Below are 144,179 nucleotides of genomic sequence, written 5' to 3' on the forward strand. Positions count from 1 at the left end.
TTTATAGTGGAAGTCTTTGGGCAATCATTAAACATTTATGCAAACCATGCAAAATGAAAGCTTCATTCAAAAGTATTTGTGAATTAGGCTCTTAATAATTCACTCAGAAATTCAAATCTTGTCAGAGGGAAGAATTTGTGATTGTGTGTAGAAACATAACAGGCACGTAAACAAGGAAGTTTGTTTGATGAAGCGTAGGTAACCGTAATTGTGTTAAAAAGGTATATCAAACTCCATAAGATTTAGCAAAGACCTTTTTTAAAATTAAAGTTTATTATTAAGTGTAATTAAATGTGCTACACAGTAATGCTTATTGTCTATTATTAATGGAGCTACTCTTAGATTTGTTTCAGGTAAACAGGTTTTATGTCTCTTTCTCTGTATAAGGAAATGTGTTGAAATTCTTATCCATGGTATTCACACATACACTACACCTGCAGTAGATAGAGATTAGGTTGGAAAATGCTAGAATATTCCATTACGCATACATTGAGGATTATCTCTGCCCCTGAAGTTGAACCCAGCTACACTCAGACATACAGTGTATACAAATCTGTGACAGTGTAGTCAAATCTCTAAACTCTTCCACCTTTATTTTCTGTTCAGAACTGACTTTCTTTTCTAATGAGTGACTAACAAAAGATATTACTTATGTCACTAAGTGACCTAAGTAGGACAGAGTGTTCACAAAGTGTTCATAAGGACTTAGAGTGGGAGTGGTGACGTCAAACTACACTGGCAGCTTTGTATTCTAAACCAGAAAAAAAAAAAATCAAAAATAATACATGCAATTCTTAATTTTGGCCACCAGGTGGCTAAATACTATTTTTATCACTGTATGGGATGGAATGAAATATTTGGGAACTTGGCCTATGCATTGTTCACATGTAAGGCACATCAGCATAAAGCATATAATTCCTAAGGTGCTATATGTGAACTGAACTGAAGAGACACTTTCCTGTAAGTAAAAGCTTTCTGTGTCATACAAGTCCTGGTTTATACAATTACAGACTATAAAGATTATCATCAACAGTCTCCAGGCAACAGCCACCTGCCTGGGAGAAGTTAGAGCTGTACTGTAAACAAAGCAGCGATGGGTGAGATCTTTTGTCCCTAACTAAACTACAGGCTTGTTTTTTTGTTTGTTTGTTTGTTTTGTTTTGTTTTTGGTTGGTTGGTTGGGTTTTGTTTTTTTTGTTTTTTGGTAAGAAAAAAAGGGGGGAAAACCACCCCAAAGGATTTGCATATTAATCTTTAAAATTACCATGTGTACTTTAATGGCATCCAAGATGTATTTTGTCATTTCTGAGTTCTAGTTTAAAAACTTCTTTCATCAACATGTTTGATCAACAGTCCCGACATTACCCACAATGCCATTCGACTACCTATTGATAGTGGTGCCAGTGGGAATTATGCAGCATTTGACTAAAACTCATAAATTCCGACTTCCGACTATAGGAAAAACCAAAGAACCCCCTTAACTTGGAATTCCTACTTGTAAACTTGGGATGGTCTCCTCAACCTAGAGTTCAGCAAGTGACATCAAATCAACATGGCTGCTCACAGCATCAACGGTAAACAAAGTAGCACTTCTTAACTTTAAATTATTAATGTTGTATAGACTAGTATTTTCTTCAGATCAATCAACATACAGACATATTCACTTGAAAATCTAAGATATTAAATATATAATTCTCTGTTTTAAGGAGGAAAACATATATGATGCATCATAGTTAGCTGGCTAGATTGTTGACAAAAACAAAAAAAACAAGACAGACTTCCCTCTTCCAGTGTAAGTCAAATGCAGCATTAGCCCTTGTTTAATTTCTACTTAAAGAGAGTGATGCAGCAGCACTTTAGTCTTTTAAGCACTTTTACTTTCTCAGCTCCTCATCTGTATGCTCTACAAAAACAGATCAGGTTCCAAATCATCAACTTTTATGCTAATACCGCCATCAACACCATCCTGCTTGTTAACTCATAGCTTGCTAACTAGCTGAGTTGCCAAGGTAATGGTGCAACATTTTGTTGTCTCAACTGCCTTTTAGAAGGTCTTGCTTGTTTGTTTTTAGTATCTACAAGTAAAACATGACCATTAAGTTTTAGGTGTGAGGTCATTTGAAAATTTTCTCCTATTAAGCTTCATTATTACCGCACTAGCAGTGTCCCACTGTGACATGAGAGGAGCATACAACTGAAAATCAACCAACAAATTAGCATCAGACTTACTAAACACACTGCAAATATATCAATATAAAAATATGGAGTGGAGTTTTCCTTTAAGTTCCGCTTTGCCTGCCTGAAATATAAAAGCATTCGATTGGACATTGTCTGCATTTCTTTCAGAATGGTTACCACAAATCTTAGGCTCTGTTTATACTGAATATGAGCCTCAATTTGAGCTCTAGATTCCTCTCAAGTACGCTGATTTTTCACATCATTTCTCCTCATCACATATGCATTCATTTTGCCATTCACAGTTAATTGGCAGGCAAGAGGGTTGAGATGCAATACATGATCGACACGTATGTTAGCTGTCAGATCAGCTGTTTAATTTTACAGCTTTGTCTGGGTTTGGGGAAGTGCATGCTGGGACAATGCTAAATTAAGTCATGTAAATATGTTAGGAATATTAATGAAGGGAAACAGGCGGTGTGATTCAGTAGTTTCTGATTAATACTATTTATGAGGAATATTTACATGTGAACAAGCTGTGCGCTCATGAAAACCAGCACCTACAGATGGTGCAAGATAATGAGCAGCCTTTTTGTAGGCCGTAAGACTGCTGTAAATTATGTAATCATGTATAGTTTGCAGAAGTAGCCTAAGACCTCCGGATTTCCATATGTACAGCATATTGTTCTTTGCATTTGGTATGGTACAGTATGTGTTTAATCAACCATACAATCATATTTTGTTCAAAGTATAGTATAGTTTAGTGACAAAGGTGCAGCAGATCATTAAGGATTAAACATTTTGCAAGTGCAGTAGGACATTATTTATGATGTGACTTTCCATGCCAGAATCATAAGTCAGAGGATTCTTTATAACACCTAATTCATGGCAGTCATTCCATTTAAACTAAGGAAATAATAAAGAGTTTAAGAAAAAATAACAAAGAATGTTTTCTGTAAGGAGACATTTAATCAATATTTATGTAAGGAGTCTCCAGTGTTAGTGCTTTGTAACTGTCTTATTAACTTAAAGAAACAGAAAAAAAGAGACTGGCGAGGGAACAACTGTTTATAGCTTCTATAATGTAAGTGATAACAGGAACTAACTTGTTTTGCAGATGTTCTACAACATTATATGTAACTAATAATGGATAAAAGTATGACATGCCATTCATAAATTAAAAATTTCCAAATTTCTGTGGTGTAATCTATGACAAATTTCTGAGGAAAAAAACACAGTTTCAAAAACCGTGTTCTATAGTATAGGCTAGGTGGCAGCATAGGATTTATGTTTTGGAAAAAGAGGCCTGTCAGGTTTCCCACAAGATGGCACTACAAACTCACTGGATTCTATGAAATTGCATTGACCAATAGCGTAGCCAGAAATATAAAGTGATGTTTACCAAGTCATCAGTAATAACATTGCAACCCTATCATACCTAGATGGAGTTTGAAAACTTCCTTAATTTCATTACACTACGTAGATGTCAAATAGTAGCCCACATTAGGTTGTGTTGGTAGCTCAACCAAGCCAGTCCAGAAGGTGTCAAGGCACTTTTCTGAATGAGACATGAACGGATAGTAGTGTCTGACTTGTAGAAATAGACAGGATAGAACAGAGGCGTTAATCATGGCGGGGATCATGTACAGGAACATCTGCAAGGAATAGGCCAGAGGAACCACAGAAAACAAGCTAAAATGCTGTAGGAGCTCCAGATATAGAAATTAAAACAGGTAGTAGTAAGCCAGACAGACAGAGTAATAATATGTAAGGAGCAGGAACAGCAACAGTGATAAATGTGCAGGAAGGAATGAAGGAAGGAATAGAAATACCAGCTGGAGAAATACCAGGAACTAAAAAAGCTCCTAGAGAGAATGCGAAGATTAAAACTAAGGCTGTCCCATTGGGAAAAGGAACAATTTAGGCTATATGCTGGATGTGGCTTAACACTTTTTACCAGAGGCCAAAAATGCCTGTGTTCAACATTGAATTTATTTGTGATGTCATACTCCACAGCAGTGGTTAATGACTCATAAGAAATTCGACGCTCAGGGCTTTAAGGATTTGCAGTGTTTTATAAGTATTTCTTTTTTTTACCTAGCCTCCCAGGGTCAAATATTGTCAAATATGTTATTGTGACAGTTGGATATGGTGTTTTACTATCAAAAAAGCTTTAGTTGTGCTGTGTGTTTAATCGCTGTTCCAATGTTATTCTGGAGAGGTGTGAATTGTTTACGCAGCAGGGGACTCACTCCCTCCCCTTTCCCATCGCCCGGCTCACCAGCAGCTAAATACAGAGTCATGATACTCTACACACAGAAACCCAACAGTGTCCTGACTAATCTTATAACAGACTTATGCAAATAAAGTAATTCATTTGTTTATACTGATTGAAAATGTCCGATAAGTCAATTTCCATTCAACTGGTGGAATAGAACGCCAGTGTACTGTGAGAAAGGGTTAGAGCAGAAGTGTACTATCCTAGGAACAGCAATATTTTAAAAATACTCTGAATTAAATAGAATTAAACTATTCAGATGTAAGATGCAGGACTCCTGTAGAGATTCTTAGCTTGAGTCAGTTCCACTCAGTTCCTACACTAGATGGCATGGTTACTGTGTTACTCAAGTCTGCTTAATGAGACATTAAAAATCTGACCGGCCTGTAGGCCTGTTCACAATGAACATGATGCAGGAACCACACTATTTTTTTTCCACATCAAAACCTTTTCTCATTGCATATTTTATCACCTGAGAACATGCAAACACAAAATGGAATCCACAAGCAGCAGCAGTGACTCAGCAGCAATCAGTTTGTCATCCTTGTAATGAAAACACGGTGATGTATGATGTATTCTTTCATCATCTTCAGTAATCTGGTCAGGGTTGTGATGGATCAGCTCTCTGCTTCACATCACACCACCCTGTCACTGATTATTTTCCTATAGCAGCACACCCAGTAGCAATTTATTCCTTACATATAGCATCTAAGCAATCTTCACAACGATTATATTTCACCTGGAATTAGTTGTGCTCCTTTATTACGTTCCTGTCACTTTTCTTCCAGACAGACATAGTCTACAAGTTTAACTAGTAACAGTAAAGGTCAGGGTTCATTTAGACAATATGTTGATGATGAAAAAGAAAATGCCATATATTAATATGCACTGACAGAGAGAGGGCAGAACTGTGTTGTATAAAGCATGTGGGTATGCTTGTAAAGTATCATTAGGAAATATGTGATGTTAAATGGTATGCTAGGTTACAAATGTAGGAGGTTTGAATTGATTAATATAAAATTGTTCAGTAACTGTTGCTACGAAACAAAATCATCACAAGGGTAGTTTCTATGAACCTGGCAACACTCGCTCTCCATAAGCAATGAAAATGGGGTCAAATAGCCTCTCTGAGTTTTGGCTAGTTTGTCTTGACTACTGCTTACTTTGTGCATTTGTGGCCTCTCCATCTTGCTCACTCTCACTGCTCCTTCTCCCTCTTCTGCTCGGTGTTTGTACTTATACAAGCAGAGGTACTGATCAATTGATCAATTGCTGGGGCCGTACACCTACACCATGACATGAATCTACAACTGTCCAAACCAGTAAAAAGCAAGGCTGCTACAATACAAAACCTTCATTCATTTATTTATCTTCAGTAACCACTTTATCATTGTCAGGGTGATCCGGAGCTAATCCCAGAAACACCGGGTGGGAGACTTCTCCACAGATGGAATATCAGTCCACACAGGGTACCATGCACACACATTCACACATTTATTCACTTCATTCAAATCTTTCCAACAGAAAAACTCAGTGTATCAGTTTGCCTGTGTGTGCAGTATTTTGTTAGAGTGGTTTGCATTTCTTAGCTCCTATGCAGCAAGATGCTGAAATGTTCCAAAACATTAGGTGCAAAAACTGTGATCCTGGCAACCCTGGCTACAGCCCAGGTCAGCCCGAGCATAAGTCTGGCCCAGGTCATGGGCTATGACATTATTGGGACATGGCTTATTTGATTGACAAGTTGTTACAAGGTATATGCTTGTTTATCCAACAAAAACACATTCATCTCTCTGACATTAGATAGTAAAACAACAATAAAAATCATGCACCAGCAGACCCACTGAAGAAATACGCTGTATCTAGTGTCACAATAATGGCAAGTCATAAAACAACGCTGTTGCTTTTACTTGCATTATTAGAATAAGGCCTTAGAATTAGAATTAGATTTTATAAAATTTTACATTACATTATGCATTTGTAATTGGTATGAATGACATTTCCTCACTAATTTGCCCAACACTTCTCATGAACACCTCTAATGCCTGTAACCTTTTCCAGTGCTTTATAAGCTGGTAAAATGTTCTCTGCTTGCTGACCAATGTCCATGCTTGTCTCTATAGCAACACAGAGCATCCTGCATACGCATATACACACACACTTTTGCTCTCCATTGATCATGAGCACGTCAGAGCCACAGGAGGCCAGGATTTGGCTGGTTAATTGAAGCCAATGTCTGCTGGTGACTTGTGGAACTGCAGCTTCAGGCACTGTTAAATCATTTCTCATACACTACCATTTAAAAGTTGTGATGCAGCTGTCTTTACAATCTACCGCATATTTACTCGGCTAGACAGATCTATTTTTCAGGCTTACTTTTTTTTTTTCTTCCAACCACAGGTCTCAGATTGCGATCTTACTATATCATGTTCATTGTAGGAAAATGACTGGATGCAGAATGCATATACACTGAGTGTGAGCTTTGCAGGAATTCACGTAACTGGAGAGCATACATGACATAATATTAACTCAGTGGACATACTTAATGCTTATCATGTGATTGTGTGATTGGGTCACAGTATATATACATCATTGTGAATACAGCCACTGAGAACTAATGGTGGGAGGTGGGATTATTTTAGGTCAGTAGTCTATGGGCAGCCTTATTTGTGCAAGATATGGGGTCACTCTGCTCACTAACAACTTCCTTGATGTTGGCAACCTGTGAGCAAACAATAGTGAGAGACATGTTTAATTTGTGCTTGATGACCTCACTGGTGAATCACCAGGCAGAAATGAACACAACCTATTAATCTGTCAGCCTCATATATGTCATATTTCTCTGTGAAACATGGTCAAAACTTTCAAAACGTATAAATGCTTGGGGAACTAGGTGGCGAGGGTCAATATTACGTTGCTCCAATAAAACAATTTCCACATATTTGATCAAATATTTAACACTAAAGGAAATGTTAGATCAACTAAAGCAACATGTATCCATTCTCTTCCTCCCAGTTGTGATCTTAGTTCAGTGCTTTCTACATTACTTGTTCATTTTTCTGATGCATACAAACTCTGTAAAAAAGAACCTGTGGTTCTTTTTATTCATTCAGAGGGTTTGATTGATGTGTGAACAAGTTTGCACCATGAGAATTGTGCATTAATTGAGTTCAGGTTGTGATGGCTAGTGTTAATTATTATAAACACCGGTCCCAGCATTGAATTAACACCTATAGTGCTGAATTAGCTTTGATATTCTTAATTTTGTGTCCAGCTGGAGAGTAAACACTGTAGGTGTTAATTCAGCACAGGGGATTTTGCTACGTGAGTTTATTGAAGAGGTTTCTGCATAGAGATTTGCACGAAATGCTCAACAAGTCTGCAGCATCTATAAAAAACACGTGAATAGTGTTGATAGATTTGGGAAATGATTCTTTCCTTTTTTTGGTAGGCTAATTGATGTCAAGGAGAACTAGCCTAAAAATTAACACTAGAGATGGCGCAGATACGATATCCAGCATATCAGAAGAAAATGCTAGATTTGATATCAGAAGAAAAAAATACGGAATATGATCAGATTGACACATGTGGTCCAAGGTTTCTTCAGTTCTCCACTCACAGCTTCAGTTCCTATTTTGAGTTCCCATTTAAGCAGTTGCTACACACCCACAAGAGAACTACAAGTAACACTACAAGTGACTCTCCGCTTGCTAATAGGGTAACTGGTACTATAGCCAAACTGTTGAAATCCATAATCTTCACCAGTACATACCCAATGCACAAATAATCTGACACATTTAGCATTCATATTTTTTCATATCTAACATTACAACTGATGTCACCAGAAAGAGGCAAAGTTAGTGAGCGGTAACTAATGTGAATAAACAGGGTGTCCCAAAAGTCTCCATACATAGAGGAAATTAACACTTTTTAGCAAAATGTCTTCCAAAATTTTTCACACTTTAAAAAAAAATATTTTTTTTTCTTTCAGATAACCTTTTAGAATGCCTTTGACAACAGAAGAACCTCTTGAAATCATTCTCATGGCTGGATCAGGAAGATGTCGCAAGGTTGCGATGGACTTTAACAGGAAATATGGCAAGTACATCAACACACGACACTGTTGCCAAACTTATTAACAAATTCAAAAAGAGCACAGGACGTCCAGGAACATCCACTGACGAAGGCACAACTGATGTGGTGCTGGCATACATAGTCCCCTATATATGGAGACTTTTGGGACACCCTTTGTTTAAATACTCATTTCATGCAATAACCTGAAGATGGAATGATGTTAAACATGGGATGCAAATTCATGCTAACAATGCTGATTGACTGCACCATCTCCTGTGTCTATGATGTAACTAAAGCCATGTGACAGAAAAAAATAAGCCCAAAAGCACAGGCAAAGAATTACTATAATAAATAAATGTTGCTTTAGACTTTGTCTTGTCAAAAAAATGCTGCTAATGTTGAATGTAAGTCTAGGGGGAAACACGTTTTTTGATGATATATTGTACTTTATACTGTTTGACCGCTGGGGCTAGCTGGGTACATCCAACCAGCCAATCTCTGGTCCCCTGGTGTGCGATTGCATCTGTCAAGGTTGGATGATTACATGTCGTCTCACATAAAAAGAGTGTGGAGACGGGAGAAATCCCAAATGAGTTCCCATGACCTGCTGGTCAGAGTCTTGATGCAAAATAGGGCTTTGTGTCAGAATAGCTGTGAAAATAGCTATTGAATATATTGAATATTGCACACCACACAGCGCTCAAAAGATGTGTTAAAGGAGTGTTGCTATTATGTGCTGTATTTAGAAAGTAACATGCAAGATATACACCTTCCACGGGTGAAACAAAGCTTTCTCTTTATTCTGAAGGGAGGAGAAATGTTCAGACATTTTGCAGCTGGAGGGGTATGAAAGCACGATGAACGTATAGGCTTGCTGTTGAGGTAAGGGAAGGACAGATTAAAGGATTCTGGTCTCCACCTCCTCATTTTCATTCATGGCACAATCAAGGACACACACAAACACACTACACTGTGATTGGAACTCACATTTTCACACTCTTCCTTACTGACAGCCTCCTAATTTTTCCCCCCCCACAATCCTTAAATCAGTGGAGTCTGGATCATCAGCAAATACACACATTCCCGTATGCACAGTCACGTACACATACAAACATATAGCACCCTCTCTCTGAACCTAACCTGTGAGGCAGCTTTAAACAGGCATCCCTCCTCTCTCTCTCTCCTTAGTTGACAGCGTTGGAGTGGGTGGCCGTTTGTGTTGACTGACGCCCCTTCCTCCTCTCACTATCACAACCACACACATTCACGCTCATCTCTCTTTCTTTCTCTCTCTCTCCTCTTCTTCACTGTGTATGCATTGGTTTGTAGACAGCCTGAGAGACTCACTGGCAGAGGCAGCCCCCCCCCACCCCCCACACAAGCTAATTCCATTATACATTCGGTGTGGAAGTAAGGGCTGCTTTCTAATTGCTTTCTTATCCCCAGAGCCCCCTCCACTCTCTCTCTCTCTCTCTCTCTCTCTCTCTCTCTCTCTCTCTGTTTTTCTGCCCCTCTCTCTCTGTCCTCTCTTCTCCCCACAACAGCACCCCCAGTCCACCCGACCGACACACCCCCTCCACCCACCCCACTCTGAACATGGCAGCGACAGCAAGCAGGAAAGCGAGATAGATAGAGCGAAAGTGTGTGTATGAGTGTGTGCATTTGTGTGCGTGTGTGTCTGTGAGAGAGAGTGAGAGAGAGAGAGAGAGCGAGAGAGAGAGAGAGAGAGGAGTCTGCCGTTGACAGGGAATATCTGCTGCCATTTTTCGCCTTGCAGGAGGCGCTTGCAGGAGCAGGATCTGGGCAGAGCACTGTAGCAGGTAGGCACCCTTACTTCCTCTTCATTCCAGAAAGAGCCTCATGAGCAGAATGAGCGCGGGGAATTCAGGGACGATGGGCAAGATGCGCTTGATACAGGGGGGCGTGTTGGAGGACAGAGCATGCATCCATCTGGAGGCTGGTCCAGGATCAGCTTCCTTTAATTACTCGTCTTTTGATGTTAAAGGAAGTCTCATATCCACACCTGGTCTTATTTGCACAGAGAATTGTTTTATTTTTCTCCTTTTAATGTTGTGTGCAGACTTGAGGTTTGAGCCAAAGGCAGCATGCTGGATGTGTGTCTGTTTTGATGACGATCGTCTCTGTTTTGTGTCAGCCTTGCTATCCCAGGAGGCTGCTGGCTTTACACAGAAAGATGCACGATGTGACAAGAGCTATATTTAGGGCTTTCCGGAGAACAGCCAGTGTTCCTATGGCATAAGGCTGACACATAACTTTGCTTGTATCTCGAGCTCAAGACTTCTGTTTACATGGACTACGTATAACCTGTAGGGTGCGAGTGGTGTGATTCATAGTGGCGTAAACATAAACCAAGGACAGAGTGTGTGATTTGTTATTGCAAGGCTGCATTATTGCATTATATTTAGGTGTTTGTGGTAGAACTGAGAATATTTATGTGGAGGGTTGAAGGAGTGCATATTTATCCCCTTGTAAAGACCAAATGTCCCCATATTGATGGAAATAGGCAATAATGTTGGTGTTATGAAGACATTTGGCTGATCTCCAAGAAGGACTAGAAAAGCAAAAAGATTTTAGTAACTGAGGTTAAGGTTATAATCTACCTCAGTACAACCCATCAAGATAGTAATACAAGTGTGTGTGTGTGTGTGTGTGTGTGTGTGTGTGTGTGTTGTTGCGCACGCACATACTGTGCCCTTGATGGGGGAGACGTGCGAGACTACGACAGCCCTAACCTATAAAACGCTGCACCGAGACTGCAGTGTCACAGCTGAGTGATATTGATGCTCCAGACAGCCTCCTGCTCCGCAAGACTGCATTTTGGGAGAAAGGGAAGCGATTTCATGTATGCGTATGTGTGTGTGTGTGTGTGTGAGTTTGTGTATGTTTGTGTGTGAAAGAGAGGGATATGGAGGTGGGAGAACAGAGAGGTGTGAGGCAGAAGGAGGCGGGTGAGTGGGAGAGAAAGAGCGAACGAGAGAGAAAAGAGAAAGGGAGGGAGGAAAGACAGAATCGATGCATGAGTGAATTAGAGCCAGTGCAGAGGCTGATATCTGGCAACAGCCACAACACTCTGAATATGTCAACAATAAAAACATAGGCACCAGGAAGACCAAATTCACACCTAAGACACATCCATGCTGTATGTAGCACATACAACACGCACAATCTCTCACTCACAGTATGCCAGAGCGTTTAGTGACTGCTTAAACAGCTTGCATTTTATACGTCTCAGTAGTGGTGGGGATGAGGGCTGATGCAACAACTTGAAACTGCCACCTTGCTGAGGGTCAGCGTGGGGCAGAAAGAGAATGGGAAAAGCAAGAGAGGTGGATGAAGAGTTTAGAGGACATTGTAGAACAAGAGGAAAGAGAAGCAAGATTAGCACACAAGGTAAGGTGAGAGGAATGGATGAAGAGCGGTAATATAAGATGACAGGAAAGAGAGGGACAGAGAGGTGTTTATCTCTCTATCCAGAGCGCACATGCATAGTGACGCACCACTCTAAACAGATCCATAAGGTCAGGACAGGGCAAAGCGGAGAGGAGAAAAGAGGAGGAAGGGATGGAGGGATGATTTCTGTCCAGATGCTGCTCCCTCAGCGCTCACTAAGCATGCTGTGGAACACAGAAACAAGGGAATGAAGAGAGGCAAAGCAGCACAGCAGGGGGGTTTGTACTGACTGCCTTCATTAATGCTTGCTGCACATTCACACCACCAAATGCAAAGGAATTTCACTAGACAAATGAACTGAGATGAATTCATTTGAAGGTTTAGTCAATATAACGTTTAAAGTGTAACCACTTGCAGTTCTTAGCACTAGATAGGGAAAACAGAGCTTCACACAGGACACATTAGCCGCTGTATGAACCCACCAGATGCATAAATACTACACATGGTACAATTCAGAAAGATATGTACAAAAAATAATCCATAGCGAAACTAACTGAGCCTCCATTTCCAGAATGTGGATGCGTTGAGATCAGAAAACAGATTTCCTCCCAACAAAGCAAGGGCAAAGCAACCTGGAAACATTACACTGGGGATGATGGAGAGAGACACAGATGTAACTACATTTCTGCTCAGTCATGTCAAAGCTAGGCTCATAAACTGCACAGAGTATCCTCAAAACCCTTTTGGTGTGTGATTACTCTCTGGCTGGCATGTTTTGATTTGAGGGCAACATGTGTATGTGTATTCTAGGGTTAATAATACAAAACAAAACATTTCTACTCCCTGATAAATCATTTTGAACTTCCAATATAAATACTTAATGAAACTCAATCCTTAGTTCTTGAAAAGCTTCTCTACCTGCTGCTCTATTTTTTTTTTTTTTAATCTTCTGTGTGTTTATGTCCCTTAAGCACCTGTGTTATAGATCAGCATTTCCATGTGTGCGTCAGAGATTGCATGGTTGTGTTTGTATATGTGTGTGAGCGCATGTTTAGCATGCTGGTGCATGCCATCAGTGGCGGCGCAGAGCACGGTGAAATCACTTGGATGTCATCCAGCTCAGTGGAAGGTCATCGGCAGCTCCTCCAAATAGATCCAGCCTTCATTTCCTCTCTGTAGCCTGCTGTATTTACCGGATCATTGGCCCAGAACGCCTGCACCCTGCAACACCACACACACACACACTCACTCACACTCACACACACACACACACACACACACACAAGAGAGAGGGAGAAAGACTGCAGCATGGCTTTATAGCCTCTTGAAATCCTTTTTCTTCATTTAAAAACATCTGAGGATGCCACTGTCAATTTGTGTCTGTCAAACTTTAAGAGATATGTTTAAAATGTTGGGCTAGTACGCATCAAAAGAAGCACCATGCACCAGAGCAGAACCTCCGCATCACTCAGTCCCATGACTGCTAATTCACCAACGACTCACATTAAGGTCCTAACAGATCCCAGCCATTAATAATGCTTCCAATCTGGAGAATCTCATTTTGGATGCAACGTAGCTTTAAGTTTCAGGGTCAGGTGTTTGTAGCGTTGCTTGGAGCTCCATATACGAATGATTTATTTGTGTCCCACTTCCAGCAGAGCTACTCAGCCCTATATTATCCATATAACCTCCCCAGAGAGAGCACAGCAGCAGAGCCCCATTTAGCACACACCCGGCAGGTCCCACTAGAGCGCACTACTTTTGAGGGCACAGGAGTTGAAAACCCCTTGTTTAGTTGGAGGAGAGATGAGGCAGTGCGGGGGCACACAGCCTTTATCAGAGCAGAGACAGACAGCAGATGAAGAGAGAACTTGACTATAAATGTGTGTGGCACCCTCTCTCGCACTCTCTCTCTCTCTCCCTCTCTCTCTCACTTCCTCTCCCGCTCTCTCTCTCCCTCTTCCTCCTGCCATGATCAGAGCAGAAAAGTTTTCTTCCAGCTTCAAACGCCTGTTTGAATTACGCCATGAACGACAAGAAGGGGAGTGGGCGCTTGCCCTGTGAAAAGCATCAAACCCACCTCCATAATGAGACTCGGTCTTTCTTAACAGGTGCTGTAGAGACTTTCAGGAAGAGTTATTAAAAAAAATTTTTAAAAGGAGTGGGTCATTAACCCTTTAACCACCCCAAAGTGCAGAGACTCAGAGACTAATATGAGCTGACACTATAAAGCGTGCCACTGACTGAGACATTGCAGGCATGCAGTGTGAATCTGTGTGCTTGGTGACTAAGTGTGTGTGTGTGTGTGTGTGTGAGAGTGAGTGAGAGAGAGAGAGAGAGAGAGAGAGAGAGAGAGATTAGGTATGGCCGGGTGTCTTGTCTCAGTGAGAATGATGGAGCTCCGGCTCTCTCTGCAGTCCGGCCATGATTGGTTGACTCTGAGTAACGCTGCATCAAATAGCCTCTTGGTGGGGGCAGGGTGTGCGAGTGTGTATGCGTGCATCTGTTTGTGTGTCTGTATTCCGTCTGCGTTCCTCTGAGTGTGAGCGAGAGATGAGTTTGAGCTTGCGAGTGGGCACGTGTGTGTGCGTGCACTTGATGGGGTTACTGGGCTGTGTGAGGGGGAGAAGGGACAGAAGCATTCTCTCTAGGGACAGCACGTAGCTGCTAGCTTCCACAGCGCAGTAAAGTGGGCCATGACAACAGCCCTCTAGCTGCGTCCAGATGAGCCCTTCACTGCTTCAGAAAGGACACAGCACTCTACATCACTTCTCATCTCTCTGTGCGTTTATCGCTGCCATGCTCTTTCAGCACTGCGTCTCAGTAATGGAATACACCCGCAGTTTTCAACCTAATCCCTATCCCACCACAACTGTAGCGTATGTGTGATTACGAAAGGCAACAATTTTGACATGTTTCCCTGTACTGAAGAAAGAAGGGAAAACCTGTTTACTCCAAAATGACTGACAGAAAAGCATTCACCGTATCTTCCGGATATAGTGAATTCAAATCCCAAAAGTCAAAAAAGTCCCAGAGAGAAAAACTGGCCATGCTGTCTGGGTGGGAAGGTTGCCAAAGTCTCTCTTCCCTGTCAGTCACAGCAACACTAGCCAATCATGGGATCTCTGAGCTCATGTATGTGGAAGAGGGGGAATAGCACTTTCCTCTGAGTGTGATGCACTGCCCTCTGACGTAGCAGTCGGATGGCTTGCTGTGTCTCAGAGGAATCACCTGTTAGCCCACACCCTCCCGAGTTGGTAGCCTTTGTGTGATGGGGAGCTAGTTGGTGCATGGGAACTGGCCAAAACCAAATCCAACCTATAAGCTCTCGTAAGTAATGTTACTGTTAACTATGCTTTTCCGACTCACATAACAAACCACTCTACAAAAACGTATTTCAACAACTGCCCTTAGACTTTTTTTTTTTTTTTTTTGGCACATTTTACTCACTACGACGAAACATGCTAAAATCCTTGTCCATAGTAATCACACACAAGCACCATTAAAGGTAGATAGAGCTTTGCTTGAAGATGCTGGAGTATTCCTTTAATGCATTTGGTTTGATTCCTGAGGATTCATATGCTGCTTTAACACACCTGATTCAACAGGGCCACCACACACCTATCTTGGGTAAGGATTACAATTTTAGAATTCAAAACAAATGTTAGAGAGTCGGTGCACAGCGGAAAACACAGAAGAGAGAGAAAGCGAGAACAACACAGTAACACAGAGAGAGTGAGAGAAAGAAAAAATAGAGCTGCATAGTGCATTATCCTCCATGGCAACCCATCAGAAGGCTACTAAAAGTGGAGTAGTGCTCTTTATGTGTAAAAGAGTGTTTGTGTTTGTTTGTGTGTGTGTGTGTGTGTGTGTGTGTGTGTGTGTGTGTGTGTGTGTGGTTTTACGTGACCAGTGCCAACAGGGAACAATGGCCAGGGCACCATGCCGTCAGCAAAGACAATGGGCATGGCATGCCGGCGGCACTGATAATGGGTGCAGGCATGCCGCTGGCACACACACACACACACACACACTCACACACACACACACACACACCTCTCTCTCTCTCTCTGAGAGAAAGAAAGAAAAAAAGAGCAAAAAGCCCACTTTCACTGGTGGGTGTGTGTGTGTGTGGTCACCAGGACCTCTGTCTGTTCCTCACTCCATCAAAGCTTTGGCTCTTTCTTTCTTTTTTTTTTTTTTTTTTTTTTTTTAAACAAAAGCTGGGGGGAAAAAAATGTTTTCCTTGTGGGCACCAGTCAAATGTCCTCACAAGGTTAAAACTATCAAATATTGCTATCCTTGTCAGAAAATTTGCTCCATGCCCGGATATGAAAACATGCCTTCCTCATATACACGGGACATCTGGAAACACACAGTCACAACATAGACAGCACTCTGCATCCCAATATTATCTCACACTAATGCGCGCGCACACGCACACACACACACACACACACACACACACACACACACACAAGCTCTTTTCCTTGAGCCAGTGCTAAAGGCTAAAACTGTTCAGCTGTTCAGCTGTTTCTACTCTCAGGTGGCAAAATCTATTCACTTCTGGCACCAAACTGCTGCTGTTGGAACCTGGTCTTGTGAAAAATTTCAACAAGCAAGGGTAGGGTGGTAAGATTTTGTTAAATTTTATATTAATAAATTAATATCCCTGTCCCTAATCCTAACCTTTAACCTGTGTCATTTTTCATAAATTGAGTCATGTGAATTATGAATTTGCAAGCGTGAGCCCATGTTACCTTGTCTGTAACCAAGCACAATTTACGTCAGAGGCTTGAGGTGGCATCATTTTTGTTTCCATGACAACAGCTCATAAAAAGAAGTTATTTCCATCACTGACATTAAAAAAAAGATGCAAACATTATGAGAGAATTACTGTTGAAAAAATATATTGCAACTAACAATTAGTAGCCCAGGTCAAGAAGCAACTGTTTTACTGTATACTGTATACCATGTACACAATGACATATACTGCTAATGCTCATGCTAATGCTAACAAAAGCCTTTGTAAAGCTACAAACTCATAAAATAAATACATACATACATATGTATTTAAAAAAACATAAATCTGCCTGTGCGTAATTGCTGTTGTTGTGTTGTTGTGCGTAGTTGTCGAGTATATCTCTGTGAAGACAGCAGGGATGCAACCGAATATAAATACATTCTTACAAATGAACAGATAATGTGTTTGAAAAGCAGGTGCACTGTTTGTTTTATTTTGTTGTTGTTTACTCTGTTGTCAATGGTTTGCTCCAATAGCAACCTGTAAACACTGCCTTACTGAGTTCCAAAATAAAACTATATTTCTTCCATATTACTATACAAACTGGCCTGACATTCACAAAAGAAATATGCTACTGGGGTTTCTGACAAAATGAAGGAATTAAAAAAATTATTAAGTTGCATGTACATGGCATATCATCATTCTTCATCATTACTAAATGAAAATTGTACTGGAAAGTCATACAGACATTGTAATGAAATGCTGCTTAAGGATCCCATTTTAACTAGCAGCAGCACAGAGTCCCAGCTTCATCGCAGATTCTGATTGCATATCCAGCATACTTTTCTGATCTTTCTGGAACGTAAAAAACCAAAAACTAAAGTAAATTTGATCAGATATTATTAGATGGCTACTGTTGTCAACAATAATCAGTAGTTCCCTGATTTGGGAAATGCATTGTTGTTTTGAAAGATCGTTCCCTAGCTTACTCAGTCACTTGATCATTAGAATTCCTGCCAGAAAGTTCCACAGGACGTCTGGTTGAGATCAATTATGAACTCGAGTGATGTAGCTGAGGAAAGTTTACCAGTGGAATAAAGGTATTTTCTGCCAGTTGCTTTTTTTTATATATAATTTACGAATGAAAAATGACTTCTTTATTCAGCAGCGCTGTTTTTTTTTCTACTGTTTACAGGGACATAGTAATAGGGTTAACAGTTAATTTAAAAGAAAAAAAAAAAAACTTTGTGTTTAGTTCACACCCACTTCGGGTTTAAATCCGAATACAGATAAAGATACATACTGCTTTTAATAAATATTTTAGATAGATAAATAGATATTTGGAGCACTAAACAGATACTGATACAGACACAGGTACAAATAGTGGCATTGACTTTGGATGGTAAAATATGAAAACGTCCACAGTTGTTATTTTTTGCTGTGCATTTGGAAAGCCCCACAACTGATTAGGTAATAGTTTGGCTCTCAAACTGGTGGAAAGATGGACTAAAGTTTGGAAAATTGATGGAAAACACATACTCTAAGCACCTTTCATACATGCATTTGTGCATAGGAATTTTGTGGTGATTCATCTCAAGTGAACACAAGCCAGAGCCAGAATCATGTGTGATGAGGCCTAGCACAATTTCTGGGAAATTACTGGGATGGCTCATTATCATTAACAGAAAAGACAATGGCATTTTGATGGTTGTTTATCCTACAACATAGAAGGTGCAGTGTGCACAGTGAAGCAACCACCAAAAAAAGCCTAAAGTTAATGAAGAAGTGGAACAGGAGAAATGTCTGGAAGTTAGATCGATTACTTCAATGGCGAATATGCAACAGCTTTTAATAACAATTGAATGCTGTACATTTGAATAACATAAAGCTTAAACATTTGCAGTATAGGTATTTCAGTAAGCACCTAGGTTTTGAGTGTGAAAAAGTTATTGTTTCTCCCACCTCTCTCGTTCTCTCTCTCTCTCGCTTCCGTTCTTTCTCTCTTTCACATTTACCTCCACCTCTTAATATACAGCAGCAGGAAGCTGCTAACAGTTTTTGTAACACGCACTATGTCGAGCAAGCAGTCTATCTAGGCAGAATATCTAGAGATTGTGAGCGTTACAGTTTGAGATAGAAAAGCAGTGAAGAGATGCTCCAGTCCACCTCCACCTGCTCCAGCTCATACTCGTTGTATTGCAGGCACAGTCAGAGTGCCATCTTGCGCTCTCTCTCTCTCTCTCTCTCTCTCTCTTTGCAGTGGACATGCCTGATCTGCAGTGAAGCATGGAGACGAGTAGTGAGAGGGTGTGATTAATCACAGCCTCACACACACGCACACACACACCTCTAATTGCAGGACAGATGATGAGATGCTGCTGCTGCTGTGTGTGTGAGTGAAAGAAAGCGACTAGAGAGAGAGAGAGAGAAAGAGAGAGAGGGAGAGAGAGAGATTGAGTGCAGGGAGACAGAGTGAGCGAGAGAGTTGGTGAGTGTGTTTCAGGGTATGAATCATCGCCTCACAATTTTCATCTTGCAAGGTGTTAAGTGCAACCTCTTTGCTTACACACACACATACACACACACATACACACACACACACACACATTAATACGAGTAAACACATGCCAGGCTTGGTCCAATTTCAACAAATACAAACATGTGAGTGCACTCTCATGCACCATCACAGACAGGGCGTTCTGATATGCATGCACACACTCACACACGCATGCACACACACACATATTAGCATTTCAGACAGCTGAAGAGGTGGGGGTGGTACTGTTTGTGCATGCGTGTGTGTGTGTGTGTGTGTGTGTGTGTGTATGTGTGTGTTTGCGTGTGTGTGTGTTTGCGTGTGTGTGTTTATGTCCACAGAGATCTTAGTGTGGAGCAAGAGAAAGATGAGGGGGTTTATCAAATTGAATTGTGTGAGTGTGTCCGTGTGTGCCTGTGTGTGTGCGTACGCGTGTGTGTATGTGTTGGAGGGGAGCAGATTGAAGCAGACTGCATTATCGTGGCTGCAGTGAATCGTGCTGAAGCTTCACAATCAGTACTACAATAACAAATAAACACACTCTCTCCCTCTCACACACACACACACACACACACAAACATACATGCAAATGTACCATATATGATTAATTTATTTTTTATCATTGAATGATATCATTGGTTATCATTGAAATGTATGTTAAAACCCTTTAAGCAGTTATGTTATAAAATGTATACAAATAATCCAAGTTCGTTTCAAAACATTACTAATTTTATTTTTCAGGTGAGAAAACAGACACCTCAAGTCATTTCTAACTGAGTGTAAATAAAGGAAGGAATATAACCTAAATAACATCAGTGTGTGAAAATTAGTTTTTATGTTAATTCTCATCCTTAGAAATAAAAATATTGTTTCTTGACTAAATCTTACAAGATTTGTGAGATTCCTAGCACAGGAGCTGTTATCATTAACATTAAAAATGATTTTTAAAATGTTATTATACAGCAGGAAGTCAAATTAACAGTAATTTACTGCAGACCTGAAATTTAATCAATCAGTCCAGAAATGTTTTTGACCAAAGTTTTGTGCTGGACTTTTGTACAAAGCTAACTTTTGTACATTCCTAACTAATGAAAGCTTATGACTAACAATTAGCTTCCTTCAAACTACATGCAGCCTCAAACTCAAGTGTTTGGCTAAGTAAGGAATAAAACATGATATGTTACCACCCAAAGTTGATTTATTTTCCAATAACAGCACATCCCAATATTGGAAAACATAAAGTTACAGCTTTACCTCTATCTGTTGCAAATTGCGGACACAGTAGAGTCTTTCCAAAAATGTTAAATGACTGTCTCCTCACAGATAACTTCACCATATCAGTGATTACACACAGAATTTTTAAAATCCATTTACGTGGAGCATTTGCCATACATTCAAGTCCCTGTGTAAGTTGTTACTATAAAAATGATAGTGTATTAGAAGTTGTTTTAATAGAAACCTTTCTGCTGGAACTACGTTCAGAGCTGCTGTTATAGAAAATTCATCAACAAATTCTGACTAATCAGAATCGAGCATTCGCGTCATGGTGTAAGTACGGAATATCACAGGACGAACAATGCTGTTAAAAATAATACACACCAGGGTGGAGTGATACAGCCTGACACAAATTTTCATATAATAGCATGGTCTGAATTGTGTTATTCCACTTATACCACAGCGATTTGCCAGTAATTACTTTTTTATTTATTCATGAACAACATGTCACAATTTTTAATGGTTTATAGTTACACTTAATGTTGTGGAAGATCCATGAGACAAGATGGTTCCTGTTTTCACTACCAATAACCAGTTCCCTCACCTGTATCTCTTTTTCTCTCTCATCATTTTACTGAGAAACCACAAACCGTAAAACTTTTCTGTCTTGAAGACTTTCACATTCTTCACTCTTGTAAATACTCTCCTTTTCCTATTAATTTCACAATAGTTAATGGATAATGTCATTTGAAATAAATAACTGACTAACAGGCTGAGACTTAAAGGGGTTAACTAGGGGGTTAAAAATGGCCGCCAGTTCTCAGCCCTCACTCATTGTTATAGATAATAGTCATATAGTGTCAGAAAGCACTTAGGCAGGTCTATTGGAGATTACTTAAAAACTAAATGTGGTTTCAGCCTGGTGTGTGATGATTTAGGCAAGCAGTTTGCGTGATGCTAATTGGTCGTCATAAGCTTCCAGATTGTAATGTGTAATCATTTTACTCTCTGGCACAGTCAGACTGCAGTTAACTTTCTATCACACAGTGCACGTATAATGTATAATAATAATGTTACTAAAGAGCTATTATCCCACATAGATTAATGCTTTAATACAATAATAGAACTAAGGGATTGTTCTATAAATGATTGTGAAAAATTATTGTAATATAATTCAGAGGACAAACAGTTTTCATTTCCTTCTAGCTATACCAATCACCTATCAGTATTTACACATATACTAAAATATATTCTGCGTTTTGTACTCTTCATGTTTGTTTGAATTCTTTGCATAGAAGAGCAACAGGGTCAGACTGGGAAGGACATTGTCCTCACAGCTAATTGGTGATTGAGAGAGAGAGAGAGAGAGAGAGAGAGAGAGAGGAAAGCAAAAAAAGATATATGTTGAATCTGTCAGCCTGCCCACTGTGTTAGTGTCAGTGATGGAAAAAAGGTAGTTACTATGTTAGTGAGCTAGAGAGACAGAGTGCACTCAGCCCAGGTGTACTGCAGAGAGAAGAACCTCTGCCCCAAACCTTTATCCTGACCGACTTACACACTCACACACAGCATGTCGTTCACACTGAATCTCTTTCTCTCTGTCTATTTCCTCTCCTGCAATGTGTGTCTATTTTAGCATCTGAGACTTTCGCTGCGTGTCTGTTTCACGCTCATATATTTCCTCTCCCTGTCGCTGTGTATTCATCCGTTTCTGCTTTTCTATTTTATTCCCAGTCATAAGCATTTATCTTTTTTGCTTTCCTCCCTCTCTCCCCCTCCCTCTCTTGCTCTCTCTCTCTCTCTCTCTCTCTCTCTCTGTTGTTCTCTCACACCCAAGGTTTTTTCCTTCACTCCCTCTTTGACACACACACACAGAGACATTTGTTTGTGTAACATTATTGGATTAACTACCTATATGTAATAATAATATTCCACACCTGATCCTAAATCTAACTCTAACTTTAATCTCAGTAATCACAGTAAAATGGTTTTTCCCTCATCTGTTTTGAAAGAAGAAACACATAGCTTTTACATTAGCACTTTACATTGTCAGGACTATCTTGCACATTCAACACTCACCGAAGTTGTTCCTTGCAATCTCTCTCTCTCTCTCTCTCTCTCAATTACTAACCATTTATACATACAGTATATATGTATACACAAACATAACCACATCCATGAAAATGTAGCAGTATTGCCATTCTGTAGTGTTTTGCTCAGAATTTATCTGAAGTGATGTAACTAACTGATATCAGAGGGAAGAGTGAATGCATTGAAGGTGAAGCATCACATCATCATCAGGTGAATGGAACATATTCAGCAGCTGGACACGTGGAAAACATGGATGTGTGTGGTTTGCAGAAAACTTCAATGATAGAAAGCCTATAATAATTTACTGTAGGCTCTACACAGAATAGCATATGTAATAGTATGCAATGGATTATGCCCCCAAACCTTTCATCTATACTGTATTTTTGAAACACAAATCCATAGTGAACCTAATAGAAAAGTAAACATTATCTAGCTTATCTGATAAAGTGACCAAACCATTTTGACTACTGTATGATTATTATAATGGCTCCAAAATGCATATATAAATAAACTGATCATGAGTAACATCCTTAACTGAGCTGGAAACAGGAAGATAAATGTGTATTGATCCCAGAAAGAGGGAGTAATTGAATTATATTCATTATTGTTTCAACATGAAAGCACTTGAGCCCTTTAACAGTAATGAAACTTTGAGAATGAGTTAATGCATAAATAAATAAATTTTAAACAGAGATATTTGTCCATGGACCTCAGCTGGCACATACAATATATATGAATTGATTTTGTTCTCTATGCTTATTGTCCTTTCTTATTTGTACTAGACAATAAAAACCAAAGGGGAGATGATTTAGCAAGAAAAGTAAGGTTAGTACATGATTACATGCTTTCACCAGTATACCTTTAACATGGTAGCTCAATGGGTTTTGAATTTATATAATGTTCAAACAACCGAAAGTACATTAGTTTGAAGCTGTATGAAGATTGTGACCCCCAGGTTCACGTCTGAAGTTTCATTAGTCGACTCCTCCCATTATCCACATGTGAGATTATCCACTAAAGAAAGGTTGATACTTAGGCATACACCATTTCTGGAAAGTGCAAATTTTTACAGTAACAGTGTGGGACCATCCAGAGTAGCAGAAGGTGAGTCACAAGTGCATAAAGCTCCAAGCAGAAGTAGAGCATCAATCAAGAGCATTTGTGAGATCATGTATACAGAATATGCCAGCTAATGCTTTTCTCCAAGCATATATATCTGCTCTTACATATCTCCAAGGTAGCATATGTTAGTCCTCACCAAGTGAGTGGTAGCTACATCGAGATATCGGTGAACTAGCTAGTGGTGGGTGTTGGCAATGACTGAACTGGGAGAAAATGGGGTAAAATTCAAAAAGGTCTTCAAGGCAACCACTCACCTCGCTAAGAAATAAGAGTCACTACAGTATTCCTTATAATATAAATAAGAGGTGGTAGAAAGCTGTAAGCAGTGAATCAAGGGAGAATGTTGGAAATCACTATAATCATGTGCAGTCGTCAATGTTGATGCTTCAGTATCACGGTTGATTTATGATTTATACATCTATATATCCATTTATACATCAGCTATTCATTGTAGCTGAAGAGGGCTGAAAGGGTTTATCAGGCTTCATGTTGAACTGCAGGTCATTATGTGACTGAGGTTCATCAGTTAGCTTTGTGTTTACACTGAAATCATGTAAATAATAGCTATTTGTATTTCTACATCTATCAGCTAAAACCATTAGGAACTTATGAGCACAAAGCTGTTGAGCTGAGAATGCATTATTCTATTTAGACACTGTAAACTCTCGTTAGTCTATGAATGGCATCTAATCTTGGAGTGTATGAATAATCTCAATAATATATGGAGTATATTCACTTTGGTTTTATAGTGAATGTACAAGATCATTTTTTGTTATTATTAGTGTGTACTCGTGTGTGTGTGCGCGCGCATGAGACAGCTCAATCTCAGTGCTCTCATTAGGATTTGAGGATTTCACGCTTCGTTATACTCTGACTTTCGCTTTAATTATGTCATTTAAGAAGCGTAATGTGGCAGCGTTCTCCTCTGCAGAGGTCTTACACTGACACACAGGGTTGCCAGCATGAGCTATTTTCTGGAGCAGTCCAAGAATGAAGGCATCTATTAAAAGGTGCACAAAATAAGAAGATCACCTTGTTTCACTTTCTCACTGTGTCTTCTCTCTGTCCTTCAGTGTCTGCAGGCAGCTGCATCTCACTCAACCATTAATGCCCTCTCCTCCACCCATTTTCATCAGTCAACACTGAACACACACACACACACACACACACACGCACGCACACACATACTGTATACACACACATACACACAGTCCATCCTCCCACTGTTTCAGTCCCCTGTGATGCTGGAAGTCTAATGCCACTGGCTGGGATAATAACACTGAGATCTGTTATATTTCCTCCACATGGCAAAATAAGGGGAATATGGGGAATAGGGATGATCCCTTTAATTTAGATCTTGGTGCCTTTGTATAGCTGTTTTCATTCACATAAGGAAAAAAAAAATTACCACAATATTAGAACTAGTGCAGTCTCAGGTCTCATGTAAAAATTTGCAGGCTAATTTTATATGAAGTTTCAAACGTTCAGGTTATGACACCAAAATTTTTTTTTCATAAGATCAGGTTCCACATAGACTATTATTAATTGAAAAAAATAATAGAATGGGACTATAGAAACGTAGACATTGCGCTGCTCTGTTGGAAGCCTGGAAGTGCTGTCAGTGTGGTTGGTGTGTTACTGTTCACCCCCCTCCTTGCACTCACTCACTACTTCTCTTTTTATTGCACTCCCTGCCATCTCTTCCTCTCTCTCTCTCTTGCTCTCTGTCAGTCCACTGGAGATGTTGTTATCACCCAGGATTTCAGTGCCTGATTGCCTCTCAAGTGTGAAACGTGATGTTTGGGGCTTTTGTCCCTATTTCCCTTTATTGCTTCTCTTCACCCATTTATTGAAAAGCAAGCTATCAAGAAGGGAAGAGCAGAAATATCAATGTATGCATGATACATTACGTCATCCACATCAGCATACATATCTCAATCCAGTTTCTCTCTCTCTCGGGCCATTCCATTGATTAAATCTCTTGATTTTTTCCAGCGCTGCACAATGACACTGGCTGCACTTGAATATGGAGATGAGGTAACGAGGTCGTCCACAGCGCCGCCTCTTCGACTCAAAAACAAGCCCCCAGAGAGAGAACAAATGAGAGGAGGGGGAAGTTGATGTTCAGACTGGTACATTTGGGATGCGTACTCCTCTTCCACAGATTGAGGATCTGGATGACCTCACTCCCCTTGTGGAAATGAGAAAGAAAGACTAGCAGAAGTCTGTTCCTAAAATCCCAAAAACATTAGAGCTGGTTTCAGTCAGTCACGCTCAGCTTTACATTATATATAATGTATATATATATTATATATATAATAGTTCTTCATCTATGACACCTGAACTTCCATTCCATAGATGCCTGCCATTCCCATCATCATCATCACCACCACCACCACACACAGACACACACACACACACAGAGGAGCGTGCATATTCACACAGACTATTTATGAGTCAATCCATCAGATCACTCTGGCACTGTTTTATCTTCTTGAGCAGTAAGAGGGTGCTCCAGGTCGTCACCCTCTCGTGCAGATATTGCACCTTCAAAGTGCAATATTTGCAAAACACACTTGACAACTGATCTCAAATCAGCAGCACACCACCTCACAGCACATATAAATTCCAGTTGTTTCGTATTCCTTGTAGGTGCGCCTCATCAGTGAATGGTGACGTGATGGTGTGTGTTTCTTCGGGGTGGTTTAAGTGTATTTCCCTTGCCTTTGTGCTCCCTCTCTTTCGAAGGGAGGTTAATTACTGATCCCCACTGCTGCTCCTACTGCACTCCTCACACCTGGCAATGTGTCAGTTTTTAGCAACATTACATGAGCGAAAATGTCAATAAACACCCCCACCTCCTAACTTCTGGATCGACTGTCAGTGCCAGAGAAAAGAGGGTGGTTCTGCACTGATGCTAATTAGCATCAGTGAGTATGAACCCCGATCCATGACAAACACATTAGATTGGATCCTAAATAGGACATTTGTGCTTGTGCTGTGCCAGCATCCCTTTAAAGCAACTAAAGCTTTGTTGTGGGAGGTAGTAAAAAAAAAACATGTGAACGGGTGACTCAAGCAAGCTAATAATGGTAGTGTTAAAGTCGGTGAGTTTTAATGAGAGTGGTCCTGCTGTGCTGGCTTTCATCATGGTTAGAGTTCAGAGGTGCGTATATGGATTCTGCATTGGAAAAGCAGTCCGCTGCTTTATTGCCTTGCCTCTGACTTGGCCTCCCTCAGAGCTGCCTGCTGTATTAGTGATGTGCACCCTGTCATCCTTTCCCTCCCCTCTCACTCCAGACATTACAGAAAGAGAGGGATAGGACAGATAGGGCGCGATCACAGCGGAGATGAGACTGTGCCGCTCGGCTGGATGGACGGCAGATGCATTGATAAGGCTTGCAGGTTCTACGCTACCCGCCTTGAATTCACAATCACTCTCCTTCTATACATGTACCTCATTTCTTTTTGTCTTCTGTCTTCCCCTTTTTCTAGGCCCTGCTTCTACCCTCATCTCTCAGTATCTTCCCTCCTATAATTTTCCTGCTGATGAGGATGGAGTGCTCTTCGATGTTTCTGATGTCTGATGATTAGATGGCTGGTCAGACTATCAACCAGACAGCTCTCTTAGACTTACTCTCTAAACCGTGTCCATTTTGCCTCCAGAGATTGATTGTGCTGAAAGAAGCACCCAAAAGCTGCTCAATCCGGACATATAAAGAAGAGATGACGCTGTTTAATTTTCAGCCATCGCATTGCCTAGATCTGACCTAAACATGGGTGCAAGCTACACAGGGTCACAGCTGTGGTTCTCAATTTTGACCAAATCCCTTGACTATTAGGAACCATAGAGCAGGTATTCATATTGCACCAGGGAAAAAATGCCTTTTTTTTTTTTTTTTTTTTACATAATTAGATGATAATGTGCTCTTGCTACCAAAAGTCAAAAAAAAAAAAAAAAACTGCACACACCAGTGAATATCAAGTGTATTCACGGAAACAGATCAGCCTTTATCATCCTTTCCAGTGTCATCACTTTTATGTACAGAATGAGTTTAGTTTGGTTGGTGTTAGTATTATTTGTTGTACTGGCTTTCTTTGAAAATAAGGGAGTGGGTGACATTGGCCTTGAAACCTGTTATTGTGCCGCCTCGAGGACAGGCAGCTCAAAAAAAAAAAAAAAAAAAAAAAAAAAAGAGCTCGCCGGTTGCCATGGTTACCTCTCCCCTCCCTCAGTCGCGAGCACGCTTGTTTATCTCTAGTCGAGGCAGGCGGAAGCGGCAAAGCAGACGCTCTGATGCCGCTGTTAATGTCGCCCTCAGGTCACAAAAATCGACCCACCTAGCCTACTTACGAGTTTGATAGCGACGTAAGCGCGACAGTTATTCTGACAGAGACGAAAATGGCAGCGCGACGAAAGAAACACCTCAGCTAACTCGCTAGCACCCTGAGGCGTTCTGTCAGACGGCGGCACTGATTCGCGCGCTCACACACTCCCGGGCGATGACGTAAGCAGCCAAAAATAAGCGCCGTATAAAACGAAGAGGCGAGATGACCGCAGTCGAGCTTCTGCGAGCAACCAAGAGCGATGTGTGGCATGTAGATGTTCGTGTTCGTGAGTCTCAGGCGTCGAATTTGAACACGTACTAAATAGTATGAGCTCACCAGTTATCGTGGTACGTATTTTGACTTATAGTAGGCTATAGATTTTGGACGTAGCCCACATGCTCTTTGTGCTTTTCTGTTCCAGCTGAGAGGCGCGCATGTATTACACAGTGCTCATTGTGTGGGTCAGAAGGATAATATTGACAAGATGAAAGGCAAAAATGTTTGAATCCTTTGAAAAGAGGTAAGATAAAGGAGAAGATATGTTTAGTGAATGTGCCGTCAGCAGGTTCACTTCCGAAACAAGGGGAAAAAAAAGAAAAAAAAAAAAACAGTATAACTGTCTCTCTCTGGCAAACTCATACTCTGAGTCACCCCCTAAAAATAACGGGTTCGTCCCACAGCACGTCCCTCCCTATAGGAGCGTCAGACCTATCCTGTTCAGCTTTAGCTCCTCACTGCTGCCCTATTTTGCACACACACACACACACACACACACACACACACACACACACTCCCCTATCTTTAGCGTTGAACAGACTGTATTGTCTCATTTCTCTCCCTTTTCTAGAATCTTCGACGAGATCAATCCGTCACAGCTCATTAGCGAACATGCATCAACCCCCTCCCCCCCGAATCTCTGAGGTAACGAGGCTGATGTCAACCCCAGTTCCTTTTCAGCAGCACCTGACTACAACAAAATAATCTTGCCCAATAAACCAAATGGAACCCTGGCTAGCTCTCATGGCTTGCACCTCATGCCTCTGTGTCCAGTCTGTGTCATTACGGTGTGAGAAGGGCATCAGTATTACACGCTCGCTCACCCCGGCCCTGAGGCAGCAGGCGGCTAATTGCACGAGCTGCGCCAGCACAGATGAGGAGCGATTTGGCGGTGATGGGGCACGTTAATAAACGCAGACTGGAGGTGGAATCAATGAGCTTTAAGTGTGGGGGAGAGGGAGAGATCCTGCCTCCTACAGCCAGAAAACAGCCCCAACGGAGACTGATGGAGTTCTGCACATGGACACACACGCAAATATTGTTTTCTCCAGCCAGGGTGAAAGAGCTTGCAGGCAGTGGGGGAGGTCTGTGCACATATTTTTTTGTGTGGTAGGGGTGAGAAGAGAAAGAGTGAGTGTATATTGTTTGTGTGTGCACACACACGTGTGTGTGTGTGTGTGTGCACGTGTGTGTACCCAATTGTAGGGTTATTATTCTCTGTCTGATGTGGGCTGTCAGCTGGGCAAAGAGATCAAACAAAGACAACAGAAGGAAAACACAATATGAAGGTGGATTTATAAACCCAAATAAACATAAGATAGACAGGGTGATTTAAGAAATCTCAGTGTCTATGTATGTAGGCTAGTCATTTATGTATCCAGAAGTATGTTTTTTTTTTGTTGTTGTTGTTTTTTGTTTTTTCTTTGTAGAGGAAATTAATGCATTTGAACTGAGGGATTGCAGTCGAACAGACCTGGTACAGCCAGCTGAAGCACACACACACACACACTACCCTGTCATCACCTCTTCCTTATGCAGAGAGCAAGGTGAGAGAATTTTAATGGAGGTCTCAGTGCAGCTCTCTGAAGTGCTGCCTATGGTCACGAAAGAGATCAAAACCAAGTGAGAACAGGACTGAGGCAGAAAGGAAGATTTGAATGACACTAGCTGAAAAGATGTTCTTTCTCCTTTCAATTGTGGACAGCGTGTATCTCGTGCACCAGTCCTTTCTTTCACCCCATATGCATGCAAATCAGGCATCTGATGCAAAAGGGGGGTTGTGTGCTGTTTGTATCAGGCTCCAATCAGTAATTCTTGACACGGGTTGGTGTGCACCTGACTCCACAGGCTTATGGAGATCGTGCTGCACCTCCACAGCAGGTGTTGTATACCACTCTCTTCAAAGCACTGGCACTCACAGTTATGGCTGGAACTGGCCAATGGCATGTTTGGTGAGCTGATCAGAGGCAGAACTGCGTTACGGCCCTGAACTTTCTCATGCGCCGCTGAGCCGCTTTCTTCCCTCACGCCTGCGTGTGCCTTCTGCTCTGAGACTTAGCAGGGCGACAGCATCATTTGCTTTCATGCTTCAGAGCCATAAAGCACCCCTTCCACACCACCTCCCTCTGTTTATTCTTTTTCTTTACTCTTTCTTTCTCCTCCATTTCTGTCTTTCTCTTTTCTATCACTTTTTTCCTTCTCTCTGTCTTTCGTCTCATGCTGTCTCTCGTGCAAGGGGAAAAGGCTCTCCTGCCTCAAAGCCCTGAGCTGTCAGACTAGGTGTGTGTGTGTGTGTGTGTGTGTGTGTGTGTGTGGCTGAGCTGATGCTCCATGTTAAAGCAACACAGCACACAATTTGCCACTGCTGCCTCTTCCAAAGCTTAATCTCTGATGATCCTCATGCCTGCATTTACCAGATTTGGAATGCACATGGTGCTTGTAGATAATCTTTGTTCATTGCGAATCGATCACCTGGGGATCAAAGATCCATGTGTGCCAAAATACATTTTAGTTATGACTTTATTGGTACTGTATGATCCTTTTCCTTCATGGAAATTAGTAGGGTGCAACAGATGTCTTTCCAGTTTTATCTTAGTAAAGCTGTGTTTTGGAGCTGTATGAGTGATGTGATGAGCTCTAGTGGACATGGAGTCTGCCCACATGCTGCTGACACTAGCAAGGCTCAGCTGGCCCAGTCCTCTTGCTCAGCGATCCAAAGGATAGCCGGGCAGGATCCTGAAGGGCATGCAGACCCCCAGGCAGCTTTCCCTGCACAGCCTATCATGCACAATACACAGACAAACACACACACACACACACACACATTCTGCTCCCGAAAAACTGATACTTTTGTCTTGAAAACCATACAACTCAGCCAGGCTGTGCAATGCACACCACTTCACATTTGCCTGTACCCATGTTAATGCACTGGACCAAGCCACATGTAAAAACATTAGTGTCTGATGAGAATCTATATGCAAGCCAGACACTGTGATCAGAGCTCTGTGAAGCTCTTAGACAGGAAGGCCAGATTTGACAAGAAGGTTTATCTGCTGTGTTTTTCAGAGCCTATGTTCAACCAGCCACAGCCCATCTCTGTGGCAGCGGGGCCTTTGTGGATATAAAGGACATCGGCAGGCTCTAAGATAGAAAATTGCACCTCTCATATCACCCATCACCTTCTGGACTGTGGCATGAAATGGGGGAGGGAGTAGACACCTGCTGTCCTTTCTCTGAATCAGCTCCATCAGTCACAGTTCTGCATGCAGTTGTGTGCACACTGACACTCACACACACTTCTACGCAGGAAATATGTTGAATGCTTTTATAAAATGGAGAAGAATGAGGCCATGAGTCCTGCAGGAAGATGGGATGGCAGGAGGTAAAGGACTGCAGTGCTATTGTATAGACTTTGCCCAGGTGTAGGGGACATTCAGTCTGACAGCAGCCATAGGTGGAGCTGACAGTCCTCTATCCACAAAGGGGGAAAAATGGAGAAAAGGAGAAAGATATTTTCCCTGCAGGGGGACATGACCTTCAGCCAGCATTAAATCTTCTCTCTCTCTCTCCCTTCTCTCTCTCCCTTCTCTCTCTCCCTTCTCTCTCTCCCTTCTCTCTCTCCCTTCTCTCTCTCCCTTCTCTCTCTCCCTTCTCTCTCTCCCTTCTCTCTCTCAAAAAAGCCCCTTCAAAAATCTCTGCCCTTCGCTCCTACACTCAATTATGATGCAGGTAATCTGTGTGGTATTGGAGATTAAAGTTTAATTAGGGCGAGCGGAGTAATTTTGGCCTGGGTTTAATCTAATCATGCTGCACTGGTTGCCTGTGATGTACCCTAATGTCTGTCTGTGCGGGAGCGGGGATCCAGTATGGCTTTTCATCAACAGAGAACAAAGGCTCCTGTCATCCTCATCTCCCTCTGCTGGCTTGGCTGTGCTCCACCAGCACATTCACACTCACCCATCCCTGTCCAGACACTGTCCCCAGCCAGTCCACACAACAGACAGAAGGTAGGGAGGGATAGAGGGAGTATGCAAGAGAGAAGGAAGCAAATACATAAGCCAAAGCTCTGGAATCCCTTTGTTTTAAGCCTCACCCTCCAAACTGCTGACTCTCCTGGGCATCAGAGAAAGCATTTCTGACAGTGCAATCACATCAACGGATCCTTTTCAAAAAACTATGCTCTCATTCGACCACCCGCCACCATCTACCACTACTATCAGAAACAGCATTTATGCTTTTCTGCCTGTTTTTACATTTGTAGCATGTAATGCATCCAGACTGCTTGTAAGAGTTGTATAGAATTTCTCTGTACCAATGTGGACTCAAGTACTATAATATAGAAGTATTACATTCAGTCTAGCAAAACCCTTAAATGGCATTTGCTAATTTGCATAGGAAACTTGCAATGTTCTTTCAGTGGCAACAGGAAGGGAAAAAAGGAACAAAAATGAATGCAAAAAATTGCTCGGCAACAATCAACAATCCTCATTCTTCTTATCTACCCCCTCCTCTTTGTCCCTCTCTCCTTCTCACCTGTTCCCTGTGGTGTATCCAGGCCCTGCTCTGATTTCGCATACACAGTGTATCTGTGGCACAAGGGCTTTTAGTGTTGGCTAAGTTTGGCAGAAATGGGTTTTCAGAACAAATATTCCCAAGTCTTGTCCTCGGGTAACAATCAAACCTGTCCCACTGTCCCTCCTCCGTGTAACTCACATTCACTATGCAGCAGGATTGAATCCTAGCCAATTCCATTATTCAGACTTATTTCTGACCAACCTTAATACACAAGAGGAAGGAGCCAAGCATGCATTTGGTAAAGTGGTTCAACTGCTACACAAAAACGAGCTCCAGTTGGCAAGGCTCTCTGATAAATCAGTTGAAAGTGGCCTGGATTTTTGATGCAGACCCAATACTCTGGTAGTCTGGGATCCTGGAATTTGTAATCTCAGATATGAGTGGGCTTAGAGCTGGTAGCAGTGCATTAAGTAGAATAGAGCAGTAGAATCTCTCCTGCAAACACCAGTGGATTTGGAGTGATATGCACAGTGGGCAGGGGGAACCAGTCACCATTATGCCTTTATCTTCCAAGAAAGTTTGTGTACAGCAGATCACATGTGACAGCAACAGCCACATTCCCAAGGTCACCACCAGCAAGTCCCCTGCTCGGGGGTAATAGTTTAATCTGTGTTTAATGTTTAACAGAAAAATGCGTAAGTAAGCGACAGGTAGAAACGGTGAGCAAAAGAGAATTAAAATGAATGGGGAGAAATAGAGTGGGGGAGAAAGATGGTGAGGAAGAAAGAGCTAGCGTGAGTGACACTGCAATCGTTCTGCATCATCAATTAGGTGAGTTGAAGTGGTGGGGAGAGGGAGCAGAGCAGCGAGCCTCACAGGAAGAAATAAATGACTGTGCCCTTATTGAACGCAGCAAGGCATATAGCATTTCAGGCCAGTAATGTCATTGTGCCTTTGTACCAGTATTATTGATGAAGTCTGTCTCAAAGAAAATAATCCCTCAGCACAACCAGCATTTGAGACTTGTCATTCTACCTGAGAGATCAATGTAAGCAATCTTTGGCACGGAAAATGCAGCAGTAGTACAAGGTGCAGTGCAGGAGAGTGTGGGAGTGCATGGACCCAGATGGAACGCCCCTGCAGAGAAAGTGGGGCTGCTACTTCAGTAGAGCACAGGACCAGCAGACAACAGCATAGCTTACCTGCTAAGATCCCACCTTCTTCCATTTTCTATCTCTCTCTCTACCACCCTCCTTTCTCCTCTTGTGCACCAGAATATCAATCAGCCTGCTGCCCTAATTTAAAGCATTCTCTCTCTCTTTTTCTGAAATTCCCAAGACAGCTGCTGAGTTCTTGGTTACATACGTAAAGTCGGCTCCCATGCCAGGGTAGCACGGCTGTATGTGTTGTTTCAGTATGGTAAAAATGGGAGTTATTAGGCCTGGTTGCTGCACACCATCAACAGTCTGTGTTTATTTCTGTTTAGTCTACAGCACTGTCCCACAAAACTGCTCACTCCCTGCTTCAAACATGTAGTTTTTATTCAATTATTAGGTCAGTATGGATGCAGCTGGAGACTTGATTTTTCCAGTACACACTTATAAACATGTCTTTCTCTTTCTAGTGCTCTTTTAGCACAGACATGCAAACATGCACAAGCACTCTTTCTTCACTGTCTCTCTTTTTTCGTTATGCACACTTATGCATGCCCACACACTAAAGCAGGGGAGTAAAAATCGCTGGTAGAGAGAAAGCTTAAATCACCATAGGTTGAGTCTTGTCTATTTCATTCCTTCTGCTGAGGTGTGATGCCATGGGCACTGCTGGTACTAATGAAACAGGCAGCAGGCTTCTCTCGGCAAGGACAGAAAGTAAGCACAATCACTCCACTCAGTGTCGCCATGCCGACGATACCAGGGCTCGACATTTTAAAGGCCACTCTGCATAGCCCTCTAATGGTGAAAGTTGTCCGAACCTTACTAACTGCTGGCATTCAGCCCGAAGTGTCATAGAAAGACAACCATGTGTACTAAATCCAGATATTCAAAAGTCTCACTATCATATTCTTGAGATGACTAATAATTTTGGTGAATCAATGCTATCACTTGGCGGGAATAACAATGATATCTGTCTAACTGCATAGCTTTTTGATGCTGCATTTATCCCTATCAACACCTCATGTGATGGATTTCATGTTTGTAACAATCACTTATAAGACCAATATAAAACAAGTAACTACTGATCTACTGATGTAACACAAAATAGAAGCATTTATTGTCCACTAATGTGTAATGTGCTCTTTAATAAAGAATATCCTTATTACAATGCTTAATCATAGAACAGACCAACAGGATTTGAAATGAGCTAAATCAGAACAGACTGTTCCTGATCATTCCAGGTGTGCAGTATCCAAAAGGTTTTCTTATCTCAGTAATTGTGTAGTTCAGTTCCTTGAAAGGTCAGATTGAAAGCTTCAGCTCTGTCAGTCAAGATGACATGTGGGAAACAGACCTTGCACTTGGTCAAGACAGAGCAGCCAGTTGGATGTGTCCAATCTCATTTGCATCTCCTCCACCCTCATTCCATATCTACAGAAGCTTAAAAAATGGCTACATTGTTATCATTGTGTCAAAGTACAATTTGTTTTATTTGAATGGACAACAATAAAATGTGCACTTTCATATATCACACCTTGCTGTTTCCTACCCACCCTTGTTTGATGGATAGCTATGATCCTCCTACTGTTCTGAAAGACTACGAAAGCTCAGGGCTTTTCTCTCAGCAGTTCTCAGGAAGTATAACAATCCCTTTAGTGCATTGTCCATGCACTGACTTTCTATTGAGCAGTTGCTGACCATGGTGCTGAAACCATGTTGAGCGTGGTTCAGACCCTTTGGAACTACTTTATCACATACTTTTCATACACATCCCTGTCAAAACTAATTTCTCCTGGCTTTTTAACAATAAAAACATGTTCTCATTTTTGTGTACCATGGTGTTTCCTATGTGATGGTCACTACACGTATTCTTTCTTCAGTAAAATGTTGTTGGTTGCAAATTGTCCTTATCCAATAATTTCATAAGCCCAGACCATAAGAGAATGGTGAATACCAAAAGATCTGATTGGTTTATTAGATTTCAGCACAGTGAAAAAAACTCCTATAATGGCTTTTGTTATGCAAGTGATCATTGCTTTGATTATTTATGGATAATACCTAGTTTTATGGTCTTATGTTAGTACAGAGATATAATTATTCACCTGAAATATCCAGCCATAAGATTTGTTTTACAAAGCTTAATGTACAGACTACTGTACCTTACTAACTCTCTACTCTACTACCTGGAGTTAGTTACAACTAATAATATTCTTAATATTAATATTATAATACTTAAGTTTTATTAATTTTTATTTACTATTTTTGTAACATATTTTGATATGCTGTCATGTGCAAAGCAAACTCAGTGTCTGTGATTTTTCTTACTACTTCTTACTATTTTCTAGGAAAGGTCTTATTGGGCATGCTTGTTTAAATATGCAGCAAAAAAAAATGCACCATTTGTACATTTCACTGCACCTCATATGCATCTTTGAGGTCCTGGGGCTTGGATCCCAAGTGATGTTATTTGGGTCATTGTGTAAACAAGCACAGCAGCATTACTGAACCAGTAATAGATGGCTGGCAGCCTCCTGGGAAGCTGCTATGCCATTGCTGAAGGGGAACGGCAAGCTCAGGGGCCTGGTGACTTCAGACAGAGTGCTAGTGAGATGAGTAATGCGAACATCTGATGGTACCAGGTGGTTGTCCCTTGATAGGCTCCCAATGCTGGAGTACAGCAACTGAAGAGCTTCTATTACACTGTCTCTAGGTGACAAGGTTCCCTATATAGTGCCTCAGTCCCTCCATAAAACAAGCACTTGTTCCTGGCTATCTGGAGGAAAGTCCATGCTATTCAGGACAAAAGTCTTTGTGATTACCTGTGTGCTACAAAAAAGCTGTACATTTCAGATTATTTAGCATATATTTAGTGATAACTCCACTAGGAGGCCTGGCAGATGTTTAATTAATAGATGAGCCTTTTAAAGCAGCAGTTCTCAAACTATGCCCTAGGTGGCCCCTGGGATCCAGAGTCTAGTATGTTCTCAGATCTAATACCCCTCATTTTTTGGTACATATCAAGTCGCTCATAAAGATGATGTTCACGATATTTTACAATGAAGTACACTGCATGTGTTGTTTAATATTTTGAATCGATAATAAATAATTAATAATTAATTAAAATTGATTCAGACTGTTGAAATTCCCAGATATAACAAAGTGCTTTGATAATTGAGCACAGTTGCTGTAAGAAAATGACATTTTGTGTTGCTTAAATGGAGATTAATGTTTTGATTTTCTGAATGACTGAGTAAGCTATGGTTATGTTACAATTAAATTTGTCATATGATAAAAATGGCAAATTAAAAAACAATGTGTAACTGATTGCAATGTGTAACTGGGTAACATTTGATCGAAAAGATACTTGCAAGCCTGCAAGTATTTTCTCTCCATGTCTCATTTTCTCTATCTCTCTTTCCAAAGGAGTGCCCTAGCTGAAGCCATGCAGTCCTTTAGAGAGCGGGGTGGTTTCCAGGGCAACCAGCGCTGCTACCAGCAGGAACCCCATGAATTATCTCGCCTTGAGAATTACAGACATCACAGCCAAACCGGACAGGGCTATGAGGTGCACTCTCTTTCTGCTGCAGGGATGCCAACAGCAGGAACAAGCTCTAAGGACTGTTATGGGCAGCAGCCCTACCCCAGCTATGGCAGCAGTTCAGCTCAGAGCAAGAAACCATACAGAGGAGGAAAAGCTCCAAGCCAGCACCTACAGGCTGGCTACAGTACCCACATGAATTCTGGATATTCATCCCAGTACATGAGTGAGGGACACTTGCAGCAGAAGTGGGATGAGTCTGGTCAGATATCTCAGTATGAACAGGACATTGTGGGTCATCTTGAGCCTGGGGCCAGTAGCTCATCCCAGTATCTTGAGCAGAACATGCTAGCCATTTCTCAAAGCCAGTGCCATCTCCCCTCCCAACCCTCTGCCCCTGTATATACTAGCCCCCATCAGCAAGGTCATCCTCCCAATCCTACTCCATCTCCACTAATGTACCCACAGAGCCACATTCAGTTCCCTCAACACTCCCAACCACCCTCCTCCACCTCATCATCTTACATGGAGAAATGCAATCCAATTCCCCATGGCTACAAAAGTGGCTACGGAATGCCACCTAATGCCCAGTATTCAAGGCAGATGGGTAACCACAGTAGTCTGAAGCAGAGTGGCTATCGGCCACAGAATAATTATGGCTACCAACAGCCTTCTTCAAGAGCTGGATTTGAACAGCAGGCTTCCTTGCAGGGAATGTCAGGTACGCCAGAGAGTCTTCAAAAATTTCCACATTATAATCAGCCCCAACAAAACTATTGTATAACAGATATTTCTGTGAGGTCACCTGAACAGTATTACCAGAACTGCAGTCCAAGCTCCAGCCACTCACCTGCAAGGTCTGTGGGCAGGTCACCCTCATATAGCTCCACACCTTCTCCCTTAATGCCCAATCCTGACACATTCCAGTATGGCCAACCAGTCAACCCTTCCTCCTCTTCTGCGAATCTGCAAGATCCTAACATGTTAATGCCTCCACACACCCACCCATCCCCAAGTGTTAATCACCAATCTCAGAGCTACTCCAGTTCTATGAAGGACCGTTTTTCTGAGAAGCTGTTTTCTAACCCGAGCTTGTGGAGCCTTAATGCTCTGACATCTCAGGTAGAGAACATCTCCAATAATGTCCAACAATTACTTCTGTCAGAAGCTCTTATGGCCAACAAAAAAGGTAACAAGAGAAACCAGCTGAAAAAGGGAGAGGAATATAGGGGCCACTTAAAAGCAATGGAGGACACTTCATGTCCTGATAGCCAACATGGTCCTCTCCCCAGTGATTCTTATGGCACCCCAAGATCTATGCCAGCTGATCTACTAGAAGTAGGATACTCCAGCAGCACCGAAGATCAGATGGAACGTAACTACTACTACTTTGGTCAGGGCAAAGGTCCAATACACGCCTCAGCACATTCTCAGTTGAGTCTGGACACAGTTTCTACCTGCTCCATAAACTCAACAGATGACATGTCTGTCAGGTCAGGTGACTCAGATCGGAGTATACAGGGTGCAGCCTCTGAAGATAATCTTAGCTGTGACCCTAGGGTGCAGAGAGTGCCATTTGGAGAGGAGCAGCACAGTTCTCTCAGAAGCATTAGAAATGAAAGGTCCCCTATTAGCGTAACAGCCCCAAGTCCTATGAAGCAGGAGAATAATTCTCCAATAGGTGTAAAGCAGTCTGAGAGTACTCAGAAGGAGAATTTTGAGGAATCTGCCTGGACAGAGAGGATAACTGATGAAAAAGAAATTGGGAAAATGAAGCTGCCCACAGAACATAAGTGCAAAGGAGAAGTTTTTGAGGCAACTGAGAAACGACAGGAGTGGATAGAGGATGAGAAGTGCCCCTCCTTTTTTCATAAGTTAAATAAAGAAGTGTCAAATGAAAGCTATTCTTATGAAACGGAAGACAACATCTATCAGAAACTGAAAAACAAATATGAGACAGAGGAAGGAGACTTTGCTGGGAAGTGTTGTGACACCAGCTGTAAAAGAAATGAAGATTCAGAAATGAAATCTGAAATGTTCAAATCAGAATCACAGAATAATGGTGAGGACCCTATAACAGCATCACCAGCTATTTCAAAAGATGTGCCTGAGTCCAATCTATATTTGCCTAGGAAAGAGGAAAGCTCAGAGACACCTCATCTCACCTCTGAGTGTGAATCTTCAGAGGAAAGACAGTTAACCTCTGAAAGACAGAATGATGTCTTTGAGGAGCAACAATCTGCCCTATCCTATTCAGCCTCTGAAGTAAGAGAGAAAGGAAGTCTGATATCCAATGAAGATGTGATTAATAATAAAGCAAAACTAGAAAAGTCCTCTACAGAAGCCTGTAATAATCAAGGGGAGACAGCAAGTGGACCACTTTGTGTGGTCAACACCGAAATAGCTGAGACCCCTGCCCAGGACATAGCCCACAGAAGCAGTGAAAGGACATCAGTCACATATGACATTGCACCTCAGTCTCACCCTGTCAGGAGTGGCTTCTCAGCTCTTAATGAGAAGACAACACCTCAGAATCAGGCGAGGGATCACATTGATCACAGTGATGCAAAGGTGCTGGAGCCTGACTCCCCTCAGTTGCCAGGCAAGTCAATAATATCTTCTGCACCATCTTGGGCTGATACTCCACCATCTCCACAGAAAGGTGATGAGGATGTAGAACCAGGTATAAGCTGTCCCAGTGCAACAAAACCAGAGCCCATGGCCCCTTCTACACATCCAAGACTATTGGGCAGAAAGCATGCACGGGGTAGGAGAAGATTAATTCATTCAAATGCAGGGATGAGGAATGTGGAGAGGGATGGGGCTCCACCATCTACTCAAAAGCCCAGCATGCTCTCAAGTAACAGTGCCATGTTCTCTGATCAGATGGAGGCTGTTCAGCTGGATATTAGCAGTCAAACGCCAAAACTTCTGGCAGAAGGTTTACCATCCCGTATGTGTACTCGCTCTTTAGGGTCACAAAGTACCCCAAAAGTTTGTTCTCAAGAGAGAAGAAAACCAGGTCCAAAGCCCAGTTCAAAACCTGGTCCAAAACCAGGACCAAAACCTGGCACAAAGCCTGGCCTAAAACCTAGTTCAAAGCCTGTTTTAAAACCAGGTTCAAAACAGGGCCTAAAACCTGGACCAAAACCAGGCCCAAAGCCATGTCCCAAACCTGGTGCAAAGCCTTCTTTGAAGCCTGGTCCAAAACAGAACTCAAAACCTGGGCCAAAACCAGGCCCAAAACCTGGGGCTGTGCCAAGTGTAAAACCTGGTATAAAGCCTGGCCCAAAGCCTGCTGCTATACCTGCTCTTAAGCCTGGTCCAAAACCTGGCTTAAAGCCTACAGAAGGAGTAACTCCTAAGGGCCCTGGTCGGCCAAAAGGCCTCACCTCTAGAATCAAATCAATGAAATATGAAAATAATATAGATGCTATTACAGAGCATATTGAAGATACAAGCTGCATGAGTGAAACCCCTGAACATCAAGAAAATACTGCAGTCAGTCTGGAAACTGTTGTTGGTACTACATTGCACACTTCAATAGACAGCACAATAGGTTCCACTTTGGACACTGCTTTGGATGCTTCTTTTGTAAATTCTGGAGCAAAAGATCAAAACTCCATGGTATTAAGATCTCGGAAGCAAACACGGGAAAAGATAACAGAAGACAAGGAGAAAGAGAGAGACACATCAACTGAAACATCAGCAATAAAACCCACTGAGTCACATATACAGAAAGTGGCTGCTGCTCAGCCCTGTGAGAACCTAACATCAACCTTAAAATCACCCAACCATGAGGATATCTGCACAGATTCACTTAGTCAACTTAATGAGCAGATTGTGTCAGTTTCAATCAAGAGAAAATCTAGTTTACAAGCCCCAGACCCAGTCAAGAAAAAGAAAGGACTAAAAGTTAGTCAAACAAAAATACAGGAACTTCAGCCACAGGAGTTAGTACTAGAAGCGCAAGGTTCAAAGGGAAGGCGAAAGCGAGGCCATAAATTAGAACCATCTGCTTGCAGCTCTCTGACCAAAGATAACTTTCCCTTGGAAGATATCAGTGACACACCCTGTGTGCCTCCTCAGTGTCCTACTAAAACAAAATATCTGCCTCCTAGGAAAGGCAGAGGACTTAAATATGAAGCAATGGTTCAGAAAATCACATCCCCGGCATCTAAAAAACAGCCTCTAAATATCCAACCAGATGTTGTGCTAGAAGAATTAGCACCAAAGCCATCCCCAGAACTACAGGTAGCAGAAAAAAGAAGAAAGACAGTAAACACTACAATGGTAACACCAGAGGAGGGTGAGAGTACAGTAAGCACTGAGGAAACTCCAGACACAGCATGTATCCAAACTCCTCGAAAGAAGCGCAGAAAGTGGGCCACAGTGGAGAGCACTGACACACCAGATATAGCATTGGAGACTGGGAGCCTCATTATCAACACACCAAGGCTAGCCAAACAGAGAGCCATTAAAAATAACCATGAGATGCATCTGAAGCAACGGAAGAAGAGAAGAAAAGGCACTGAGCTTGCAAAGAGTGTGCCAATTGTGGAAACTCATGAGCAGAGTGATGTGTTCACCTCTCCTCCAGCACCTCCAACATCACCACCACCAACTTCTTCTCTCTTTCCAAACACAGAAGAGAAGACACAGGGTGAGCAGCTTTCAGTAGAAATAGGCTCAATGGTAATTAAACCGAAAAGAGGCAGGCGACCATCACTTAAAAAGAAACAGGAAGACTTCAGTCAACAAATAGGAAATGAAGGTCAAAAGGTCAAAAAAAAGCCTGGACCTAAAAAAAAGATCCAACAGAATAACAACAGTACCATTAAGGTCACTGTAAAGGGACTCAAGCCTAAAATTAAAAGCAAAAATGAATGTATTCCTACTGTGAAAGGTATATTGACAGATTTTTTAAAAATGCAAGAAAATGAAGGCAAGCATTCTTTCAAACCATATGTACACATTGACAGCTCCAAAAAGCTTGCTTCCCTTTGCACAATTATAAATAAACCTGAGGAAGAGCATCTGCTCGACCAGACAAGAAAAAAGAACTTGGTAAAAAACAAGACAATTCCAAACTCATCAATGATGCTCCAAGGCCCCTTAGTTAACAGAAGCCTAACTGATAGGTGTCTAATATGCTGCCTGTGTGGAAAGCCAGCAAATTACAGGGAGCTTGGGGATTTGTGTGGCCCATACTACCCTGAAAATACCATACCACGGAAAACACTGTCTTTAATATACCATGAAGACTTCAGGCAACACAGAGACAGAGAGCAAGCCAAGGTGGCCATGTGCAGTGCTGAGCAAATCAATGACATGAAAAGAGAGGGAGAAAAAAACTTACTTCAAGAGGGGACAAGTGCAGGAGATTGCAGGCAGGTGATGAGAGAAAGAAGGGCACAACTTAGAAGTCGTGTTGGCTTGCGGGCGAGGTTCAAAAGACTGCAGATGTTGCAAGGGAGAGCTGGTGGAGGAGTTCCCCCTGCTGGTGAGGAGGGCTCTTACTCTTTTCTGCAGAGGTTACAGCTGGAGGCTGAGGTTAATGAGCACTGGGCACATGAGTCCTGCGCTGTCTGGACCAGTGGTGTGATCCTAATCGCAGGCAAACTTTACGGACTGAAGGAGGCTGCGCGGGAATCTACAATCACAGTAAGCATAGAGGCAACATAATCTTTTATTATGTAAAATTTTAAAATCTGATAAAGGTGTATGTCCAGGAAAAGATATAGATGTATGTTGTGTTCATTAGTTTTTTACTTCAGGATGAAAATTGAAAGACAAGGGAACAGCTCTTTATTTTATTTTTGTTTTCTTGGCACACACTAAAAAAAAAATTTTGTTTTGTTTTCTTGGCACACACTGAAATTAATTGATTTTTTCATAGTTAATTTTAAAAAATAAGAATAATTGTTTCTACTTGTTTCAGCACACAGATTTTAGAGTCTAAAATCAAATATTCAGTATCCAAATATGAAAAAATGCCACTGCAGTACATTTCAGCCTTAACAGACCTAGAAGTACAAGACTATTCTACAGGCTGTTCCCTGGTTATGATATGTACTCTGGAACTTCATTCTATTTTCATAAAAGATACAATACAAATTGGATCACCATATGCAGAAATAAATTGAAAAACCATGTCATCCTCCATCCACCATCTTGCTATTTTTAAAGTGATCCAGTGATCCGTTAGCAGTGCATCAGGCAATAATGGCAATCTTTAATCTAGCCTTCTTGCTACTAGCTACCAAGTAATTTCTGATACACATCCGGGTTATTCAAGAATGTTCATTAATATAAGCCCCAGAATGAATCTGAAATTAATGAAAACCAGGAGAAATACGAGAGCTTTTTCTAATATTTATTGTTTTAAAGTGAAAAATTGTTTTTAACATATTTGCTTTTTATCATTTTGAAATTAACAGGATCCTGGACCCAGGATAACCTGAACAATCTAATGTAGAAATTGAAATGTAATAATTGCCCATTGTCAGAAGAAAATATTTTGAATATAATGTTCCTGTACTTTGGAGCTGCTTGATTAAATGTATTTGTTGTTACAGAAATGCTCTAAGTGCCAGAGTGAGGGAGCCTCCATCTGCTGCAGCTGGAAGAACTGTGTTCATAAATACCACTATGTCTGCGCCAAAGAGATAGGTATGCCATTACGAAAACATATAATATGTATTTGTGTTCATACTACACAAATAGTATGTGTATGAATTGTTTGTACAGTATAAGACCTTAAGATTTTATCTATCAATTCATCTCAGGCTAAAGACTCTGCGTGGTGAATGTTAATGATGTATAGATTTTCCCCAGCTCTCATTACATAATGCCACCACGTCTATTGACTCGAGTCAGAATATGAGAAGAGGCACAGACTTTGACCATGAGCATCTTCTATCACCAATTCTTTTTTTCATTCTCTCTTTCTCTGTCAGGCTGCATATTCGATGAAGACACTTTCTCGATAAAATGTCCAAAACACCAGGTAAGTGTCTGAGCTCGTTCTAGAACATAAAAGCGTGTCTTTGATCTTAGAAACATGCCTATTATGCCGTGTACATCAGTGGCCTTGCTGAAACATTTGCTGACCTCCCTAACAAAGGGAGTGAATGGAGGTGTAAAGCGCAGCCGCTCATCAGCTCCATCTCCCAGGGCAACAGACAAGTCTAGCAAGGAGCTCACCCTTATTGATGAGCCATTTCTCCAGCAAAAGTCATGCTTGCACAGTTGATGCTAATTAGATGCTCAATGATCTTGGCTTTCTAACATCTATTATCCCCCACAAGACTAAATTAGCATTAGGGATACTGTCAGATTTTTAGGGCTGAATGTGTCGCTGAAGATGCCTTTCTTTGAGGATGAACTAAATAAGCTCAAATTGTACAGCAATTGTACCAGTGACTCAGACTTCTCTGATCTCATCTAGATGATTTGACTACAACTCAGTGCTACAAACTGCCTACAGGTTTTCGGCTTGCATTGCAGTGATAAGCGAGTACGGAGCAAGAGACTGTGCAGGGGTAGAGCAGTAGTTGACAACCAGTGAGAGAAAACCTGGCAACAGATCAAAGCACCCTCCCATCTCCTTTCCCTTCCTACGTCAAAAGGACAAAAAGGATGGGAGGGAGAGAGTGAGGAGTTCAGAACAAGCTGAAAGCACATTGACTCAGGGATCTAAAGGCTTTAGGTCTCAGCCATGCCAATTTGCTGTTTTAATGAAAGCAAGCAGTAGATATTCCACCCCCATGCAGGTCTCCCAGGAAATGTCTTCCTCTTTTTCTTTTACTCTGTGCCTACACATGCACAGACTCCTTTTCTAGTGGGGGCTTTCGTGGCAACATGAGCAAGGCCCTGGATTACTGCACCATCCGTTTAGACCGGGCCAAAAGCAGCAGAGGCAACAAGGAAAACAAGAGCAGGGCTATGGCTTGCACCTTTTCAAAGAGAATCAAGGGCTGTTCTTATATCATGGCTCGATATAGAGGGAGATAGATGTTGGCCTTTAGCCAGAGAGATGGGTGGATGAGTGCGGAGAGGATGCAAGAGCGAGAAAAGCAGAGGCAGTGTTGGTGCAGGAGGTGGAAGAAGAAGAAATATTGTGCAAAAAATGCTCTGTGCCAGCACAATTAGGGGGCAGTCCTGCTGGGTGGTTGAGGAAGAGCTGGCTGGCTTCGTTGGCCCACTTGGTGCAGCGTTCACATCAGCACAGTGGCTACTGCCTCAGCATGGGCAATTAGAGAGCTCACACCAGGCTGCTAATGCAGAGCCAGATACACACACACACACACACACTATAGTCTCTTGCCCACTCATAGCCACACTACACAGTATGCACTATGAATATTTCCTATGCATGAAGAAATTAGATAGGGTGACATACGTTACTGTAATACCTTTTCTGCTTGCATATTTTGATTCTACTTGTCCATTTTGTTTGCTAGGCTGTGTAATATAGGAGTTCAAAGACTTTTAGCCAGCATGGACATACGTCTGCCTGCGCAACCGAACTCAAACTGAAACTGGCTTCGGCTGAAGCACAAAGGTACTGTAGCAATACTGACCTGAGACCAGATCATCTCTGCATCCAAACTACAAGACCCTGAGGCACTCCCTTACAATCCGCCCCCACCCCCACGTCCCCCTGCAGCAGCCACCGCCTGCCTGGGCAGCTCCTCTATGAGAAAAAAAAAAAACCCAAGAGCCGCTGGTCAAAAAAACCTCAATGTGCCACTCATCCATTTGATTCCTTTTTTTCCTCCCCAATCTTTCTTTTCTGGAAGGGATGCTATCAGTCGGGGACACCTGGAGGCAGATTTGGCTGGCGGCCCTCTCTAGCGGCCCAAGCCCTGCCACCGTTTGGCACAGAAGCATGCCTGGTGATTTTGAAAGGCATTCAGATTTGAAGATGTCATGCATCAAGCACCCACTGGATGTAATTCAATATCTGCTTAAGTGTTATTTAAAAAATTGTACATGGTGTGCTATACAGGTCTAAATATTCTGAAAAAGTCAAAATATTATTTTAATATGATGCTCTTCCAAGATGTATTTTGATGTGCGTTTGCTAACACATGGCACCACTGGTATCTGTCCAAATATGTGTTCTCGAAAAACAATGCAGCAGTATGTACAGGTCTGCACCTTAAACAATTAAAGGGCCTTTCTTTACTGAAGACTGTTTCATTCTAACATTGAAGTGAAAGGACCAGACCTGTAAATGAAACTGGAGAGAACACTAAAGAACCTTAAATGATGCGCTTTATGTTCACCACTATGCTGTATGTGACAAACACAATATTGTAGGCTATTTTATGTTACTACACATTCAGCCCATTACAGTATTACACATAAATAATTAAGTTGAAGTTATTCTTACAATGATTAATTCGAAGTAATTGTGTATATAAGTATTTGCTGCTGTTTAAATGTAAGATGTGATGTACTATTATAATGGTGTATAGTATTTCTTAGAGATGTTTATTTTCTATAAAACAAATATGTTATTGCCTTTAAAATGTTATTAAAAACAATGAATTCAAATGCCTTTTTCAGAATTGTATTTGTCCACATTACCCATAGGATTTATTGCGATGTTTTGATGTTTTAAGAGATGTTTGGAATGTTATTTGTATTGCTGCCATCAAATACACTGGATTTGTGAACATCCGCAGGTGTCTTTGCCATTGAGATACAACTTGTGGTTTATATTCTCTTCTTGTGCTATTGTTATTCTGAAACAAAGCAATCCACAGCCAGTATCCTCCAAAGATATCTCTGCCACACCACTAAAAAGTAAAAATTACATTTAAAAAGCAGGTAGAATCAAGGCTCTGATCCAGCATCATTTAATGTTAGCAGGCTAGTAAAATAATGGCACTAAATGTTTCTCTCACAACTTTGGAAAGGTTTGCTAGCTGAACTAGAGGTGATGTAAATGATTCGGAGTTCAGATTATACAGTCGAGTGCAAAAGTTTGCATAGCCATGGGGTAGTTATGGGATAAAATAAAGACAAAGGAATATTTAATATTAAAAAATTTAAATCATTAAATATCAATTTGGATTTTTTTTTCTGAATGTGATATGACTATTCCCTTTGCCTTTATAACTGCTGCAAAATTATTTCAGATGTCACACACTACCTTCTTCAAACTGAGATAGCAAAACATTTTTCAACTACTTTTTTTCCTGGACCACCTAGTGGGCCAGCCTAGAAGAGGCATTTTCGCTCACTGACTGACTGACAGAGTCCCGTTGTTGGAACACACCTTTAGCTAGCAAGCAGTGAGTAATACCTTGGACATTCTGTGATATACATGCATTGTCTGCATTTGTCACAAACTAGCACCTGTCAAGTTATTTTGAGATAGTTGGAGAGAGTTATAAACAAGCTCACCTTCATATTCCAGAATACACTGCAGGTAAACAATGCAGTTGCTCAGCTAGTTAGTGGTCTATGAGATGCACAATGGTGTTGACGGCAGTATTAGGATGAAAGTTGAACCTTTGGAACCTGATGTGTTTGAGCAGAGTGTACAGACGTGGAGGTGAGAGACTTGAACAAACTAAAGGATTAAAGTGCTGCTGCATTGCTCTGGTTAGGTAGAGATGAATTGAGGGCTGAATCTCACTGGCACCATTTTCAGCAGGTAGTCACTGAGGTGCCATTGAAGATCACATATTAAATATAAATATAATTAATATGCAAGTAATTAAGGGTGGATTTAGCTTTTAAGTACGTTACACAAACCCACAAGAGATCATGCATATGTTACAAAACAACTTTTATTTACATTCTCAAGAATAAATCAAAAAGCAAATTGGACAGACTGTTCAAACATTCTTGTTGAGATTTTGACTATGAGCACTACACACTGATTAGCATACAGGTCATGAGTCTGCCATTTACAATACAACTTCTGAAACTTGACTGTAAATTTAACAGAGTATTTGAAACATAACAGTGGCTGAAAGTGGAATGCAGATGGGGCTCTCTCAAAGAACTGTCTCATCTAAAAATCCTGCTTTTGGATAAAGGTAAGAATGATGGTGAACTGTGTCAAAACAGACTGGCTCAGATATTTTTGTGACCATCCATGGTGTCATTCCCTCCATACATTTTACCACCAAGTATGTTCAGGAGCTGCACTCTTCAAATAGTAACCGTTACCTCTCTAAATAGTGCAAACAGACAAGACTCCTCGAGAATGAGCACCCTGTAGAAGTCTTTTCCACTTACCTGGGACTAGATATCCGGCAGTCAGATTGTCCACTTGTTAAGTGAAACTCTAAACTGGTCCCATATTCACAGCAATGAGCACTTTATTAACTCCACTATTCTGTTTCTGCATAAGTCAGTTTTCTGCTCTAGCACTGTGTTCCAATGAAACATCCAAGTAGTCCCCTTTTCTCTGTTCTTAGAAAATACTGTTCACCCACATCTTTAGACAAAATTATAAATACACATCTTTAAAAATATATACAAGGAAACGTTACAAGAAAAGAACCTTGTAAAGCCGTATACGCTCTTAAATCATGTAGAAGTCAGCCCCAGTGTGGGTAGTGCAGATTAGAAGGTCTGTACAGATGTAATGAAAAGGAAATCTCATCACACTCATCATGTCCCCTAACACCTAGCTCCCTTGCACACAGAATAATCCTTGATTTCCAGGCAGCTGAGTCACCTGGCCATGCTCTACCAAACCAGTAGACTCAGCAGGTAAAAAACTAGCGTCTGAGATGCTGCTTAAACAGAAACATGCACACACATGTACATGCACTACCACATCATTACGACCGGAGACAAGGATTGTTCTGTGAGTGGAAAGCTGGTATTACACATTTAGGGGAATTACAATGATTCATGTCCGATCACCCTGTAATGCCGCTCATAAGTGTCCAGTGCCGCTCAATAAAATGCCATCTAGTGGACAAAGCTGGTGCTTACAAAACACCTCATTACAGGAACACTACAGCGGCCCAGACAGCATCTATATGTGAAATATTACTGTAAAGGTGTAGTTAGTAATTTTAAGAGAAATTAGCTGAATGTAGTTGTTTTGAATCCAAAGCCACACACCCCCAAAACATGCGTAGGCTGGTAAGCCTTAAATCTGGTGTGATAAAGCAGCTTTCAGGGTTGACAGGCAAGTAGAAACACCTCTACTGTTCTGATTGATTGGATGGTGTCCAGTCTTGGTGTCCATACTGTTTTACTGTGTTTCTCCTCTGAGCTGATGTTTAATTGACAGCTGCCTAAAACCTTACAAGAACTTTGCCAAATACAAACTATTTCTGCATTTAAAATTACTGACCACACCTTTAAGTAAGATGTTGAACATTAACCATAAAAGTATCAGCATTTTGTCAGGACGAACAAATTAAATTATTAAATTATTTAAATAATAGCTGTAAAGAAAAAAGGGCAAAGTTAAAAAGAAATGAAAAAATAGGAAAAAACCTGACATACTAAAATGAGCTGGTTAACTGATAAAGGCTGAAGCCTGTAGCCAGAAAATGTGGCACAGAAATTTGAGATTGATATTGTGTTAGTGCAGGAGGGTGGGGTGAAGGTGGTGGGGCAGGGGGGTTTGAAAGTCTTTTGCTTTGTCTCTAAGTGGAGGCGACAGTGGTCCCGCTGCCCAGTTTGATGATCATCTGCTGGCAGTCGTGGAGCGTGCGTTTGTCCCCCAGCTTCTCAAGAGTGCGTGCAGCGTCTGCCAACATCCCCACCCTCTGGCCCGGGGCCGACAGGAACGATGGAGGCAGATACCAACATGCCAACATGGCCGCCTCTGCCTGCTCACGCTGGCCTGGTCGTGTCTCACACTCCTCTGCGTGAACACACACACACACACACACACACACACACACACACACACACACACACACAGCCATGAGACACTGAATGGATTCCTAATTATAGATGCATGTTACAATGCATGTTAAACATCTATGCATTTCACACAGCTGGAAAAATACACATCTGTAGCTGATCGAATATTCAGAACCTGCACGCAGACACATGAAAACTTCAGCACTGAATAGATTAATTATTCTAACGAGGAACAAGGACCGAGCATGTTAAAGGAATACGCTGTTGTTTTTCTACCTAATTACTCTTCACTACATCTGCTGTCTATGTGCAGTTACTCTAGGCCATCGTTTAACCTTCTTTCCTGTACGGAAAATCCATTTACTTACTTATAATGGAAGTCTAGGGGCAGTTGTTGGGGACATCAATGAATTTGTAGTTGGGTTACGAATGTAGACATTAGGCAAAGTATAAGAAAAAAAACAAAAGAACAAAAAAAAACAAAAAAAAAACAACCTTTGTTTACTCTATTGCGCCAGTGTTGGAAAGATAAAAGTACACAGTATTGATTAGACTCTCATGTCTCATTCTAAGACCTGTTAGAATATAATGCCTGTGGGTGTGAATTTATGATCTAGTCACGCATTGAAACTGTTTGCCATCTGCTCTAGCATTCTTTCAGAAGTGAGCTGAGTAAATGGGTTTTCTCTTCTTTTCTCAGTACTGGTAAACATCTGCATGCGTGGACTCAGCAAGACTAGAAAACCACACACACACACACACACACACACACACACACACACACACCTCTGTAGCTGAATATTTGCAAACAAGAATGCAAACACATCTACCCACGCACACCATCTGAGTCCTCACCGATTTTGCCTCCAGGTGTGGCACGGCGGCGCAGACTGCGGTCCAGGAGCTGGTGTGTGCGCGTTGGGCTTGCTCCTGCCATCAGCCTGGCAGTGGCTTCATGCAGAAACAACTGGTGTGCGTGTGAGAGAGAGAGAGAGGGAGAGAGAGAGAGAGAGGGAGAGAGAGAGAGAGAGAGAGAGGGAGAGGGAGAGAGGGAGAAAGGGGGCTTAACAAGCTGGCAGACAGCACACCCATGGGAGTTAATCCTTCCTTTAGAAGCTGACACCTCTCTTCCTCTCTCTACTGTCTCATATGCTTTCATCTTCTATCTAGCACTTTCCCCAGCAGCTCTCTCTGTCCTTTGCTCTGCTACATTATTATACAGTGGAGTAATATGAAAAATTGTTATATTAAAATATTATATGTAATACAATACCTCGATATGAACTACGTGTCAGTAATTCTGTCCTCCTGAGTGATTACGAATTAAATATATTATATAAAAAGTGCAGTTTAAAAATATATAGCTGCAAACAGGTCAATCATGTGTAACTCTAACTTCTATCAATTCCTTTTTAAAATAAGACTTACATTGTTTATTTAACTGAAAGTACAGCAAGCCCTGTCTCTGGTCTTTTTCCACTGATTGCCATGCTTTTAACCAATTGTGACTGTTTCTGGCCCCAAGACTTCTTCATTAGCAAGAAGGTTGAAATAACACTACTGACAATACACTATTTTCAGAAAACAGTCAATTAAACTAACGAAATGTCAATATCAGTAAAAAAAATAATTCCATTTGATTGTCTCCTAGCTCTAAATTTTGTTAAAAAAATTCAGGACAGCATCTTTTCAAACTGCTGCTCATGCTGCTGCTCAACGTAACACACGGAGGAAAGTGCTATCTACCCTATTCTGCATACGTGAGCACTATGATGCCCTCGAACTCGCTTTTCTGTTGCGCCACGCGGGAGCCTATTCAGAACACAACTAAACCTTCATACCTAGCTACAAATATCAATTTACCACATTAATTATTTTAAATAAATTAATAATTAATTAGACCAAAAAAGAATATAAGTGGAAAAAGTTTGCAAAAACCAAGGATGACAAATTATGCCATGCAAGTACTATTTTTGACCAGAATGCTGATGTAGAACTCCACTTCTCACACAAGAAACAGTGGTTAAAAACAGCTCCCAGCACTCAGCGATTTTCAGAGCAGTGGCCTATTTCTGCGCTATGCATGAGGAAATTACCAGCGTGTCAGCACGAGAGCTTCTAAATCACTAAATCCAGATCAAGAGCTGGAATCCACTCCAGCTGTGTCCAGCTGTGGCCACATGCCTCCTCCCTGTATCCTTCACCAGCAGCGGAGCAGCAGCAGATCTGTGTGCTCGTGTATGTGTGTGTATGAGTCGTGTGTGTGTGTCTTACCCTACGCATGGCGGGTCGGAAGCTGTGGGCGAGTTTGCGCAGAGAGCTCAGGTCCTGCTGGAAGCCCTGCAGCTCAGCGGGAGAAGCGGCTGAGGCTGAGCTCTGCTGAGGGGAAGCAGGAGAACAAATCTGCTGTTCTCGCCACAGACTGGTGCGTGTCACCAGCAGCAGATCACACAGTAACAACTGCACCAACTACAGGCGTAAAGACAGAGAGAAGAAGAAAGAGACAAGGACACAGAGAATGATTCATAATGTTAGTAGAGTCTTTGGATAATTGGAAAGCAATATACAAATAAAATGTGTAATAGTAACCAGAAGCAGCTTTTTAACTGAGCTTAGCTTAATTAACTGTTTACTTGACCCAGAACTCAATAACCTAAAAATCATTTTGCACAGCTTCATCCGAACTAATGGAGGGGTTTCATATTTGTGGAGGTGAATACTTATGCAATTACTACTTTCACGTTTTTTTATTTGTAAGTCATTTTGTAAACTATACTGTCCCCCTCCCCCACTTTAATATTATGGGCTATTTTGTGTAGAATCATTATATATACCCTCCATTTCAGTTCCAGGTTGTAGCACTACAAAACGTGGAACGGTTCAAAGGGGTGAATAAGCAAGGCAATGTACACTCAATGTCCACTTTAATAGGAACACCTGTACACCTGCTCAGTCATGCAGTTATCCAATCAGCCAATCATGTGGGAGCAGCACAGGCTCACCCAAACCAGACAGCTGAAAATTAGAAAACAAACCACTTGGTCTTTTCCCAGTCTTCAACCGTTTCGCTGAGTCTGTGCCCATCTTAGTCTCAGATTCTTGTTCTTGGCCAACAGGAGCGGAACCTGATCTTCTGTGGTCTTCTGCTGTTGTAGCTCATCCATCTCAAGGTTTGATGTGTTGTGCCTTCTGAGATGCTTTACGGTTGTAAAGAGTGCTTATTTGAGTTACTATAGCTTTCTGCCAGCTCAAACCTGTCTGGTCATTCTAATCTGATCTCTTTCATCAACAAGGTGTTTCAGGCTGCAGACCCTCCACACACAGGATGTTTTTTATTTTTTGCACCACTCTGTGTAAACTCTAGAGACAGTTGTGTGTGAAATTCCCAGGAGATCAGCAGTTTCTGAAATACTCAAACCAGCCCATCTGGCACCAACAACCATGACACAGTTAAAGTCACAGAGATCACATTTTTTCTTTATTCTGTTGTTTGATGTGAACATTACCCAAAGCTCTTGACCTGTATCTGCATGATTTTTTGCACTGTGCTGCTGCCAATGAGCAGGTATACAGGTGTTCCTATAAGTGGATAGTGAGTGTATATCTGTGCTTAAATCATAAGGAAGTCCATAACTTTTTTATACTGGAAGCGTGGACTGCTTAAAACCATAAACCGGAGGAATTATCTTATAATAAGTTCAGTTCTCCGCAAATACATCAACTAAGCATGAACAGAAGACAGAGCTGCTATTAAGCAGGAAGATTAAAAAAAAAGAACCACAAAGATCTGACTGTGACCAAAAAAAAAAAAAAAACCTGCACAGCGACTCAGCTCTGTGTTGCACTGCAGGAACATTGCACTCAGTTCAGTCACATGCAATGCAACTACAATGCACCACAGCTCAGGCCAAGGCAGGACGAGTTCACCTCTAACTGTACATGCACTCACAACTCCTGATATCCTACTTCAACACACGCATACAGTGAGCGAGTTTCCCCTGGATTTTTTCGCTAGTTATGCCTGAGCCCAGCTTTTGTGTGTGTGTGTGTGTGTGTGTGTGTGTGTGTGTGTGTAGCTGTACCTTGTCTAAAGTGGTGCTGTTGCAGTGTGGCCCCAGATTGAGGCTGTCTCTGAACAAGCTGCTGGCTTTTTCACAGTAGCTCAGGCTCAGCTGTCTGTTCTCTGGTTTGGCCAGCAGGGCCCGCACTGCTTTAAACATGTTCAAACAGGCTTTGGGTAGTGGACTTCTGCGAGCACATAAACACACACACACACTCACACAGTCAGGAGGGACAGAGCACAAAGCAGCACAGACACACAGTGCACTCCAAATGACTTATACATAGATACAGATCTTAAGGATAATGTGATGACGGCCATCTGAGGGAGAATCAACACCTTCCAATCTACTCACAGTCGTGGCCACTCCGATTTAACATAAAGCATTAAGCCACTCGAAGGCGCGCTTTACAGTGATTTTATCATGGGCAAGTGCGTCCTTATGGGTAATTTAAACCCCCTTACCCATGATAAAATCACTGTAAAGCACACTTTAATACAAGTAAAACATCACTTTTATTTAAAAAAAAAAAAAAAAAGATAAAATCCAAATGATTTCATTTATTATTTACAATAAACAATTCCTCAGCAACACAATGTAATCTGTTAACAGTAAGCTTTGGTTGCTAAGCAACATGTGTGATGCAGTCAAACATGAGCATATATATAGAGGATTTTACAATGGCTCTGAATGTGGCTCAGCCATTTTAGAACCTAAACTATCCGTTCTATAATCATAAATATTAAATGTTCAATATATACCATTTAGTATCATGTAGTGTGGGGGTACAACAATTGTCTTGTGTGAAAACACAATCTTGACATCAAGTGTAAAAGACTTTTACACCACAGCGCTGACGAATACTCATGATCTTTGTTCTTATATAAAGTCAAGTTTGTTCATCGTTCACAAGATTCTGGATTGTGCCTCAGTGGTGTGGTGTTTTATTCGGGGAAGATTTTGAGGTGTTAGTGGTTTGATGACTAGTGCATGATCCAGGGGTCTCTCACATTTTCAACATTGGTTAGGATGTGTAAATCTTGTAAGGTGCCCCTGACATGTAAAAAGTAATGTGTCACTTTTTAAATGCTAAATATATAAACAATTAGCCAATAGTGTCAATCAATGCTGATATCAGACACTAGCCAACTAACTTTAGCTAAATTTGCAAATAACTCCCAATATCAGCCAATAATTGTGATCATGATTAGAATAAGATTCTATCTCCCTAGAGAAAGAGATATATATAAATTTTCAAGCACTGATATAATTAGAACAGGCATGCGTGAATGTAACCGGTGTATTTCGTGCATGTGTGTGTGTGTGTGTGTGTGAGTGTGCGTGAGACACTTACTCGTCTGACTGAAGACTGCGTGGAAGGTGTTCCACCGCTGGATACAACCTCTCTGCTGCTACGTCATCTCCCTGCAGCCAGTTAATAATCACCACGGCAACTGACGACCACCATTTTGAGTGAGGATCACAGCCTAGACGCCAGAGACATGGCAACAGACACAACCAAACACACGTACAAAAAAACATTTAACCTGACTGATACACGTGTCAATGGAGGCTTTGTTGAAAATGACTGAGGTGTGACTGACCGGTGACGGTGGCCATGTTGGAGCCGATGGCGAAGGCCTGCGTGGTAGCTCCTGCAGCATCAGAGGCGCTGTTCAGCAGCTGCAGGTACTCCAGGGCATCTGAGTACTCACTGTGGCACAACACATACACACAATTCAATCAGCATCCACACTACACCACCACACACAGCTGTGCATTCACACCTTCACACAGACGAGCACACATGTACACATGAGCAAATAGTGGCTATCAAATTCATTAAAAACTGTATTTGAATTTTAATTACTTATGTGTTTATATTGCATAAACCACAGCAGGCGTGAACTTATTTACCCACAGTGATGTTTTCACATCATCAAGGGTAAATAAATTGTGTTATCTACATACAAATCTGCAAGTGGTCTTCACGCAGGAAACTTTCTCCTTTTTACTTTAAGCACAACTGCCTCAAATACCACATTGGTTAGGAAATTGGTTAGAGTTGCATAATTGCAAGTGAGCACAGAGTAAAACCAAACTGCATTCTAATACCCACACAGTGCTCACATCACGTCAGAATTCCACCAATTACGGCATGAATGCTTGAGATTCCACTCAGCCGATATTAGTAAAAGGATGAAGGATGTTTAAAAGACATGTATAGAGTTAAATCCTGACATATGCAAGCTGCCACCTTTTTTTATAATGTAACATCACGCACTGTTAAGTCACAGCTTTCAGAAAACTGGTTTACTTTTACTTTTACTAGTTCGAGTTGGACTTGAACATAAGTTGGAAGCTTGTAATATCACTTAAAAGCTCTTAAACCTTTAAAGTGTTTTGTTACCTTTCAATAGATAAATATTATGAAAATCCAAACAGAAACTTGTTCTGATAGCCCTGATACACTTTAGATAGAAAAGCAATGAGTAAAACTCTGAGGTCTGGAGTGCAGAGTGTTAAGAGAAATTGCGAAAAAGAGCTCGCCGTGACTCACCCTTGTCCCTCGTTGGGGCTCTTGTCTCCACGTGGCTGAGCGACACAGTACAGAGCCTTCTCCAGCAGGTGCTCCCTGAAAGCCTGAGTCACCTGAGCCAGAGGATCCACTGAAGCCGAACACAGAATACAAACAGAAGTGTGAGCCTTTATGTGTGCACACTTCACAATACTCCACCACCACTGAGCTATAGATATCAGGCTGCTTTTTGATTTTACCACAGTGTACGATGAAATATAAAGGGCTCACCCGTGTTTCCAGCCTGGCTATAGATGCTCTCTTTAGGGGTGCTGCGTACAGACCAGTCACCGTCCACAAAGAAGCGATGACCCAGAGGGTGGCAGAGCCACTGCATGGCAGGAGGAACACTGCCACTGGGGGACAGACAGGCCTGTCGAGCACGACTCAGAAAGCCACGCTACAGAGAGGGACAAAAGGAGACACGGACAGTCAGGGACAGGGAGAGAGACAGAAAGTCAACTGTGTCAGCATGTGAATGTCCCACAGGCTGTGTACACTGTGTTTGCAGGTGTGTCAATACAAATGAATTTGCTCTAATTGCTGATACTGAATGCACTGTTTACATGCACCCTTAACTTGGCAGTCTGTTAAAAAGTCTATATACATATACGACATACAAACCAAATGCATGCGCATGAATTTAGTCAATATCCTGTCAGGTAGCCAAGTAACCAATGTTAATTCAGCACGTACAACGTGTGTGCAGTGGCATCACAAATTTAACCTCACGTTCATTTTAAAATCTTTGAAAACTTTGTCAGATTGTATTGTGAATATGCTGCATATGCACAGAATATACACAAGTATTCAGATTCACATGTCTTGTGTTTGCTGATTAGTGTTCTATTTATATTCACTAGTGATCTGTATTCTATTAAATAGAATATCCACCACGTTTAACCCCTTAAAGGCCCAGGGAGCGGCAGTGGGTCCAGACATACATTGCTAACTCTCAGAACTACACACCTTTCCTATGTGTTTTACCACAGAGTGTTACTGAATAATATTCTTTTAGAAGAACAATTGAATAGTAAGTCAAGTGTTTAAGGGGTTAGAAATAGATAGACAGAAATATCAATCAGTTTATTCTATTCCAATTTAGCTTTATGTATTTTTTATTCAATCTGATTACTAAAGGATGATTAGCCTAAATAGTGACACATACAGACAGACACAATGGAGAGACAAAGGGAGAGACAGTCAGACTGTAAGAGAGCGTGACAGACAGACACACAGAGAGAAACAAAGCCAGAGACAGTGTGTACGAATGATAAATACAAAATAGATAGACACAAAGTGAAAAACAGAGTCAAAGGGTAAGAGAGAGAGAGAGAGAGAGAGAGAGAGAGAGACACAGACACAAAGGGAGCGTCAGGGTGTACGAGAGGAGAGAGAGAGAGACAGACAGACAGACACAAAGGGAGAGTGAGTCAGAGTGTAAGAGATATAGAGAGCGAGGCATACACACAGAGAGAGACAGAGTCAGAGGGTAAAAGAGACAGACGGACAGGCACACAGGGAGAAACAGGGACAGAGTGTAAGAGAGACAGACATACAGAGAAGCAGACACAATTGGAGAGAGACTCGGAGCGTTAGAGAAAGAAAAAGACACACAGGGAGAGACAGAGTCAGAGGGTAAGAGAGAGACAGACAGACAGGCACACAGGGAATAACAGGGACAGAGTGTAAGCCAGAGTGACACACACATAGGGAGAGGCATTAGAGAGAGACAGATATACAGACAGAGACAGATTTTGTGCACATGCCCAGGATGAAAAACAGAGAGAGAGGGATCAATGTGAGAAAAGACTATGTATATGACAGAAGGTGAAGAGAGCACAATGAGTGTTCTTACAGAGGTGATGTGCAGCAGGCGGGGCAGGCTGGTTTTTACTCTCAGGGCAGCAGAGACGTAGATCTCGGCCAGCGTGGCCACAGACAGACAGTCTCCAGCACATTCGGCTAGATTCACTGCACTCAGAGCCATGTGCACTGCAAACAGGTGGCTGCCGCCCAGCTTCCCTACAGACACACAGGAAGCATTCAGTCTCAGCAGCACCTGAATGAATATAACAAATTATCAGCTATGTGCTAAGACTCTTTCTCACCAGTCATGTGCAGCTGGTGCAGGCGGTGATAGACAAGGGCAGCGTCACGGCTGCTCTTGCGTGCATCCTCCTGTAGGGGGCGATCAGCACGCAGAGCTCCAGCCCTGCAGGCCAGCCAGCGGCCCACCCACAGCCTCTGCAGCCACAGACGCAGGGTGGACCAGAGCACAGCGCACGCCAAGTCCAGCTGAGAGGTGGGCAGAGGACGACCAAGAGCCTTCAGACATGTCCACAAGTTCTGAGAGGCCTGGGCAAAGTCTCCCTGCATGGAAAGGAAGAGAGGAAAACAGAGATTAAGATAACTGACTGACATGCACGGTATTAGAATGCTCATCCTAACAGACCTAAACAAGTGTTTCTATGTGTGTGTATATATAGTGTGCGTTTCTGTGTGTGTCTCACTCTGGCCAGGTCGAGGTCAGCCTGTTTGCGGTGTCTCCAGAAGAGGACGGAGGATTCAGAGTGTGGTCTAGTGATGGGCTCTCCATACACCAATAGCCTGATCAGAACACCAGCTACCAGAACTCCATTTAGCAGCCACACCAACAGAGTGGGCAGCATCCAGTCCATCCAGCCCCACGAATCAGCTGCAGAATACACACTCCATAAGTGCTGATAGCATATGTCAAAGAGAATGTGTCCGCATATCCAGTCTATAAAAGCCTGACATACATCAAAACGGTAAATAAAAGAGACCACCCTGGGTTTCAGAATTCTGAATGTTACAGGTGACAGTACCTGCATTATCAAATGCCAGCATGGTCCTGCCAGTTCCTGAGTGGCCTGGAGGAACAGCTTCTCCAGCCCTGCTTTGGCTCCCACACATCAGAGATGCCAGCGGGTTGAAGGACAGGAAGAGGAGGGTGAAGGCACACAGAGCCATCCGTGAGCGGTCCAGCATCCCTCCAGCAGCCTTCTCAGCACTGGACATAGGCTGTAAGGGAAACAGAGAGAAAAAGATAAAGAAATCATCGCTGTACTGTTATTCCTTCAGGTGACACTGCTAATCTGAAAGCTTTGACATGAACAACATGGTCTAAAGATGATTTATTATCTATTATCAAAACCAAAGATCATCTTTTAGATGGAACATTTTCCTAGGCGTACAAGACAAAAATCCTAGACAGACATATACTACCTTGCTGTCCTCTCCCATGGGACTGTCAGGCTCCGAGTCACTGCTGCAGTGGGAGAAGGAGCCACTGGGTTCGGGCGAGCCGGCGTCGGAGGCTGGAGGAGTGGGAAGTTCAGTCTTCACGTCCACCTCCATGGCCACCAGGTCTTTCAGAGACTCTGTACACAAACACAAAAACAGCAGGTTAAAGTTGAGAACCATGCTGTTTTACAGAAACACCAGTTATAACAGATATAGCGACTGTCCAGCTTCAACAGCTACAGGACAGGAAATATAAACGTAAATGAAGATCAACAAGTTTCGCCTGGCTGGTTGCAACATCTGGGTGTAAACTTTCGCCACCACTCACAAATTAAGTTTTCACTGAATTTCATGTGTAAAGTCAAATTCTAGAAACATGCTTAACACACTGTGTTTAAACATTAAACATAGAACTTCCACTGCATTGGTATGTCTGGTTTCTCTTATTTAAAATGAGTAGGCTTTCAGACTTTTATGGATCAAAATGTAATCCTCTCTGAGCATATCAGCAAAGATTGAGGGAGACCACAAGAGCTGGCTACATTTTTTTTTTTTTACATGGATGCACACAAAAAGTCAGTGTTATTTAGCAGTTAAGACAGCCTTAGTAAAGATCAGGCAGTGCAAACGGCCACAGAGGTACAAATGTAGCTATTCTCTTTACTTCTGAAGCATTACTGAAGTACATGCATGTTACGTCAATGGACTCACTGTTCTTTTGGTTGGCCATTTTGAGAGCCATGTTCTCCTGCTTTAGTTTCTGATTGGCCTGCTGCAGGTAGCGGATGTAATCAATGGCTTTCCTCAGCACTGCAGATTTATTCAGCTGGAACACAGGCAGGGAGATTCAATCACCTACTGTAGCCCAAACATCAGGACAATGCATTACACACATTATAGTTGAACAGAAAAGAAGGCAGTAGAAGGCAGACCTTAGCCTCGGTGCCGGCCACCAGGTCTTTGAGCTCGATGATCTTGTCGTTGATGGAGGAGCGGTAGCGCTTCTCGATGGCGTTGTGTGCTGTTCGCTTCTCGCCTTTCTGAGTCTGCATACCTGGCTTGCTGCTGATGGCTATACGGTTGATGGGCAGCTTCTCTGTGTCCACCATGACTGGAACTGTGGTCAGGATAGTCCCGCCATTCATCAGAGCCTGAGAGAGGTGGGGATAAAGTGAGAAAGCGAGGAGAATGTTAATATAAATAAAACATCATCCTACAATACATAAAACAATATATGTGATGCAGGAACATACAGAGATGTACTGTTCAGGCATGATGCACATGATGACATAATATAATGTACCATTAACACATTCATGATGTTATTCTGCATTAAGGTATTATACCATTTGTTGCAATTATTTATTAAATGCATTAAACTTTACAGCATGATTTATTACAATGCACTATGCATTGTTAACAATATGCATCATGAGTAGCTAATAGCAAAGAAACTCTTCGGCTGTTATATATATATAGATTATTGCTCTATGTGTATTAATAAAGTGCGGTAAATTTAACTTTATTATTCATGATTAATAGCTGTAGTAATAAAGGAAGTGAGGGTATAATCTACTGAGGCTTCTAGAAAGAGTGGCAAGAAGTCTTCTTGATTACAATACAGATCCAAAGCTTTGGCGTACAAATGCTCCGGAATATTGCTTGCTTTCGTTGTAGTGAGTAATAAGTGAGAAACTGGATGGAGGATCAGGAGCGCTACCTGCAGTGAGGTGCTCTGCATTGGAGCTGTGGATGTAGCCAGAGACGTGATGCATGGAGATGCTACTGTAGTTACCATGGACACGTCCGGCTTCAGGGTGGTGAGGAGGAGAGATTCTGCCTTGATGAACTGAGGCTGCAACAAGACCTGCATCACACACAAACAATATTAATCACAAGGTCAAATACAGAACTCAGTAAATGTTGCAGCATGTACATGTATACACACTCACAGGAACTTGTTGGACGTGAGTCTGTGCTGGAGGACTGGAGGAGGTGGTGAGGATGGGAGATGTGGACAGACTCTGGACCTGAGCCTGGATGGCTACCGGCTGAACACTCTGTGGAGAGCTGGCGACACTGGGCACAGGCTGGGGAGAGCCCTGCTGAGGGACTACTGCAAATTACAATTTAATGTTATTCCTTATTTAAAAAAATAAATTCCTTTCACATAAAAATCAATTTGATCTGATCTTTATCTTAAGTTTTCTTTTTAATTTTTTTTTCCAAAATAATTATTCTTATGTAATTTTCAGCTTATTCTCAATTGGAAGAATTATAAAAGATTGCATACTTCTAGATGTAGTTTAGCTGTATTAAAGAACATAGTTTCACTTCGCAGCTTCTATTATTTAAATTATAACCTATTCAAGGAGCTCAAGCAACCTAGCTGGCCAAACACCAAAATCTCGATCACTCTACTTATGCACTTAGTAGCACTGTCTGTGAATATATTATCTATGGGCTTAGCAGTTTTACCCTTTAATAAAGCACTCACACAGAGTCCCATTAGGATTTGAGAGAGACTGCTTAATTAATTTCATAAAGATCTTTCATTATTTACTTGCTATTCTGTATCATTTTGTTTGGTCTGCAGCAATAACAGTGATTAAACTGTAATAAAACCTAAACTCCAGATGTTCAAAAACTGATAGTGTACCCCCTACAGTCACATACAGCACTGGATCTCAACCATTACCACTACCATAGGGGTTTTAATTAAGACCAGTAGCTAAATGAATATTAGCAAGTTTTGGGCAAAACCCTTAGCTGAGTCAGGTGGATAAAAGGATGTGGTAACAAGGCAAATGAGCTCTAGAGTTAAATGCTTTGAATCAAACACTGTACAAAATTCAATCAGTGCAAACAGACAAAAGTGATATTCAGGATCTATAATCTATGAAATATGACCCAAGATGATCCAACACATATTTTTCATATGAACTATACTGTTCTCAAACCCAAATACTGCATGAAGAAAGTGTATTGAACTGCATTTAAACAAATGTACTTTTTTTAATTACCTCATTACTTTAATAATCAGGCTCAGTAATTAAAGAATTCAAGTCATTACAAAACGTAATATCATGATAACGTCTGGCGATTTGGAGCCAAGTGTGAATTACATGTAGTTGTGGGCCTCAGGTGTCTGAGCGGTTGTTCTATTGTACTTTGTGGCAAAGAAACCCACAATAAACATGCAATACTAAGAGAAGCAAGCCAGAATTAATGCTGAAAAGAAATCATGCATTTCATATAAAAATCCAACTGTACATTATATCTTCACTATTTGATGACTAAGGCACAATAAATGCTTCTCACTTTACATTTACCTGAGAGTCAGTCATATCAACCGCAAGGATGACTCAGACTGTGATCAGACTACGTGTCTGTGTACCTCGACCTGTTCTGTGGCCTTTGTACCACTTTCCCGTGGTGAGATTGAATTTGACCTGTTTGTTAACAGACTTCCAGAGACTCACAGACAGGTACACAGAGGGTAATACACTGATGGTCTGAGAGCTAAACACAGACGCATGATAACAATATGGAGCAAAGGGCTATTCCACCTGCCTTCCTTTCTAACACTTCGTTGTATCACAGGAGCGTCATATTAGACAAGCTGATTTCTACTGTCCTGTTACAGGCCTAAAGACTGTCATTTGAGTGATTCTTAGAAACAACAGTTATAGCAGATGTGCTGTAGAAGCGACTGTTCAGCCTCAACAGCTGCTACAGGACAGGAAATATAAATGCAAATGACGTGCCAGTCAAAACTTTGGACATGCTAACTCACTTTACTATTTTGGAATACTAATGAAATAACATGCAAAGTATTATGCACTGATCAAGAAAATTGGTGAATAAATCAAAACTATTTTATATTTTAAAACCTTTACAGTATTCCTGATGAACTACCCTGGCATCTTCTCAACCAGTTTCATGTGGGAGCTTCACAAGGTTCGGAAACAGGCCGAGCTCCTCATTGCTTCGCCTAAGTTCTAAATGAAAACTACCTGTTCGAGAAAACATTTTAATTTTACGTAGGAACTACTTTTTAAAAATACATTTTGATGCAAGATTAAATTTAGACATGGACATTAACTTTACTATTAACATTTGTCTTAGAAACAAATTCCAACCAAAAATACAAAATGTGTTTAAGAGATTGATAAATGCATATTTAGTCTAATCTAATGTGTCCAAACTTTTAAATGGTCATGTATTTGTGATTATTATATTTTACACCCATTGTCAAGTTCAACAGAAGAAAGGAACATGTACAATAGAGGAAAGGAAAGAAACAGGAAAGAAGGAACAAAACATCTACATGGCAATTACCATTACAATTGATCGTTATGAACTTATTAAGCAACTGACACAGGAAGCTCCAACAAGGAAGTAAGAAGAAATAAAGTGTCAAGATAAAATGTAAGTATATATTGGACAAACTTCAAAATTCTTCTTATCACCTTCATTGCAAAACACAAGTATCATGATGCAACATGCACCTAATGTTAGTGCTAAAGTGGAATGTAGTAAAGGAAAGGTCAGAATAGTAGGGTCTTAAAGCAGAATAGTAAGGTCTTAAAAATTATGACCTCTGACTGCTAAATAAGCTTTTTGTTTGCGTGGTTTAATGATGAACATCATTGCTGGATGATGTAAATTGATCTAGCATGATAAGACAAATAATCTAGGAAATTCTACTGCAATCTCTCAAGCTTAATGCTTAAACATAAATGATAAAAGTACAAGCACCCATACCAGTGTATCCATTCTGGTTTGCATAGTTAGTCACAGGCTGCTGAGGGCTTGAGGAGAACGTAGGGCTCTGGGGAGCCTGGCTTGGCGGGTGAAGCACAGGCTGAGCTGTTTGAGCTTTGGGCTGCTTCACCTGGCTTGGCTTCACAGGTGTAGAGGTCACCTGGGTGGAGGGAGATTGCTGAAAGTTTGAGGCATGGAAGGTCTTGTCTGGGGTGGAGGAGTTGCGGCTGACAGGGGGACCTAGCAGAGCATCCAGATGTGGGCTGCTGCTCAGGATGGACGAGGTGGAGGAGGAGGTGGAGGAAGGGCGGGAAGTGGGAGCCAAGCTGGAAGGGGCCAGGGCTGAAAGGTCATGCGTTGGAGTTGGTGGTGGTGGAAAGGAGGTGTGATCAAACAAGCTGCTGAACTCCATCTCCTGGTTGTGGATGAGCTGGAGCATGTCTGGGAGAGGAAAAAAGAGGCGAGCTGATGAGAAATTATAGTTATTATAACATTAAACTGGGACTAGTAAAACATGACTTCATGACTCTATTGGTATATACATTATATGGCCAAAAGTTTGTGGGCACATGACCATCACAAGTATTTGCGAGCCTTCCCTAAATCTTTGCCACAAAGTAGGAAGCAAACAATTGTTAAGAATGTCTTTGTATGCTGTAACATTAAGATTTCCCTTCACTGAAACTAAGGGGCTCAAACCTGTTCCAGTATGATAATGCCCCTTTGCACAAAGCAAGGTCCATAAAGACATGTTGTGGAAGAACTTGAGTGACCTGCACAGAGCCCTGACCTGAACCCAACTGAGCACCTTTGGGATGAACCGGAACACCGAGTGCATCCTGGGCCTCCTTGCTCGACATCGGTGCCTGACCTCATTAATGCTCTTGTTGCTGAATGAGCATAAATCCCTAAAGCCATGCTCCAAAATCTAGTGCAAAGCCTTCCCAGAAGAGTGAAGGAGAACCAAAGGAACAGCAAAAGATAACCAACTCCGTATTAATGCCCATGGTTTTAAAATGGGATGTTCAACAAGCACATATGGGTGTGACAGTCGGGAGTCCACAAACCTTTGGCCACATAGTGTACACACAACTGCAACTGTATACACCAATAAAATATATGCTATTTGCTTCATCAATTTTCAAATTGAAATTCTGTATGATTCTTCTGAGTGAATCTCCTGCACAAACATAACCAGAGCTACTGCAAAATGCAACCAGTTAACTGATCACTGGGGCAGGTAATGTTAGTTTAGAAGGCAAAGTGAGGAGACTGCTAATGGAGCAGGAATGGATTTCATATTCAGGGCACAGAGACAGGCTGGCCAAGCTCATTAACTTTCCTCAAGCTCTGGCATAATCAGACAAATACTCCAAGGAGGAATTAATGCAGAATTCCCAAGTGCTGTGGTATTTCAGGTGCCTTGCATTATAGCTGTCTTCCCAAACTTTTATTTAATGAACAGTCGTATGAAAATTATTTAAAGCTTCGTTTCTAATGAAGTATTAACTACCCAGTCTGTCAAAAACTGTCAATGTAAATGTCAAAGTAAATTAACGGAATTCTCCCCAATTCAATAAGTAGTCAATACTACATACAGACAGCCAAGGTATCTGAAGGTTGGTTCTTTATTTTAGTGCTGAAGCTACGGTACTACTGTGGCTAACAAGTGTCTGAGCAAGCCTACATCTCACACACTCACCCCAAACAGAGTCGAGTTGTGATCTAAAATGGACGTGCTTACATGGTTTCTGTCATTTAAAGTGGTGGCAGCCATCTTGAAGGCAGAATCATTTCCTTCCTCTGTACATAGTTTAGGTGGCATGGTGGTTTAGGTGTCACAGTGTCTCCAGGGTCCTTGGTTTGATCCTGAGCTCAGATTACTGTCTGTGTGGAGTTTAACCTCTTACCTGCCTAACCATTTTTTTGAGGTTTTTTTTGAAGAAGAAGAAGCAGAAGCCTTTATTTGTCACATATACATTACAGCACAGTGAATTTCTTTTCTTCGCATATCCCAGCTTGTTAGGAAGCTGGGGACAGAGTGCAGGGTCAGCCATGATACAGCACGTCTGGAGCAAAGAGGGTTAAGGGCCTTGCTCAAGGGCCCAACAGTGGCAGCTTGGCAGTGCTGGGGCTTGAACCCGATCTTCTGATCAGTTACCCAGAGCCTTAACCACTGCCCTCTGTTTTGTTTTGTGGTCATGCGTTTAGCCTTGTTTTCCTCTGGGTTTTCTGGTTTCCTCCCACCTCTCAAAATACTGGTAGGCGGATTGGCCACACTAAGCAGTAAATGTGTGCGTGTGTGTGTGGTGCCCTGCAATGGACTAGTGTCCCATCCAGCGTGTATTCCCGCCTCACACCAAGTGTTCCTGGGATAGGCTTCGGATCCTCTGGGACCCTGACTAGGATAAAGCTTTTACTTAAGATGAATAAATGAAAAAACATTGTTTTCACCCCAGATAGACACAATTATAGACACAATTATATGATATATGATTAAACAATTCATATGATAACAGAGTAGTTTAATATTAATTCATATACTTTTATTTTTTTTAAGATTCCCTCCTTGTTAAAAATATTAGCCATGTAGTTCCAGTTCAAAACTAAAGCAAACACATCTTGGCTGATTAGGTATATTTGGGATAATGGGAGAAGTTGTATACATTCCATTTGCCCTGATGTTTCTTTAAAGCTACCTCAGTTTACCTTATCAGTCTGTTTATTATTGATGCATGCTACATTTGCATGTATTGAGCATGTCGTTCACACACAGGTCTGTGCACAACCCTGACAGGAATCTGTACACCACTGTTTTGGATGAGGTGATCCCTCTCGACCAATCAGAGAGCGCGCGAGCGCAGCATTACAGTCGCACACGCGGTGGGAGGAGCGCGCGCTGAGCTCTACTGACAACGGGTTACTATCGGACACTGGGGTTACTCGCGGTTATGCAGCTTCATAATGTGCAACGGCTCACGTTTTAGAGAGAGAGGCATAAAAATGCATACTGAAAAAAATAAAATGTTCATCACACCTTACCAAAATACAAATTTTTAACTCGACATCATTTAAATGTCCAACAGGCACACTTTTATTTGTGCGTTAAAAAAAATGGAAATTATTCAGATTGACCGTGAAATGATAAAGGTAGCGTGAAACTGGATGTCTGAATATTGGAGAAATGATTGTGAGGAGCCATGCTGGTCAGCTACCCTGACACAGTAGGGGGAATGAACGGAAGTAACCTCTGGTGGCGTCACGCGCATAAGTTCGCGGGGGCGTGGCCACTACGAATGCAACTTATAACTCAAACAATGGCTACACATGATACATTTCTCATTTTTATTTAAGAAACCTTTTTTAAATTCCCAACGCCAACTGATGTATTAATGTTTCAGACCTGATATACAGACAGCCTGTTATATCACAGTGTATGTGAGCTCACTAATACATGTCTCTGTATTGCAATACTAGGCATTGGAGACAGTCACGAGGTGCTTATGCATTTGACTAATCCCTTCATAACGTTTATTAACTACAACATTTAGGTAAGGCCAAGCAAAAGAACCCCATCCACAGTTAATATGGTAACATACATGTTATAACTTCCCCCCAGTTTGTTTCTGCATTTGTCTAACACGTGTATTTGTCTGACTGACTGATTTGGCTTGATCAAGCCAAAACCACAATGCATCTTTGATTATTTATGAAAGTAATCACAGTAAAATGTAAACAAGTAGGCTAGGAAACTGTCTTAAAGAGCTCCTCTTACCGTCAATGTCGTTCAGCAGAGCTGTGTCAATATCACTTGGATCATTTAGGGATAAACTTGGATCCAAGCTATCCAGTGACGGATCGTCAAAAGACAGATTATTCATCTTTCCGCAGATTGGCTTCACTCACTACAGCTGACTCGTGTAATACTCAAATCCAAAGACAAAACGTTATTCCATATAAACTCGAAACTTCTTGCAAGTAATTCGCAACTGTATATACAGGTACATTTGTTTAAAACAGACTCTTCAGGTTTCAGAAAAATCCAACTTTGTTTCTAATCTGTCAACATCCTGCCTGCTGCCATTTCCACACTAGCGAACAGGACAAACTTGTCTAAACAGAGTTTAGTCGGTGCAGGCGCGTGCTAACGGGCGAGCGAACCCCAGAAACACCGACGCGTGAGTGACACCTCCTGCGACCAATCAAAGCACAGCTCTCCGTCTACGTCACGCTTCCCACGCTACCTTCAAGTATGTGAACGGTATTCCAATGAGCTTCACGGGCTAATTTGCAGGACGCTAGTTCACGTTAATTAGCTCGCTATGGAGCCACGAGTGTATCAAGCACATAGATAGGACGTTTGTTTTGGATTATTTGTCTCTGTATTGATAAAAATGTCTGGTTTTCTGACCAGGTTCTACAGTAGCATTATACATATTAACCTGATGAGGCTAACCCGGTATTTAAAACGCCAAGTAATACACCAACACGTCGGGGAATGTACTCTTTTTCTTACTACGATTAAAAATATTATTATAGTGATTTAAGTGAATGTAGATGCTAAAATTTTTTAAATAAAATTACTGTCTAAATAAATGACTAAAAATAAGCAACAATTCGCTTGTTTACAATACGTCCATCTTGGTTCTCAACAGCTCCGTGATGGCTGCGGTGGGTATGTCTTACTCAGCCAATCAGAATGCGCGAGGGGAGGGCTTTGGGGATTCAAGTTTCTCTGATCTGCAGACTCGACTCCGCCTGTAGAACCAGAGAAACTAGCCAATAGGAAGGCAGAAATGGAGTGGGGTGATATGACATCACGAATGTGGCTCCGTGGTTACATCATGCATTTTCTCTTACAATAATGAAGTTACTGGATGAGGAAGATTTCAAGGTTATATATAATAACATAATAACAAAATTGTACACTACACAGCCATTTATGATCCTACTAATTATAATCCATAATGAAATATAATGCATTTGACTATCAGTTGAATACTGAACGTTTTTAAAAATATATGTTCAAATATAAATCAGATATTGAGATAAACAGATTACTTTGTGCTGTGCTATGTATGAATATCTGATGTTTCTAAACAAAACACTTAGGATGAGAGATGAGTGAGACAAGGTGAAGTGGGTCAATGACCGAAAGTAACACAGGTACTGGATGAGCCAGCTCGAGTCTCATATTGTGTAGACACTTACAGCGCCTCCATTAGTCTCCACAAGTGAATTAACACAAATTATAGTGGGAAAAACAACAACAGAAACCCTCATAGAATTTATAATGGTTTTAATGGTTATAATGGGAATTGTATTGGGTTTAATGGAAACTCCAATGGTCCCTGTGGGTCTTTACTGGTAATGTGTTGCCTTCTAATGGTGGCATGTTATGTCTAATGGATACCATTAAGGACCAGTAATGGTAATGGCTTTAATGGTGTTTGTAGTGGAAACCATTAGAGTTTCTGTGATGGTCTCTGGTTTTTTTTCAGCAGGGTATAATGGGGAAAAAAAAGATAAAATCAGTTCTTCATATATGTACTGTAGACATTTTTGAGGTTTTGTCTGTGTTAAACATTGATAGTGTTTTGACAATTTATACATGATATGCTGTTTTGTTTATCCTTTGTTTAATCTCTTGAGTTCATGAACAAGTTACATGTTGAGTAATTTTATTAAATCTATTTAGCAATCTAATTGTCTAATTCGAATCGTCCAAATATACTACTGATAAGCAATTTTAAGTGATTTTATTTTATATTAAAATAAAAGAATTGAAATGATTGACCTGTAGCCTAATTATTCATTGTATACAATCACATCTGTAATGCAGAATCATGATCCACATTCGCTTTTGGAAGCTTAAATGTTTTAAACAGTATCTATTGTCATTTCTATAAAAATGTTTGTTTAATGGGCCATCTGTGCCCCAAACGTTAGCTTGTTATATAAAAAATAAAACCTCCATGCTGAAAAAAAAAAAAACAATAGAAACCATCACAGAAACTCTAATGGTTTACACTAACAAATGCCATTACAAACCATCAGCTAACCATTAAAACCATTACCATTACTGGTCCTTAATGGTATCCACTAGACATAACACCAACAGAAGGCAACACATTACCAGTAGAGACCCACAGGGACCATTAGAGTTTCCATTAAAACCAATACAATTCCCATTATAACCATTAAAACCATTACAAATTCTATGAGGGTTCCTATAGTTTTTTTCAGCAGGACTAAAAGCACCCTTTGGAACTTGGAGAACGTTGCAGGAATGTTCCCAGAAGGTTAGTTTGTACCAAAAAATAATACCCAAATTTCGTGAACATTCCTTGTCAGTTGTCAGATAAACCGACAAAAATAAAAGATAACAGTTTTTTAAAGGTTTAGACAACAGCGCTGACTTTGTTAAGAATAAATACCCAGAACATTATGAAATGGTTCCCAAAAGAATAACCAAAGGAGAACCAAATGCTAATGTGAGAGAAACATTTTGTGTTTACTGGTTTTAGGCTACACTATACTGCTTTTCTCCATGTCACCAAGCTATTTATTTATATTTATTTCTATGCTTTGTATCCAAACTGGCAAAAACATGTGAATTTAGCTGGAAAAATGAAAAGAATTTTGAACTCTTCCTCATGTCACTTAAATTATAAATGAAGCATTTTTTAAAGAATTCTTGTGCTTCCTACACTGAAATGCTCTGCTCAGAATGATATAATACATGTTTTAGAGTACTGTATAAGCACTTTAATGAGCAATAATTATGAAAATAATAATAATGATAATAATAATAATAATAATAATAATAATAATAACAATAATTAATGATATATGAAAATGTGTATTGCTTTGGCTGATGTACAAACTTGTTGGACCAACTCCTTCATCTCTTCAACTCCTTCAACAGCCCTACTGAAAAAAAAAATCACTTTTATAAGTCTGTAAAATGAAATATTGTACACTAAGTTCTGCTGGACTTTGATTATTTCAGTTGAATAAAAGTTGTAATGCTGTCAGCTAGTGATTTCTCCGAGTAGTATTGGGATATAAGAGCTTTTCCAGCTCTGACACTTTATCAGCTAATTGTCACAAGCTACATTAAAGCAGGTATTCAGCACAGAGAGGTATTTTGTATAGATGTTTGGGAACTGCTGATTGATTCACTGTTATTGTGCTTATAGCTATGAGAGATATAGATTAGGCTGGAACAACAAGGTGAGCTAGACTCTGCTGACCTTTTATTTAAAAAAAAAAAAAAAAAAACATTTAGTCTTATATTGCTTTATAACCTAGTTCAAAAGCCTGTCATTTGTTTGCTTTATTACACTACCCACAGTGTATTATTTACTTGATACTTTGTACACAATTTAAACTTTACAGTTTCACTCTCCTGGTGTGTGTATCTTACGTAATTGTAAGTGTACAGCTACATCAGTAATCAAAGTATATCAAAGAAGTCAAAGTATAGAGTCACCTACAGGTAATAAAGCACAGTAAATGACTGAAAACTAGTAAGACTAGTAGTAATTTACGGTGAAAAGAATATAAGAATGAATATTTTACAGCGAGGTTGTAATATTTTACAATGAGGGTTACCCTACTCCCAATACTCACTTAGTCTTTTCTTAAAAGAAGACCTGTAAACATTTCACATCACAATAAGAAACTTTATTACATATCCTAAAATACATTAAGACATTAATGTTTGAGACAAATAATCAAAATAATTAGGACTTAATGTCACATGGTAACATTCATTAAAGCAGTTATTAAAAATAACGATTGCCACCTTATTGGAAAGCAAAGCTTTTTATAGGACACAGATAATTACTGACATGTCAGCTTCATTGTTTTAATTTATACAAAGCTATAAACAAACAAAAAAATTAAAGTTTTATGTAATTGAATGCTTGTAATTGTGACTTTTGTTGAACGTTCCTTTTCGGAAACAGGTGTAATTTAGGTGTTAATGTCTGTTATCATCTGATTTGTGCTTTATATTCACGTAAAGCATATAAAAGGCCCATCTATAATCAATATTTTATCACTGATTTATGACAGCTTGTATTGTATTATGACAATGCATTAAGCGCTGTACCAATGTGAACAATCGAAATGTTAAAATCTCATCAAAATCTTTTTGGCTAGTTTTGACCAATTTGTGAGTAATGCTACACTGAAACACCCCGTTACGCTGAATGACCACTAAACTGAACTACTGCATTTGAAGAGCTGATGTACACCAAGATTACAACTGAGGTTCAGACGCAAAGTGTCACATCTGAAACTCCTAATTTCATCAGGCATCTCATCTCCTTTCCTTACTGGCTCTACATTCACTTACATTCTGTCTTATAATCCTTCCAGCTGTGCTAGCTAACCCACTTATCCAGTTATCAAACGTCACACCTACCATGACCATCATGACCAAAAAATATGAACCAAATCACACAGATGAGCTCCTGACTGAGTGAACTGAACTCATTAATTTTATCTCTTTCTGAATAACAACTTACTCAGAAATGATAACAGACATTTATATTCATTACTCTTGGGTTGTATATACATACATTTATGTATACATACAAATACATAATGTACAATTTCTGCTACCATAATTTAATCCTGCAGCATGAGGACCACCAGGAAACAAATTCTGTCCATTTACTCTTTTAATGCTGCTGTCTTTACTGTGGCCCAGACTTTCATTTGTGATTTATTTATTTTTTTTGCTATGAAACAAACAACCCACACACAAAAATACATGATTCTGAAAATAAGATAATATTTTTTCACAAATGCTTCATAAGTATTTGTGAAATATTTCCTCAACTCACTTACTTAATGGTAATTTAATGTACCAAATAGTATTAAGGAGGCAGTGTGTTTTACAGAACTTGATTCTTGGAACCGTTTGGAAATACTCTTAGCTCTCTGAAACAAGAGTTAACAAATCATTTTTTGGAAACTGTCTAAACTGTCTTTGGTCACCATTTTCATGATTACAACAATGTAATTTCATTCACCAAACCTACACTCAAAGCAACTGAGAAATGAAACCCTGACAGAGCATGAAACGCAAGCATTATTATTTTTTTTTTGGTTTTCCCTTTTAAAAGACTCTCCTGGTGTCCAGATTTAACTGAATACATTAAAAAAAACACATGACAAATTAAAGGAAAAACTGGTGGCTTTTCCTTGGTGGCTATTGAAGGCATTTTCTTAGCAATGGCTTATATCTTTATAGCGCTTCTCCACCAAACAGCGCAATTCGCCACAACTCGAAAACAAATCAGTACTCAGGTCTATCCGTATCCTGGCAGAGTGCATGTGTTGCTTTCCCATCATGTAACCATACTCATGAAAGTAGGAGGAGTTTCTCTGTAGGTTATTAAAAGGCTAACTTGATAGGTGCAAGCACAGAAATACCACTCAGTAGATGAAAATAAAACTACGCATCTCTGATTTCTGTTTCTCTCTCGAATTAACAAGATGCAGTGAATTTATTTTAATGGAAGCACACACTCAAACACAAGTGTGACAACACTTTAATCTCTAGTTAAAAGAAGAGGATGCTTTTAATTAATGGCTGCTGACGGACCCAAACGCAGCTCTGTATGCCAGTACACTGAAAAATCATTTGAGTGCCCTTATTAGACAATGTTTAAAAACACACACAAGAGGCTGTGCATCTGCGGCTGAATCTAAAATATCTTTCTACAATATGGGTGAGGGCACAAGTTAGGGTGCTGAGCTCCATTATGTTAAATCCTATATAAGGTGCAAACAAAGTGAAGAGGAAGCTATATCAGATTTGCCCTAGATGTCGTCAGGTTTTACTCTGCTTAAATAAATAACACGTACAATGGGAGGGATGCGTCCTCTGCCAACAAATCTAGTCCTTTTTGTTACAAATTTTTTAATGCCCCAAATACACTTGAAAATATACTTCAAACAGATAGGAAGCTATTGAAGAAAAACTATTTCAGAGATTTGACCTTGCTATGACCTCAATCCTGTTTGGAATAATTCCAAAATGTAATCTGATCATCTGCTGGTTACAATGATAATTCCATACAAATCCTACAAGCATTCGACCTCTCATTCTTGAGATATCGCTCTAATGAGAATCTCAGATGGACGGACAGATGGACGAACCTTGTGGTGGAGGCATAAAAATGAAACATCAAATTGAAACATTAAATTGCAGGTTAAAATTGTGCTGCTGCCTCTAAAATCTGCCAAAGAAAGGACTAATCAAAAGAGTAAGTCACTTCGGCAGTCACTATTAGCCATTTACTGAAGATGTTGTTCCTGTACAGATGGGAGCTCAGCCAGAGACATTAATCAATGACCGCTGTTTGACGATGTTTTAGCAATCAATGGTCAGCACTATTTTAGCTGCTGGTGGTGAAAATAGCTACAACCTGGACTGTGGGTAATTTTGCGGAGTGTAAATGCGCTATTAGAGGAAAGGGTCACTGCAAATCAATACAACGCTATTCTGACTCATCACTTTATCCTCTAAAAGATGTCTATCCTGATGGGAGTGGTCTGTTCCAGGATGACCCCATCCACAGGGCACAAAGGCACACTGAATGGTTTGATGAGTATGAAAATAATGTAAGTCATATGCTATAGTGTTTATAGTCACCAGATTTCAACCCAATTGAACACATCTGGGAGATTTTAGTCAGCGCTCTCCACCATCATCGAAATACCATTTTGAGGGAACATGTGTGTATATATGAAGAATGGTGTTCATCCTGCCAGTACACTTATACACACTTTCTATAGAAACTATAGAATCTGTGCCAAGGCACAAGGAAGCTGTTCTGGCAGCTCGGCAGGCCCAAAACCTAAGGTACGTATGTCTGTTTTTCCTTTAATTTGTCACTTAGATTCTCCCTTAGTGGTATAATGACATTGGACCACAGGAAATAAAGAATTACCTTTATGGAATGGCATATTTCAGATTAGTATGTAAACTTGCATGGGAAATCTGAGATATTATAACGCTTTTCCAAGCCAGATTCCGCAAGGCTTCTGTTAATAAACAGAAGTAAGTCATAATCTTGGCATATCTCAACAAAACAGACTTAAACTACAACATGACTTCGCTGCTGAGAAATTCACTCGTTTAAGACGGATCATCCCTCTGCCCCTGAAGTTACACACAAAAGCATGTTGAGTCTGGAAGAGGAGCCGTATCACAGGAGCTGCCCCGCTCCAGCCAGCAGCTTGAGAGGTGGAAATGAACCAAGAGTCCCATGATGGATCAAGATACGTGTGACAGAGAGCAGCGCGGAAAGGCAGCAGGAATCCAGAGGAACGCTGAGGGGGATGAACGGAGCTTTTCTTAAAGTTCATGAGCGACCTACAATGTGAACAGGTTGTCCTCAGTCCGCTCGGCTTTCTTACGGCTGCTGCTCGGCGCACTCACAGGAGCAGACGGCTCATCTCTAGGGGGTGATGGTAACGCCGTGTCTGCAGCTTTGGCTCGCTCTTCTAAGAACTTGTCAAACTCTAAAACATAGGCAAGGAACAATGGCAATTCATCAGCAGTGCTGGTTTTGATCCAAAATTCCCTGGTTTACTGAGTTAACACACAGTTTTAAACTCCTACCTTCACTGGTCACTCCCTCCTCAGCCTCATCACCTTTCTGTTCAGTAAAACACAAGAAGCAAAATAATTATTTGTATTGTTGGATTATTTATCATACGGTTGATGTTTTGTCCCATGTCTAATCAAAGTTAAAGGAATACTCCAGTGCTTTTCAACTATTTACTGTTTCTGCAACATATGTAGAACAGAACAGGAAACCTGTTACTCAAAACTCATTTCTAATGGAAGTCTAAGGGCAGTGGTCGGGGCCGTAAAGAAATATTTAGGAAAAACTTTATTTAAAAAAAAAAAAATTAAGAGTTTAGTGTATGGCAACTCTTTACACTGCACAATGCTACTGACCTAATAACATAATTGTGTTTTCAAGCGAGTAATGTTTTGATTTATAATCATTCTTTTGTGGTCAGTGCGGGAAACAGTAGATGTGTCAGCACGAGTCATACTTATTAACTGATGTTTATTGAGGTCTCGTAGCTTATTTGATTTTCTAGCTATATCTTTCCTGCCCTACCAGAAAACATTATCTCATGTTACTTTGGCCAAAAAGTTGGTATTTTATAGGACAACTTGACAAGCTGAAAATGAACATGGTCTTGAATGATTAGCCAATGAGGTGAACCTTTTTTTTTTTTTTTTTTTCTTTTTCCATTTCAAAACCCATGTATTATGTGTGTCCGGCAGCGAGCTCACACACAGCAAGCAAAAAAAATAAAATGAGAGTGTTTCAATAAGCGAGACAGGCAGCTGATATGTATTTTGCCTTTATTTGTCGAAATTAAACAAAGCAACTATATTTCCAGAACCAAAAAAAATGTACAGAATACCATCATCTAGTTAAGAGTCCTGTAGTAATATTAGTTGATTTAAATGCAAATAAGTATTTCTGGTATTTTACTACATTTTTCTAATAAACCAACTATTCGATTAATCGGAAAATTAATGGCTAGATTATTCGATTATTAAAATAATGGTAAGTTGCAGCCCTATTTGTAACCTGTCCAGACAAAAAAGTTACTCAAAGTTACCATGAGCAGCACCTTATTGAAAAACATAACTAGGTTGTGCACCATGTAACAGCGGTAACAGCGGATGTTCAGACATTGGCCAGACTTTAACTTTACCTCTGGTGCTTCATGTCCATGCAGAACTCAACACTGACACTCTAGGGTGATAACTGAAGGGTGCATATCGCCAAATCATGTGTGCAACACCGAGACACTTTGACAGGCCTGCATAATCACCTGACTTTAATCCCACAGAAAACTATTGGGCTTATTTGAAACAGCATGTGAAACTCTAAAATTTCAGACAGGGGTGGCATCCTGACCTGGCAGGATTATTGTTAAGGCAAGAGGAGTTGTATAAAAGTATTGGGTGGTGAAAGGGAATAGAACTTGGACAGAGACTTGGTTGAAAGACAATGGAGCATTCCTTTAAATGATACCCACCTTCAGGAGCACCTTCACAATACCAAAATGGTTTTTAATTCAAGCATTTCTTCACTGAAGACAATGAACATATCACTTCAGATTTAACATACCATTTTTGTTTGATCAACACAAAAACAATACAATCCAGCCGAGTATGAGGACATTTCACTAGACCCACAGAGCAATTTGCACCATTTTACTGAAACAAGCCAAGTGTCAGACAACCTTACTACATGACTTCCCATTGCTATAAATCGGTTTTCCCCGATTAACAAATAACAATGACATGAGTACAGACGCAAGGCAAGCTTGACTGCGGACTGTGTTAATATGATTGATCGACTGCCAAGTACATATATGAAGTTAAGAAACCTATATAGACTTACTGGGTTACATGAAATGGACGTGGAATGCGATGACAAAAACAAAGAGAGAATGAAATCAAGGGAAAGAATTCTCACCACATCAGCACCGAGCCACTCCTCAATGTCATCCATGACAGAAGACTGCGATACAGGAATCTATGGAGCAAAGCCACGGACAAACCAAGGGCCCACGCAAAGCCACCAAATAAAGCCGCCCCCCCGAACAAAAACAGGAAAAAAAAAAACAACCATAAAATCACAAGGAGCTCTGCGAGGAAAATAACAACATATGCAAATCACAGTACGCATGGATTCACATAGCCAGCCACACACACACGCACGCACGCACACACGCACGCACGCGCACACAGAGCACATTAAGCATGAACGTTGCTATATTGTACAGCATGCAGTGAGAGGCAGAGTGAAAAATGAGGAGCTGTCTGGAGAGAAGCGTGGTGAAGCTCAGCCAGGAAAAGGACAGTACAACGGCTCTGATCAACGGCTGCAGATATTCTAAAAAAAATTACTCATATTCTTGCATGTACGACATAAATATGTATGTTAGGACATACTTATGTTAGCACTCAACCATTAAAACATTCCACAATGTGCTAGATTTACCTCAGTTGATTTAGCCAGGTCCTGAAATACTCACCATGATTAAGACTTAACCCATAGACACTTTTCTATTGTTTTTCTATCTGTGTTTCCTATTTAGTTCTGTTTGCACCCAGGCGAAAAAAAAACCCAAAACACTGGCCACACAGTACAGTGATGTGTGCCCTTAAAAAATTCCTGAGATAGCCAGCTATGTAAACACATAAGACAGCACTAATGTTGCCAGCTATGTAGTTATCTTACACAGGGGTGGACAAAACAGTAGCCCGGACATCCAGTACAAGCAGATTTTATGTCTGTGCTGTTTATAGTTGCACAGCAGACAAGTTCAACAACCAGAGGTGAAACAAAGGCTACTCCTTATTGACTTTTGCAAAATAAATGTTCTCTTTTGGTACATACACTCACCAAGCACTTTCTTAGGAACACTAAACTAATTCTGGGTAAAGCTTCCCTTTGCTCTCAAAGCAGCCTCAATTCTTCATGATATGGATTCCATGAGATGTAGGAAACATTCCTTTGAGATTCTGGTCCATGCTGATTGCATCACGCAATTCCTGCAGATAAGTCCTGCAGATTTTTCAGGTGCAGTTTCATGCTGTGACTCTCCCGTTCTACCACATCCCAAAGGTGTTCTACTGGATTCAGATCCGGTCACTGGGAAGGCCACTGAAGAACAATGAACTCATTGTCATGTTCATGAAACCAATTTGAGATGACTTTTCTTTGTGACGTGGTGCATTATCATGCTAGAAGTAGCCATTAGAAGATGGGTAAACTGTGGCCATGAAGGGATGCACACAGTCAGCAACAATACTCAAATAGGCTGTGGCATTCAAGTGATGATTGATTGGTATTAACGGGCCCAAAGTGTGCCAAGGTACCACCTTGAACCAGTCTGGCCATTTTCCATTGACCTCTGTCATCAACAAGGCATTTCTGTCTGCAGAACTGCCACTCACTGGATGTTTTTTCTTTATTGCACTTTTCTGAGTAAACTCCAGAGGCTGTTAAAATCCCAGGAGATCAAAATACTCAAACCAGCCCGTCTGGCACCAACAATCATGCCATGGTCAAAACCACTGAGATGACATGTTTTCCCTATTCTAATGGTTGATGTGAACATTACCCGAAGCTGCTGGTCTGCATTGCACTGCTGCCACACGATTGGCTGATTAGATAATTGTATGAATGTGTAGGTGTACAGGTGTTCCTAATTAAGTGCACAGTGAGTGTATGTTTAAATGTAATGCACTTAACGGTAGTGCAATACACCTTCATGTTCCTATTGCATCCTCTACTTGATCCAAATTAGCATGTATGGATGACAGATTATTTTGTCTGAATGAGGAACACACAGGAAAACTATATGGCCAAAAGTATATGGACACCGAACCACCATCCCTATGTAATTGTTGAACTTCCCATTCCAAAACCATGGGTATTAATATGAAGGTAGTCCTCGCTCTGCTGCTATAACAGTCTTAGACTAAATATCTATAACTAAATTGGGTGCAAATAGATTCCAACTTTCTATTTTCATGCAGATGCAAAAATGGTAACATAAAATGTGAAACATATTTATGAATTTGGATTAAACTACAGCTGGATTAAATTCGGATTAGTAAACCGTAAAGGTATCAGACTTAAGCTCTAGAACAGGATGAACATGCTAGCCATTTAATCATGATAGTCATTTAGTCGTTATGTAATGTAGTTAGCCATAGTGTTATTCATAATAAATGAAGACAGTGAGTGGAAACGCTCTCACTGCACAGCTGTTGGATCAGCATGCAAATGCAGAGCACACAATTATTGTAACAAAACCTGTAAATGAGTGTCAAACGGCTGAGCAATGCCAGGCTCGCCAGTTATTAGTGTGTGCCAGCCCTGCGCATGAAGCTGTACCAGTATAAAGATGTGCTATCTAGACCACATCAGTTTTGCATTGTGCAAATCAAAATTGTACAGTGTCCTGCATAAGTATTCACCCCCAGGATCCAGATGTGCAAAGCTGATAGAAACATATTCCAGAAGTCCTGCAGCTGTAATTGCAGCCAAAGGTAATTAATTAAATCAAATGGTAAAAATCCAAGTTTATGCCATTTCAATTCCAGCTTGTAACAATAAAAAAAATAATAATAAAAAAATAACAATGAGGGAGGGGGGCAATACCTATACAAAGCACTGTATTACCACATAAAAATTCTTGCTCTGAACTTCTTTTTAAATATGTCAGGTTTTTTTTTTTCAGATGCAACCCTCTTTGGTGCAGTAAATATACGCCATACCAGCATGATCCTTCAATGTACCAGGGCTGGGCCATCTTGGTTAAACCTAAAGGCAAGATCCTTTTTGTATGTTATGAAAATCCACACCTGTCCCAAGGAACAAGCAGGTCTTTTCATTTCGGCAGTCATAGTATGCAGAGAAACAGAGGAGAATGGAGTGGCCCCACAGTAAAAGGGACAGAGTGAAGAAAAATGATTGACAGAAATTTGCAGACCCTGAAGCGTTCTGAAAAGCTTAGGCTGTGAGACAAAGAGAAATGACTTCTCTGAAAGGGCACAGCCTGCAGTTTCAGAAGAAAAGCAGCGTTCAGTTAAAGCAAAACTATATGATATATGAAAATAATATTTAAATTCTGGCTGTGTGCATTTGGTAGGTTTGTTAAACAAACCCATATAATCAAATGACTGACAAGTAAAGTAGAATACTGAATAATTCAATTATGTTACATTAAAATCTATATTAATTAAGATGGGTAAGTGGGCTCTCCCTTTTACTGTATGGGATGGGCTTGTTTAGCGATGGTGAGGGGGTAGGGATGACGTGGTGGATGGACGCGGGAGGACACTGAGGAGGAGACAGTGCTACTGGTGAAGTCCTCACCATTCCTTGGGTAATGAGCCAGCTGTCTATGGGCTCCAACTCTGCGTTATCATTCTTTACACTCAGCTGAATCAACAACAGAAAAAAACCTTACAAATGTGAAGCAGAACCCCGTCCCAACCCCATACAGAGAAAAAAAGAAGAAAGACAGGAATAAAGAAAAAGCAAAATGAAGAAAGAGAAACATAGAAATGACATGTGACTGCCATCTTTAAGGTGTAGAACTCTATTAATAGATATAGAAATGGGGTGACAAACGATAACAGAATCACCTAAGAAAGGTGGAGTGAAAAAAAGGGAATAAACTTTGACCAGTGGGCTGATCAGTAAATTCTGAACTACAGTTACACGGCACACTAACTTTAACCTGATGATTTCAACACTCAACAGCACCTGGCACTGAACACCGGCTGTAATCAGTATTTATGTACTTGGAGAAAAATAATTATTTGATCATCCCTTCACATACTTCTATTCACAGATTCAAAGCTGATAAGCCATGGTTCAGTTGCTGCAAGTTTGTAATTAACGTTTTATTGTTATGCCTGCATGTTTCCCAGTTATGTCTGGAATTTATCCGAAGCCTGAGTCAGACTTTATAATCATGCAAGTCCTCTATCATAAATAACTCTAATCTTCAGTAACATAGCATAACGTTATTTTTTTTTTTTTTAGCATACTGGGATGTGATGAAGAATGCTATTGGATGGTCTTGGTGAGCTTTCTTACCCTATCCTAACAGTGACAACAAACCTGCTTCCATTATCTACAAATATAAATTATCAATAAATACATAGCTTAAATTTCAAATAGAAATTCAGTGCAAAATTAATATTAGGTACAAACCATACTATGATGCAAATTCTACTTAAAAGCCGTCCTCTAACAAGGTTAGTTAGAGCTACAGCGGGCTACAGTAAACATACACCCAGGCCATGCAGATATTAGTTACATAGAATAAGAGCCTCGTCAGCCAATAACATTTCATACAACCGCAACCCTACATCACATGACACATGGCAGGTTGGACAAAGAGTTAAAAGTATATTTCCCAGCATGCAGCGCATCACTCACCCCAGTAGTATTTTGTTGTCGGATGTCTAGAGCAGAAGCCAGGCTACCGAGAGCCTGTGGGTCTTCATATTTCACGCTGGAACAGAGAGAGGGGAAAAATTTAGAGAAAGCAAATCATTGGTAGCATTATTGAGTTTAATATCTGGGTTCAGAGGGCTTACTTTTTGCGCTGGTCAGCAAGGGAGCTGCCTCTGGTCTGGGCGAACATGTCAAAGTCATCACGAGGGTTGTGAGCAGACAGTGCACTCAGAGTGCCACTGACACTTTCTGATTCCAAATCTACACATAGACATCATCATAAAGTCAATGAATAATTAATTACCTGACTGATCTGTAAAGTGTGTGGCATCGGTAGTATAGATGCATTACTAATATAAATATACTGGAACTGGTATATAGGCCTGCTAGGGGTTCTGTCTCTTAGAGCCCATTCACACAGTGTGTCCCATACTGTTGCTGCACCCTAGACTTTTCCGTGAATCACAATCACCTATACACATTCATAGTCATAGGCTTTTCTTTTTTGGAATAAAAGTGTGGCAGCCTGGGAAAACTTGTCAGGTGTCACGGTGGCTGAATTCTGGCAAGCTGCCAAAAAAAAATAATAATAATAGGGTTTTGGCCAAAATAGGGCTTTTGTGGACACCTGACAATCACTCCCATATGTGGTTCTTCCCCAGAGTGTTGCCACAAAGATGGAAGCACACAATTGTATAGGATGTCTTTGTATGATCTAGCATTACAGTTTCCCTTCCATGGGACCAAGATGTTGATCCCAAACCTGTTCCAGCATGACAGTGCCCCTGTGAACAAAGCGAAGAAAAGATATGGTCTGACAAGGCTGGTGCAGAAGAACTTGCGTGGCCTGCACAGAGCCCTGACCTCAACTCTAGTGAATACTGAAACGCAGTGCCCCAGACCTTCTCACCCAGAAGAGTGGAGAATACTACAATAGCGAAGAGGGGACTAAATCTGGAATGGGATGTACAACAAGCACAATATGAGTGTGATGGTCAAGTGTCCACAAACCTTTAGCCATATAATGTATATCTTTTTTTTTCAGGTGGAAAATAACCTTGCTAGCTAAGTGATGTCCTCATATAGTGAATGCCATGCTTTGATTTGGAGTTTTTGGATATCTATGTGCCATAGTGAAATGTATATAAGCCTAATCAATTCAGTTTGCGATCAGATACCAGCTGTCAAAATGTCTGCACTGCTCCAGCTCCACAATAAGAATGGAATCTTTAAATGCAATTTTCTTTTTCATTTCTGACAGTAACCAGATTTTAACATGCTATAACTATACTTCTGGTACATGCTAAGAAAAAGCCTATAGTTTTCAAAACTACATACTGCAGAAAATCTCAGAATTTCACCAAGCGAAATATTTTCACAGGCTGCCACACAAATACAAACAACAGCCCTTCCTAGTACGGCGATTTACTTCCTCTCATGCAGAACATACAGTACGTGCTGGTTGGCAGTCAGCTGCAGTCAGCAGGAGCAAATAATCAGTCAGCCTTGGCTGGCACTAGTGTATCCAGGTCGATAGAGCTATGAAGGTTGGGGGCAGGGTTTGTGGGTGAACATGCATGTGCTCACGTGAATTTCAGCATATGCACGTGCACCTGTTTCTCACTAAATCCTGCCATCAGTGTGTAGACCATTACAGTTGCAGAGTTGACCATAATAATAGGCTATAACTGTATGATTGTGTTTGTGTGTCTTACTCAGTCCTGCAAGCTGTGTGGAGAGTGACGGGGCAGCAGCAGCAGTCAGGCTGGAGGGAGGTGTGGGAGTGGCTGCAGCGCTGGCTCGAGGGGTGACGACAGCCGGAGAGCCTGGACCCAGATCTATCAGATTATCCTCCACTGAAGCCTCATTCAAAACCTGCACATCATCACAAACACACACAGTCACTTACTGTACACTACACTATACACAGTCACACACACACAGGAACCAGGTTCATCAAAACCTGGTTCATCAAAACAGAAGTGCTGCTATCCATCTCATCAGTTTTGTAGCTGCTATTGGAGAATAAAGGTGGATAGGAAGTGGTTATGGGATCAGGGTACCAGAAACAACTGCAAGAATGTGTATGAGAGCGAGAGGCAGGATAAAAGATGAAGAGGACTGCTCTAGTGTATTCTACAGCAAGTTAAAGTTAAAACATGTCTTTGGGGCATGTCAGACATGCCCCACACATATGTGGAAGCCATGTTTTAACTTTCTCCATATTTACCTTCACCCATATTTATCACAAATGCTGGAATTCTACTATACTTGCCTTCATTAGCTATCCAGTGCACAAACACAAAATAAACAAACAAACAAACAAACAAAATAACCATTGGCACATCAGCATGCAGCATATACACACCAAGTGGGTAAAACTCTAAAACTTCAAGTGTGTACAACGTATCAAGTAAATAATACACTATTGGCAGTGTAATACAGCAAACGTAAATTACAGACCAAATTTTATGAACTAGGCTATAAAGCAGTATAGGAATTAGGAGTACATGTATAAAGTAATATAAAGATTATAAATTCAGCAGATTCCAGCTCACCCCATTTTTCTGTGTATTCCGGCCCAATCTGTATCTTTCATACCTGTAAGCACAGAAACAGTCAGTCAGTCCACAAAACAAAATACCTTTCTCTGTTAATTCAATTTTCATAACTAGTGCTCATTTAAATGCTTAGTGCAGAAGAAGGTCTTCAGTCATTGTTTGAGTGATTTTTTTAATTTTAAACGTATTTGTATGATCCCAAATTTTAGTGTATATTAAACATCCAGCAAAATTGCTTGACCAGCCAAACTCTCTGATCGGACTGAGCTGGAAAAGCGAGCCTTATACTGTAATAATAGGCATTCTTGATTGACATCGCTCCTTTCAAGACTCCCAGCCTGTTTCACCACTCAAGCATAACTAAATACAATAATGCAAGCTGGGCGACTCAGGACTGTTCAACGTTGCATGTTCAAATCTTGGCATTATAACAGTCATCTACGCTTGACAGGTACTTACTGGGTTGCTTCATCTCAAAGAAACCATTCAAGTATAAATGGAGAATTTTGACAAATAGCATGTGGAATAGACAAGCCCTGTGATGGGTGAGATTAGGCCACCCACGTTATATTAAAATCCTAATGAATCACATGCAGACTTGGGAAAGTCACTAATCATTACAGCTTTGCATGTGCACTGACTAACATTAACCTCATCAGAAAGAAATTACTGGTTTACACTTCCAGGAACTTCAAACATAAATACTTGCCTTTCATAGCGAAGAAAGATGTTGTTTAGGTCATCGTTGACATGTAGCAGCTCCTCTGTGACCTCTTCATTGGAGACACGAGAGATGAGCTCCACTATCCTCTGCTGCATGGCCCGACATGTCCTGTTCAGCTCCTGCCCGCACACAACACATGCATGTCATCGGCATGTCGCACTGCACGTTGCTCATGTGACTATACACCACCTTGTAGTTTAGTTTAATGTGCTGGATACAAAACTGAATCAAAACTTGTATTAATGGTGTCAGTATCGATTATTTAGTACATTCGATTTGTCAATCCCACAATCCCCCAAACTAACCACTTCTATGAAGAAAAGGAAATCCATTAAAATGTCTTTTTCCTGATATACACAGTGCTTCTACTCCCCCTAGTGGTGCATTCAGGACTGGTCATTATGAGAAAAGAATACTGTGTGACACATACAATGATTGAACACAGGCATTTGTTAGAAAACAAGTTGAAAGCAGGAAGAAAACCCAGAGGGATTTAGGACCTGGAGGAGCTCAAGGTCAGAGGCTTCCTCTTGCCCTGGCACCATCTCTGTCAGCATCTCTGACATCACTTTGCAGTTCCCGCGCACAATGTCCAGCTCACTCCTCAGCCTGGCAATCTTTGAAAGCACACACACAAACACACCCATGCACACATCAGCAGAATATATGCTCAATTGGCTATAATTCCATTGAGTCTGTAAACAGGTTAATAAAAAATCCAAGAGTCTCTCACTGAATGAAACACTTCATCCATCCAATGTATTCATCTATTCAGACATTAGGTTTATATATCTCTACATAGACAATGCAAAACACAGTGCTTGATGGTGAGACTGACCTGTTCTGGGTTTGGTGTGATGGGCCCTGTCATGTTTGGCATTTGAGTCTGAGCAGGCAAGCCACTAGCTGCAGACGTCTGAGGCGCCTGCGGTGCTGGCTTGGGCTGGGGAGGAGCTTTGTACTTATGTGAGGCTGGATCAATCTCTGGGACTCCCTGATTCATTCAAAAGGGCAGAAAGATAAAATCATTTTAAAAAAGAAGATAAAAGTATCAATTCTTGTTCTGGCTGAGCATGCTGAATTTCCCTTACAACTGAAACAGAATAAGCTTAAGAGCGGAACACTCTGCATGCGATGTGCTGGATTCATAATAGAAAAGAAAAAAGGTGAAAAAATGTCAGAAAAATGGTAGAATATGTTGCATGACATGGCTGTCGTACTCTCTGTGGCGTGTGGATTGGTGAAAGAGCGTCCAGGTCTGCCATGGGGAACTCGACGCCTTTTCTCTTCAGCTCCTCATAAATCTGGACAACTCCAGTCAGGTCTGGACAGCTTCTGAATGCATCCGCCCAAGCCTGCAAACAAAACACAAAGTATTGACATTTGATTCTGCATTCAGTCATGTGCCTTTTTGCTGCTGTATGTAAAAATATAGGGTATACACATCCAACTAGCCAGGGACTATTCAGTACAGATATAAAGATAACACATTAAACACTGACACACCTGCCATTGAGAAGCCAGCTACTTTCTGTGATAAAGGTCACTGCAAATCGAGTGTTGTGAATTTTTATGCTCCTGACCTGACAGTGTATTGCAGTAAAAGACTAGCATTGTAGAATACGAGTATTCCTGGATTAATCAGAGGTTAAATATTAAAAGAGTAGTTGATTTCCGTATGCTGTAGGGCTGTCAAAACATTTAAAAAACACTAGTTAAATTGAATTAATGATAGTTTGCATCACAGAAAAAGCAAAATATCATATCAAAATATAAATTTTATATCAAACATTAATGCTTCAGCTTTGGGTTTATTTATTTACCCACAGTAATATTTTCTTGTCACTGTTATAAAAAGAAAACCTGGGATCTTTAATGTCTTAAGGCAGAATTTTTAAATAAATATAAGCTACTTCAAAATTCAGACTGAATCCCAAATGGCTTAGAGCATAAAATAATGCTGTTATAGAACCTACATAATGTCCTACATGCCTAATACAATGGTATTTGAAATTCAGGCACAGGAAAGTAACTGGTATATACAAATATAATATCAGTTATAGCACTTTTATTTTGTTGATCAGTAAATTTAATTGAAAAATTTACACGTAATTGAAAAATATTTGAAAATTAAATATGACATTAAGGAACAATGGTCATTCAGCTAAGAATTTTAACCACATTTATAGTGACTAAAAAGTCACTAGAAGTAGAACATTCAAATGTCAATTTCTTTACCCTTGACTGTATTTAAACAGCAAAATTTGTTTTGGTCAGGAGTTTTAAGTTTTAAAGCAAAGAAGTCAGACCTGACACTGCTCTTTTCTACCGTTAATGCACCAAGTATTTTTTTCTACCCTCTGAATAAACAGGGCATACAGCAGTCAGACTCTAATCACCAGCATCTTATTAAGGGCCACAGATAAGGAAGATGGATCTAGGAGAAGAGTTGTAGAACTGCTCACCTGAATCAGCGCCAACACTTTATCCTGCACTATAGTGGGAGGGTTATTTTTCGGAGAAATGATCTTCACCAGGATGCCGTCGATGAAGTCCCGGGTGGCCACGAACACATGGAAGCGGTGGCCACAGTTCTTCACGCAAGTCTCTAGCACCTGAGGAAACACGGAGGGTTTTAATTCCAACTGGCTGATGAGCTGTGTTCGCACGAATACAAGTTCAAATGCTTTTTTTTTCTGACAGCCAGAAGAGAGGCTTTAAACTAATGAGGCAAGAATCAAAGAGCCAAGCGAGGCTCACAGCTGAGAAGCCACAAATCAGCTCATTAAAGAAAAGTAAACAGCCTCTAGTTGGTATTGCAGAGTGTATCGCATTGTGCATGCACACCATCAAGTCATGAAGCGAAGCAGAACTCCACAAACATGCTAAATTCTTCACTATTTAGCTTGTTAGCGTCTAATGAATGGGGCCGCCCCCTACCAAACACGAACCCGCAGGCTGCTATACTCACAGTCAGAGCCAGCATCACCTCCCGGAAGTTTCGATTGCCATTCAGCCTCTTCTTGATGGCACGGATGGCGTCTTTGGGCCTACACACGCACACACACATACCGGTGGAATAGAATCTGAGATTAAAGATGTGTTAATCCATATGAATGAATTCAGATTACTGACATCGCAATTATACCACCTTAATCTAGGACCTGTATTGAACATTGATCCTGCAATCACTAATTTCAGACTGACCATGACCGCTATTTCTCCTCTACAACAACCAAATCAGTAACAATGCTGAATGCGAAGTCCTGGGTACAAGAGAGAGAGTTTTAAATAAATCATTAAACTGTTGATCTCCAACACTGTATTTACAGACTATAATGCAGAAAGGGTTCGAAAAGTCATAGAAGTTACATAACATGCAGAAGCCTTGTGTCTCCTCACTTGCTCCAAAAGCCATAAAAATGTGTCTTAATATTTAGTGGGATATTCACAATATTCATCTGTAAATAAATTAATAAAATATAAGGAGATTGTGAAATTCTCTCATGACCCCATTTATAAATCATATGGCCCCACTAATTTGGGAATCTCTGGTATAAAAATCAACATTATACACAATAATTCATAATTTCCACTCAAATAAAAAAAAAAAAGAAAGAAAAACAGAAGAAACTTTATTTTTGTTCTAAAAAAATCATTCACATTAAAACACAATTTCCATTTAAAATCTATTGATACAGCTAAGGAATAGTTGCACTCAAATAAATGCAAACTGTCATATCCTTGACCTGCACTAATGGATATAAAAATACATAAGCAGTAAAAAATACCATTAAGCACAATTAGATCCATAACAAAATGTCTGAAAGAGTTGGAAATCTGTCAGGAATTGGACCCATGAAAACACTGTCACAGTAAGGAGGGAAAAAAGAGATCCAAAGATCAGTTTTCAAACTCGACAGTTTTGTAGTTGTCATGTTTCAAAGTCATCTGTTAAACTTCACTTTTATAACAACAAGCTTCTTTTTTTGAAGTGTACTTCCGTTTGGAACTATCAGTAAATCTGTCATCTTATCTTATTTATTAAGCCATGTATGAAGTACAGGCCCTGGAAAGAGGAACCAGAAGCACATGTAGGTGATTATGTTAAGGAAGTTTTCTATACAGTACAGATTCACTTCACAGACTTTGTGAAGAGAGTTTGTATGAAAAAGACAGGACATTTTTCACATTCTTGTTGTCACCCACAACTTCGGACACAAAAGAAGACGCCAGGCCAAAGTAACCTGGACTACAAGACGCTCTTTCAGTCACACGGAACAGAGGCAGGACTGTGACGATGATGTGACAGAGAGAGAGCGAAACTGAGTGAGAGACGGAGAGAAAAAGAACATTTTAGAGAAAGATGAGGTGAGGTAATGCAGTCAAGAGTGACCTCTTCAGCTGCTGCAAGGTTGAGTGCATCATCCTCATCAAGTACTGATTTAGCCACCAGAATGGACAAAATGAAGTAAGAATTATTTCAGAGCAACTGAATGAGTCACCCAGAGCAGCACTGAGTCACCAACGGGTATGTGTGTGTGTGTGTGTGTGTGTGTGTGTGTGTGTGTGTGTGTGTGTGTGTGGACTCACCCTTCCTCTGTCTCGTTAATAATGTCACAGATCTCCATATTGAGCGTCCAGTCCTCATTCTGCAGCGACCCATCAGTGGCCTTCTCTGTGATAAACACATCATAGTCACCAACATGCACACACACAAAACTACTACTCAAATATCCACCACTGGAATAGCGAGGACTACATGGGTGCTAAAAATTTAGACAAGGCTTCTAGATCTAGAGCCCATAAAACATCTATATCCCTATAAATAATGATTTAATAAACTTTTACTCTGTCACTGTTGGTACAGCATGAGGCTTTACTGGAGTGTGGTTTAATTGTGATACTGTGCAACCTTGCTCAGCTTGTCTAATCACTAGACTGAGCGACGCCCTTGTTTCTATCAAGTCTTAATATATAAGGAGTGTAGTCAAAATGCCATTGTTTTATACTCTCAGTGTGTTTTCTACTAATTTTTGGACATTAAAAAAAAAAAAAATGTTTGAGATAAATATTAGCTGATGCAATTCATCCAAAGAGTCTAGAGCCATCTTCAAATGAGACTTTCCCATGTTATGATTTTGACAAGTTGTGGGGTAATATAGTGACATGAAATGCTGATCATGGTGCTGAATCGCATTTGTCAATAATTGTCCCGTTTTTTTTTTTTTAAAATACACTAAACCAGGGTCAAAAGATTTCACTTTCAATAAGCAGGGCTCGTTTTCCACTGCATACTGTTAAACAGGTTTAATTGCTGTTGCATTACTCATGAACAGAGTGAAACTAGAAATTTTCACCTCTCCACTCTACGCTGAGACTCCACGCCAAGAACAACTCTGCTACCTCACACCTATCCTTTTCCTTTTCTTCCATACCCCGTGTGTGAGCGCACAAACACAGTCCGGGCCTCAGAGCTCGCAGCCTGCTGAGATGTAAGATCTGGACTCATGGCTTGTCAGCTCTGATAAGAGCTCAAACGCTCTCCTTCCGTGCAACACCTTCTATTGTCGAAAACCTACGTGCAGAAGCATCTTGTGCCTCAAGGTTTAAAAGAATGTTCAGAACAAAGTACAGGTTCCATTTCACCAGCATGAGGTGAAATAAATTAATAAATAAATAAATAAGCCATAATGACTTGGCACTTCTCAGTGGTGGACAGGAGCTGGGATCAGTCAGCCGTGATGGCCCTGGGTTCTGCCTGGCAGTGCCAGAGAGCTGTCTAAGCCATGCTAGAGACACACTAGAGTACAGAGCTGGCTTTCATGGATGGCTGAAAGCGCTTTCTCTAGTCTGGACACTTCCATCCATGCCTTATTCATGCACTGGCCTTTTGCTGTAGACAAACTGTCAGGAGCAACGGAGGTACTAATTGCGCTCTGGCCCACTCTCATTCATGTCCTTTCTTGGACTCCAGTTTTATGTTACATGTGAACTGACCAGCATGATCAAGGATCATATTTTTAACTTGCTATAGACAGGTACAGAATATTATTTTTTACAAAATCTTTTGTTAACAAGCTTAGCCATTGAACAATCTATTCCGGAGCTAATTTTAGAATCAACAGGCCTCATTTATCAACCTTTTAGTAAAGTTGTGTGTAAATGCTTGATTAAGCCAAACCGAACAAAACATTTCTTCCAGAAGTCTATCGCACACCAATGCGCCAGCAGAGTGTCATAAGGAGGTTGATGTTGGCACGCAGTCCACTAGGGAGCATACAGCACAGTGCAGCTTGAGACACACCACATCAGTCACTTATCAGTTACAGTTACTGGCTCTAATAAAGTGATGCATTCAAAGAAGATGCCACGGCAAGCTGAAGCGATTTACACACTATCTGAGCTATTGCAGCGTGCGGGTTATAGCTATCCACATACCAGCATGTCCTCCTTTTATACACCAGCATTTCTTCTAAATGACTAGTCGTATATGTCTAAATTTATGGATTTGTATTGGCTTGTTTTCTTTAATCTTTTCATATTTAATATTTCTTTAATTAATGCCATTCATATGAAATGATCGTTTCACTTTCATTAAGTTGCATGTAACTGAAATACGTTATTTAAACTTGACAGTGTAATTCATATGGAAAAGTGCAGCAATCCATGCAAATTATATGATTTGAAGCAGATTAATCGAGGTTTACAATAGTTAGTCTTTTTATTTGTAGATTTCCAAGCGATATGACCATTTTTTTTTTTCGACCCTACGGGATTTTCATGTGTATCAAATTTCTTGTACAAATGATCCTACGAAAGATTTACAGATAAATCTGTTCATATCCAGCTTGAAGAATCAGGCCCAGCGTAAGGTAATATAAAACACGAATGTGTCAGTTGGTTGTAGCAGGTTTTGCAATAGTTTAACCAGCTACTTGCACTCTCTCTTCAAGACATTTGAAAGAGGTAGAGTGTGGCTAAGGGTGCTACCACACGTATTAATAACTGCAGCTGGGTCGATTTCGGGTAAAATCGCTTTCTCACTGCAATAAAGCTGCAACAGAATTCGCTTGGAACCAAAACTTCACTCAGACGATCTCAGACCGGTTGTTTTGGTTTGTGCTGAATGTGATTTCTCTGTTTTCACTTGTCTAAACAAACCACACTGATGGTAAAATGCACCAGGGCTCGATACAAACAGACTAAACACTACATATGTGAAGGCATCCTAAGACACAAATATGTTTTTAAGAGAAGAACTGTAAGAGTATGTGTTGCACAGACAGGTGCTCAGATGGTAAGCAGCTTGTTGCCAGAGAAATCAGTATTTGCCTGAGACACGTAACACAACAACTTCTGTGTTTCAGGAACACACACAAGTATAAATCAGCCTTGAAAGAAAAAGTGACAATATTAAATATGACAGACAAAGACAGACGTGGAAAGAAAGCAAGTCACAGAAAGTGTAAAATCAAGTAACTAACAAAGCAAAAGCAAATCTGGTCCGGTCTTCTACAACCAAACAGGATGCTGTGAATTTCATCTGAGAGGAAAAGCACCGCAGGTCATGTGACACTGAGCGTCTGGCTGTACCATCTGCTACCTCAGAGCCAGACTCACAACTGCAGTCACAACCAGCACTGCTGCATTTCCCCAACTCACTGTTCACTTCAAGCACTTCATTGTATAATGTAGATTAATAACTAAAAACACTGGGCCATGATGATGCTGGGCCAGGAGAGGTCCTAAAACTACATCATAATCCCACTTCACAGACACAATCAGATTTTCTACAATTATCAGCAAAGATTTACTGATAATTGCAATATCTGGTTGGAAACCTAAACAGACACATTTTACAAAACTGTGGCCTGGTTTTCATCTGCACTGGTTACTATTTTAAGACAGTAGGTTAAAGAACCACACATTCAGGGGTCACACTATTCTAACAGTCCTACATTTTTTTTTTTTTTTTTTTTACAAAATTCAGTATTTATAAGAATCAATTCTACTATGTTTTTCTATGGGCTAAACAGAGCTGCCTCAAGGCTAAATGCCTGTGATCTCTCAAACACACAAGAGTAGACAACATGTACTCCTAAAGGCCAATGGGGAGGCGTGTCTGATTGTTGAAACAGTGACCTGGAATTCTCAAATATGCTGTGGCATTCAGGTGATGATTGATTGGTATTAACGGGCCCAAAGAGTGCCAAGAAAACATTCCCCACACCACTACACTACCCCCACCAGGCTGGACCAGTTGTCCATGGACTCATGCCGTTGGCGCCAAATTCTGACCCTACCATCTGTGTGCCTCAGACGAAATCGAGATTCATCAGACCAGGCTACGTTTTTCCAGTCTTTAAATGTTCAGTTTTGGTGAGCCTGTACCCACTGTAACCTCAGCTTTCTGTTTTTTGGCTGACAGATGTGAAACCCAATGTGGTCTTCTGCTGTTGTCCATCCACCTCAATGTTCGACGAGTTGTGCATTCTGAGATGCTTTTCTGCTCACCACAACAAGGCATTTCCGTCCGCATAACTGCCTCTCACTTGATGTTTTCTCTTTATTGCTCCATCCTCTTTATTGCACCATAAACTCTAGAGACTGCTGTGCATGAAAATCCCAAGAGATCAGCAGTTATAGAAACACTTAAACCAGCCTGTCTGTCACCAACAATCATGCCACGGTCAAAATCACTGAGATCACTTTTTTCCTCATTTGTGAGGTTGATGTGAACATTACCAGAAGCCGCCTAATGATACTCATGAAAATGATCAAGATATCAGTACCATATCGTCACATCGCAGAATCCAACTCATCTGGTGGATTCCTGAGGAGAATCGTAGAAAGCACCTACAGCTAATACATCAACATCAACAGCTACTTCCTTTCTAGACGAGCACAATAATCTCTTTTCTACAGTCACAAAAGCAGCAGCTTGTTATTGTTAATGAGAGTGGAGGAAGCCGGAGGGATCCAGAACATCCACCCACTCTTAGAAAAGTTTCCTGGAACATGGTGTGAACACACTATGGTGGGACAGCAGGCAGGCAACAAGAGGACAAGTGATAGTATTCAGAATGTGATCGTGGACCAGTAGATTTCCATCTATGGAACTTTTACCTCATTTGGCTGACGCTTTTATCCAAAGCATCTTACAACTGAGACAGGATACAACTGAGCAGTTGAGGGTTAAGAGCCTTGCTCAAAGGGATTTGAACTCATGACCTTCCAATCAGTAGTCCATTGCCTTAACCACTTACCTTCCACTAAGCTACAGAATGCTAGAGAGGCCCATTTACACCTTTATCTTGTATGATATGTGTACAAGCTGAAAGCCAAGATGGATAGCCATTCATTTTTTTTCCCAGACTGTTGCTGAGGTAAAAATCATACAGCAGCTGAGAACGCTTAGAGATGAACACTAACACTCCTCTTCAGCATACGTGCGCACACAGACTGGCTCAGTGTCACTATAATCGACAGGGAAGTGTGTACTGCCATCCTCAGAGGAGCACAGCCAATTTTGCTCTTTCGGGCTCCAGGCCATGGATTATCCTGACAACAGGCTGAACGCTTTTCAATTGTGCCACTCAGGACCCCAACCAGACAGGCCCAGAATGATCTGCCATGAGACTCCAGCATCGGGGAGAAGAACAGCAGCTGGGGTGGACGATATGACAACAATATCGTGTCATGATTCATGAAACGTATCATTATATATAGATTAATTTGTTTATTATTAATAAAAAAAATTGAGCAAAACATCAGAGCATCCAGAAATGACTGAGAAATCTGCTAAGAAGATAAAGTGCCTAAGGCTGGAGAAAGCTGAAGAGATCTTCTGAGAAATCTTCTACTTGATGCGGAAGGATGTTACCTCTGGCAGAAAAATGCTACCATGAGTTACTACTGGAAGAACATTTCGTAACGTGGGTTGTGCTGTGTCACTCTACACAGTGTAGATTAAACTCTTGGCCATGAGTGCCACGTTGATACACATTCGAAGAGAATTCTGGGCTGCATCTCAAACCATATAACGTGTTCTAAGTAGCATGCCTAAATGCCTAAGTGGGTGACATTCTACATGGATAAATAGACTGATCACTTTTTCTCTTATGGTATCTTACTGACTGTTTCACTCTCTCACTCCTGCTTTGTTTACACTCTCACATACTTGTTCTCTCCTGACTGGCTGGCAGCTCTTGTCTGTCACCGTGTAGTCCTGCTTCTTTCATGCCTAAAGTTGAGAGCTGATGACACTTAATGCATCCGAGCTGCTGTGTAAGTACATACTGAGTACACACTTTCAATCCAAAGTGTCTCACAGCAGCTCAGACATTTTTCTTTCCTAACTCAATAAAAAGTATTTTTTTTTATCATCAGTAAACACCTACCAGGGCCTTAATACCCAACCTATTTACTACTGCCCTCATTTATTTTGGTTTCGTTTTCCTCATCAATCAACAACAATTTGCAGTTCAGGTCATTAAACAGCCACAGAGCTAAACAGAACAGCTCCTGTTCGCCTCCATGAGCACTTTTATTTACTAAATATTCACAATATTTATTTGCAAAATATTTGCAAATATTCAGTGAGATGATTAAGAAAACTCGCACCCGTATGTGATTCATGCATCTCCACTTTTACACAACAAACTGCTGAATCACACAGTCAGCTGCGGAGGAACAGGAAACCCATACTGCCAACAAGATCACAACAGATTCTTCCCAACCATATTGAAAATGACAATTAGTTTGTGCTACTTTAAATAATACACTCTTTTTATTTTAAATGTTACAAATAATGCATGTTTTGTGTTTATCAGTGATGAGGCTGAGGCAGGATTTCTGTGCTGTAGGTTAAATAGTCAGAATGTAATCTTTGTTGAATAAAAAAAAAATCACTGTTGGTTTAACAGGTTAGCTGCGAAGACCTCATGAGCAATGCACTTCACTGCTGGATGACTGGAAAATGAAATGAGGAATGTTAAGAGTGTTAAGAATGACGGGTATTTTATGAAGCAGGAACTGCTTGTGAAGGGGGGGGGAGCCTGTGGTGGCATTGGCCCCGGTACAAATCCTACTGGCGCTTTAAATGCCTCTCTCCTGTCATTCACTACCTCGTTACAGTCTGAGGATCAATTTTCTGTTGTATTTCATGCCATGAACACGTGATGTTGTCTGACACGAAACATTCTTACATGGAAACACAGGACACGACATGCCTGAAAGCACGTCATCATCATGCCTATGATGTCTCACACAGTTCAGCAAGACAGGCTTGCAAAGAGTCGGCTCAGTTACCAGTTCAGATTAAGGTTGGATAGGAGCTGGTACTGAGGATGCTTTCACATATGGAGCTTTTAGTGAATTTGAATCGAACCCCTGTATATTTCCTCCCTCGGTGCGGTTCTTTTGGGCAGGTGAAAACACGGCAATCGTATTTAGGTCCGCACCGGTCTGACACTGCCTGAGTATGGAGTGAGGAAGCAATGCAACTCTGAATTGACCCAACTGCAGGAAGTGAATCAAAAATGCAGTGTAATTTGGGTTAAGTGCAATATTTTGATTTTTTTGTACATGGAAGCTGTTAAACTGAGCCACAAGGCACAAACTGAGACAAAGAATGGAGCTGTAGTGCTGTAGAAATGTGTTGTGTTCGGGATAACTGAATTCAACAAACGACAGGAGAAAATAAACCCTAGATGTTTTGTCTAAACACTGACTCTGTGTACCCTGTGCTTGAGTGATTTTTGTGTTTTCAACATACGCTTAGCAAAGGTTTCTTAACACTTAAAGGATACGTTTTCAGCACATGCCACTTATCGCTTTTTGTTAACACAAGCATCAGTTTTGCTCTGATTCTCACTCTGACAACAGACTAATAAGTGTGAACGCTCCCCAAAACCTCTTATATCTGTACTGTATTAAGAATGGAAGAATCAGTTTGGCAATCAACACCAGGAAAAGAAGACTTGTTATCAGTCTGATAAGAAAACTGGTGCTAGATTCAGATCAGTCCTGGATGAGTGCAGACTCTCAGTTCAGATTGTCCAGTAGGAGTCTTCATTTCCCTCTTCTTACTGGATAATCTTGATTTCTGTCTTAAATGATCAGACTAACTGTGAAACACCCGTCAGAATAACTGAAATGACGTAATTACGTAATTGAGCTATTACGTAATTACGTAATTAAGTTATTACGTAAGAAATCTTATTGAACAAATTTGAAATAAAGTGTGTGCTACAGATTTCTTACCCTGCTATACAAGGTTACAACATTTAAAAAAAAAAAGTAAGATTAGTTTTATGACTGCACATAAGACAAGCGTCTATCTTATGTAGTTTGTTTACTAACAGGCCGGTTAGCGTAAACATGACTCAGCAGCACTGCTAACAGTGACACTGAAGCACCTACGAGCTGAATTATATTTAATGTTACAATGAAACAGTCTAGCTAACACCGTTAGCCACCTAGCCAGCTAGGCTAGTTCAACAGCCACCGGATGCCGCGCTACCCGGTAGTATGCTAATTAATTGTGGAATACGCTAAAATTAAAGCTACAAGTTACACAACCTATTTTATCAAAACATATATTTAAACAAGGACCTGGCATAATGATGAAACTTACCAATGCACTGGCCGACGGGAGTGCTAAACGGATTCCCCAACAAGAACTCCATCTTGATGACAACAAACACTGCACAGGCAGGAGAGGACAGGGGGCGGGCTCAGAAGGAAGCGTCTCCCACAGCGAGATATGATTGGACAACACAGATAAAACTTTTCACTGAGTGATGACAATGCTTGTCAATCAAACATCGAAGGCGAGCTGCGCTACCTTCACAGGCTCCTCGTTCATTTTACTCAAGTGCAAAACCGATTTCTAGCTACTTAAGCCTAATAGTTTGTATTTGCGTCAAAGTGCGCCCATGTTAGCTAGTTAGCTAGACTAAACTGACTAAGACTAAGTAAGGAATAAAACATGATGTGTTTTTATAGGAAAATAATCAAAATTGGGGTGGGGCGATGTAGTCTCACACCCTGAAGTTGATTATTTTCCTATAAAAGCATGTCCAGAAGTATTGTATTCCTCTTATACTGCACTGATTTGCCAATATTTCATTTGGTAAAGAATAACACATCATGCTTTTTAACCTTTTACAGTTACATTTAATGTCGTGGAACACCCATGAAACAAGTTAGTTCCTGTTATTATTTACATTATAGCATCTATAAACGTCCTTTCCTCACCAGCTTCTCTTTTAATAACCGCAGCTTGTCATGTTACCTTATCCTCTGTCCTGAAGACTCTCATGTGGTGGAAAAACTACCGATCATTATCCAAGACTCCTTCCATAAACATTATGTAAACGTATCTTAACAGAAAACTTTACTATATTGGTGATAATGTGTTTTTCTTCGTTAAATAACAATTTTTAATCTGTTTATTATTATCTAGATTATAGACTGCCCAACATAAGTCCCGGTAAATTAGTCGTTACTGTTAAAGGCGATAATGAATTACAAGCTCATTAATATAAACCTATCATTTAAATAAGATCCAGCACTACTGCCAGATCTGTGCTGTCATAGAAAATTAATGAACACCTTCTGATCAATCAGATTACACAGTTAAACAGTGCTATTGTATAATTAGTAAAATAATAGTAAAATACAGTACAGTACAAAGTTTTTTATAGTTGCGACGGTTTGTACTTTCTTAACACCAATTGTGTAAAAGTAGCCACCTTTGATAACAAGCACAGGCCACTTAATGCTTGGGCTTTTCCGTGTAAATGTGAAATCAGCTAATATTTGATCATCGTCCATTAAAAAACCCGTGTGAACGTTTCACACTATTGAAGGCACCCTAGAAATATGTTCTGTTGCTACGCAACAGCTGGTCTAACGCCTAGACGCGAATTCCTATGTAAATAGAAACCAAATAGGTGAGTTACTTTTTACTGTCTCATCCTTTTACTTTTATTTAGTGACATTTCTTATTTAAAATATATTTATGGTATTGTGAGTGTATTGCTGGTTACTAAAGTACTAATTCTGGGTTAGAGAGCTAGAAGAGCGAGTTCACTGCTTTCTCTATTGCACTGCACTCGCTTTAAAGTAAGCCAGAGAATGGCCCAAGATATCATCAGATATCATCAAATGCATCAGATATCATCAAATATTCATGAAAATGAAAATAACGTCATTAAAATAAAAGCTGAAAGTGAAATATTTATAATATTCCATTACTAAAAGGTGTGTAGTAATAGAGGAAGTGCAAAAAAAAAAAAAAAATCTACAAAGGATTGTGAATTTAATTGAAAAGACACAAGTTTGTGTCAGTTCTGGCAAACAAACTATTCACAGCAATTATCTATTTATTTACATATTTATCAGTGACTCTGTAATTACTAATAATAAAGTATCTCATACAAACCTAGTGTTTGTTTATATTATTTGTGTAGGGTGAGGGTCTTATAAAATTTCAGCAGCCTGTAGAATACACTTTTATTATATTATTGCTGGAAATAATGTAATAAAAAATTCTGCAGAGATGAAAACTCCAAAACTCACAAATTTTTTGTGGCTGCGTACCTGTCAGACCTGGTTTACCTCAGCTGCAGGTGACTAGATGAACAAACTGTGAGTTAGTAACTTATGTAATGAGTACATGACTTATGAGTCAGTCAGATTGCACAAAACAAAGTGCACTAAAGTATCTATGAGAATCTACGCTCCAGAAAATATCTACTCTTGAGGATGTCCTTGGTTGTCATTTTATTCAGTAAAAACATGTACATTCTGCTAAAGTGTTGAAAACAATGAGTGTGGTTATACTCTGTTATAGTACACCATACAACTAATGCTATATCTTATGTAAGAAATAAAAAAGAAACATGACAGGACATGTTGTTATAGGACAGTAATCAACATGTAATGCCATTAACATGACACAATAAGTGAAAAACAATAAGTCTGGTTATACGCTTTGGTATACTCTTTGTCCTGAACATTATCCTTGAACAAGTTGTAATATATGTAATATATGTACAGTGAACTGTTCTGTTACTTTCGGAAGAAATATTCTCCAGAGCTAATGTATAATTACTAACAATAAATTATCTCATGCGAACCTAGTTTTTTACATTATTTGTGTGAGGCGAGATTTCAACAGCCGGTAGAATGCACTTTTATTATATTATAAGCACACTGTAGTAATTATTCTATTATTATTTGTATTAAATATGTGGTTGTCTGGAAAAACGTGTGGGATGTTGCTGCAGATGAATTCTGGAAAGCAGCCCAAAAAAAAAAGAAAAAATCTGGGTTTGAACAAAAGTGAGTTTTTCTTTACTTTGTCTTGGTTGTTTGCCTGCAAAGATCATGTCGAATAAGGAGCTGATTTATAAAACGCTGTGATTAATAACAGTCAGTCTGCCTAAAGAGGTCTAAAACCTTGCTAGCTAAGTGTGATCTCCTCACACAGTGACTGTCATGCTTTGATTAAGTTTTTGGATAGTTACCTGCCATTGCAAAATGGATATAAGTCTAATCAGTTGAGTTTGTAAGTAAACACTGGCTGTCCAAATGTCACGGCTGCTCCTGCACTTATACGTCAACACGAAAACAGAGAAGAGCGCTTACACACAGCGCTTTGTACAGATGACAGCAGACCAACTTTAAAAATGTTTAAATGACCTAATAACCTAATAATAAGACAAGAAATTTAGTCAACAAAATGTCGTGAGTGACTTTTACCTCAGGTGATGAGACAGAGACAGATGTGAATGATTCTGATAATCAAAGTGAGAAATTATTCCCCTTTTTAAACTTATAATTCTTTACAAATTTGGCATTGATGTTGTTTTTCCACACATAGATCAGGTTATAAATGTAGAGGTAAGGCATCTTTCACTGGAATTGGAATGGAGATGAGAAACATTTCAGAAAAGAGAAACATTTCAGTTTAGAAAGAACCTGTAGCCTTCATTAGTAGAAAATGTGAAAATTTGACCATGTGAAGAGTTTTCCCAGGCCGCCACCAAACACACATCCTTTAATAATCATCAGCTTTTTGAAACGACTCAGTTGTGGGCCAAAATAAGATGATCTTGGACTCAACATTTGGACTCACAAGACAGATTTTTAGGGTGTTTTATGAGAACTATGTGGAAATATGTTAACTATAAGAAGATGTGTGTATACTGTGTAGTAACCAGGTTATTAATATGTGTCACACTTTGGCAGCATTGTCAAAATGAGCAGACTATATGATATAAAAGAATCCAGTGTAATTGATGAGGAAATGCTGCAAAAGGCAGTCGAGGAGCAGGGACCTCAAGAGCAGGCTGGACTTATAGCCAAAGCAGAGGGCTTAAAGTACGACAAAGTGACTCAACTGTGCCTGGACTACAGAAGTAAGAGTTTATCATATTGATGCCCATTTTCACATTGTCAGTTCTGCTGTATGTTCTGTTTCATATACCATTTTTGGCCTGTATGATGACTGTATGTGTTTCTTCAGACATCTTAAAGATAGACCATCTATGGCAGTTCACGTCTCTAACCAAGCTTCAACTCGACAATAATATCATTGAGAAGATTCAAGGATTAGAAAAGCTCACTAACCTGGTATGGCTTGGTGAGTTCAGCTCTTTTTTTCAGACTGTTGAAATATTCTTATATGTTTAAAAGTTCCGATTTGACACTCTTAATCACACAAGCAGTGTTATCTGTTCTTCTACTGTTGTCTTAGACTTGTCCTTCAATAACATTGAGGTGATTGAAGGGTTGGATACACTCGTGAAACTTCAGGACCTGAGTTTGTTCAACAATCGCATTTCTGTAATAGAGAACATGGATGCACTGCAAAACCTGCATATCGTCTCACTTGGTAACAATTTAATCTCGCAGCTTGACAATGTAAGTCCGAAAGCTTTGAATAGTTAAAATAATACAAATTTGATTGCATAGATTATAACACAAGAACTACATTATTTTTTATTCCAATTTCATATATTCAAAACACAGTTTCTCAATACAGTAATCAGTAATTTGAATATATGAAATGGGAATGTATATGCATACGTGGATAGTTTCACCTGGATACTGTAGATTTGTTCCTTCTAAGAAATGCTGCCTTGTACAATGTCTATTGTTAAAAGTGCTATACAATCAAAATTGATTAGTGAATAAAAAATATGTTACATCCACATAAAACCCTATAAGTACTATTGTGCATGCCAGGTATAATATTCACTCTCATCCCCACTCTGTTTTAGGTAATATACTTAAGAAAGTTTCAGAACCTGCGCACACTTGACCTTTCTGGAAATCCAGTCTGCAAAGACGAAAACTACAAATTTTTTGTGGCTGCGTACCTGTCAGACCTGGTTTACCTCGACTACAGGCTACTAGATGAACAAACTGTGAGTTAGAAGCTTACTTAATGAGTACACGACAGTCAGTTAATGAGTCAGTCAGAGTCAGTCAGAAGAAAACAAAGTGCACTAAAGTATCTATGAGAATCTACGCTCCAGAAAATATCTACTCTTGAGGATGTCCTTGGTCGTCATTTTATTCAGTAAAAACATGTACATTCTGCTAAAGTGTAGAAAACAATAAATGTGGTTATACTCTGTGTTATACTACACCATACCATTAATGCTATATCTTTTGTAAGAAATAAAAAAGAAACATGACAGGACATGTTGTTATAGGACAGTAATCAACATGTAACGCCATTAACATGACACGTGCCGAAGTATTTTATTCCTCTTATACCATAGCAAATTGACAACGATTACATATTTATTTATGAAAGTACATCATGTCATGCTTTTTAATCGGTTTAAAGTTACGTTTAACGTTGTAGAACAGATGCGAAACAAGTTAGTTCCTGTTATCATTTGCGTTAAAGCAGCTATAAACAGACATTCCCTCATCAACTTCCACGAGAAACTATGAAGTCTATAGTCTTCTATCCTGAAGTTTCCTGTCAGAAAACTTAAAGGAAAAGAGTCACCTCTAACCGTTACAAAGCACTTCCAAAAAATGCTAAATAAATGTCTCGTCACAGAGAACCTCACCACATCTACACATATAGTACTGTGCAAAAGTCTTAGGCACCCTATTTATTTTGTACAAACTTTGTTATAGATTTTTATTTTATGACGTCTACATTATAGTCAGTAAAAAAACATTTTTGATTTTCAAACATTAGTTTTCCAGCACAAAATTAAATGTTACAGAAAAATGTTTGTATATCAGTAAAGAAAGCTGCGTATAACGTAAGAGACCACTTTCCAGACAAAACCATAATGATGGCTGCTGGGTTTTGCTGCACAGTGCAACAGTCAAAGTCTCCAGAAGAACTGTGGCTGGGTCTGTGAGATTCTCAGTAAAACTTACAACTTAATTTCCTTATAAAACTGCACAAATTGTACCTGAGACTACTATTTTTTTTTTAAAGCGAAGGATCTTCACACTAAATATTGACTTTGTTTCATTTATTACTGTTTACTACCCTTTATAGTATTTTCTAAACATAGAAACATTTAATTTAATTATTTTTGAAGCCATCTTTGCTCTACTGCATTTCTTTGCATGTGCCTAAGACTTTTGCACAGTACTGTACATGTTTTTATTATTATATTTTATAAATATATTATATTTTATAAATATTTTATTAATATATACTTGTGATTTGGCTTGCAGCTGGCACTACTGACAGAGCTACTCTTATTGAAAATTAATCAACACTTTCCAACCTATCAGAATTAAGAATTAAATAGTACTGCGGTATAATTTTATATAGTAATTATACTACACAGGAAGTATAATAATGATTACATTGAGTATTGTCTGAAATGTTTTTTCCACTTTGATCTCCGTTCTTCCCAAAGCGAGAAAAGGCACAGTACCAGTATCAGAGTGCAATTGAGAAGATAAAACACAATGAACTGCAGGAGCAAAAGGCAACAGAGGCTCAGAAAAATAAGGAACAAGATCTTCAGCTGCATAAGGTGACAATCCTTAAAGTAAAAATATTTCATTTGTTAATATTAATATTAAAAGGTGACGGGGTGTGGTCTAGCAGCGCTTGTGAATGGAGGGCTTGGAGAAGGAGTGGGTAATTTCCTGAATGAGCGTACACCTATGTGCGATTAACGTTGGTCTATTTATACACTGTGTGTCTTGCAGTGAGGCGCAACATGCTGAGCAGGGTGAGAGCCTGTGGTGTAGAGCAATGCCAATTTCCCCCAACTGCGTCCTGCTGAGCTTGTGTGTGTGTGTGTGTGTGTGTGTGTGTGTGTGTGTGTTAGATCAGTTAAGACACTAGGCAAGCTGAAATGTCTGGACAGCTTAAAATAATTTTACTCTTTTTCTCTCTCTCTCTCTCTCTCTCTCTCTCTCTGTCTGTCAGCCTGCCTCCACAGTTTTTATTCTCCTCACACTGACCAGGGTGTCTCAGTCTAAAAATGTCAAACATCTCAAACGTCCCAATTTATTTACTTCCTTTACAAATACTAGGGTCTGTGAATATAAAATTTGCAAAGCTCCCATGTCCTCCTGCCATCCCAGATAGCCTAATAACTGGTTAAATTTGAGTATCTGACTCTCAGTTTACATTTCCTCATATTGTGTCATGTATTCAACAGATGTTAAACATTAAAGTATGCCATACTACTCAAGTTTGATCATCAGTAATATTAGTTAAGCTGGCTAACCATACACTCCAGGTAACTGCAAGTTAATGCTAGTTTCTCCAAGTAACTTCTAGTAAGCTAGTTTGTATTTATTTAACAGTAACTAAAGTTGTCCAATTACAGCATAACAATGATGATATTGTTCATATTGCAATAGCTAGCTTAGCACAGATTAGGCTAAAGATGCTAAAATTTTCTTGTCATCAACAGAGTGTCTGTGGTTGATATAATGGCGTTAATGCTGTTTACTGAACAACAGCTTACTAATGATAGCATTTTCTTCTAATTTGTGTGTTGTAGGATGCATTTGTGGAATATTTGAACGGGTCTCATCTATTTGACAGCATGTTTGCGGATGATGTTGAGGCGTCTAAGTTGGCACACCTTCCTGAAGTTGCTACACTACTGGAATCATATCCTTACTTTGCATTTTACTTCCTCATTATGCTGTCATCATACTCAGAATAATGATATACATATAAACACAGCTTAATTTCTCTGGGCCAGTTTCTGACTTCCGACGAGGAAAAGCATGATTTGACATGCTGAACTCTGGGTTGAGGAGACCTCCCCGATGTTCTGAGTTGAAATTCCACTCTCTTAACACGGAACTACAACTCGGAACGTCAGGGAGTTCCCTTCAACCCAGAGTTCAGCATGTCAACGCACCATGGATGCTCACAACATCAGCAGCACTTCTTACCTTTAGATCAGTTATACTGTACAGTATATACAAGTATTTGCTTTAGATTAATCAACATGCAGACATATAAAGTTGTTAAATCTATAATATTGACTATAGAGTTCGCTACAATTTGCTAATATACATCACTCATCACAGTTAGCTTGCTAGATTTTTGCTAAGAAAAGACAAACATGGAAGCATCCGTGGCTTTTCCCTTATTGTAGTTCGAACGCACAGAGGTCGAAAATTATGTAATTCCAAGTTCCAGCTTGGCTTAAAAGGCAATTCATTAGGCACACATCATTGGGTGGGTCAGTTTGAAAGGGGATTAATTTGAAACTAAGATTCTATTTCACCTCGAAGGAAGGATGCACAGAAGCACAGATGAAGCACACAAAGGGCTGTAAATATTACAAATGGCTCCTTTAAAGACAGTATTCCACATTGCATCTACCTTAACTGCATTGAAACATACCGGACACAGTTGGAGGCATTATGTATGCAGATTTTTGAAGCAGGTTTAACACAGCACACACAAAGGCAGAATGAGGTAGAATGCTTCTTCACTTGTTTCCAAAAGGCCATGGCTGACAATCAGCAGAGAGGAGCTCAAATAGTGGCTGACTTTGAGAGAGCCAGGAGACAGGTGTTTTTCTTTTCAACTTGTAGCCTCAGCTATAGGCAGACAGCAGACACTCTGTAATTGCTTTTAATGCCACTCACATAAATAACCCAAATACTATTTGGATCTGTTGTAGGTGATGGCTGAGATGCAGCAGGCAGCAGACCACAGTTTGTTAAAGGTCAGAGTCAGAAATGAGATCATGCAGATTCGTGACACTCTCCTGACTCTGGAGCTGCAACTAGTGGCACAGTTAGAGGTATGGTGCACAAGCTACTACCGATATACCAGTAAATACACTGTATGCACCTGAACATCACACTCATATGTGGGCCTTTCCCAAACTGTTGCCCCAAAAGTGGAAGCACACCAGTTGTATAGAATGTCTTTGTATGCTGTAGCAGTAAGATTTCGCTTAACTGGAATTAAGAGGCCCAAACCTGTTCCAGCATGACAGTGCCCTGTACACAAAGCGATGTCCATAATGACATGGATGGTGTGGAAGAAATCAAGTGGCCTGCACAGAGCAGTGACCTCAACCACACTGAACACCTTTGGGATGAATTGGAACGCACCACAGACCTCCTCGTCCAACATCAGTGCCTGACTTCACTAATACTCTTGTGGCTGAATGAGCAAATCCCCCAGCCACACTCCAAAATCTAGAGGAAAGCCTTCTCAGAAGAGTGGAGGTTATTATAACAACAAAGGGGGACTAAATCTGGAACGGGATGTTCCAGAAGCACACGTGGGTGTGATGGTCAGGTGTCCACATTCTTTTAGCCATATATATGTATATGTGTGTCTATATATATATGTCGGCTTGGGTTTATGATCTGTTTTACCAGATCAGAAACATAAGCAAAATGGTTTTGCTTACATGAATAATCAATGACCAGATCCCTCATGTCAGTGCAACCTCTGCTGGATGAGAAGTGCACTTGTGTGAGCTGCTCTATTCCACATTCACAGATCATTAGAAAAACCACATGCCTGCAACCACCTTGTAACTTAATGTTCTTATACTGTGGCTGCAGAATTTAACATCTCTGTCAATGATGAGATAATGTGTAAAATACGAGATAATATGTAAATATAATTAAAAACCAACCCCAACAAAAATCTCTCATTTTGACTGTGATAATACATTATACAACAGTGCTGTTGAATTCTCAATTCTGATTGGTCAGAGGGTGTTGATTAATTTTCTATAATAGCATAGCTCAGACAGTAGTGCCAGCTGCAAGGCAAATCACGAGTATATATTAATGTGCTTGTTTTAATATGTTATCATTTCTGTAGTAACAGATAAGTTACAGGGACTTGCAGACATTCCATAGGTGAGGTTTTTTGTGAGAAGACGTTTATTTAACAATTTTTGGACGGAGTCTCCAGTGTCACTGCTTTGTTGTGGATGGTTATGGTTTTTCTGTAAAAAGTTATTTTTTTGTTGCTATCATGTAATAATGATAAGAGGAACTAACCTGTTTCACAGATGTTCCACACATCTAAATATAAACTGATAAATTGATATTAAAAAAAAGTACAATGTGTCATTTTTTAAGAAATAAAAAAATTGTTAGAGTTGTCAGTTTGCTGATTTGGTGCTGCATGTTCACCTTAACAACACTAAATCTTCAGTTACTTCTGCTTCATATATTCATTTAACTGTAAATATAATTGTATGTAACTCTCTTTTCTCAGGACATCATTAAAGACTTTGAGAGAAACATCACAGACATGGTTGGAGGGTTTGCCGAATATGTGCAAAGCATATATCCTTTTAACAAAAAATGTCCAGCAGAGATCTCACTTCAGTGACAATCATTAACAAATGCGGCTTCTTTAACTCTGTTGCACATTTGCTCAGTGTCGAGATCTGGAGAACCACCATCATGAGAAAGTGCTCGACATTGCTGTGGCAACACTGGACAGAGTGGCTAAGAATGAGCTGGAGGAGGACTTGCCTGATGACGTGCACTTGGTTAGTAGAACAACATACAATTATGAGTGTAATCAGCTTCTAGATAGAGGTATTATTACAGAACAATATCACATCTTTAGAGAAGGCGTCTGGTCTCACTGCTCAGTGCTGTCGTCTAGCTCTTTGTGGACAAAGACACGATGATCAGCACAGTCAACGCGTCACATGACACGCACCTGCTGAAGATTGACAACAGAGAAGATGAGCTCTTGACACAGCTCAACGGCTGGAAGAGTGCACTAATGAAGTCGGTAGGAGAGAGTCAGAACCTATTAAGCATTTAACTTAGGCAGTTCTCTGGTGAAGGACGTATTACAATGTGTTATAGTACAGTGCACATGAGATCAAGAGATCTGCTCTACAATTCTTCTGAGATTGTTTTTTTTTTTTGAACAAACGTGTGAACTCCAATATAAAAGACATTTTTGTGTTAACAGATACATGATGACGAGGTTAAAAGGAATCGCAAACGCATCTCAGAAATCCATAAATATGTTGATTATACTTGGGACCAGCTGGAGGAGACACTGTTGCCTGATTTCCAGTAGTAGGAGCAGAGCAGGACTGGGACAAAAAATCAGGCTGGGAGTCTCACACCCACCCAGGCCAATGCATTTTGAGACCACGGACCACCTACTGTACACTCACTAACCAGTTTCTTAGGAACCTCTGTACATCTGCTCATTCATGCAAATATCTAATCAGCCAATCATGAGGCAGCAGCTCAATGCAGAAAATCATGTAGGCATGGGCCATCATTACATAGTGTTAGGTACGTGTTTGCAGATCAAACTGACCTGCACTTGAAGTTACTTAAAAGTGTCTGTTATTTCTATTATTATTATTGTTATTATTATTATTAAATGTCTCTTGGAGGACTTTATGTTTTCGTGTCTTTTTCCTCTCTGCTCCATCTGAATGCTACTTGTCCAGTCTTCAGTGAATCAACACTGCTTTCTGTTTCCCATTGCTTTTATTTACACAAGCTGAACGGATGATATTAGCCTTATTGGTGGGTCACTTGAATGAAATGGGTTTAAAATGTTCTATCCTAAAGTCTAGTCTAATAAAAAATAGAAAAACAAGTTTAAACAAAACAAGCGTAAATAATATCAGCTTAAATCTAACTGCAAGTTTTAAACTAGGATAAGTGCTATTAATATAATGGGTTTTGTGGGTTTAAATTGAGAATAAAAACAATAATGGAAATGTGTGAAAAGTTGGAATATATTTTCTTTGGATTTGTTTATTTATTTATTTATGATTTTTTGATTGATTGATTGATTTTTTTAAGAGCCCATGTCCTTTATCACTCTACTGTATATTACTAGATGAAATGTTGTCCTTCTTGCTGTGCAATCCTGCCACCTACAGGGAGTGATAGGTATTGCAAGGAATAGACATACACAGACATGTCTCAGATCTCTTGTGGGATTCATGTGACATCACTTAATATTTCTGTTGTGGTATAACTTTCAGAAATGACAACACGAACACCACAACATCTCTTGACTGCTTTAGACTCTCACATTAGTAGCCTGGCTAGCTAGCTCACTAACTGGCAGTTTTAGTACATCTATAGGGTAACCCTGCTAGCCAAGCTAAGCATATTCCTGAATTAAAATGGAGTATTTTCGCTGGAACTAGCAGCTAAATCAGGATTTCAGATTTCTTTCATGGGTGCCAACAATTAAGGAACACGTCCGTTAAAATGATATGTAGAGTTAAATGAAGTTCAACACTGAAATCATGGAAATTTGATCAACGTTTCTGTGCAAATAGCCGAGCTACAGCATGCCTTAAGTTTTCACTATTCCTTTTTTTGTCAGTTTTTGGAAATGAAAAATTATATCACTATGATTCTCCTCTGGCAAAGATACACATTTAAAACATTTCCAGAACATTGTGGAAATGTTTCTTTTTGGTTCTCATAATGTTCTGAGGACTTATCTTTTAGTTTCCGTTTGGTTTTCCATTAATGTTTTCTTTTACAGAAATATAACGTTCGCGTTTTGTTGAGAACGTTCACCTAACGTTCCCATAACATTTGAATAACATTACAGTAAGCCGGGATGGTTTGGAGAACGTTCCCCTAACATTATGGGAACAGTCTCTGAACCATTCCTATACAAACCTGTTACTGTACTGATAGAAACCTGGCTGTAGTTACAAAATAATACACATTTGGCGAACTTGAGACTGTGAAAGAATGTTAGAGGAACGTTTCCAGAAGGTTAGTTTGTAGTTACTAAAATAAAAGAAAAAGAAATAAGAAAATGCAAATTCTGGAGAAACGTTCTGCTGGCTAAAGACAGCGCTCAGTACCGGGTCATACCCTAACCCCAAGCTGCTTGAACCTGTCATACTCAAATAGTTTTTACTCAACTTTATCCTTTATCCGGCATTATCCTGTGGTTTTTATATACGGATTATATTAATATGTACAGTCCTTAGTATTCTATGGGCTCTGCACTTCTCTCAAACTACAACTCCCATCACACCGTTCTTCAAACGGCGAATCAGCGTTGCGTTCCTCTAACACGTGACACTCCGCCATCCAATCAGGAGAAATGTTGCTTTTTAACGACCCCATTCCTTCATAGATGCCGAACGTGTGAAGGTGCGTCTGCCAGGAGCGGAGGAGCGCTGTGTGAATTAACACACCACACCGCCTCATGTGTCGGTTTCCTGTATCTTGTTGAATTTGATTCGTGACTCTGAGTCGGGGTTTACCCCGCCGAAGCGAACAAAAAGAAAAAAAAGAAAAAAACCATGCCGGTCCGTACTGAGAGCTGTCCCTTTTCAGCAGCGGCCTGCGTGTCCTCGGCCTCTCTCATTCCGCCGCCCCCGATCAACACGCAGCAGCCCGGCGTGGCCACCTCGCTCCTGTACAGCGGCTCGCAGTTCCGCGGCCACCAGAAGAGCAAAGGCAACTCTTACGACGTCGAAGTGGTTCTTCAGGTAACTGTGGCTCACTTATTACTTCGCTTGTCCTCTAACCTGCTTCGCTACGCTCGGGTTATCTGGCTAGTTTTATTTCGTAGCCATGAAACGCAGGTAGTTTAGCGCGCCACTTGTTAGCAGCTGACATCTGACATTCCTCACATTAGTGAGCTAGCTAGTTTCGGCAATCATTTAAACCTTTAACTAGCTGGTTAACTAACAGTTCATGCTAGTTAGCTGACTACTACATTAGAGCCCAGGCTGGTAGCTAATGCTCCGTGTTGTGACTGAGACACTGAGCTGAGTGTCAGGAGACAGACACGCTTTCTGAACACGATGGATTTGAACCAGGTCAGATGTTAACGTTACTTCATTAAACATGGCCGATTACACAAGTGACGTGTTTTAGGCATGTTATCGCTTTGGCTCACATTTGTGCTTCATGACGAAAGTGAGAAATTGTGCCAAGTAGCTGCGTGATTAGTGCAATAGGCTTCATTCACACTGCAGGCACAAGTGACCCAAATCAACTAGTTTTCCATCATGTAGCAGGTTTTTTCATCACAGTCTGAACACCATCTCTCTCTCTCTCTCTCTCTCTCTCTCTCTCATTCACACACACACACACTTGTGCCCCAGACTCAGTTTAGCATGTTTTATTCTGATTTGGGTCACTGTGTTTACACTGATACTGCAGATAAAAGTCACAGCAAATCTGAATTGTTTACTCATATGATTCAGATTTTGTTCATTACGAAGTGAGCAGCAAAAAAACAACAATTTGGCACCCCCTTTTTTTATGAAGTATTAAAATCCAGTGCATATCTCATATGGAGCAGTGTAACCTCAGTCAGATCAGAATGAACACAACCTTTATGTTTCCACTCGAAGTCTGTCATAATTTCACTATCAGCTTCAACCCCCTTTTTTGGTTGTAATCTGTGTAATCTTTGTTTACATTGCTGAGCCACAAAATAGCAGAGCAATTTTTTGTAAATTTATGATTTTTTTTAAGTTGCCGTTTGTTTGTATGCATGGAGATATATACGTACACTTTTGGGATGTCCCAAAAATCTCCATACATTGGGAAAATCAACACTTTAGCCAAATGTAACTACATGATTGCCGTTTCTTTGTGAAGACACACGGAGTCTTTCCAACTTTGGCTCCCAGTTTGGCAGCAGTGTCGTGTGTGATGTGCTTGCCATCTTTCTTGTTAAAGTCCATCGCAACCTTGTGACAGCTTCCCGATCCAGCCATGAGAATGATTTCAATAAGTTCCTCTTTTGTCAAAGACATTCTTAAAGGCTATCTGAAAAAAATATACATATAAACTAAGTATGAAAAATTTTGGAAGACATTTTGCTAAGAAGTGTTAATTTTCTCTATGTATGGAGACTTTTGGGACCCTGTGTATATGCGCACACACACACTGTATATATATCACACTGTATATACAGTGTATACAGTGTGTATATATATGTGTGTGTGTGTGTGTGTGTGTGTATATACGAGATATTATATCAAATTATATATAAAATCAATGTATCTATTTATCTATCTCAACTATCCAAAACTACACTCATTAAAACCAAAAAAAGCAAAGTAGCTTGCTTCTCATTTCGCTTGATTTTTTTTTGTTTTCTTCTGTCTAAGCAATTGCTGACATAGTTTTGTGAATGTGGTTCAGACTGGTGGCGGATATAAGTCACATGGAAAAAATCATGTGAACAGCGTAAAAATCCCAAATTAATGACTGTGCATTGCATTGTGATTGTAGCCATAGATGCCTTTATTTGTTTTTTGTTTTTTTCCCTCTTATTTCTAGCATGTAACGATGGAGGACTCGTACCTGTGCGGATATCTCAAGATCAAGGGGCTGACTGAGGTGAGGCGACTTTCACATCCTAATAACACGTGGTTTCTGAGTTAATGTCTGCTTTTATAAATGTGGCAGTTAGAATGGCCGACAAATCCAGGCATCCTCACCAGCACAGGATATATTTTCCGACTCTTATGTATGAGATATGTTGGATGCTGCTGTCCAGTAGCAGATCTAAAATGTTTTATATGAGGGGACACAGAGGTTTGGCAGAGTGCTGCATCTATTCTCTATCATAATCATCTTTTTGTCAAAGTAAGTGTTGTATTTGTGCTGGCGGCTGTACACCCTGCTATAATTTCTCATGTGTACTGGTTAGGAGTGAGGAAATGTTTCATGTTGAAGGGCTCTACACAGAACCTTTAAGGGTTTTCCTAGAGGGGAAAATCGAAAAAAGATACGTGATGGAACCTCTTTAGACTAGAGATTAGTCCTGATGTAGTTAAATAACCAAAAAGGACCAATTCAAAACGCAAGTGCATAAACAGTAGATGCCAGTGCAGAGAAATCTAAAGAAGTCTAAAAATGGATATTATCTGAAGAGGTCTATGGAGGCTTATTTTTTTCTTTTGTCTTTTCTCTGCTTGCTAGTAATTGATAGAGAGCAGTAATAGGTACAGTTAATGAGTATATGGCATTGCATTGTGCTGTTTCCATGCATTTCGGGGGGAATCAGATTTTGTCCAACTGGTCATATTGATAAATTTGTTAGCTAGCCCACCAGGAAAATAAAACTTGCTCACTTCATATTTTGGTTGCACGGACTAGACTAAGAAGTGGTAGCTAAGGTAATGTATCATATGGTGAGCTAGTTAAGTGCAGTATTACAGACTAAGGGAAACGGAGTATATTAATTCCCGGGGAGGGTATGATTGTAGATTGTAGTAGGATTCATTTTCTTTATCTGGTTGTTGAACTTACTTGTCGACGAATAAAAGCTAAAAGCCCGGACAGGAAGTTTGCTTATCCTGGTTTGTCCAGCCATGTTGTTTCACTTGCATTTCATTTTGAATTACATTTGCAGTATGTTTTGCATAAGGGTACTCACCCATATGCACACATTAGGTAAATGGGTTTTGAGTCTTTGAGATCTGATCATTCTCTCTCTTTAGGAATATCCCACCCTGACTACTTTCTTTGCTGGGGAGATCATCAGTCAGAAACGTCCCTTTCTAACCAGGAAGTGGGACGCAGATGAGGATGTTGATCGCAAGCACTGGGTAATGAACCTGAATGTTAATGTTTTAGACTTTGCCTTTTGAAGAGTCATGAAATTATAAAATGTGGCTGTGTTTAAATAGTCGTGCTTATGGTTTATCATAGCCTGAGACTGCTACAAGTATTTTGCATTGTATATCTTGCTCTTTGTGCCAAACACATTAGATAATTTAATCCTTACAGAAAGCTGTGATATTGATTCAGAAACATGCTTTAAATGCTTACTCACTTACACTAAGTGGGACTTACAATCAAAACCTTGGACACATCTAATAATGCAAACATTAACTCGTAGGATTTTGCAGTGACCCAGAAAAGTGTTAAACACATCAAAACTATTGTATATCATAAATGCTTAAGAGTATTCCTGAAGAATCTTTACACACTTCTCTTCTTCTCAACCAGCTTCATGAAGGAGCTTTTCCTGGAGGCTTTTCTTAAACTTCCCAAACAGGCTGAGCTCTTCACTGCTTATCATAAGTTCTAAATGAAAGCTGTTTGTTTGGAGCAACAATTTAATTTTAAGTAAAAACTACTAGGGGTGTAACGATGGATCGTGCAAAAAAATTGATGATGTGCATTGTTGGAATGTGCGATTCACATTGTGGAAATCTGCATTCTATTGATTATGCATCTTAAAGCAGTTAAACTGTTTGAACACCAGAGGTCCCAATCTGCACAACCCATAGATTTAAAATAAGGAGTCTTTTCAGTCATAATTTTTCAAAATATTTTGAGAATCAGATTGAATCGAATTGTGGAGCCAGTATCGTGAATCAAATCGAATCGTGACTGGAGTGTGTTGTAACACCCCTAAACACTACTAATTAAAATACATTTGGTTTCAGTAATATGGTTATACACAAACATGAACTTTTATCCAAAAGGTAATCAAAATGTCTTTAAGACAGTTAAAAATATGTATTTCATGTAATCTAGTGTGTCCAAACATTTGGCTGTTAATTTTTTTTAAATTAACTTTAATGTAGCACTGTACTTTAAGGAATATCCCACTGTTCTTCAACCTAAATCTCTGTCTTCTGCATCAGTAGTGTATGAGAGATTACCATGCACAACTATTTTCAGCACAAAACCTGTTTACTCAATGCTCATTTATAATGAACATCTAAGAGCAATGTTGATTTCTGTGAATAAACATGAAAAACTACCAACATTGCCCTACAACAATAAAGGTGTTGCTACAGCTTTTCTTTACTAACTGTTCTGTTGAAATTGAAACTGGAAGAAACTGAAACACTTCTGTATTTACATGTCTATGTTGGTAACACAAGCACAAATTGTTCCCTCTGAAAAAAGCAGTCCCATCTCTTTAAAGCTAAATTTGCCTTTGCCAAAAGAATTTATGAAAATGTTTAGGGGGGACTGGCCAAACGTTCCCTTATTCCTCCATTATAAGTGTGTTTTGAGTGAACAGGTTTTTATTGTCAGTACTGAGAAATATGTGCATACACTAACTATGCAGTAGACAGAGATTAGGTTGAAAAACTAACCTTAAAATGAAAGTACTCCTTTAATGATGCATTGATGAGTTGCATTTTAACGTGTCTGGTTTGCTTTGAATATCCGCAGGGCAAGTTTCAGGCGTTTTATCAGTATGCAAAAAGCTTTAACTCGGACGACTTTGACTACGAAGAACTCAAGAACAGTGACTTCGTCTTCATGCGATGGAAGGTACAGTATGTTTAGACTGTTGTATGGCTTGTGGTGTGAGAAAAAGGCTAATAAGTTTGACTGAGTATTTAATAATGTCAGAGGAGAAGTGGCAGATTTGAATTACAGATTTACTGATGCGTTTGTAATGCATTAGCGTTCTGTAAGTCGCTCTGGATAAGGGCGTCTGCCAAATGCCATACATGTCAATACTTAAAATGGCATAAAGCTTGCCAAGAGCGAAGGGTGTCCTTTTGAAGTTAAATGGAAATGATTATAATATTAACAACAATATTAACGACTGTTAAACAATTAGTCATGGCAGTACTTATGTTTGTCTGCCGATAGCAAATCATGAGCCTCTTGTGGGAGAAAACCGGTCTTGATGAGCACAATTTGTGTGTCACGTGTCACTGTCAAGTTTTGGGAGAGACGGCGTGTGCAGCCATGACTTGCTTTCCTCATTCATCTAATGTATTTAGTCCTTGTTTGTTTAATAATTGTAAATTTAATATTCAGTACATAATAGTAAAAATTTGTTTAGTTAAAAATTGTTGGTTTTCACTACAAATGGGCATTTTGGGTTATTTTAAAATTACAACATGGTTTCTCCCTTTTTTTCATCTATAAACATGCCTTGCTTCTGGTGTGTGCATGGCGTTATGTGATACGATTATGTGACTGGTCACAGCTACGCTATGTAGCCAAAAGTTTGCAGACACCTGACCATCACACCCATATGTGGTTCTTCCCCAAACTGGTGCCACAACTTTGGAAGCACACAATTGTATAGAATGTCTTTGTAGGCTATAACATTACAATTTCCCTTCACTGGAACTAAGGGGCACAAACCTGTTCCAGCATGACAGTGCCCCTGTGCACATTGTCATTATCACATGAAGACATGGTTTGCCAAGGTTGGAGTGGTAGAACTCGAGTGGCCTGTACAGAGCCCTGACCTCAACACCATTGAACACTTTTGGGATGAACTGGAACGGTGACTGCCTCCCAGGCCTCCTCACCCAACATCAGTACCAGACCTCACTAATGCTCTTGTAGCTTAATGGGCAAATCACCACAGCCACACTCCAAAATATAGTGGAAAGCTTTCCCAGAGGAGTGGAGGATAACAGCAATTTGGGACTAAATCTGGAACGGGATGTTCAACAAACACATGCTGTATGAATGTTATGGTCAGATGTCCGCAAACTTTCGGCCATATAGTAATAAGGGGGAGTAATTGCGCTCTGTCTCATGCAATGGAGTGCAATGGCAAATGCAGAAAGGAGAATGTTCTTGAGTCACATTGCACTGAGAGACAAATTTCAATTTTAATATAATTTCTTGGGCACCACTTACAAAGCAGGAAGATTGTGTTCTTAAAAACTCTCTCTCTCTCTCTCTCTCTCTCTCTCTTGAGTGTAGGAGCAGTTTCTTGTCCCAGACCACACAATCAAAGACATCAGTGGAGCTTCCTTTGCTGGTTTCTACTACATCTGCTTCCAGAAGTCCACAGCCACCATTGAGGGTTTCTACTACCACAGAAGCTCTGAATGGTACGCTTTCAAATAGACCTGAAGTGATCTAGATGACTCTGTTGTAGGTGGCACAGTTTTACCGGAAAGGATTAAGATTTATGTAATCAGTTTTATCAGTAATGTAAACACAGTTACAACTTTTTTTCTTAACACGTACGACTTGAGCAGCATTTAGTGTGCAATACATAATGACATCATGCATCAGCGTTATGTCATAGATTATAATTTTTAAAAATTCAATCTGGTAAATTTGCATTTATTGGATGATGTAGTTCTTGTTTATTTAGCTGCTGCTTGTGTATCAGTATGAGCTGCTCTTCATGCATGTGCTGTGCTTTGTTTAGCTGCTGTAACAAGGAAATTTCCTTTACGGGATCAATAATGTTTCTATTTTTAATTCATAGAAGTGCAGAAGCTACCAACTGAAATGCTAATTACAGACATTCACAGAAGCAGAGACAAAAATACAGAAGCAATATTAAAGGAATGTTACTGGATTTTTTTCCCAGCATAATCTCTATCTACTGCATCTGTAGTGTATGCGTGATCATCATGAGCAGTGTTTTGCTGTGTACAGAAAACAGAAATAGCAATTCTTAAACTTCTTACTTCAAGTTGAGTCAACAGGGTTTCTGTTCTTTGGTAATAACAAATATGTTTGCTAATAACAAATATGCTAGATGCAGTGCATAAAGGAATAAGATATTTATAGATCAAAATCTGTGAAATGCTTAACAATTCCCAGGTTATAGTAACTGCTTTGAGGGCTAAAATGTAATATCTATCGATACCACGATAATGAAACTATCAGGGTAGAGAAGTGCAGTATATCACAAGCTCTCATCAGTGGCATAATTAGAAACTATCACACGCATATATACACACCTAATAACCTCCCCAACAGGAGGTGTAGACTAATGGTACTCTTAGACCTTTACCTAGTGAACTAACATGAGGATGTGTTTTTGATAGAGACTACAAAGCACCTTCTCAATCACTGCTGATGACAGATGTGTCAGAAAAATATCAGACCAAATGGAGAGCAAATCTAGGGGTTGTTACACTCACTGTCACTGATAGGCTGCATGAATCTACAGTCTGGGCTCGAAAGAAATCAGCCCCAGCCTCACTTCTTCATACCATTTTGTGTATTTCTTTTTAACAAACATTGATGCTGCTGTTGTGATTGGTTCCACAAAGGTCTAAAATAAGAGGTTTGATAACAGCAAATAAGCTGATGTGGATGCCAAAATTGAACCCTTATATTTATTTCTCTTTACCTTTGAAAGTTCATACCAGCTGCCCCTGCATTCTTTACTTCAGCTGTACAAGAATCAATACCATTTCTGCTTTTTCTCATCCAAGGACACGTCATCTCTGTGTGTTGCTTTTCAGGTACCAGTCGCTAAACCTCACTCATGTTCCTGAACACAGCGCGCCCATCTACGAGTTCCGGTGACATTAAAGCCCTCTCATGGCTGGAAGAGGGTGAAACTTTGGACAGAAATAAATTTAAAAACACTGGTCTCAAGGAAATGATGCAGAACTGCCTAATCATGCCAAGTACTCGGTCATTTTCTCTCACAACAGAGTGGATGACAAAGACGGACATGCGGATGAAAGAGGTCTTCACAGGCCACAAGCGGATCATTGTGATGGATTGTAGGATTTACAACAGCGTTTTTTGTTTTGGGTGTTTTGTTTTGGTTTTCCCCCCATCATTGCTTTCATTTTGCCTCCAGATTTTTAAAACCTCCTTCTGTCGTTCTGCCATCTTAATTATTTTAAATTTTTAGCCTGTGTTTGAGATTAAAGTTCCTCTTATTTTTCTTTTCCACAGAGAACTTAACCATTTTATTTTTTTTTTCGCCAGGTCAACTGGATTGTTAAGCCAGACAAATATAGATTCTTATACGCACGTAGCCAAATTCTTTAAAAATCAGACTGTATGAAAGTAGTGGGACGTCTTTGAGAGAGATGATGTTTAAGGTGGACGTAATTACGACACCCTTGAGTAACTTGGGCATCGGAGTCTGTGTTTTCTGAGGTGCGAAGAACATAAGTGTCTCCACGGATCAGAATGGAGTGGTCCTTTTGCTTCTTAGAGAGATCGAATATAATTCTATATTTTCTAATGAATCTGATTCAGATGTTTTGGAAAAAGGTATTTTATATCCCACAGTGCTAGTCATAAGCTGCTTAGCGTGAGCTGTTTTTTTTTTTTTTTTTTTTTTTTTTTGTCAGGGATGGGCAGCTTTCGGAAAAGCTAACTGACAATATTTTCTCCATTTTGCTATGCAACATAAAAATTTTAGCTCACCAACATTTCCCACATATTATTTACAGTACCACAGGTAGCATTTTCCGCATAACTAATCACAACCAAATGAGTATTGATTGGTAAGCACTTTGATGATCATTGGCATATCCGTTTGGATGGATGGGATGTTTTATAATCCTGAATGGGTGACGATTTCCGATGTTTGGAGTTAAAGCTGAAAAGCGTTAACGTGAAAACAGGTGGGAACAGCCTGATGGCAAACTAAGGAAAGTTTCCTCTTCAGGCCAGGGGTTTTCTGGAAAGACAAATGTAATGTTACTAGCTGTCTATAAGATAATTTGTTCTGTTATTCGAGCACATGAAACACACACACACAAAAAGAGTTAAAAATAACTTCAAAGAAATTTGAAGTGGTGAAAGAAAGTGTGAACAGAAACGTTTGTGTAATAAGAACTAAATACCTGTTGCAGAAAACTACAGCTCAGTTCTCTTAAGCTTTAGTCAAACCCTTTGCCTTAAACGTCAACTGTTTGTATATAGTGGTTTTATAAGTGTAGGAAAGATTTTGGACAGTAAGACTGTTTCAGATGGGGAATATTTGTAAGTTTGCAGGTATGAAGGACGGTAGACCGTCATGAGATAGCAGATGTGATGCGTCGTCAGCCAGAACAACCTCCAGACTTATTTGCAGGACATAAATACTAATTGATTATAGTACAAACATGAACACATTGTTACCAGGCTTTTGTTTGGTGTTGGATTGTGTAAATAGGTCAAGTGGCAATTGCTGAGAAAAATCTATTTGCACACTGTCACAATAATCTGTGATCAGTCATGCTCTCAACACTCTACATGCCCCACTTGTGTTTGAAGTGCTATTTTTTTATTTTTTATTTTTATTTTTTTCTTTCTTTCTTTTTTTTTTTTTATTTTGAACAGAGAAGCATCTGAGATCTGAGCAGAATAAACAGTAGATCTTGGCTTGTATACATTTATCACAGTTTTATATTAAGGCACCACTTCCCTCTCTTTCCTGTAACTATATTCCTTCAGATACAGAAAATGCACACTTATTCATAATCAGCGCACTGAGATCACTGTATCACTCATAACCTTCTGATGGAGCTTCTGCTGGAGAGAGCTGCAGGTGATGGACTACAAGCGTTTTAAGATTGTTTTATAAAATGATACATGCAGGAGGGTCAAGTGAAATGTTGACCCAAGAGTGGTGTACATAATAAAGTTTGTGATGTAAATGACTCGATTCCTTATAAAAGGCCTTTTAATTGCTAGATATAAAAATATGAGAGATTAAAAGCTAAAACGAATTGTGCATAAAGATGGAAGTGACACATGCTTAAGACTGTGCTTGGATTTTCACTCACCACTGAGGACTTCTGCATGGAGAAAGCTTCGCTGTCATGAACAAGAACCAAGATAGGAGTTTAAAGTGCAGTACAAACGGATGAGCTTTGCTTAATTTGCATTGAAATAAAAGGTACTGTTCAAAGACTTATTTCCTCTCCTTTTTATGGGAAAGTATGAAGGCCATAATTGTACACCCCTGCAGTGTTCTGTGTGACTACTGATATTACATTGTAATTAGGATGACTTCATTGCATTGCATTATCTTATTTGCCAAAAAAAAACAAAAAAACCTAGAACTAAAAGCATCTCAACACAAAACATCAAACAACAGCAGAAGACCACATCAGGTTCCACCCAGTCAGCCAAAAACAAGAATCTGAGGCTACAGTGGGCACAAAATGAAAAAGCCCATTTTTCCAACCTTCAGCTTTCCAGTAGCAGTGAGCCTGTTCCCACTGTGGCTTCAGAATCCTGTTCCTGGCTTACAGAATGTGGTCTTCCTGCCTCAAGGTTTGGCATGTTGTCCAATCTGAGATGCTTTTCTGCTCACCACGGTTGTATAAAGTGGTTATCCGAGTTATCGCCTGTTGTTTATTCACCATTCTGTGTAAAGTCTAGAGACTATAGACCTGCAGTATCTGAAATACTCAAACCAGCCTGTCTGGCCAAAAACAACAACAACAACAAAAAAACAAGCCACAGTCAAAGTCAGTGAGTTAACTTCCCCCCCATTCTGATGTTTGATGTCAACTATAACTAAAGCTCTCTTGACCTGTATGTGCATGATTTTATGCATTGCGCTGCTGCTACATGATTGGCTGATTGTGTATGTATGTATTAGGATGGGTTGCTGCATTTGGTCTGCATCAGAAAACCAATGGAAAAGGAATTACCCCTAGTGTTTTTACTTGTTCCTCTGCTCTGTCCACACATATGGTAGTTTTACAGGTGTTTTTACTAACAGAGCCCAAACAATAGAAATGGAAATGTGTTACTTTACACATATATTTTTGCAGCAGTTTTGAACTGGCTTTTCTTTGTGATATAAGGACAAGCATTCTCGGTAGTTTGCAGGAATTTATGTTGACCACTAGATGGAGTTGTTGTGGTTTAATTTACACTCAGGACTCTGTTACATTTAACATTTATTATGGAAGCAATATATATGAAACCTACATAACTACATAAACATAAAGGTTTATTACATCAAGCATCAGCCTTTATACTCATGAACCTAAAATAAACATAAAATAAAGATTTGATGCCTTTCATGTTCATGTTATGTCATTTTTTAAATTATTTTTTTTATTTAAGATAACACCTGAGTTACAATGCCTGTCAAAAAAGTTTTTAACATCCTGTGTTAACATTTTCAGTCAAAATTCAAGAAACTGGTTAAAGTAAGAAATAGCTATAAATGAACTGAAAGTTTTAAATGCTTTTAAATGATTCTTTTTCTTTTGCAAAGAGCCTATCTGAATTTCTCTAATTAGGCACTTCTGGTAACATAACATTTTTCTTACAGTTGATACTAACACTGTGCAATATAAATTAAATATATAAGAGAGATATATGCTTTACAGACTTACAGTAACTGCTTCACCAAACTAGTGCACTTACCTTTAACAAAGCACTCATTTAGAGTCCCTTTGGAATCTGAGAGTAAATAATGAATAAGTCCTAAAATATGACCCATTATTTGTCTCTCTGTCACTGTGTTGCTTGTCTGACATTGTTTCATGTTAAATGCGATTCTGGGGAACTATATTTCATTCCTAACTTTATTTCCTGTCTGTTTATTGTCAGTAGTAGGTAAACTGCAATGACATACAGTGGATATAAAAAGTCTACACAGCCCTGTTAATATGGCAGCTTTTTGTGAAGTAAACAAATGAAACCAAGATAAATCATGTCAGAACGTATTCCACCCTCAATGTGAAATTACAACGTATAAAAATTAAGTAAAGAACAATCAGAAACATTTTAGAGGAAAAAATAAGAAAAATTAAAAAAAAAAAAATGACAGTAACCTGGTTGCATAAGTATGCACACCCTTTTACAATTGGGGATTTGGCTGTGTTCAGAATGAACCAATCACATTCAATCTCAAGTTCAAAAGTAATTATAATACAGCTGTCAACAGTGAAATTATTCTGATTGACTCCAAATAAAGACCAGCTCTTTCTGTAGGATTTTCTTCACATCTCCTTGATTTCATCTGACTGCTGAAGCCATGGTCTGCAAAGAGCTTACAAACCATGCATGGTATCTAACTTGTTGAAAGGAATCGATCAGGAGAGGGGTATAAAAGAATTTCCAAAACATTAGATGTACCACAGAACACCGTAAACGCCATCATCAACAAGTGGAGAAAATGGAGCACCACAGTGACATCACCAAGAACAGGACGTCCCTCCAAAATTTATAAAAGGACAAGACAAAAAATTACCAGGGAGGCTGCCAAGAGACCTACGGCAACATTAAAGGAGCTGCAGGGATATCTGACAAGTACTGATTACTCTCTGCATGTGAAAACAATCTCTTGTATTCATCACATGTCTGGGCTATGGGGTCTGGTGGCTAGACAGAAGCCCTTTCTCACAAAAACATCCAAGCCCAACTAAATCACCCCAACCATTTGGCAAAATGTGTTATGCTCTGCTGAGACCAATTCCAAAAGGTATAATAATTCCATAACTCCAAAGGGTATGTTTGGTGCAAAAAAAAAAAAAAAAGCACAACACCAAAAGGACAACATGCCCACAGTGAAGCATGGTGGTGGCAGCATCATGCTTTAGGGCTGCTTTTCTTCAGCCAGAACTGGGGCTTTTATCAAGGTTGAGGGACTCATGAATAGCTACAAATACCAGTTGATTTTAGTGCAAAACCTTCAAGTGGCTGCTAGTAAGCTGAAGATGAAAAGTAATTTCACCTTTTAGTGGGAAGGGGTAGAGTTCAAATCCCAGCACCACCAAGCTGCCACTGCTGGGCTCTTGAGCAAGGCCTTTAACCCTCAACTGCTCATTTGTATAAATGAGATAATTGTAAGTCACTCTCGATAAGGGTGTCTGCCAAATGCCATAAATATAAATATATATTTTAGCACGACAATGACCCAAAGCATACACCCAACTCAACAATGAAATGGCTTAACCAAAAGAAGATCATTGTTTCTGAATGGTCTAGCCAGAGCCCAGACCTGAATCCAACTAAAAATCTGTGGGGTGACCTGAAGCGGGCTGTACACAGGAGATGCCCTTACAATTTGATGGATCTAGAATGTTTTTGCAAGAAAAAGTGGGAAAATATTGCCAAATCAAGATGTGCCACACTGACAGACTCTTACCCAGAAAGACTGAGTGGTGTAATAAAATCAAAAGATTTCAGCAAAGTATTAGTTTAATGGTATGCACACTTGTTATTGTAAGTTTTTTTTTTTTTTAATTTTTCCTATTTTTCTCTAAAATGTTTCTGGTTGTTTTTCACTTAATTTTTTTTATAAATTGTAATTTCATATTGAGGGTGTAAAAAGTTCTGATATGATTTACCTTGATTTCATTTTTTTACAGCACCAAAACCTGCCATTTTAACAGGGGTGTGTAGATTTTTTATATCCATTGTAATAAAATACACATTTTCAAAAAGCTTTGACTGGCAGTGTACGTGACGGGTTTTTATTGACCTAAGGGTGTGTTATGACACATTCATGCCAACTGACTTCTGGTATTTCCAAGTTACAAGATATTTAAAAATGAAAATTTACCACATTCAAAAGATACTCTGTTCAAATACTCCGATACTCTGTATAGCAATAGTAAAGTATTTCTGGCCATTAAGTAAAATGAATGGTGAGGTATGCATATTCCCTCTGGTCCTTAAGAAAAGCGCAATTCATTTCACTATTTATAAAAGTTTAATTAAAACCTATGACAATGTCATTAAAGTCTAATGACATATGTATAATATTGTTTTTTTTCCTGATTGTTAAATTAGTGTTTGGTCTTGATATGTGAAATAACATCACAGTGATGTGACTCTGATGTGAAAGTTTCCTGACTCATAACAGTGTTCCATCAGAGTTGACACCTGTTGGAATAAGTATTTTTTAAATGCTTATGTAGGTTTGTGTCAGTTATCATGAAGGGCTTAAGCAGGTGTCATGTAGCCATATGAAAACTAACTGGTAAAGTGTTTCGGCCTATGGTTTCAATTCAGGTTGCTTGCTGAATTCTGGTCTGCAATACAAATGGTCCCATAGCATAAGTGGATGTTAAAGGCTTACGCATTTATTCTTTTGAGATATGCTTGTTGTTTGAAAGGAATTTAAAAGTAAGGCAGAATGCAGGATATAGCTGAGCAGGTGAGAGTGAAAAGTTGTGAGCGAGGGCCCATCACTGGGGTGTAGGCCTGGTTACATTTAACATTTATTAAGGAAACATAATATACACTATATTACCAAAAGTATTCGGTCACCTGCCTTGACTCATATATGAACTTAAGTGCCATCCCATTCCTAACCCATAGGAAGGCTGTCCACAAGGTTGAGGAGTGTGCTTATAGGAATTTTTGACCATTCTTCCAAAAGCGCATTGGTGAGGTCACACACTGATGTTGGTCGAGAAGGCCTGGCTCTCAGTCTCCGCTCTAATTCATCCCAAAGGTGTTCTATCGGGTTCAGGTCAGGACTCTGTGCAGGCCAGTCAAGTTCATCCACACCAGACTCTGTCATCCATGTCTTTATGGACCTTGCTTTGTGCACAGGTGCACAGTCATGTTGGAAGAGGAAGGGGCCCACTCCAAACTGTTCCCACAAGGTTGGGAGCATGGAATTGTCCAAAATGTTTTGGTATCCTGAAGCATTCAAAGTTCCTTTCACTGGAACTAAGGGGCCAAGCCCAACTCCTGAAAAACAACCCCACACCATAATTCCTCCTCCACCAAATTTCACACTCGGCACAATGCAGTCCGAAATGTACCGTTCTCCTGGCAACCTCCAAACCCAGACTCGTCCATCAGATTGCCAGATGGAAAAGCGTGATTCATCACTCCAGAGAACGCGTCTCCACTGCTCTAGAGTCCAGTGGCGGCGTGCTTTACACCACTGCATCCGACGCTTTGCATTGCACTTGGTGATGTGTGGCTTGGATGCAGCTGCTCGGCCATGGAAACCCATTCCATGAAGCTCTCTGCATACTGTACTTGGGCTAATTTGAAGGTCACATGAAGTTTGGAGCTCTGTAGCAATTGACTGTGAAGAAAGTCGATGACCTCTTTGCACTATGCGCTTCAGCATCCGCTGACCCCTCTCCGTCAGTTTACGTGGCCTACCACTTCGTGGCTGAGTTGCTGTTGTTCCCAAACTCTTCCATTTTGTTATGATAAAGCTGACAGTTGACTGTGGAATATTTAGGAGCGAGGAAATTTCACGACTGGATTTGTTGCACAGGTGGCATCCTATGACAGTTCCACGCTGGAATTCACTGAGCTCCTGAGAGCGGCCCATTCTTTCACAAATGTTTGTAAAACCAGTCTGCATGCCTAAGTGCTTGATTTTATACACCTGTGGCCAGGCCAAGTGATTAGGACACCTGATTCTGATCATTTGGATGGGTGACCGAATACTTTTGGTAATATAGTGTACTTACCTACATGAAATTTACATAACTACATAAACATTTATGAAGGTTTATTACATCAAGCATCAACCTTAATAAATACTTATAAACTTAAAATAAACATAAAATAAACATTTGATGCCTTTCATGTATTTTTAAATTTAATATAACACATGAGTTACACTGCCTGTCAAAATTTTTTGAACATCCTGTATTAACATTTTCAGTTAAAATTCAAGAAACTGTTAAAGTTAAATAGTCTGGGATTATAAGATCAAAGTAAGAAATAGGTATAAATAAACTGAATGTTTTAAACGCTTTTTAATGCGTCTTTCTTTTTCTTTTTTTGTTGCAAAGGGCCTATCTGGGGAACTATATTTCATTCCTAACTTTATTTCCTGTATGTGATGATAGAAATGAAGTCAAAGCTTACTTGAACTTGAACTTGTTTTGATGGAGCACGTGTTTATTATTTTTTCCTTATTTAATTATCAGCAGTAGATAAACAGCAATAACATAATAAAAAATTCCACATGTTTGAAAAGCTTTGACTGGCAGTGTACGTGACAGGTTTTTATTGACCTAAGGGTGTGACACATTCATGCAGACTGACTTCTGGTATTTCTGAGTTACACGATAATTAAACATAAAAATTAACCACATCCAAAAGATGTTCTGAATAGCAATAGTAAAGTATTTTTTGGCCATTAAGTAAAATGAGTGAATACTTATGGCCATATCATCACGGAGATATACATATTCTCTCTGGTCCTTAAGTAAAGTGCATTTCATTTCACTATTTATAAAGGTTTTAATTTATAAAGATTTTAATGTCAGTTATCATGAAGGGCTTAAGTAGGTATCATGTAGCCATATGAAAACTAACTGGTAAAGTGTTTCCATTCTTATTAAAGCTATATTGCATGCACACACACACACACACACACACACACCATTTCAATCTTTCGGCCTTTCCAAAGATCTTTCAGTCTATGGTTTGAATTCAGGTTGCTCTCTGAATTCTGGTCTGCAATACAAATTGTCCCATAGCTTAAGCGGATGTGTTTTGAGATATGCTTTTTTGTTTGAAAGGAATTTAAAAGTAAGGCAGAATACATGATATAGCTGAGCAGATGAGAGTGAAAAGTTGTGAGCGAGGGCACAACAATGTGGTCAAAAAAAAAAAACATGCAAAATCACGTGCACGGAACTTTTACCACTGGGAAGCTGCACTGGCCAACTGATAATTCAGGATCAAAACATGTACAACATCCATGACTGTTTGTTTTTATTATAGTTATAAAACAATTAGCACACATTTCCTTGCTTTGAATCGTAAAAACTTTATGTCCGATTTATTACTGTGGGGAAACTTTTTCTTAGTGAGCCTGATAGGCTAGTCAATTTCAATGAATTTGTTTTTACACCTAAACTACAGCACGAGTAGTGTTGTAGTAGTGTTAGACTGCTTTCAATCCAATCAGATAACACACAATAACAAAACATGACAGGATCTGGATTATAAATAAGTACTGGGTTGCACCCACATCTGTATGACGAAAGTGAGGTCAAATAATCATGAAAAATACTGATAATAAATACTGATAATGTGAGGAATGAGAATCTCCAAGTGTTTTTTTTTGTCAGCTCTGGTGCCCAACACACAGTACGGAGCAACAAGTGCCTTGGTCCTCGCTAGGCATATAATTATAATATAATCATTTTTCAGCCAATACAGATTGTAAAGTCTCATGACATTTCATTAAGAACAGTATTAAATATATGAACAAATTCCTAAAAATTGCAATTGTGTGTTCTGTGACACAAAAGACCTTTCACACTATAGCACACAACTATAATTAGGAGATCAAAAATTAATGCAAATATCAAAGTTGTCACCTCTAGTGACAATATACTGTAATCACCGACAATAGTTCTAAAATATTATTTTACATAATATTTGAACGGTATAATCGTGCAACTGATTGTTGTCACACATCTTCTTCTTGGCCATGAAAATGATTAATCGTGATGCACGTTATTTAAGGAAGGTTATTTTATCACTAAATGTCAGCCAGCATGATCTCTTTCTCTTATCTCTGTGGTTCTTGCTTTGCACGCAGCTCATACCATTCCAACGTGTACTGGGCTTCTAACCACCTCTTTCTCCCTGGCACGCTATAACCACAGACACACCAGCTGTTGATAAGTGGTTTCAAAAAAGTGAGGGAGCATGGGAGGAGGCACGTCAACAGTTATGTCAAGCAGTTCAACAATTTGCAGACAGACACCAGTTTGAAACTCTACCTATGAACCAGGTGAGAGTGCATGGCTGTCAATCAAGGACTTCTGATCATTTAGAGTTGGAAAAACTTACGCCATGTAACATGAGCCCATTCCACAGTATCTAGTAAATCAACAAAGCAACCTGTAAGGTACAGCTGCCATGTTATTACCATGTATCACCAAGTGTGTGCCTGTTTGCTGATCTCCTGACCGTTTGCCAGCTTCACATTTTTGAGTATTGCCTAGCTCTTTGGCTTGTCTGATTTGTCTGTCCACTTCATGACAAACAAGGTATGTGCCAAGTGTGCCTATAAGTGTCTAGGGTTTTTCCTAGGTCAAAATCATTTCCAATGAAATTAAATCATAAACATTTCTAAATAAATAAATTCCTATTTATTAAATTTTAGAGAATGAGCCTTTTTCATACATAAACTGTATTTATATAGAATACCCAAAGTTTATATAATCTTAATAGGCCTATAGGGTATTCAAAAACCTTTCACTGGCATTGTACATGTGGCAAGACATACACTCACCATCCACTTTAATAGGAACACCTGTACACCTGCACATTCATGCAGTTATCTTATCAGCCCATCATGTAGTAGCAGTGCATAAAATCATACAGATACAGATCAAAAGCTCCAGTTAATGTTCACATCAAACATCAGAATGGGGAAAAAGTGTGATCTTTGTGACTTTGATCGTGGCATGATTGCTGGTACCAGATGGGCTGGTTTGAGTATTTCAGAAACTGCTGATCTTGTGGGATTTTCACACACAACAGTGTCTAGAGTTTACACAGAAGGGTGCAAAAAAAATCCTGTAAGCCGAAGGTCTGCAGGCTGAAACACCTTGTTGATGAGAGAGATCAGAGGAGAATTACGAGACTGGTCTGAGCTGACAGGAAGTCTATAGTAACCCAAATAAGCTCTTTTCTTTACAACCGTGGTGAGCAGAAAAGCATCTCAGCACTAATAAAGTGATCAGTGAGTGTTTATGCGAAACAATGACATGTATAATGACCAAAAGGAAGGAGAGGTGAGTATGAGTGTAACTGATCTTATGAGTCATTATGAGCTTTCCTGTTATGAGGAAATTAGGTAAACCAATTACTGGTGTATCCAATTCTGGGGTTGATATAACGTTACATAAGTAGGAGGGGCAGTTAGTTTAGATAATTCAAAGTTGGCAGTATTTTGAATACCCATGTTTCACTGAAACTGAGGTCCCATTTAATTCAAGGTGCATTCTTGGCGTGTCAAACAATGGCATGTTGTAGGTCTGGATTACAGACTGTGAAAAGATTGAAAGATTGTTGACATGGCTGATCAGCAGCTCTTTTTTAATAGGTTGACACTATAACTACCACACCATGAACCCAAATTAGGCATGAATATTTGGTAAACCAAGACAAATTTCAATAATGAGTGCAAGGATGGCTGTGTCCTCTGTGTATTTAAAATTGGTAAACAGGAGAAGTGTTTTCTCCAGGGCTGTAGGAATTAAGTATTGTGGTCTTGGGCACTGGTCTCGCTGAATATGGACTTGGTCTTCACTGAGAGTCTGTAAAAATAATGTTTATGTTGTCTTTCCTTTATTCATGCACAAAGTTTGACAAGCAGTAATTCTTTCTTCTTGAAAAAATAGCCTAATAATGGCTCAATGTACCAATGAAGCCAAATAATTGAATTGAAGTATAGGCCTCGAAAAGGATGGTGTTTGGTTTGATCTTGACTGAGTCTTGACCTGACCTTGGTTAGTCTTAGTCTTGGACTTGACAATGGGAATCTTGACTATAGCCCTAGCTTTTACGAACAATTATGTGTGTGGAGGAGAGAAATATCCCAGATTAGAGCCTTGTGGTACTCCAGTGCTGGTGAAAGACACAGTGAGATCTTACTGGAAAGCATTCACTAAATCGAGCATTTTGTCTGTGAGCAAAAGAAAAGTTAAGTGGCAGTGTAACTGATCTTCTGAGACATTTATGATAATTTGAGATTTCCTGTTATGTGGAAATTTGACTTGCGATGACGAGTTACTAGTAAATCAAATCTTTAGCTTGTTCTGGTTCAAGAAAATGAGCAAATAAAATGAGCAAATAAATAATTCCAGGATTGGCTCAATGATATAACAGTACATAAGGAAGTTGGGGTATATTGTTGTTGTTATACGCTGATCAGCAATAACATTATGACCACTGACAGGTGAAGTGAATAATATTGATTATTTCATTACAATAGCACCTGTCAAGGGTTGAGATACATTGGGCAGCAAGTGACCAGTCGGTTCTCAAAGTTGATGTGTTGGAAACAGGAAAAATGGGCAAGCGTAAGGATTAGAGAGACTTTGACAACGGCCAAGTTGTGATGGCTAAATGACTGGGTCAGAGCATCTTTAAAACGGCAGGCTTTGTGGGGTGTTCCTGGTATGCAGTGGTTAGTACCTACCAAAAGTGGTCCAAGGAAGGACGACCGGTGAACTAGTGACAGGGTCATGGGCGCCCAAGGCTCACTGATGCGCGTGGGGAGTGAAGGCTAGTCCGTCTGGTCCGATCCCACAGAAGAGCTATTGTAGCACAAATTGCTGAAAAGTTAAAGCTGGCTATGATAGAAAGGTGTCAGAACACACAGTGCATCGCAGCTTGCTGTGTATGGGGCTGTGTAGCCACAGACCTGTCAGAGTGCCCATGCTGACCTTTGTCCACTGCCAAAAGTGCCTACAATGGTGAGCATCAGAACTGGACCACGGAGCAATGGAAGAAGGTGGCCTGGTCCGATAAATCACATTTTCTTTTACATCATATGGAAGGCCGTGTGCGTGTGCATCGTTTACCTGGGGAAGAGATGGCACCAGCATGCACTATGGGAAGAACGCAAGCTGGAGGAGGCAGTGTGATGCTGGGAAACTTTGGGTCCTGGCATTCATGTGGATGCTATTTTGACACATACCACCTACCTAAACATTGCTGCAGACCAGGTACACCCCTTCATGGCAACAGTATTCCCTAATGGCAGTGACCTCTTTCGGCAGGACAATGCGCCCTGCCACACTGTAAAAATTGTTCAGGAATGGTTCGAGGAACATGACAAAGAGTTCAAGGTGTTGACTTGGCCTCCAAATTCCCCAGATCTCAATCCGATTGAGCAACTGTGGGGTGTGCTGGACAAACAAATCCAATCCATGGAGGCCCCACCTCACAAGTTACAGGACTTGAAGGATCTGCTGTTAACGTCTTTGTGCCAGATACCACAGCACACCTTCAGGGATCTAGTGGAGTCCATGCCTCGACGGGTCAGGGCTGTTTTGGCAGCAAAAGGGGGACCAACACAATATCAGGCAGGTGGTCATAATGTTATGGCTGATCAGTGTATATGGGATTATAGATAACTCAGAGTTGGCAGCAATTTGAATACCCTCAGTTCATTGGAACAGAGGTTTAATCCAATCTAAGATGCCTTCTTGCCATGTCAAACAATGCATTGGAGAGAGTGACATTGATTTCTTGATAAAATGGTGCTGTCAGACTGTGTTAAATACAGAACTGAAAACTATATATACTTTTTGTATATATATATATACACACACACACACAATGAACACAGGTAGAATATGTAAAACTCCACACAGACATCAAACCCCTGACCCTAGAGCTGCACCACCAAATGAATAAATGTTAATAAAAATTCTGTAAGTACAAAGAGTCGCAAAGTTTTAATGCTTTTAGTTTTAAAAAGTTTAAAAAAGTTTTAAAGATTTATTGAATATCTGCATTTCTGTTATTAAGCTTAAACTAAACTACCCTAAAACAATTTCCAGCTTAAACTTATTCTGTGCATCTTAAGTCAGAAGTAGTTTCTAAGAATATTCTGGTCATTATTCCTTGTAAAAACTGTATTGGCCTCTCCAGCTATCTGTGGCGTCAAACCAGAAATGAGTACCAGTTTAATAACTGTAAACAATAACCATTCAGACAATGTCTATGTGATGAAAGCACTGAAGACAAACAAAGGTGTTTCTGTGACAGTGCCAAAAGAAAAGGGTGAAGTGTAGAAGTATTCACCGACATTTCCTCAACAATGTTTATAACCTGACAGGAATTCATGGCAAAAACTTCCTTGAATCTTTTCCTGAATCCACGGGTCATGTTTAACAGCATTGCACAAGATCTGCTAGTGTGTCAGAATATTGACACACCCGTTAGGCGCTTAGTGTAAATGACAGCCTATCTTAAGGCATAATCAATCAAGCAAACAATCTTTTGTGTATAATAATTAACTCCTACATACTTCTTTTTACAAATAATTTTTTTGTCCGATGAGGACAGTATGGGTACTTTGATTTAAAATAAAAATAAATTAAAGTTACCCTCCAAAATCCTGTTGAAGTGACTGTATAAAAGAACATCATCTTAAATCATTTTACTTATTAAAAGTCAATATATTTACGAGCATACTCCAAACATAAATACTCTTGTTAATTGTTAAAGAGAAAAACTTTGTATATTTTTTCTATGTTAAAAGAATATTATAGGATACTTATATTTTAAAGGCCCTTTAAAAATACTAAACATGACACATAATTTTATATTGTTTTTTAAATATAAAAGACTACTAACGTTTTGTCTGTGTTAAACCCTTTAAGCCTTTATTGCATAGTCTCAATTGAAGACTCAACAAAATATTTATGTTCTAATTCCATTTAAAACCTTTATTGAGAGAATGAGAGAATTTTGACAACACTAGAACCGTGTTATTAAAAAGCATTGTTTATCATCAAAGTATACACTGACCAAACAATGAACCAACTGCATGTTCATAAATAAAAATACTACTACTACTACTACTACTACTACTAATAATAATAATAATAATAATAATAATAATAATAATAAGCTAAACAAAGAGGTAAGCAGTAGAACATAAATATTCACTCACAGAAATACACACACACACACACACACACACACATTTCCACTGAGCGATTGTTCTGCGGGCAGAAATGTCTTCTCAATGCTATCATCTCAATTCAAAGGAGAGTAGCCAGACTGGTCTGAGCTGACAGGCTGTCTGTGATAACTCAAACAACCATTCTTTACATCCATGGTGAGCAGAAGAGCATCTCAGAATGCAACCTTGAGATGGATGTCTTACAACAGAAGACTACATCAGGTTGCACGCCTCTCAGCCGAGAACAGGAATCTGAGGCTACAGTGAGCACGGCCTCACAGAAACTGGACAGTTAAAAATTGGCAAAACATTGTTTCCTCCACCCCCCATCTACAACTGTCCTGTTATTTGAGTTACTGTAGCCTTTCTGTCAGCTCAATTCAGTCTGTATGTGTCTGTGTATACTTTAAAGACTGCTGAATGTGTTTGCAGTGTGAACATGCAAACATGCATATGGTCCTATTTGTTAATGTTCTAGAGTGATATTATGTTGGCATTAGCACACTAGCATGTTTAGGGCATAAAGAAGTCATCTGAAATTTTTATATGAAGTATAAAAACTCAGTTTTGCTCAGTTGACAACTTGAAAACTCAATGGACATGAATTTGACAACTTGAAAACTCAAAGGACATGAATTTTATATTTATTGTATAGTGTGAACTGAAATGAGCCTTTTATGGAAACACCTAGATCTATAGTTAAAGAAAGCATTAACCAAAATTCAATTATTTCCAGCTTATTCATTCATATACAGTTCATTTATTTGGTGGAATAAATAAAGCTAACACTAACGCAGTCTATTCACTTTTCTGTATAATTGTATAACTGTATATTATTTGTTGTTTAAAGGTTAAAGATTTAATCCTTCAGTGCTTAAGTGCCATTTTGCAGAACATCAGCAGTTAGCTACAGCTATTACCTTGTAATCACGCGTCACTAGATAACTGGAAGCTGGGGCTTTATCGGAACATACAGTGCACTAGGCAGGGTGCACTATTTTACAGCCAGAGTAGCGCACTTGTGTAGGCTGTAGGGACGAGTGTGGGATTCAGTCCGCGGTGTTTTGAGAGTGTGCTGCAGCGCGGGATTTCCCACAGAGACAATGAAAGCTACTGCTTCTAATAACATCCTCAAACTCATGTAGGACTGACATAATGAGCTTCTTTAAAGTCATTTGCATAGACACTCTTCGTTATATCACTAATGAAAATGACTTGACATGAAACTAAGAAACTTTGAAGAAGTTATATATTATGAAGTACATGTCAATTTCCTTTATACACTGTTTAAACCACAGTTATTGGAGTTTTAACACATGATTTTGTTTCTATACAAAATCGTTTATCTCAAAATCAGTTTTTCCCCCTATATTTGGAACAACAACAACAAAAAATATCTTAGTTTCTAGATGGCATGTTTTCCTGAAAATCTCCTATCTTGTCTCCAATTAGAAGGATATTAAGAGGGATTTTCCAAAATGGTGATTATTGTTGTATTTATGTTACATTGCATACTGAAAATTGGAAATATACAGTACTGTGCAAAAGTCATAAGCACCATATGTTTGTACAAATTTTGTTATAGATGTTTATTTTTTGACTTCTGCATTATTGAGTCAGCACAAAAACATTTTATATTTCCAAACATTACTTAAAAAAAAGTAATAAAAAATGTTACAGAACAACAACAAAAAAAAAAAAAAAAAAAAGAAGAAGAAGAAGAAGAAGGAAATGTGACAGTCAAAGTCTCCAGAAGAACTGAGGTAGTTTCTCAGTTTCTAGGTTAAACCTACTCATTTCCTTGTGAAACAGTACAGTGTCCCTGAGGCTATTTTTTTTTCTTTTTTAGAAAGCAAAGGGTTGTCACACCAAATATTGACTTAAATATTTTTTAGTTTATTATTGTTTACTTCAGGTTTTTTGTATGTAAAAACAATTAATGTCATTATTTTTGAAGGCTTTGCTTTACATCTCTCTCTCTCTTTCTCTCTCTTTCTCTCTCTTTCTCTCGACATCAAAAGACTACATTTTGATTTTATTAATTATGTACATTTATACGTATGTAATTAGACTGCACTTTATTTGCATAAATATCTGTACATAAAAGTTCCAATACAAAAAAATACATGTAAAAAATATAAGAATATTAACAATAAACTCCCAAAAAAACCTTATTGTGATATCTCTTTTTATTCACCCTGTTCACCCTGTAGTCCTGAGATTACTCTTAAAGGCTTTTTTTTATTCTTACTAATCACCACCACATATAAAGCCCTTGTAAATGATACAGTCTAACTGTATCATACGCTACACTATCTGGAAACGAATTATAGAAAAAACTGGAATACATTTTAGGATTACCAGAAACATGTCAAAGACAATAAAGTTTGTGTTTCATTGTGTTTATTTTGTAACTTGTAACTCAACTAAGACTTCCTTTTCATTTTAGCACTCCTTTTGTGGATATAATTGAGCCACGCCATATAACTGTTTTTCCACATATATAATTCCCTCATGGAGTGTACATAATTACAGGTTACCACATATCAGATAGTACAAAAAATTCCGAAGGGGTGGTTAATGGCACCGCCCTCCTGCTACCGACTCCACCCTCCTGAGCTTTATATAGACGTGGACATGCTGCATGTCCTCAGAGTGTTCACTTGAGGTGGAACAGTGTATTGCCAGGGAAAAAAAAACAAACCTGAAATGGAAGACCGCAGACTCCCTATTAGTGTTCGCCTTATAGGAGTGATGCACAAGGAGAAGAGCAAGGTAAGGCAAAGTTTACTGTGCACATGCTGTTTTTCTTATGCACATTAGCAGAGCACTGCTCTTTTGAACTAAACCAAGAATGCAGTAAATCTAAGCTTGTACCTTTCCTCTAGCTCTACATGACCTCCGTTCTTTGGTCAGATCAAAACGAGATCATCGTCTACAGAACACTTGAGGAATTCAAAGCATTGCATGTAAGTATTTTCCCCCCACAAATTCATCTTTTTTTTTTAGCCTAATTTTTTTACAGACATTTTGAATTGTCTTATTTGTTTTTCAGATTCAACTTAAGAAGAAATGCGCAGCTTCAAATGTAGGTCCTTTTCAAAGGTCAATAAAGATTGTTCCCAAGTTTAAAGGTAAATATGGTCTTACTATATTTATTTTAAAATAAAGCACTTATTATAAATATCATACATATTTATGTAGTACATATTACTTATTTATTTTTAAGTAAATATAAAAGAATAACAATGTGTCTATTAATTGGGCCTTAGACCTAATGTTGAGCCTGTATTTCACACATCTGCTTGCAGCTGAGAAGGTAAAGAGAGGCCTGCAGAACAAGAGCTACAGTAAGTCCCTCCTGAGGCTGAAGCCACTGGAAGAGTACTGCACGGCACTACTGAGAGCTCATCCTTCTGCCTCTCAAAGCTCAGAGCTTATCCAATTTCTGCTTCCCAGGCCAGATGATCTGAGACCAGAATTTTCCCAGAACAGGTATTGACAAACACACATACCAAAAATTATTTTCAACTTATGAGAAGTGAAATAAAGTAAGCTAAGTGACATGTTATTGGGCACAGCATTATGGTCATGCCGTCAGAAGAGTCTCTGGGCAGAAGCAGTAACCTAAACTCAGATGCTGGTGTAACCCAGCCATTCGTGACCCAGATGTACCGATGCATCGCTCCCTATGAGACTAAGGACACAAAGAACCGTCCTTTCAAGGTTGAGGTGGGAGAAGCTGTGGATGTGCTCATCAAGGACAAAGCAGGTGAGCGTAATTAGATACCCTCATGCCTTATCTTTCATTCACTATTCACATGTTTGCATGCGTTCATGTAAATTTTGTAACTGTGTCCTCATAGGCTGGTGGTTGGTGGAGAATGAAGCTAAATGCATCGCCTGGTTTCCTGCTCCATACCTGGAGAACGCTGAGGCAGACGATGAGGCCGATGATCAAGAAGTTGGAGAAAGTAAGATCTTTATAACAGGATTATAGAAAGAATATTCTCTTGGTGAATTGGACAGAATAAATTACATTCCTGAGGCCTTGTACTGGTTGTTAAACCTGTCGTTACTGGCTTTAGGCCAATTTCTATAAATATTACAGTCCTACAGACATAATGTTATTGTAGATCCGGGTTCACATACAGGACAGACTTCTGCTGACATGACCTACTACAGTATCTCAGGTTAAAAATATAAGAGCTTTATGTAACTTTTATTCGCAATCTTCTTCTTATAGGTGCTCTATGTGTTGCCACCAAAAGTTACAAATCCACAAAAACAGACGAACTGTCTGTGGAGATTGGATCCGTGGTTGAGGTTGTACGAAAATCGAATGATGGATGGTGGTTAGTTAGGTAAGCATTCATCTTTGTGACTGCAAACAAAGAAGAAGATAATGCACAAACCACAGACAGACTCACTATTTGTTATTGAATAAGCACACACACCTACATGTCAACAATGAACAAAGGTGTACAGGAACATGGCATGAAGCATTTGTTGATGATTTATTTCCATTGATTTGTTGCCATGAAATTGTTCCAGATATTGTTTCTTGAAATCTCACTGCCCTTCTCTTTTATCTCAGGTACAACTGCAGGACTGGTTACATCCCTTCCATGTACCTGCAACCATACATTAATCCACGGGTGCATATAATTAGCACCCAGAGGGGGCTTCAAAGTTCTTCCCTAAACTTGGCTCAGCTTCAGGTCCCTGCTAGCTCTTCTCTGATGATCCCGGGACATGAGCTCAGCCGTTCACAGTGCAACCTCCTGCAGCTTCCAGGAGACAACTTGAGTCTCAGTGACAAGGCCAAATCACAATCGCTGAATGTTCTCACAGATGTTGACCACTTGCCACCCACCATTGAAGTGGAGCCTGTGGAGGACAGCAGGGCCAGGAGCTTGAGCGGCAGCAGTGAAGAAAGCTTTAGCGACAGTGCCAGCTCCTCAAGCAGTGGGTCCTTCCGTGTGAGCAGCCCCGAGGACATCCGGCGGTGTAGCACGCTCCAGTCCGACCACCTGAATCCCACCAATGGCAAGCTCTTCCCCAGCACCTCTGAGCCAAATGTGTTCAAGTTGCCCAGCACACCCAAAATTCCCCCCAGGCCTCAGGCGCAAGAGATCCTCAAACGCTGCACCACTGTGACACGTAAAAACATCTCCAGGGTGTGTTCTCCACTTGGGGACATCCACAGCCGCTGAACACAACTATGAAATGTTGCTCTTTTCACTATTCCAGCTAGATGTGGGTAACCAGACATGTGCAATCATGGATGCTTAGTTGCATGTGACACGCAGGATTCAGTTTAGTGTTCCATGTAGAGGTCAGTGTCCAGTGAAGAATAGCCATAAAATGTTCTTTTGTTTTTCTGATTGAACATAGATAATACAGTGCCTTCCTTTTGCTTCATTCATAAATCTAGGCATAAAGTCTCTGAAGGGCAACTGCAATCTGCTTAATCATGCATATCATATATTTTATTGTAGATCACTTGTACTAGAATCACTGACACAAGGTTAAGGGTTCTTTGGTTGTCCCTCTTAAAGCACAGGGTTCTCAAACTTCAGCCTAAATCCCCCTTAGTGGATAATAAGTGTCTAATACCTCTCAATCAAACTAACAAACAAACAAAAAACTTTCTCCATAGTCTGCACGTACACGACTTGTAGTCCTAAAACCAACTTGTTAAGGAAGCTGGAGGCTGTGCATTGTGATTCGCTGGCACATGTTTCATTTTAATAGTGCTACTCTTTTTAAACAAATGCCACTCTTTTAGGCTGAAGTTGTTATAATAAACTGACAGAATGAATAGCAACCAAGTTTGAGACCTGCTGCCTTGGAGGTTCTATGTAGAACCCTATCAAACTGATTACACAGTGAATGAAATGTGCAATCTCTGTCTCTGTTATAGATTATAGAGATATATATTTTTTTCTCTATGGTTTGTAATGAAATGTTATAAAAATGGCATACTGAAAATCTCTTCCATACTGGAAATCCAATGTAGTGCATCGTATATGCAGTATTTATTGTACTTGTCACTGTAGTGAGACATCACATGATTGATCTTGCATATCAATGTATTTGTATATGATTAAACCTAACCATTTATATTATTATTATGTAGAATGCTTCTGTGAAATGTACACCAAGCTGAGCTTTCATTGTAAAATGAAGGGTGAAGTAAAATCTGTTGTCTCATCATCTTATTCTCTCTTAAAGCCTGTACTTTTTTTATACAAAAAATTTATTGTTGAGAATTACATTTTCCTAACATTTTGGTTTTCTCCCATTGTGTGTATGTACAATAAAAATCAAATAAACATAATATACAACTAACTGTAGTTCATTCATTTCTATCAAAACTCAAAATTTGTGCAGTGAACACAGATCTCAATTTTTTTTAATTCTTATTTATTTTAGGAAAGTCATAGCACAGCAAATGACCTTTTTCTGAAAAGCCCCATTGTGGCTTGAAGGAAGCAAACTGATTGTTAGTTGGAATAAGCACTTCTCTGCACCACTCATAAATGCCTTCATATTATTTTGACATGGTTTTGTAATAAGTTCAAAACAAGAGCAATGACGCAGCAGACACAGTCTCAGACGGGTCAGACATGACAGGTCCAGGTAGTTTGGAATGTGGAACATTAATTGAATGTCAAATCTGTCAACATGTTGGTTTTGCTTCCTGCATCCCAAGATTGTACAGACAAGAATCTGTGAGTACATCAAGTACATGCTTAGTCTGCAAGATAAACACATTGCTCAAGCCTCAGTTCCAGTTGTTTAAGCAGAGAATGTTTTAGAATGTTTTATCTCATGCATTTACAGTTGGAATTAAACTTATCTCAGATGTGTGCTGGTGGAGGAAAGCAGTCGGATGTCACTGTGGCTGAACTCCGGCCACGGAAAATCGAGTTTTGGTCAAAATTGGCTTTTTGTCTCAATACCATACGTTGTCTTCTCAACTTTAAGAAATCAATAATATATTCCACCAAAACAATGGAAATTGTTTTATTTAAAATTTAACCTTGCCCAAGCTGTCTTCCTGCAAAGATAATGTTGAACAAACACGGTGGTAAGAATAGTCAGGTTTGCCTAAAGATCTTTAAAACCTTGCCAGCTGTGTGCTTTTCTCACACAATGAACATCACAAAATCAAACAGCCTAATCAATTCACTTTGTTTAACTGTCAAAATGTATGTGTAGTCTGGGGAACCAAACTTAAAATGCTATGACTTCTAGTTGAGTTACATGCAAAAGAAAACTATCTGAAACCTGATTACACAGCAGACCAGCAGAACATAGTTAGGTCCATAAATATTTGGACATTGACAAAGTTGTTGTTTTAGCCGTCTACCACAGTATATTGGAGTTGAAATTAAATAATGACGCTCATATGAGCTCAAAGTGCAGACTTTCAGCTTTAATTTGAGGGTATTTACATCCAAATCAGGTGAACAGAGTAGGAATTATACAACTTTTTATATGTGGCCCTCCTTTTTAAGGGACCAAACTTAATTGGACAAACTAGCAACCATTCTCATTTTTAATACTCAGTGGCAAATCCTTCACAGTCAACGACTGCCTGAAGTCTGGAAACCACGGACATCACCAGACACTGGGTTTCTACACTAGGGATGCACTGCCAGGCCTTTACTGCAGCTGTCTTCAGTTCTTGCTTGTTCTTGGGGTGTTTTGTCTTCAGCAAGTGAAATTCATGCTCAGTTAGATTCAGGTCAGGTGATTGACTTGGCAAATGCAGAACATTCCACTTCTTTTCCTTAAAAAAAAAGTCTTTCCTTAAAAAAAGTGCTTTCCATGTATGCTTCAGGTCAGTGTCCCTCTGCACTCTCAATTTGAGCAGATAATATAGCCATAAGCACTTCAGAATTCATCCTGCTGCTTTTGTCAGCAGTTACATCATCAATAAATACAAGGGAACCAGTTCCAGCAGCCACACATCCCCATAACATAAGATGAGATGGAATGCTTCAGATCATGAGCAATTCAATCCCTTCTCTATACTCTCTATATTCTTCCTATCATTCTGGTACAAGCTGTTCCTTGTATAATCTGTCCATTGGATGTTGTTCCAGAACTGTATGGGCTTTTTCAGATGTTTTTTGGCAAACACTGATGGGTTTATTTTGGTTTTTGAGCCTATTGACGGCTTGCTTCACTGGCAGTGACAGATTTTTGGACTTTGGAGTCCAGTTAACAAATGCAAATGTCACATATGACATCAAGTCTAGAACTTTTATCTGCTTACTTATTAATTGCAATAATGAGGGAATAACACATCTGGCCATGGAACAGCTGAGCAACCAAATGTCCAGTCAAAAGCTTTTGGTCCTTTAAATATTTACACCCTGATTTGGATGTCGGATTTCTCTTTTCTCTGTAGGGCAGAGCAGGATGACGTGGATTCCACTCATCCTTCTCATAAAGTGGCTTGACAGAAATGATTAAGGTCTGATTTAAAGATTCATCGGGGACACAAGGTGAATTTTCTATACAAGGGATCTTATGTGCAACATTTCATCTTACAATAATCAATAAAAAAGCCCTTTTTAAACCAGTGAATTTATTTAAAATCTTCAATGACTATGACAATAAAGAGCACAAGATTCTTCTTTCTGGAACATGATATAAAAAGGCAAAGCATGTCCTTTAGAATAGTACATACAATTAAATGACGTACAGCTTAATTCTAGCTGTTGACAGAGAGACCTGGTTCCTGCTTGCTCTCGTTCAACACAGCCACACCATTCAGGACTGTATACAGAGACTGTGACACTTTGATCCCTTACTGATCAGCTTGATCAGCTTGCGTTGGTCAGAATACAGGAAGTGGCCCCTGCAGCCTTGGCAGGAGCAACTGTGGAAATGTCCACATCATCCTCATCATCTGAGCTCTCATCACTGGATACATGACCCCTGTTTTTGACCCCGTTCACACCCCTTTCTTTGGTGCTGACACCTTTCAAGGCGCTGACACTGTCATTGTCGCTGTTCTCTGAGTTTTCTTCGCTGCTGTCCGCTTCCTCCACGTCATCGCTATTGTCGGC

At 39.9% G+C, this 144,179-nt stretch overlaps 7 protein-coding genes across 11 annotated transcripts in view; 4 read left to right on the forward strand and 3 right to left on the reverse strand.

Moving 5' to 3' along the window:
• Positions 1 to 10,026: 10,026 nt before the first annotated feature.
• Positions 10,027 to 48,113, forward strand: LOC113528286 (retinoic acid-induced protein 1). 2 transcript variants are annotated; one of them, XM_034310092.2, is made up of 5 exons: positions 10,027 to 10,347; positions 37,347 to 43,125; positions 44,040 to 44,133; positions 44,421 to 44,470; positions 45,927 to 48,113. In XM_034310092.2, the coding sequence occupies exons 2-5, from the start codon at positions 37,366 to 37,368 to the stop codon at positions 45,933 to 45,935; spliced, it is 5,913 nt and encodes a 1,970-aa protein (XP_034165983.2). In that variant the 5' UTR covers positions 10,027 to 10,347; positions 37,347 to 37,365; the 3' UTR covers positions 45,936 to 48,113. The 2 variants fall into 2 exon arrangements, with proteins under 2 accessions (XP_034165983.2, XP_026772556.3); XM_026916755.3 differs by lacking the exon at positions 45,927 to 48,113 and having other exon boundaries at positions 44,421 to 45,920.
• Positions 48,114 to 48,251: 138 nt separating this feature from the next.
• srebf1 (sterol regulatory element binding transcription factor 1) lies at positions 48,252 to 69,646 on the reverse strand. Of its 2 annotated transcripts, none has more exons than XM_026916281.3 (19): positions 68,768 to 69,646; positions 64,993 to 65,433; positions 62,178 to 62,338; positions 61,946 to 62,092; positions 61,158 to 61,376; positions 60,937 to 61,051; positions 60,208 to 60,362; positions 59,808 to 60,003; positions 59,472 to 59,656; positions 59,070 to 59,331; positions 58,817 to 58,983; positions 57,190 to 57,358; positions 56,941 to 57,049; positions 55,985 to 56,094; positions 55,735 to 55,867; positions 54,402 to 54,567; positions 52,594 to 52,788; positions 51,175 to 51,286; positions 48,252 to 50,317 (listed from the first exon to the last, which is right to left on the reverse strand). In XM_026916281.3, the coding sequence occupies exons 1-19, from the start codon at positions 68,871 to 68,873 to the stop codon at positions 50,097 to 50,099; spliced, it is 3,369 nt and encodes a 1,122-aa protein (XP_026772082.1). In that variant the 5' UTR covers positions 68,874 to 69,646; the 3' UTR covers positions 48,252 to 50,096. The 2 variants fall into 2 exon arrangements, with proteins under 2 accessions (XP_026772082.1, XP_026772081.1); XM_026916280.3 differs by having other exon boundaries at positions 62,178 to 62,341; positions 68,768 to 69,645.
• A 3,020-nt stretch (positions 69,647 to 72,666) lies between these two features.
• On the reverse strand, positions 72,667 to 99,080 carry LOC113527942 (TOM1-like protein 2). 3 transcript variants are annotated; one of them, XM_026916141.3, is made up of 16 exons: positions 98,965 to 99,080; positions 90,918 to 91,002; positions 89,296 to 89,374; positions 88,790 to 88,939; positions 87,545 to 87,679; positions 87,163 to 87,318; positions 86,825 to 86,941; positions 86,310 to 86,443; positions 85,598 to 85,640; positions 84,755 to 84,914; positions 83,183 to 83,300; positions 83,022 to 83,097; positions 81,948 to 82,013; positions 78,531 to 78,590; positions 76,640 to 76,676; positions 72,667 to 76,539 (listed from the first exon to the last, which is right to left on the reverse strand). In XM_026916141.3, exons 1-16 carry the CDS (start codon positions 99,014 to 99,016, stop codon positions 76,391 to 76,393), a joined length of 1,617 nt encoding a protein of 538 aa, XP_026771942.3. In that variant the 5' UTR covers positions 99,017 to 99,080; the 3' UTR covers positions 72,667 to 76,390. The 3 variants fall into 3 exon arrangements, with proteins under 3 accessions (XP_026771942.3, XP_026771943.3, XP_026771944.3); XM_026916142.3 differs by lacking the exon at positions 81,948 to 82,013; XM_026916143.3 differs by lacking the exons at positions 78,531 to 78,590; positions 81,948 to 82,013.
• A 1,229-nt stretch (positions 99,081 to 100,309) lies between these two features.
• On the forward strand, positions 100,310 to 110,591 carry drc3 (dynein regulatory complex subunit 3). Its single transcript, XM_034310142.2, has 13 exons — positions 100,310 to 101,678; positions 102,588 to 102,757; positions 102,865 to 102,981; positions 103,096 to 103,262; positions 103,622 to 103,768; positions 105,245 to 105,364; positions 106,349 to 106,461; positions 107,205 to 107,379; positions 107,492 to 107,614; positions 109,060 to 109,130; positions 109,216 to 109,339; positions 109,459 to 109,590; positions 109,777 to 110,591. The coding sequence occupies exons 2-13, from the start codon at positions 102,598 to 102,600 to the stop codon at positions 109,885 to 109,887; spliced, it is 1,560 nt and encodes a 519-aa protein (XP_034166033.2). The 5' UTR covers positions 100,310 to 101,678; positions 102,588 to 102,597; the 3' UTR covers positions 109,888 to 110,591.
• Positions 110,592 to 111,918: 1,327 nt separating this feature from the next.
• gid4 (GID complex subunit 4 homolog) lies at positions 111,919 to 122,136 on the forward strand. The gene is made up of 6 exons (XM_026917293.3): positions 111,919 to 112,300; positions 114,111 to 114,170; positions 115,277 to 115,384; positions 116,973 to 117,074; positions 118,479 to 118,609; positions 119,987 to 122,136. The coding sequence occupies exons 1-6, from the start codon at positions 112,112 to 112,114 to the stop codon at positions 120,048 to 120,050; spliced, it is 654 nt and encodes a 217-aa protein (XP_026773094.1). The 5' UTR covers positions 111,919 to 112,111; the 3' UTR covers positions 120,051 to 122,136.
• Positions 122,137 to 137,734: 15,598 nt separating this feature from the next.
• noxo1a (NADPH oxidase organizer 1a) lies at positions 137,735 to 141,444 on the forward strand. Its single transcript, XM_026916801.3, has 8 exons — positions 137,735 to 137,865; positions 137,979 to 138,059; positions 138,146 to 138,224; positions 138,402 to 138,585; positions 138,672 to 138,862; positions 138,957 to 139,064; positions 139,337 to 139,454; positions 139,688 to 141,444. The coding sequence occupies exons 1-8, from the start codon at positions 137,800 to 137,802 to the stop codon at positions 140,304 to 140,306; spliced, it is 1,446 nt and encodes a 481-aa protein (XP_026772602.1). The 5' UTR covers positions 137,735 to 137,799; the 3' UTR covers positions 140,307 to 141,444.
• A 2,231-nt stretch (positions 141,445 to 143,675) lies between these two features.
• Positions 143,676 to 144,179, reverse strand: part of tbl3 (transducin beta like 3) — a 19,541-nt gene continuing 19,037 nt past the window's right edge. Inside the window, exon 23 of the mRNA XM_026916800.3 lies at positions 143,676 to 144,179. This exon is cut by the window's right edge and continues 100 nt beyond it. Within this exon, the coding sequence (XP_026772601.3) occupies positions 143,934 to 144,179 (246 nt within the window). The 3' untranslated portion in view covers positions 143,676 to 143,933.

This window comes from Pangasianodon hypophthalmus, chromosome 13 (genome assembly GCF_027358585.1).
Source record: "Pangasianodon hypophthalmus isolate fPanHyp1 chromosome 13, fPanHyp1.pri, whole genome shotgun sequence".
Classification (NCBI taxonomy): domain Eukaryota; kingdom Metazoa; phylum Chordata; class Actinopteri; order Siluriformes; family Pangasiidae; genus Pangasianodon; species Pangasianodon hypophthalmus.

Excerpts from the sequence above, each read along its gene's own strand:
- LOC113528286 (XM_026916755.3), top strand. The coding sequence starts at position 37,366 with ATGCAGTCCTTTAGAGAGCGGGGTGGTTTCCAGGGCAACCAGCGCTGC. Across the intron at positions 43,126-44,039 it reads CGCGGGAATCTACAATCACA|AAATGCTCTAAGTGCCAGAG; the intron begins GTAAGCATAGAG and ends TTGTTGTTACAG. Across the intron at positions 44,134-44,420 it reads TGTCTGCGCCAAAGAGATAG|GCTGCATATTCGATGAAGAC; the intron begins GTATGCCATTAC and ends TTTCTCTGTCAG.
- srebf1 (XM_026916280.3), bottom strand. The coding sequence starts at position 68,873 with ATGAATAATCTGTCTTTTGACGATCCGTCACTGGATAGCTTGGATCCA. Across the intron at positions 60,363-60,936 it reads AATGGCCAACCAAAAGAACA|AGTCTCTGAAAGACCTGGTG; the intron begins GTGAGTCCATTG and ends GTTTGTGTACAG. Across the intron at positions 50,318-51,174 it reads CACACCTGGAGGCAAAATCG|AGGAGTGTGAGACACGACCA; the intron begins GTGAGGACTCAG and ends GTGTTCACGCAG.
- LOC113527942 (XM_026916141.3), bottom strand. The coding sequence starts at position 99,016 with ATGGAGTTCTTGTTGGGGAATCCGTTTAGCACTCCCGTCGGCCAGTGC. Across the intron at positions 86,444-86,824 it reads CTGACCTTGAGCTCCTCCAG|GAGCTGAACAGGACATGTCG; the intron begins GTCCTAAATCCC and ends GTGTGCGGGCAG. Across the intron at positions 76,677-78,530 it reads AGTGGCTCGGTGCTGATGTG|AAAGGTGATGAGGCTGAGGA; the intron begins GTGAGAATTCTT and ends TTTACTGAACAG.
- drc3 (XM_034310142.2), top strand. The coding sequence starts at position 102,598 with ATGAGCAGACTATATGATATAAAAGAATCCAGTGTAATTGATGAGGAA. Across the intron at positions 105,365-106,348 it reads AAGATCTTCAGCTGCATAAG|GATGCATTTGTGGAATATTT; the intron begins GTGACAATCCTT and ends TGTGTGTTGTAG. Across the intron at positions 109,340-109,458 it reads TGCCTGATGACGTGCACTTG|CTCTTTGTGGACAAAGACAC; the intron begins GTTAGTAGAACA and ends GCTGTCGTCTAG.
- gid4 (XM_026917293.3), top strand. The coding sequence starts at position 112,112 with ATGCCGGTCCGTACTGAGAGCTGTCCCTTTTCAGCAGCGGCCTGCGTG. Across the intron at positions 115,385-116,972 it reads ATGTTGATCGCAAGCACTGG|GGCAAGTTTCAGGCGTTTTA; the intron begins GTAATGAACCTG and ends GAATATCCGCAG. Across the intron at positions 118,610-119,986 it reads TACCACAGAAGCTCTGAATG|GTACCAGTCGCTAAACCTCA; the intron begins GTACGCTTTCAA and ends GTTGCTTTTCAG.
- noxo1a (XM_026916801.3), top strand. The coding sequence starts at position 137,800 with ATGGAAGACCGCAGACTCCCTATTAGTGTTCGCCTTATAGGAGTGATG. Across the intron at positions 138,863-138,956 it reads GCTCATCAAGGACAAAGCAG|GCTGGTGGTTGGTGGAGAAT; the intron begins GTGAGCGTAATT and ends GTGTCCTCATAG. Across the intron at positions 139,455-139,687 it reads GATGGATGGTGGTTAGTTAG|GTACAACTGCAGGACTGGTT; the intron begins GTAAGCATTCAT and ends CTTTTATCTCAG.